At 42.1% G+C, this 141,833-nt stretch overlaps 2 protein-coding genes and 1 long non-coding RNA gene across 9 annotated transcripts; 2 read left to right on the top strand and 1 right to left on the bottom strand.

Moving 5' to 3' along the window:
* Window positions 1-27,353: 27,353 nt before the first annotated feature.
* Window positions 27,354-79,372, top strand: ATP2A2 (ATPase sarcoplasmic/endoplasmic reticulum Ca2+ transporting 2). Of its 2 annotated transcripts, none has more exons than XR_009550396.1 (21): window positions 27,354-28,024; window positions 28,672-28,689; window positions 28,772-28,854; window positions 38,156-38,260; window positions 39,327-39,465; window positions 53,431-53,511; window positions 54,881-54,966; window positions 56,772-57,236; window positions 64,446-64,534; window positions 65,211-65,313; window positions 67,369-67,500; window positions 68,955-69,077; window positions 69,178-69,396; window positions 70,387-70,722; window positions 71,835-72,055; window positions 72,439-72,641; window positions 73,739-73,824; window positions 74,287-74,420; window positions 75,000-75,117; window positions 75,201-76,748; window positions 78,577-79,372. XR_009550396.1 is itself a non-coding variant. In XM_007529138.3 (21 exons), exons 1-21 carry the CDS (start codon window positions 27,907-27,909, stop codon window positions 78,588-78,590), a joined length of 2,997 nt encoding a protein of 998 aa, XP_007529200.1. In that variant the 5' UTR covers window positions 27,354-27,906; the 3' UTR covers window positions 78,591-79,372. The 2 variants fall into 2 exon arrangements, 1 of the variants encoding a protein (XP_007529200.1); XM_007529138.3 differs by having other exon boundaries at window positions 75,201-75,324.
* LOC132539087 (uncharacterized) lies at window positions 65,698-67,288 on the top strand. The gene is made up of 2 exons (XR_009550397.1): window positions 65,698-66,398; window positions 66,429-67,288. It is a non-coding gene; the product is annotated as an uncharacterized LOC132539087 (long non-coding RNA).
* Window positions 79,373-100,625: 21,253 nt separating the features above from the next.
* On the bottom strand, window positions 100,626-133,573 carry ANAPC7 (anaphase promoting complex subunit 7). 6 transcript variants are annotated; one of them, XM_060193101.1, is made up of 11 exons: window positions 133,367-133,571; window positions 127,832-128,018; window positions 119,567-119,686; window positions 118,880-118,991; window positions 117,848-118,001; window positions 115,986-116,128; window positions 111,268-111,400; window positions 109,418-109,614; window positions 105,444-105,668; window positions 103,667-103,817; window positions 100,626-101,462 (listed from the first exon to the last, which is right to left on the bottom strand). In XM_060193101.1, exons 1-11 carry the CDS (start codon window positions 133,564-133,566, stop codon window positions 101,273-101,275), a joined length of 1,812 nt encoding a protein of 603 aa, XP_060049084.1. In that variant the 5' UTR covers window positions 133,567-133,571; the 3' UTR covers window positions 100,626-101,272. The 6 variants fall into 6 exon arrangements, with proteins under 6 accessions (XP_060049084.1, XP_007529171.1, XP_060049086.1 ...); XM_007529109.2 differs by having other exon boundaries at window positions 111,268-111,385; window positions 133,367-133,569; XM_060193103.1 differs by having other exon boundaries at window positions 127,832-128,040; window positions 133,367-133,505.
* Between the last annotated feature and the right edge of the window lie 8,260 nt (window positions 133,574-141,833).

The raw sequence follows: 141,833 nt of genomic DNA, 5'->3' as shown, positions 1-141,833 counted from the left end.
CATTTCTCTCTGTCCTATCCAACAACAATGACAGCAATGACAACAATAATAATAACAACAATGATAAAACAACGAGGGCAACAAAAGGGAAAAAAATGGCCTCCAAAAGCAGTGGATTCATAGTGCAGGCACAGAGCCCCAGTGCTAAAACCTGGAGGGAAAAAAAAAAAAAAATATATATATATATATATACATGGAGGACAGAAGTTAAGAAATAAGAACAGAAAGGGAAACTTAAAGCAGAACTTGGACTGAGTTTGGTGTATTGCACCAAAGTAAAGGACTCTGGTGGAAGGAGGATTTTCAGGTCCTGATGCATGATGATGGAGGAGGACCTAGGCTGGGGGTGAGAGTCGTTTGAAGAAAATTGAGAAATTTTACACATGTATCAACAACTGCATTTACTGTGAACCATTAATCCCTAAATAGAAATATAAAAAAACAAAATATAGAAAAATATGTCATGACTTTTCTGACAGTTCAGTACCAGAAAACTAGCATGGCAATAGACTTCTGCTGGTAGAGCTTCAGTATCATCAGAAACAAATGTCTGAATTTGTTCTTTGGATAAAGTACTCATTAGGATTAGGACAACAAAGATGTAGAAGTCATGCTTCTGACCCTTACAAAGTGGTCACCCACAAAGCTTAACAAATTCAGAAGAGGAAACATGAACACATTTGAGGCGACCAAAGATGTGTCAAGAGAACAGTACTCCAAGCTAGACCTTGACGGCCAGATGTAAGATTTGAAAAGTGGTTTCAGGCTGGGGAGATAGCATAATGGTCATGCAAAAAGATTTTCATGCCTGAGGCAGCAAGGTCCTAACTTCAATCCCCAGCACCACCATAAACCAGAACTAAAAAGAAAAGAAAAATAGGAAAAGAAAAAAAAAAGGAGGGCGGGGGAGGAGTGGTTTCATGGAAGGGGACATACATTCCACCAGGGATTAAGGAATAGACTACAGTGTAGATATGGAAATGCAGTGGATACATCTGGGAATTGCCAGATCATTCTAACTGCTACAGAATTTATGTGCAGTGTAATGTACTAGTCCGGGTTTGATCAGAGAAGCAGAGCCAGTACGAGATGTATGGTAAGAGCTTTATTGTAAGGAATTGGTTTATGTGACTGTGGAGGCTGGCTAGGAAAATCTGAACTTGAGAGGGTATGCCATTAGGAAGGGTAGGCTGGAAGGAAACTCTTGTGCAATAAGTGAAGAGCATCTTTTTTTTTTTTTTTTTTTTGTTTTCTTTTCTTTTTATTTTTTTTTTATTTTTTATTTTTTATTTAAGAAAGGATTAATTAACAAAACCATAGGGTAGGAGGGGTACAACTCCACACAATTCCCACCGCCCAATCTCCATATCCCACCCCCTCCCCCGATAGCTTTCCCATTCTCTATCCCTCTGGGAGCATGGACCCAGGGTCACTGAGGGTTGCAGAAGGTAGAAGGTCTGGCTTCTGTAATTGCTTCCTCGCTGAACATGGGCGTTGACTGGTCGGTCCATACTCCCAGTCTGCCTCTCTCTTTCCCTAGTAGGATGGGTCTCTGGGGAAGCTGAGCTCCAGGACACATTGGTAGTGTCTTCAATCCAGGGAAGTCTGGCCGGCATCCTGATGACACCTGGAACCTGGAGACTGAAAAGAGAGTTAACATACAAAGCCAAACAAATTGTTGAGCAATCATGGACCCAAAGCTTGGAAAAGTGGAGAGGAAGTATTAGGGAGGTACTCACTGCAAACTCTAGTATACTTCTGTTTTCTTACTTTGGTGCCATACTCCAAACTCAGTCAATTTCTGCTTTGTGTTTCTACTTCTTTTTTTTTTTTTTAATGCATAACATTCCCCAGATTCACATTTAGCAATACAACCCCCACTATTTCATTCATCATTTTTCATGGACCTGTATTCTCCCCACCCACCCACCCACCCCAGAGTCTTTTACTTTGGTGTAATACTCCAATTCCATTACAGGTTCGACTTGTGTTTTCTTTTCTAATCTTGTTTTTCAACTTCGGCCTGAGAGTGAGATCATCCCATATTCATCCTTCTGTTTCTGACTTATTTCACTCAACATGATTTTTTCAAGGTCCAGCCAAGATCGGCTGAAAACGGTGAAGTCACCATTTTTTACAGCTGAGTAGTATTCCATTGTGTATATATACCACAACTTGCTCAGCCACTCATCTGTTGTTGGACACCTGGGTTGCTTCCAGGTTTTGGCTATTACAAATTGTGCTGCCAAGAACATATGTGTACACATGTCTTTTTGGATGGATGTGTTGGGTTCCTTAGGATATATCCCCAGGAGGGGAATTGCAGGGTCATAGGGTAGGTCCATTTCTAGCCTTCTGAGAGTTCTCCAGACTGTTCTCCACAGAGGTTGGACCAATTGACATTCCCACCAGCAGTGCAGGAGGGTTCCTTTGACCCCACACCCTCTCCAGCATTTGCTGCTGTTACCTTTTCTGATGTGTGACATTCTCACAGGAGTGAAGTGATATCTCATTGTTGTCTTGATTTGCATTTCTCTGACAATCAGAGACTTGGAGCATTTTTTCATGTGTTTCTTGGCCTTTTGGATCTCTTCTGTGGTGAATATTCTGTCCATGTCCTCCCCCCATTTTTGGATGGGGTTATTTGTTGTCTTGTTGTTGAGTCTGGCAAGCTCTTTATATATGTTGGTTATTAAACTCTTATCTGATGTATGGCATGTAAAGATCTTCTCCCATTCTGTGAGGGGTCTCTTGATTTGGGTAGTGGTTTCTTTTGCTGTGAAGAAGCTTTTTAATTTGATGTAGTCCCATAGGTTTATACTTGCCTTAGTCTTCCTTGTAATTGGATTCGTTTCATTGAAAATGTCTTTAAAATTTATGCGGAAAAAAGTTCTTCCAATATTTTCCTCTAAATATCTGATAGTTTCTGGTCTAACATCCAAGTCCTTGATCCACTTGGAATTTACTTTTGTATTTGGTGAAATACAGTGATTCAGCTTCATTCTTCTGCATGTTTCAACCCATTGTTTCCAACACCATTTGTTGAAGAGACTCTGCTTTCCCCATGTAATAGTCTGGGCCCCTTTGTCAAAGATTAGATGTCCATAGGTGTGGGGCCTCATTTCTGGGCTCTCAATTCTATTCCACTGGTCAGTGTGTCTGTTCATGTTCCAGTACCAAGCAGTTTTGATGACAATGGCCCTATAATATAGTTTGAGATCTGGCAGTGTGATGCCTCCGGTTCTGTTCTTTTTTCTCAAGATTGTTTTGGCAATTCTAGGTCTTTTCTGGTTCCAGATAAACATTTGTAGCATTTGTTCTATTCTCCTAAAAAATGTGCTTGGGATCTTGATGGGGATAGCATTAAATTTGTAGATGGCTCTGGGTAATATATTCATTTTGATGATGTTAATTCTTCCAACCCATGAGCATGGAATATCTTTCCACTTCTTTGTGTCTTTTTCAATTTCTTTGAGTAGTGACTCATAATTTTCAGTATACAAGTCTTTCACTTCTTTGGTTAGGTTTATTCCTAGATATTTTATTGTTTTTGTTGCTATAGAAAAAGGAACTGATTTCTGGATTTCAATTTCTTCTAACTTAGTGTTTGCATAGAGGAATGCCACTGACTTTTGAATGTTAATTTTATAGCCTGACACATTACTGTATTGCCTGATGATTTCCAAAAGCTTCTTGCTAGATTCCTTAGGTTTTTCCATGTATACTATCATGTCATCTGCAAATAAGGAGAGTTTGACTTCTTCTCTTCCAATCTGTATTCCTTTAATTCCTTGCTCCTGCCTGATTGCTATGGCAAGAACTTCCAACACTATGTTGAATAGTAATGGTGATAGTGGGCAGCCCTGTCTAGTACCTGATCTGAGGGGAAATGCTTCCAGTTTTTCACCATTGAGTATGATGTTGGCTGTAGGTTTGCTATATATAGACTCCACTATCTTCAGGAATTTTCCATCTATTCCTATTTTTTGTAGTGTTTTGATCATAAAGGGATGTTGTATTTTGTCAAAGGCTTTCTCTGCATCTATTGATATGACCATGTGGTTTTTGGTCTTGCTTTTGTTGATGTGGTGGATCACATTGATTGATTTACGTATATTAAACCAACCTTGCATGCCTGGGATAAACCCCACTTGGTCATGATGAACAATCTTTTTGATATACTGCTGTATCCGGTTGGCTAGAATTTTGTTCAATATTTTCACATCTATGTTCATCAGAGATATTGGTCTGTAGTTTTCTTTTTTGGTTGTGTCCCTGTCTGCTTTTGGTATCAGGGTGATGTTGGCTTCATAGAAGCTGGCAGGGAGTATTCCAGTGTCTTCAATCTTCTGGAAGACTTTTAAAAGTAGAGGTATTAGTTCTTCTTTGAAAGTTTTGTAGAATTCATTTGTAAAACCATCTGGTCCAGGACTTTTATTTTTGGGAAGATTTTTGATAACTGTTTCAATTTCATTAGCTGTGATGGGCCTGTTCATGTTATCCACTTCCTCTTGACTTAGTTTTGGAAGTTGGTAGGTATCTAGGAAATCATTCATTTCTTCCAGGTTCTCTAACTTGGTGGCATATAGTTGTTCATAGAAGCCTCGCATGATATGTTGAATTTCTGCAGTGTCTGTTGTGATATCTCCTCTTTCATTTACTATCTGATTTATTTGGGTCTTCTCCCTTTTTTGTTTTGTGAGTCTGGCTAAAGGTTTGTCGATTTTGTTTACTCTTTCGAAGAACCAACATTTACTTTCATTGATCTTTTGTATGGTTTTCCTATTCTCAATGTTATTTATTTCTGCCCTAACTTTAGTAATTTCTGTCCTTCTGGTTGCTTTAGGGTTCCTTTGTTGTTCTTCTTCTAGGTCTTTAAGATGTGCAATCAGGCTGTTTATTTGTGCCTTTTCTTGTTTCCTAATGTGTGCTTGTATAGCTATGAACTTCCCTCTTAGGACTGCTTTAGCTGTGTCCCAAATATTTTGATAGCTTGTGTCTTCATTTTCATTGAACTCTCGAAACATTTTGATTTCTTCCTTGATTTCCTCTTTGACCCAGAAGTTGTTAAGAAGTGTACTGTTGAGCTTCCACATTTTGGCACTGTTACTAATCTTTTGTTGATTGTTAAGTGTTAGTTTAATTCCACTGTGGTCTGAGAAGATGCTTGGGATGATTTCAGTGCTCTTGAATAGGCTGATGCTGTCTTTGTGGCCTAACATATGGTCTATCCTTGAGAATGATCCATGTGGATTTGAGTAAAATGTGTATTCCAGTTTCTTGGGATGAATGACTCTGAAAATGTCCAATAGTTCTAGTTTATCTATCTCTTCATTTAGCTCCCTTATATCTTTACTGATTTTCTTCCTGGATGATCTGTCAAGTTGAGATAGTGGGGTGTTGAAGTCCCCTACTATGATTGTGTTACTGTTAATATATTGCTGTAGCTCTTTCAGTAGAAGTTTGATGTATTTAGATGGCTTCTCATTGGGTGCATAGATATTAATAATTGTTAAGTCCTCTTGATTGACTGATCCTCTGAGCATTAAGTAGTGTCCATTCCTATCTTTTTTAATCTTATCTATTTTAAAGTCTATCATGTCAGATATGAGAATAGCTGTTCCTGCCCTTTTTTGTGGGCCATTGGCTTGAATGATAGTTTTCCATCCTTTCACTTTAAGTCTGTGTTTGTCTTGTTGTGTTAGGTGAGTTTCCTGTAGACAACATATTGTTGGGTTGTGTTTTCTGATCCATCTTCCTACTCTGTGTCTTTTAATAGGTGAATTCAGGCCATTCACATTTATTGATATCAAAGATTGAAGATATTTTAACGCCATTCTTGTAGAGTTTTAGAGTGTTTTGATATATGTTCTATTTGTGGTGGTCTGGTTGTTTATAGGAAACCTTTCAGAACTTCTTTCAAGGCAGGCTTGGTGATGGTTGCTTCCTTCAACTGTTGCTTGTCTGAGAAGGTTTTGATGCCTCCATCTAGTCTGAATGACAATCTAGCAGGATATAGTATTCTTGGCTGAAAGCCTTTCTCATTGAGCACTCGATAGATATCTTGCCATTCTCTTCTGGCCTGTAGTGTTTGTATGGAGAAGTCCGCTGCTAATCTTATGGGTTTTCCTTTGTAGGTGACTCTTTGTTTTTCTCTTGCAGCCTTGAGGATCCTTTCTTTATCCTTATTCCTTTCCAATCTAAGTATGACATGTCTTGGTGTCTTTAGGTCTGGGTTAATTCTGTTTGGGACCCTCTGGGCTTCTTGAATCTTTATGTCTTTGGTGTTGTCTAGACTAGAGAAATTTTCAGCTATTATGGCCTGGAGAACGCTTTCTTCCTCCCCTTCTCTTTCTTCCTCTGGTAAGCCAATAATGCGTATATTGTTTCTTTTGAAGTCATCCCATAGGACTCTGTTGTTGTTTTCAGTATCTCTTAATCTCTTTTTGAGATCTCTTACTTCTTTTTTAGTTGTCTCTAATTCATCCTCAATCTTGCTAATTCTGTCTTCAGCCTCATTGATTCTATTCTCTCTGCCCTCTACTGCTTTCTGGAGTTCATCTATTTTGTTGCCCTGCTCTGATACTGTTTTAGCTTGTTCAGCTAGTTGCCTTCTTAGCTCAGCAATTTCAGCTTTCAGCTCTCTAATAACCATGAGATTATTAGAATTTTCTTCCATATTCTCATTTGTTGTTCCTGCAGTTCTGATTACAATTTTTTCAAATTCTTTACTCACTCCTGTTATTATTTCCTTAGCTAATGTTTGGATGTTGAACTCGTTGTTTTGTGCTTCGCCCTCTGGAGGACTTTTAGCTGGACTCTTGTCCTGGTTCGAGTCTCCATTATTTTTTCTTGTTGTTTTAACCATTTTATATAAGTTAACAGTTTTTTTCAATCCCTGAGTTGGAGTTCAGTGGTGTAAAAGCCTTTTTTTTTTCCCCTGTAGGCTATGGTAGCCTGAGGGCTTTTAAACTATCAATAGGCTTCTTGGCTTAATCAATGACTCCTGACCAAGAGATAAAGCAGGGTGTGGCAGAGATAATCCAGTGGTTATGCAAAGAGACTTTCACAGCCCTTCAGCTATGCCACCGAGGTATAGGTCTTCTCCTGAGTTTCCAGGTTAGAGCTCTGTGCCCTGGTGTCCCTCCCTGTTGCTGCTCCAGATTCTGAGGGTAGTAGCAATGGAGACTCAGAGTTGTACTTGGTGAGTCTCTGGGGAGTCCTTTCCTCCCTTCAGCTGTCCCCTTGTTGGTGGAGCAGACTGGAGGTGGTGTCTCCACTGACTAACTGTCGAACTGTTAGCAGTCACTTAATCTCTCCTTAGGCCCCTCTCTCCTCTCTGTCACCAGCCACGCGTGTTTATACTCACGGGTGATTTACTGGGTTTCTGTGGTCATCCTAGTCCTGTCTTGTTTCGGTCCGGGTGGTCTCCTTTGGTATTCCTAGTTGATCCGGGAGAGGAGAGGAGAGGAGAGAAAGCGATCTGCTGCTCGTCTTTTTTTTTTTTTCTTTCTTTCTTTCTATCTTTAAGCTTTTTCTTTTTAAAAATATTTTTTAATATTTAGTCATTTATTCCCTTTTGTTGCCCTTGTTGTTTTATTGTTGTAGCTATTGTTGTCATCGTTGTTGGATAGGACAGAGAGAAATGGAGAGAGAAGGGCAGACAGAGGGGGAGAGAAAGACACCTGCAGACCTGCTTCACTTGTGAAGTGACCCCCTGCAGGCAGGGAGCCAGGGGCTCAAACCAGGATCCTCACACTGGTTCTTGTGCTTTGTGCCATATGCGCTTAACCCACTATGCTACCGCCTGACTCCTTTTTTTTTTCCTTTAATTTCTTTATTGGAGGATTAATGTTTTACAGTCAACAGTAAATACAATAGTTTGTATATACATAACATTTCCCAGTTTTCCATATAACAATACAACCCCTCCTAGGTCCTCTGCCATCATGTCATCATGTTCCAGAACCTGAGAACATCTTTTTTTTTTTTTAAGATTTTATTTATTTATGAAAGATAGGAGGAGAGAAAAAAAAAAAAAAAAGACATCACTCTGGCACATGTGCTGCCGAAGATCGAACTCGGGACCTCATGCTTGAGAGTCCAAAGTTTTGTAACTGTGCCACCTCCCGGACCACGAGAACATCTTCTTTAAGGAAGCCTCGGCTCTACCCTGAGGTCTTTCAACTGATTGAATCAAGTCTCCTTCCCCCACCCCCCATTCTTTAGAATAAATTCATTTATTTAAAGTCACCTTTTTTTTAGATTTTTTAATCAATTAATTAATTAATTTGATAGAGACAGAGAGAAATTGAGGAGAGGGGAGATAGAGATGGAGAGAGACAGAGAGATACCTGCAGCCCTGCTTCCCCACTTGTGAAGCTTTCCCCCTGCAGGTGGGGACCAGGGGCTTGAACCCAGGTCCTTGTGCACTGTAGTGTGTGCGCTTAACCAGATGCTCCACCACCTGGCCCCATCAGATTTTTTTTAATTAATTTTTTCTTGAAAGGGGTGTGGTGACCACATGCATCTTCTCTAGGTATGAGAATGCTCCTAAAATATAATGATTTTTTTTTTTTTTAACCAGAGCACTGCTCAGCACTGGTTTATGGTGGTACGGGGTGATTGAACCTGGAACTTTGGAGCCTCAGGCATGGGAGTCTCTTTGCATAACTATTATGCTATCTACCCCTACCCAAAATATGATGATTTTGTAACAATATTTATCACTAATTCTTCTTCTAGCGTTTGCCCTTCTTCCGTAGCCAGTTAACAGTGTCAGGTTGAGCCTGATGTAAAGTTTCGAGACCTAATAAATCATAAATGCAGTCATTGAAACATGCACATTATTTCATTATGCACCAGGCCTCAAAGTTTTCCTCTTCCTTTCTTTCTTTCTTTCTTTCTTTCTTTCTTTCTTTCTTTCTTTCTCTCTTTCTTTCTTTTCTTCCCTTTTGTTGCCCTTGTTGTTTTATTGTTGTAGTTACTGTTGTTGTTGTTGGATATGACAGAGAGAGATGGGGAAGACAGAGGGGTAGAGAAAGATAGACACCTGCAGACCTCCTTCACCACTTGTGAAGCGACTGCCCTGCAGGTGGGGAGCCAGGGGCTCAAACCGGGATCTTTATGCCAGTCCTTGCGCTTTGCACCACCTATGCTTAACTCGCTGTGCTACCGCCTGACTCCCCTTTTTTCAGTTTTATTGAATTACAATTGACAAATAAAATATCAGTGATTGAGCACGTGCCTTGCATGAGGCCCTGGGTTTGATATCTAACACCACACTAAAATAAGCAAGGAAACAAATAAATAAAAATTCAGAGAGGGATGGCATGACAGCTCACTTGATTTGTGCCCTTGCTTTGTCATGTCAGGGAGCTTCATTTCAGTGCTGTGGTATCTTTCTCTGTTTCTATCTTTTTATCTGAAAAAGTTGGCCTGAGACAGTAAAGTCCCCATTGACGACTAAAAAAAAAAAAAAAAAATTCAGAAAGACAAAGCCAAAAATACCATCATAAATAGCAGAGCAGTATTTTGATCTCTCATCCCCATGCTCAAAAAAAGTGTATATCGTGATTTGCTTACACATTAAGATCCCTCCTATGTGGTTGGTTAATTAACAAATCTGTCACTATGTAGTATGTATGTATGTATGTATGAATGAATGAATGAATGAATGGTGGGAACGCCTAAAGATAGTCTCTCAGCAAAATTCAGTTACATAATTCAATGTTATGTACAGTCACTATGTTATACATTAGATTTCTTCTTTCTTAAATCTAAATGATATTTTTGTATATGTATGCATTTCCTTTATCCACGCATCTATTGGTGCAAGTGCTTATGATGAGTAATGTTTTTTAAAGATTTACTTATTTATTAATGAGTAAAAGAGAGGAAGGGAGAGAGAACACTAGATCACTGTGGTGGCATATGTGACGCTGAGGATCGAACTCGGGACCTTATACCTTTGAGTCTAACAATTCATTCACTGTACCACTTTCTTTTTTTTATTATTTATTTTCTGGTATTATCTTTATTTATTAGATAGAGACAGCCAGAAATCAAGGGGGAAGGGGATGATAGAGAGGGAGAGAGGCACAGAGACACCGGCAACACTGCTTCACCACTTGCAAAGCTTTCTCCCTGCAGGTGGGGACCAGGTGGGTTCTTGAGAATTACAACATGTGCTCAACCAGGTGCACCACCACCTGGCCTCCACTATACCACTTTCTAGGCCAATTTTGAATTTTGTTTGCTTTTTAGCCAGAACACTAGTTAGCTCTGGCTTATGGTGATGCCAGGGATTAAAATTAGGCTCACCATTGGGGCCGGGTGGTAGCTCAGTGGGTTAAATGCACGTGGAGCGAAGCGCAAGGACTGGCATAAGGATCCCGGTTCGAACCCCCGGTTCCCCACCTGCAGGGTGAAAGTGGTGAAGCAGGTCTGCAGGTGTCTATCTTTCTCTCGCCCTCTCTGTCTCTCCCTCCTCTCTCGATTTCTCTCTGTCCTATCCAATAACAACAACAATAATAACAACAACAATGATAAACAACAAGGGCAACAAAAGGAAAAAATGGCCTCCAAGAGCAGTGGAACCGTAGTGCAGGCACAGAGTCCCAGCGATAACCCTAGACCTAAATAAATAAATTAAGTCCATCACTAACCCTCTTTGGAGATTAAAAAGAGGAAGAGGAAGGGGAGGGAGTAGGTAGAGGGGTAGGGGGGAAGGGGTAGAGGGAGGAGGAGGAGGATCTCACTGTTCCTAGCTTAAATCAGATAGGTCTGTGAATTGGTACTGGTTTCAGCAGACATAGTTAGGTTCAATAAGAACTCAGTCCAAGAATTCAGTGGCTGAAAAAGTAAAGTTGTTTAAAAACTTTTCCCTTTTCCTCTCTCTTCAGTTCCATTGTGTCTCCTTTCATACTTGCCATTTTCCCAGAAGTATAAGGTGGGCTTCTGAACAAGAGCAGGTAAAACCTATAGCTGAAGTCAGATGAGTCAGGTAGGAAGATGCCTGGGCTACACTGATCCTGGTTAGAGATGAGAATTATCAGCTCAAGACTAGCAGTGAGCCAGCTTGCTCACTGGAGGGGTAGTTGGGCAGAAAAAGAAATAAATTAACCCTTTCTGGTCTGACATGATGCTTAAAGTGAAGATCTGAACAAGGACTCCATCCTTTCTTGAATTAGAAATTAAGTCATGCATCTTGCATGGCTCTGGACCTTTCCCATAAAGAGCTTCATGTGACTAGTGACCGTGAAGAGCAAGAGAGCTGGAAGAGATTTCTTTTTTTTTTTTTCCCTCTAGGGTTATTGCTGGTGCCTGCACCATGAATCCACCGCTCCTGGAGGTCATTTTTTTTTTCCCTTTTGTTGCCCTTGTTGTTGTAGCCTCGCTGTGGTTATTATTATTGCCATTATTGATGTTGTTCGTTGTTGTATAGGACAGAGAGAAATGGAGAGAGGAGGGGAAGACAGAGAGGGGGAGAGAAAGATAGAAACCTGCAGACCTGCTTCACCATCTGTGAAGCGACTCCCCTGCAGGTGAGGAGCCGGGGGCTGGAACCCGGATCCTTATGCCGGTCCCTGCGCTTTGCGCCACATACGCTTAACCCACTGCGCCACCGCCCAACCCCCTGGAAGAGATTTCTACTAAAGGTCTAGAGTCTGTGCACCTGTACACCTGCCAGTTTCATCCATGTCAGTGACTTCAAACGCAGAGAAAAATTAAAGAATGAGGCTGACATACTCCATGTGATAGTTACAGCCCCCTTCTATATATATATATATATATATATATATATATATATATTATTTATTTATTTATTTATTAATGAGAGGGATAGGAGAGAGAGAGAGAGAAAGAACCAGACATCACTCCGGTACATGTGCTGCCGGGGATTGAACTCAGTACCTCATGCTTGAGAGTCCAACACTTTATCCACTGAGCCACTTCCCAGATCACAACCCCCTTCTTTTTTAAAAAAATATTTATTCCCTTTTGTTGTCCTTGTTGTTTTCTTGTAGTTACTGTTGTTACTGATGTCGTCGTTGTTGGATAGGATAGAGAGAAATGGAGAGAGATGGGGAAGACGGGGAGAGAAAGACAGACACCTGCAGACCTGCTTCACTGCCTGTGAAGCGACTCCCCTGCAGGTGGAGAGCCGGGCGCTTGAACTGGGATCCTTAAACCCGTCCTTGTGCTTCGCGTCACGTGCGCTTAACTGCTGCGCTACCACCCGACTCCTAGCGCCCTTCTTAGAACAAAGAGGAAGAAAGTAAGAAACTAGTGGTAATAACTTCCAAACTCAGAAAGTTAAAAAAAAAAGGGGGGGGGTATAGTTCAGTGGTAGAACATTTGACTGCAGAAAGTTAAAAAATATCCAAAAAATAATCCGAGATGGCATGGTCACTGGGAACTAGGGTCTGCGTCCAGTCCCAGCTCCATTTGGAATTGCTTTTGGTCAGAGGTCCAATAGAAGGGGTTAATTAAGGCAGAGCTTCCAGAGCCCCAAGCACAGCAGAGTTAAATGAGCAGGATAGAGGTTGGGCTAAAAGCTAGGCTCACCAAACTGGTAGGAAAAGTTAAGGGGCAATGGAGGATAAAATAGCATGAATCAAAAGAAGGTAGGGCCCTCCTATTGGTAGGCATATAAAAATGGGGCAGCCTCTATGGAAAACAGTAATGAGGTTCCTCAAAAATTAAAAATAGAACTACTGGGGGGTCGGCAGTAGTGCAGCAGGTTAAGTGCACGCAAAGCGCAAGAATCAGCCTAAAGCTCCCCCAGCAACCCACCTGCAGGAGAGTCCCTTCACAGGCGGTGAAGCAGGTCTGCAGGTGTCTTTCTCTCCCCCTTTCTGTCTTCCCCTCCTCTCTCCATTTCTCTCTGTCCTATCCAACAACGACGACATCAATAACAACAACAATAAGACAAGGGCAACAAAAGGGAATAAATAAATATTTTTTTAAAAATAGAACTACTGGTCCAGGAAGTGGTGCAGTGAAAAATAGAACTACTGGATGATCCAGCAATTTCACTTCTGGGTATATCTTCAAAAGATTGAAAATAAGATCTCAAGAGGATATTTGAACACTTATCTTTACTGCGGCACTAGCAGTGACATATCATATGTGTGAGGTCCTAGTGCCATAAAAATAAAAATATGAAGTCTCTATAATGCCAGTAACATTAATAGTTCTGTTTGTTGTTATTAAAGGAAACCAAAGGCTTGTTTTTAGAGGGTTAGAATTCATCATTATCATGTGTATTTTTTTATAATATTTTATTTTATTTATTCCTTTTTGTTGCCCTTGTTTTATTGTTGTAGTTATTATTGTTGTTGTTATTGATGTCCTCATTGTTGGAAAGGACAGAGAGAAATGGAGAGAGGAGGGGAAGACAGAGAGGGGGAGAGAAAGACAGACACCTGCAGGTGGGGAGCCGAGGGCTCGATCCGGGATCCTTACGCTGGTCCTTCTCATGTGTATTTTTATATTATTACCACAGAGATATAGGCCCATGAACAATTTTGCAAAAGGTGATGTTCTGAACACCTGTGATTACACTGAAGAACAGAGCAGGACCCAAGTTCAACTATGCCTAACATCTCCTGTAGGGAAAGTACTCTCAGAGTACTTTTGTACCTTTAGCATGGAGTCAGTGTCTTAAGCACTAATCCTTTTGCTCTCTCTGCCCACCCCATGTTCTTTTTAATTGACATTTAGTTGCCTGCAGTCAGATCTTTTTCAATCCCAGTGCCTATAACCTCAATCTTAAGGGACTAGGAGACCTAGATGGAGCTTTTAGATTTTCACTGGCTTCTCAGGTTACTGCTTCTGGTTACGTGTAAACATCTTGCTTGATTTCCTTTCCTGCATGCAAACTGCTTTAATTAGACCATCACAAAGTTTTTCTCCCATTATTGTTGGAAGGGGAGGTGAGTAATCAAACTCCCAATTTTAAACCAATTTAAGACTTCGGCAAATCAAAGTCAGCATGATGTTTGCTATTGAGGGCACTCTGCAAAGGAAAAGGACTCTCAGTACACATTGTTTTGGGGCTTGTTTGCGTTGCTGTGTAGTTGTAATGGAAAACGAATAAAAATAAAAATCCCAAGCCCATTTTGGCCAGCCTTTGGGAAGTTAATCCCACTGTCCTGGCAGAGTCCCAGATCAGGTCACTCACTGCATTCTGCTGGCGGAAGCCTCTTCAGGCAGTTTTCATTGGATAGAACTTTCCAATTTGCCTGTGTTAATTTCAAGTACAGTAAATTAAGCAACTGTCCCCCACCTTGGAGAGATTGCGGATCAGTAGGGCTCAAACAATCTCCTATAGCACAGGGAGAGTAGAGACCAACTTGGGACAAAATTAACAGGTTCAGGAAGCAGCCATAGAGTTGTCATAATCAAGATGGCTTCATACTGATCCTTCTCCACAGTCAAGTACTCACAGATCCTTAGCATTTTTATTTCAATAAATAAATAAATAAAAATAAAAGGTCCTTCAGGAACCATCTATTTTCTTTCCAGAACTATGCACATGTTCTCTCCATTTGTTTTGTAACAATTTTGTTATGCAAATTAAAAATGCTTTTTTATTTGAAGTTCTTAGAACCGTATCTCCCACACGTTAATGCTTTTGTTGCTTTAATTGTTTTTCAGATTTTTTTTTCATCTAATGTTTGACTCTTTTTCCCATGTAAAAGTGATTGCCTTTCATAGTGGGATAAAAGGACCCAGTCTAATTTTTCTCCTTGCGAGTATTCTATTTCCAACGGTGTTTATTGAGTAGTGACCTCTAACTGTGTAACTTTAGCAAATGACTCAGTCTTATGGAGAGTCATTTTTTAGTATCTGCAAAAATAGGGATGATAAGATATTTGCACTAGGCAGACAGCACAAGCTAGGTACACCGCACCTTCTGCCTAAGGCTCTTGGGTCCTAATTTCAATTGCAATCCCCGCACTACCATACAAACAAAGCTACAGTGGGGCTGGGTGACGGTGCGCCTGGTTGAGTGCACACTTACTCAGTACTGAGGTTTGAGCCCCACACCCCACCTGCAGAGACAACACTTCACGAGTGCTGAAGCAGATCTGCAAATGTCTGTATTTCTTTCTCCCTCTCTTTCTCCTCCTTCTTTCTCAATTTCTCTCTGTCCTATTAAATTTAAAAAATACATATATGTGAAGAGAGAGGTTGTGAGACGTTGTTAGCACATGCATGTCTGGCCAATACTTGTTTTCCCTCTTTGTCACCTTTTTATCCACACCAACCTTTTTTTCCCCACAGCCCTGTATGTATCATTGACATTAAACATATCTGTAATGATCCAAAGGTTGTCTATCTTAGGTTTTAGACTAAGAAGCTCCTAAGTAGATATGACGGGGCGGGCGGGAGGGGGAGAAACACTTTTCTTGCAAGGACCCATCTAAGGACATAAGCACTTTGCTTGCAAATAGCCCTGCTGTTGCTTCCGCTCCTTCTCTTTGGAGAGAGAATCTTCCTACACGTCGTTCTTTCTTCTTTTTTTTATTCACTTTCCTTGTTGTTGCCTTTTTTAAAAATATTGTTGTTGTTGTTATTGATGCCATCATTGTTGGATAGGACAGAGAAATGGAGAGAGGAGGGGAAAACAGAGAGGGGAGAGAAAGAGAGACACCTGCAGACTTACTTCACCGCCTGTGAAGTGACTCCCCTGCAGGTGGGGAACCAGGGGATCGAACTGGGATCTTTGCACTTTGCGCTACGTGCGCTTAACCTGCTGCACTACCGCCCGACTCCCTCTTTTTTTTTTTAAGATTTATTAATTTATTTATGAGAGAGAGAGAGAAGGAGGCAGGGAGGGAGAGAGATGGGGGAGGGAAAGAGGAGGAGGAGGAGGAAGAGAGAACATCACTCTGCAACATTTGATACTAGGGATTGAACTCAGATCTTCTGTTTGAGAGTCTAAACACTACCCACTAAACCACCTCCTGGGACACTTAGAGGCTGTTCTAAGGCCTCAAATGCCACATCAGTTCTTCTGGGGAAATCTGATTTTTAAGAACAAAGCTGTGTGTGTCAATTGCTTAATTTAAGGAGTGGGGGGGCAGGTGGAGGGAGGAGTTGGCATTCCAGGAAGAGGGAGGCCTCTGTTCTTTGATGAGTCATGGAAAAGAAACATCTAATGTTCGCAGACATCTCCATGCAAGTCTCTGCTTTATACTCCACCCATCCTCCATCCATGCAGCTCAGACCTACATAAGAAGATGCAGATGCTATGCTTGAAGGCTAAAGCAGCCTTGAGTTCTACCACCTTTTGAGATGGAAGGCAACTAAGAGGAAAGGCAGTTATCTTGTACCTCTGGACTCTAGCATATGAAGAGCAGGATAGGACCTTATGGTCTCTCCAGCTCCGAATCAGGTTATGATCTAGGAGTTTCGGGAAGGCAGTGAGTGTCAGGCTGTTCCAAGGAGCCTGCCTACATGAGAGCACTTCCAATCATCCCCACCCTTCTAGAAGGGTGGGTAAGCCAGAAAAGCCACCAGGGGAACGAAGGAGCAAGAGGATTACAGAAAAAGAAGGCAAGGGCTAGGGGGTGGGGGAGCTCATGCAACTGAGGCAAGCCAGGAGCTGGCTGAGTGGGCTGGAGATGGACAGGGTGGGGGTGTGCTGGGAGAAGACCATTGCTTCAGCCTCAGCAGACTGCTAGAGCCACCTTGGGCACATGATGTAGCCTCACAGATGGAACAGATCAGGCTTGTCAGACATCCTTCCCTTAGGATACACAGTGTCCCCCTCTCCCAGATCAGGAGAGAATCACAAGGTGACTCGGGAGGACAGCCAACCTTCTGGAATCTTTCTTCAACTATCAGGTAACAACAGTAGGATCACAATGGAAATGGGAGACCTGAACATGGCTCCACCTCTGCCACTTTTTTTTTTCCATTGTGAGACATGGAGGGAGTGAGCTGGTCAACTTAGGAATAGAGATACTATTTAGGCATCTGTCCACTGCATTCACAGTCCTTGGATTTCTGTCTGACAGAAATTCTTCCCGCTCATATTGCTACTGCTCAAGCAATTGCTATTGCTCAAGCAACACCCTGGTGGGGGTGGGGGAATGCCGAGAAACTCGTCATTTAAAATTAAAATCGAATTTAATTGCTGCTCATTTTTTTACCAAACTCAGGAGGCCAAGTCATGCCTGCACTTTAAACATTTCACCATCTAAGCTCCAAGCTCTCTGGGGGGAGGGTGAAGAAGGAGGGCAGTGGAGAACTTTTGAAATCTGTCCACGAAAATCAAAGAACAGACCGACCAGAGGGGAAAAAATAGCTTCTATATTTAAACTACATTATCCCATCAGGGAGCTATGGTTTTGAAAACCATTCCACAGTACTTTGTTTGGCACTACTGCATGGGTCTCTTTACTTTTTTTTTTTTGATTTAGCAATTCTTTCCTACCCACAGGAGTAATTGCAAAGAATATGAAGAGCTTCATTGATCAGTTTGGTTGTTAGGTACTGCTGCATGCACTGGAGACACAGAGTGATTATGAAAAGTCCTCAAAGCAAATAATTATAACTCTTACATTCAGTATCATGCACCTTTTAATACATTCGCTTGATCCATGGTCCCATACAGTTTATCATCTGGTGGAAGAAGACAAAATAAACAAGTGAGTTAATTATTTTATTAAGATGGTAAGTGCTATACACAAGGAGTACTTGTCACATATGTGTTTTGCAGTTCTGTTTCAGCTCTGAATATGCAAACGGGCAGATATTACTCATAACTTATTACTCAGAGGGAAGTGGCCATCCTACCCTATCCCATTGTCACTTTCACATGTGAGTCCATGACCCAGTCAAGCCGAGTTATTGGGTAGACTGCTGGGACTGAGTCTAGATAGACAAGCATCAGTTCTCCAGTTGAAAGCTATGGTTGCCTAAGAAAAGACCGTAGATAGGGAAGAATGCCAAGTCCTAAACCCCAGGACACTCCACATTTCAAGCTGAGCAGAAGGTGAGAGGCGTATGAAAAGAAGGCTGAAAAGGATCAGCCAGAGAAGTAGGAGGAAAAACCCGAGTCGCTGTACTATAGCTGAGTGACAAAGTGCTGTGTGGGACACAGAAGGAGCAACTCTGGGCGTAGTAAGGATGGCCGTGGTGAAGAAGGCTATTGTCAGGGAAACCTTCTGGGAAGGGTTGGGTTTGAGCCTTGAAAGGCAGATCCAAGCAGAAGGAATCACATAAACAAAGATGCAGAGTGTTGGTAATCAGGTCATTGTGGCAGGGCAGTGGGCTGGAGAGGGGTTTGTCATGGACATATGCACAGGAGAAACCTAGGGAATTCCCAAACCAGGTGTCCATTCAGTCTTGTGTGCCAGTTATAAGCCCTCCAGGTATTGGTACATATTCAAAATTGAAACCTATTGCTCTAGAGAAGTAATTCTTACTCCTCTTCAGTGGAGAGGTGGTGGAAATTGGCAGTGAAGATGGTGCGTTGCTTGTCTGCTACCACCTGGAGGAAGCCCACAGGAGAGTGAACGGCAAAGGGAAGCAGCGGGGCCCAGGTGTGCAGAGACCCTCCGTGACTTTAAGCACCTGGACCAAACTGTTCTGAATATGTAATCATGTAGTTTTCTCCCAAAAAGTCTTTTTTACTCAGCATAAACTAAGTTGGTTTTTGACACTTAGCCCTTAAGAGAATACTTATTTTTATTAATAAGTGGGGGAGACAAATTCTGGGAAAGACATTCTATTAAGTTTGGCAAGCTCTCAGATATTAAAGTTATAGGTTGTGGGCACGTAGAAAAAAATAGGAAAGGGGTAAGTGGTGGCACACCCAACTGAGCACACACATATCAGTGCACAAGGACCTGGGTTTAAGCCCCTGGTCCCCATATGCAGAGTGGAAGACTCACAATCAGTGAAGCAGTGTTACAGCTCTCTATCTATCTAGCTTCCCCTTCCCTCTCAATTTCTGCTTCTATTCAAAATAAATAAATATTAAAAAAAGAAAAGAAAATTGGGCAGGGGTAGATAGCATAATGGCTATGCAAAGAGACTCATTCCCGAGGCTCCAAAGTCCCAAGTTCAATCCCCTGCACCACCATAAGCCAGAGCTGAGCAGTGCTCTGGGGGGAAAGAAAAGAAAAGAAAAGAAAGAAAAAGGAAAGAAAAGAAAAGGGATCATGGGGGTCGGGCGGTGGCGCAGTGGGTTAAGCGCAGGTGGCGCAAAGCACAAGGACCAGCATAAGGATCCCGGTTCGAGCCCCCGGCTCCCCACCTGCAGGGGAGTCGCTTCACAGGCGATGGAGCAGGTCTGCAGGTGTCTGTCTTTCTCTCCCCCACTCTGTCTTCCCCTCCTCTCTCCATTTCTCTCTGTCCTATCCAACAACGAATAGCGTCAACAAGGGCAATAATAATAACTACAACGAGGCTACAACAACAAGGGCAACAAAGGGGGGGAAAATGGCCTCCAGGTGCGGTGGATTCGTGGTGCAGGCACCGAGCCCAGCAATAACCCTGGAGGGGAAAAAAAAAAAAAAAAGAAACGGGATCATTAGGCATTGGCATGTGGGCTCATACAGGTCATAGCAAATGGAAAACATTTTGTGAAAAGATTACTAGGCTGTTGTAGACAATGTACATTCGTTAAAGTTCACTCATTACATTCTTATGGACAAATAGGGAAATATGGGCTACCTACCAGTGTAGTGGACTGATACCTCATAATTACATTTTTTAGTTCAATTTACATGACAAGCAATATAAATCCTACGCATGCAGCTCTGCCCACTCTACTCCACTCAACAGTTGCTTCAGAGTTGGCAGGAGAAGCAGGAGGTGACCATGTGGCTAAGGAGGACAGCCTTGGCTCCCACCTGCCCCTCTGCACAAACACGTTAGAGGCTCACAGCTAACTCAAAGAGGCATATTCATGTTTTTATATAATATCCGTAAGTCAAATAGACTACATCAGGCTTCTTTTTTCTCCCAACTTGAGCCATCACTAGGTGTTAGTACCTACACAACAAACCCACTGCTCCTGGCGGCCTTTCCCCCCTTCTTTATTTTATTTTATATTTATTTATTTATAATTGGATAGAGACAGAGAGAAATTGAGAGGAGAGGAATAGATAGGGAGAGAGACAGAGAGACACCTGCAGCCCTGCTTCACCACTCATGGAGCTTTCCCCCCTGCAGGTGGGGACCAGAGACTTGAACCCAGGTCCTTGCACACTGTAGTGTGTACACTCAACCAGGTGTGCCACTGCCTGGTCCCTTTTCTTTTTATTTGGTAAGACAGAGAAATTGAGAGAGGAGGAGATGGGGAGAAAGAGAAACACCTGCAGCATTACTTTACCACTTGTGGAGCTTCCCCCCGCAGGTGGGGGTTGGGGGTTTGAACCTGGGTCCTTACACGTGGCAATATGTGCACTTAACTTGGTATGTCACCACCAGGCCCTGACTACATCAGGTTCTAAACCAAAGAATGCTGTATAGCAAAATATTGTGGACGATAAGGGGGAGCACATTATACTTCCTCTACTGACTATAGAAGCTGTAGTCCAGCTGACTCATGGCAGCTGAGTAATTAAATCCAGTTAACTATTTTCAAATCTTGAATACAAGTCTAGAAGTTCTACTGGATAAAGACATAGAAACATATTCATGCTTATCAAATTTGTGTGTGATCTAAGCTAGGACATATAGCTAAAATGCTGCTTGAAGATGAAGACTCAGAAAGACCACAGCAGACTGCAAAGATGGGCCAAAATGAACACGAGAACATTCCATTATAGTCAGAGTTCAGTGCCTGGGTTAAAAAAAGAATCAGCGTTGAAAGTACATGATGGGAAGATTTAACATGCCTGCAGTTTATATATACAGGATTCAGGCTGGAGTTGATTGTTAACACAGGCCAACAATGTGCAGGGAAAAGCATCAGAACAAAGGTGGCCAGTTAGCACTCCTCTACAACCAAGCCTAGATTTTGTGCTTAATATTGAGTGTCTCTAACACTGGACAAAAGTATGCTGAGAGGCTGTGGACTCAGACTGTAAGAGAACACCTCAGGGACAGTGCTGTCCTTTTCAGACAAAGAGAGAAGTTTTATAAAGTACAGAAATATCTTGAAATACTAAAAGGGACCTCAAAGAAAGGATTAAACCTATTCAGAATTGCTCCAGAGGGCTAAACATGAACCAAGACTTGGGAGAAGTCAGTTGGTGGGAGGTGGATTCAGCCCAGAATGAAACTGCTTTTGTGATGAGAACCATCCAAATAAGGAACAGTCTGCCTTTTGCAATCCCCAGTGCTTTATAGGAGAGAGTAGAGGGTTGGGAAGTTGACTGGGGCCTATTTTGTAAGCTATCATTTTCTGATTCTTTTCTTTTTTTTTAAACTAGCTTACTTATTACTAGTTAATAGCCTCCTTTGATAATTTCTTTGGTCAAACCAGGTGTCTTTCTGAGTCAGTTTCTCTTATTTTCCTCTCCCTGGCCTCAACTGATCAAATATAGCTGCAGTCCTTGGTGAAAATTAGAGTATTTGAAAGCCCATTCTCACTTAAAATTTTTTAAAATCATTTATTTCTTATTTCCAACACTGGGACTTGATGGTTGTATGACAAATCCACCACTCCTGACAGCAGTTTTTCTCCCTTTTTATCTTTTTCCTCCTTTTCATCTTTCCTTCCTTCCTTCCTCCTTTCCTTCCTTCCTTTCTTATTTCTTTCATAGAGACAGAAATTGAGAAGGAAAGGGAGATTGAGAGGGAGAAAGACAGACACCTGCAACACTGCTTTGCTGTTTGTGAAATATCCCCCTGGTGGTCCAGGAGGTGGTACATGCAGTACATAAAAGCATGAGACTCTCAAGCGTGAGGTCCTGAGTTCATTCCCCGGAGGCACATGTACCACAGTGATGGCTGGTTCTTTTTCTCTCCCTATCTTTCTCATAAATAAATAAATAAATAAATAAATAAATAAATACTTTGAGGAAAAAAATATAGCCCCCTGCAGGTGGGGACCAGGGGTTTGAACCCAGGCCTTTGCTCATAGTAACGTGTGTGCTCTGCTGCGTGTCCCATTGTTGAACCCAGGCCTTTGCTCATAGTAACGTGTGTGCTCTGCTGCGTGTCCCATTGTTGAACCCCTTCATTCTTAATTTTTAGGCTTTGTTAACAAGAAGTTCATGTAGCTCAATGCAGAAAATAAACAGGATGTTTACTTCTATGTAAGAGAAACTATGTCTTTCTGGCTTTGGAAGGCTGGTTTATGATAGACTTTCGTAACATAAACTGTAGGCTTCAAAGACACCAAAGCGTAAAGGAATCGAAGTCATAGTTGTTATGTGACATAGAAGGAGTCATCCCTGAGGGCTAAAAACTCAAAATATTTCATTTTATTATCTTTATTTATTGGGTAGAGGCAGTCAGAAATCAAGAGGGGAGGGGTAGATAGAGAAGGAGAGAGAAAGACACCTGCAGCACTACTTCACCACTTGCAAAGCTTTCCCCCTGCAGGTGAGGACGGGGGCTCAAACCTGGGTCCTTGAGCATTGTAACATTTGCACCTAGCCAGGTGTGCTATTACCTCGCCCTAAAAAATTTCATTTTAAAGAAGAATTCTGCCTCCAATAAACAGAAGACTTGCAGAGTTTAGGTAGGTGGTAACAATATGGTAACAGCAGAGTGAACTCATACATTGCTTAGACCTGAGAAGCCTATAATGCTGTCTCACATTGCATTTGTTTTATTTTTTATTTTTATTTTTAAAAATATTTATTCCCTTTTGTTTCCCTTGTTGTTTTATTCTTGTGGTTATTATTTTTGTTATTATTGATATTATTGTTGTTGGATAGGACAGAGAGAAATGGAGAGAGGAGGGGAAGACAGAGAGGGGGAGAGAAAGATAGACACCTGCAGATCTGCTTCACCACCTGTGAAGTGACTCCCCTGCAGGTGGGGTTTGCATTTGTTTTAAAACCTAAATAACCTTTACAGCCATTCCTATGAGGTAAGTAGTTCAGAGGCCTTTCTGTTAACTTCACAAATTAGAAATCAATGAACTTGAGTTCAGTCTTTTTTTTTTTCCTGAGGTCTTAACATGGCGAGTCACTTTGCAAGACAGTGATAAATCCAATATGTTGGGACTGGTTCATTCAACAGTGAATAAGTGAGTGAATGAATAAATGATGAGTGTTGGAGTGCCAAGGATACACACCTATATGGATCTATATATGATGAGTATATGACAGTTATCATTTTGCATCCTGAGGATGGACAGGCTAGGTAGTCCATATTCTCCTAGAGCCTGTTTCTTCATCAGAGGTGACAGAGCCAACGGGTCTCAAAGGCACTGGGCTGTACGATATGGCCCCCAGCCTCTGGGGGAACAGCAACCTGAACTTAATAAATCTGGTTAAACTTAACTATTTGTACTTTGCCAATGGTTAGGATGGTAAAGCTAAATCTAGAAAATAAACAGCCACAGGGACTCCAATTCCTACTGTTTGTGCAGATCCTGTTGAAATACTAAAAAAGAGTAAAAACTGATTATAGGCTGAGTGCTTGGAGGAAGTTCCAGGAGTGTGGGAAAGTCTGAAGGCCCCTCCCTATTGTATCGCCATCCCAGCTCCTGGTCCACTTCTCCTCTACTTCTTTTTGTAGAAATGCTTCCCTAAGGGAGTCGGGCTGTAGCACAGTGGGTTAAGCGCAGGTGGCGCAAAGCACAAAGACCGGCATAAGGATCCCGGTTCGAACCCTGGCTCCCCACCTGCAGAGGAGTCGCTTCACAGGCGGTGAAGCAGGTCTGCAGGTGTCGATCTTTCTCTCCTCCTCTGTCTTCCCCTCCTCTCTCCATTTCTCTCTGTCCTATCCAACAATGACAACAACAATAATAACTACAACAATAAAACAATAGGGGCAACAAAAGAGAATAAATAAAATAAATATTAAAATAAAAAAAAAAGAAATTAAAAAAAAGAAATGCTTCCCTAAGAGGGCAGGCATGTTGATTACATATCGCCTTCCCCAATTGAGGGTCCAAACCACTATAAAACTTTTTTTTTTGTCTTTCAAAAGTTGGTATAACAAGAGTTTGACTTTGTGTGTAAAAAAAAAAAAAAGAAAGAAAAAGAAAAGGGAGTTGGGCAGTAGCACAGCGGGTTAAGTGTGCGTGGTGCAAAGTGCAAGGATCAGTGTAAGCATCCCAGTTCGAGCCCCCGGACCCCCACCAGCAGGGAAGTCACTTCACAGGCGGTGAAGCAGGTCTGCAGGTGTCTATCTTTCTCTCCCCCTCTGTCTTCCCCTCCTCTCTCCATTTCTCTCTGTCCTATCCAACAACGATGACATCAATAACAACAATAACTACAACAACAATAAAAAACAAGGGCAGCAAAAAGGAAAACAAATAAATATATAAAAAGACACCCCACAGGCAGTGGGTCCAGATGTGACCTCACAAGCAGTAAACAGCTATACAAAAGTGCAGTATCAGAAATTAGTATTGTGAAAAAACAAAGTGGTAATGATGGTGAGAGGATGACTGTCACTTTATATGGTCATCAGGACAACTCTGAGGAGGTGATATATACGATCTTAATGATAAAATGAAGAAAAGCTTGGGTACAAAAGCTGTGGTCAGGAACCTCTCAAGCTCGTAACAGGCTCATCCATGCTGACAATTCCATGCATGGACCCAGCCATAGAACAGAAATTTAAAATAAAATACTCCAGGTAATTTACTGGCTGACAAAAACAGCAATGCTCTTGCCTGCCTGTTTTGTCTTTGCAAAGTTAGAAAAGCTGCAAAGTTGGGCAGACCTGGTCTGAGGAAACACACACACCAGCTCTCCATTACCACACCCCCACCAAGCAGTCACATGTCCCTCTTGGAAGAAGACAATCCTGTGACCTAACCAGTTTCCACCTCCTTTCTCTTAGTGCATTGCCATAGAGTAGAATTTTTTGTTTGTTTATTTCATGTTGGGTTTTGTTGGTCCTTTTCCAAGTATCAATCAAAACTGCATGCCACCCTCCACTCCTTGGAAATAATTAAATTTCGTGCCTGATTTTTTCAGCTGGATAATGCATTGTGACTTGCACTTGCTGGAGGAGTTTAATCTTAAATTCCTAGGCTGACCCATTTAGGATAACTGGAATAATTTTTGCTCTGCTTTTGCTCAAGTGGATAGTACACTATTGCCAAACACAAATGGATTTTAAAAAGTGCTTCATTCTGAGATGTATTCTTTTTTTTTTTTTTTTTTGCTTCCAGTCACTGGGGCTCAGTGCCAGTACTACGAATCCATTGCTCCTGGTGACCATTTTTTCCTTTTATTAGGAAAGAGAAATTGAGAGAGGATTGCTAGATAAAGAGAGGGGGAGTGGGGAGTCAGGGGCTCGAACTGAGAGGCCCCCTCCTAGGACCTATTCCATTAAGAAAATTACCTCTTATATGTTCATTTATCCTTGTTCACAAATTCAAGGTAAAGGTCCCTTTCCTTATCAGTGTTATCAGTGTTTTTTTGTTTTTGTTTGTTTTTTCCTCCAGGGTTATCGCTGGGGCTTGGTCCAGGCACTGCAAGAATCCACAGCTCCTTGTGGCCATTTTTTTCCCCTTTTATTGGACAAGACAAAGAGAAACTGAGAGGGGAGGGGGAGATAGAGAGGGAGAGGGGAAGACACCTGCAGATCTGCTTCAACGCTAATGGGGAACGGGGCTCCAGCCCGCATCCTTGCGCTTTGCTTCCTACTACATGCCCTTAACCGAGTGCGCCACCGCCTAGCTTCCTAGTCTAATATCTAACTTATATATATATATATATATATTCCCTTTTGTTGCCCTTGTTGTTTTATTGTTGTAGTTATTATTGTTGTCGTCGTTGTTGGATAGGACAGAGAGAAATGGAGAGAGATGGGGAAGATAGAGAGGGGGAGAGATAGACACTTGCAGGCCTGCTTCACCACTTGTGAAGCGACTCCCCTGCAGGTGGGGAGCCCGGGCTTGAACCGGGATCCTTGAGCTGGTCCTTGCGTTTTGCGCCACGTGCGCTTAACCTGCTGCGCTACAGCCCGACTCCCTAATATCTAATTTTTAACAAACTACTCTTTACCTTCCTGTTATCTAGTTTTTGTTTGCTTGTTTGTTTTTACCAGAGTACTGCTCAGCTCTGGCTGGGATTGATCCTGGGACTCTGAAACCTCAGGAATGAGTCTCTCTCAGCATAACCATTATTATGCTAGCTCCCACCCCCACCCCCGCCCGTTATCTACATTTTTGTATAAACATCAAGTCCAAACTGAGATTAAGGATAGCTTTTGAATGAAAGATTCTTTTTCTCTTTTGGGGAAAGCGAGAAGCTAGAAAACAGATCCGTTCTTAATGACCCGGCAAAGCACGTTCTGAGACAATCCTCATTGCTATTCTGCAGTTACAGTAGCACAACCTGCGACTTCTTACACGCAGCTCTGTATCGCGGCTTACTGAGGCTATTAAAAAGAACGAGGTGGCACAGTGGATAAAGCAGCGGACTCTCAAGCATGAGATCCTGAGTTCAATCCCTGGTAGCACATGTACCAGATTGATGTCTCCCTCTTTCTCTCTCTTCCTGTTTCTCATTAATCTTTTTTTTTTTTTTTTTAAGTAAATGAAACCTCCTTCCTCCTTGCAGAATAGGATTCCCACAGGCAGGGCACAGAACCTGCGGCGGGAGGGCAGGTGTTTGCATGCAATGGAGTTCTTGGCTGCGGGTGTGGGACGCGGCGAGGCGACAGATGAGCGATCGGGAAGCGGACTGCGGAATTCCTCCCCTCGGTTCCCCAGGGGGGCTCAGAGGGAGCCGCTGAGGATGCAGAGTGCGGCCCAGAAGGAGGAGCTGGAGAGCGAGGGGTCGAGCCAAGGACACCAACCCGAGCGCGCTTTCGGGCAGCCCAGCCAGGCCTCTACGCCCGCGCAACCACCCGCCCCGCCCCAGGCCGATCCAAAGGGAGGCTGTTCCCTCGCCGTATGGAGTGCACGGTGCAGCCGAGGGCCCTCCATGCCCAGCGTCTGCGGGTGGCTGGGAGGGCACGGAAGGCCATACGGGAAAGACCCGGACCTCGCAGCTCGCGCGTCCACGGACTTTAGCGAGCACTGCGCCGGCGCGCACCGACCTCGATCCGGGTTCCTGGAGGCGGCGCGCGAGAAGAGGTGGGGCCTGCGCAGCGGCGTGGGCGCGAGTCGCGCGGGAGGGAGGGGGGCCCGGAGGGGGGGCGGGGCCGCGCCTCCCGCGCCGCGCTGGGCCCTCTCGGCCAATGAGCGGCGTCCACATGCCGCGGCGGCGGCGAGAGGGGAGGCAGCGGGTGATAAATGCTATTAGAGCAGCCGCGGCGGAGCCGTCCCCGACGCCACCTCCTTCGCCGCCGCCACCGCAGTTTCCTACGCCGCTGTCGGGCGTGTGGAGCTGAGGCTACCGGGCGAGCGCCCTGCGCTTAGAGCCGCGCACCCGCCCGCCTGTTCGGCCGCTTCGCTCCGCTCGGTCCTCGGGTCCGCCGGGCGCCTTTGCCTCCGGCCCGGGCGGAGCCGCGAATCAACTGAGGACAGCGGGGAGGGGGGTCGGGGCTGCGGCCTGCGCGCCGGGCGGGCGCTGGGAGCCGGAGGAGGCCCTCCCTCTGACGGGCGGAGGCCGGCTTGGGAGCCTCCCGCCGCCGCGCCGATCAGGGCCGCGCCGCGAGAGGGGCGGTTGTCTGGGGGAGGGGGCGCGGGGTGATTCAGCGCCCGGCGCGGCGGAAGCAGCTGAAAAAAAGGTCCGTCGGCGCCTGGACGCCCGGGGTGGCACGAGCCCGCGGCCCGAGTGCGAGGCGGCGGCGGCGGCGGCGAGGAGGCCGCGGGGACAAGCAGGCGAAGCCGGCCGGGCCCCCGCAGCCATGGAGAACGCGCACACAAAGACGGTGGAGGAGGTGCTGGGCCACTTCGGCGTCAACGAGAGCACCGGGCTGAGCCTGGAGCAGGTCAAGAAGCTCAAGGAGAGATGGGGCTCCAACGGTAGGTGCCCGGCGCCGCGGCCGCAGCGCGGGCCCGAGAGCAGGGAAGATGGCTGACCGGGCTCCACCTCGTGGGGCTCGGCGCGGTCTGCGGACGGCGGGGCGAGCGCGCGCCGGCCCGGGGGAGCGGGGCTGCGCCTCCCGGACTCTGCTCGTGTCCCGAGCCCGTGACCTTCGGGAACCGCGCGCAGCCTGCCCGGTGCGGGGAGGGAGGGAGGGACGGACAGATGGATGGACGGACGGACGGACGGACGGGTCTTTGCCCTGCGAGACATTTTCTCGCCCCCGACCGCCCCGGCGCTCCCCGAAGTCGCACATCTGGCAGGGGCCATGACAAAGCCGCAGGGAGCCCCGGGTTTTGAGGGCAGCGAGGCCTGACGCTGCTGTGGAGACTGAACGTGAGGTCCACGGGTGTCTGTTTTCTCCGGATACCCTTCTTGTGTGGTTTCCCGGAAGAAAGAAAAAGTCGCATGTTCATATATCTGGATATATCTGGGCATGGCTTTTGTCCCAAAGACAAGTGATAATTTTAGCAGTTCGCTTTGTTAGAAAGAATGTGCTAAAATCTTTTTTTTTTTTTTTTTTATTCTCCCCACCCTCTTCCCTTCTCTGTTGACACATGGCCTGGCGAATCTTGGCATTCTGCAGAGTTACCTGCTGAAGAAGGTAGGTGATTTCAACAGATTCGTTTCCCTTTTTGTGTAGATGTGAAGGTGACGTTTACCACACATGTGCTTATTTCTAACAGGAAAAACCTTGCTGGAACTTGTGATTGAGCAGTTTGAAGACTTACTTGTTAGAATTTTGCTACTGGCAGCATGTATATCTTTTGTAAGTATAAAAAAAATTTTTTTCTCTTCAAAAAGTTGAAAATTTTATATAAATGAAAAACCAGAAAATGAAAGTTGTGTGAAGATATAAGCTGTGTCTTGATGTTTTAGCCTAGATATTTGGAGAAAATCATAAATAAAACACTTAAAATTATTCATTTACAGGAAATGCCTTTTAGGTGCAGTTAAGAGCCTCTCCCCAATGTAGTAGGGTCTTATATTTTATAAATCCTTCCGACTTTTATCATCTTGTGTCAAGAAATTCTTCATTGGAATGCCTTTTTCTGTTTTGAGTTCTGTTGTGTAAGATCACACTTAGAAGATCTTGGACTCTGTAGTCTGTAAATAGAACTAACAAAAGGAATATTCCAGTTGCTCTCCCTTCCTGGTAATGGCAAGGTGACAGTTGTTTCTGACTGACAAAAATGATGACAGAAGTGATGGCACCACTGTTGACCAAATTTGGTCACTGACCTTTAGGGTGGTGTATTTATCTAAATTGGACCCCTGACTTGAGTGACTCCTAGGTTGAGAGAAGGGGCATGGGGGCGGGGCAGGCGGTGGCACACCTGATTAAGTGCGCAGGACCGGGGTTCAACCCCCTGATCTCCACCTGCAGGGTGAAGCAGGGCTTCTCGCGGCCCTGCTTCACTCTGTCTCTCTCTACCCCCCACCCCCTCTCAATTTCTCTTGTCTCTATCCCCCCCCCAAAAAAAGTTGTCTCTAGATATTTTAAAAAAGCACATGTGCTTGCCTGCTTGAGTCCTGTGTGGTTGCTAAGAAACTGCTAAAATGCAAAGAACTGTAGAAGAAAGATTAACAATTTTTGTTCAGCATTAATTTCCATTGTATTCTTTCTTTTTTTTTTTTAAGATTTTTATTTATTAATGAGAAAGTAGGAGGAGAGAGAGAAATAACCAGACATCACTCTGGTACATGTGCTGCTGGGGATTGAACTCAGGACCTCATGCTTCTCAGTCCAATGCTTTATCCACTGCACCTCCCTTGTATTTTTTCTTGGGCAGTACACTTCTTGGTAGTTTTCCTCAAAATGGTTATGAATAAGACACAGATGTTCCTAATATTAACAGCACGAGATGCCTTTTGTTGTTAAGTTACAGTATTTTGATTCTTACCGTGATGGGAAATGAAACTCGCCCATTGTACTTTTTTTTAATTAATTATTTGTTTTTGGATAGAGACAGAGAGAAATTGAGAGAGAAGGGGGATATAGGAAGAGAGATGCCTGCAGACCTGCTTCACCGCCTGCGAAGCAACTCCCCTGCAGGTGGGGAGCCGGGGGCTCGAACAGGATCCTAACCAGTCCTTGCGTTTTGCGCCACATGCACTTAACCTGCATTGCTACCGCCCGACTCCACCATTGTACTTTTTTAGGCTTTGTTAAATTGACTTAAGTTTTTCAAGTTTTGTTCTTGTGTTTTTATGTTCATACGCCCCTCAGTCTTTATGTGGACATGCAAACCACAGAAGACTATTTTGAGAACCAAGTAAATGAAACAGTAGACATCTTAGTTTAGGTGAGGGTCTCTCCCAAGACTTAATGCCTCCTATGTTAGTTAGCCAAGTGATTTGCAGCCAATTATAATTTAGTTCTTCAGGAGATTTCTGTGGTTCTCCATCACTCCATATCATTACTGGTATTTTAGTTTTTTAAAGCCACCCCTCCCCCACTTTATTAAAGGTGTAGAGATAGTAAAGCTGTTTGAGATTTCAGTACAGTGTCATGGGAAAAAAACGTTTGGTTTAGTGTGTTTATTATTATTTCTACCAGAACACCGCTCAGTTCTGGCATATGTTGGTGTTGGGGATAGAACCTTGGATCTGGGGAGCCTGGGCCAGTATACTTTTAAGTTGGTCACATAATTCTGAAATGGCCTTGGCTTTTGACACTTACCCTGGTGTCCCGTAAGATTAGCCAGAGTCAGCTGATACTACTGGTTATTAAGATTCCTTTAACAAATAAACCAGAGCAGTGCTCAACTCTGGTTTATAAAATCTTTTAGAACCATCATGTTGTCCCCATGCCCTTAACTTGAGATTTCTGGAAATTGAGTTCTGTGCATGTAATTTTTTTTAATGTTTTATTTATTTATCAATGAGAGGGATAGAAAGAGACAGAAAGAACCAGACATCACTCTGGTACATGTATGTGCTGCCAGGGATCGAACTCAGAACCTCATGCTTGAGAGTCCAATGCTTTATCCACTGCGCCACCTCCTGGACCACCTGTGTGTGTAATTTAAGGTAGTACTGTAGTCAGTGGCATTATTTCCAGTAAATAAGCTATTATTAACATTGGGCTGTGTAGGATCTCTTGGGTGGCCAGTTCTGAGCAATTATATTAGCATTTATAATTAAAGATAAGATGGGCTTTTTTTTTTTTTTTTTACTTTGAAGCAAGTTTAGTTTCTAAGACTGAGCTGTTTGATTTTTATTTTGTAACTTACTAAATAGAAAAGTACAGTTAGACTAGAAATCGCTTAATTTGTTTGATCAAGACATCTCGGCTATAGAACCTGTTCTGTTGATATTCTTAAAGAAGGGTTGGCAATACTACATTGTAGTTGAGCTTTTCAGTGCTTCATTTTTCAAAAGAGCATCAGGTCTGTCTTGCTCAGTGCTCCTCAGGCCTAGCTCTGTCAGTTCTTGTAAAATATGTGCATAATTCTTCATCAGGTTCTGCTCAAGTTAAAGAAAGACTAGACTTCAATGATTTATTTAAAACTGTGAAAGTAGTAAACCGTTAACCACAGTTAATATTTTGCTGTGGCAGAAAGTAGGGAACTGTGTTAATATTTTATACTTGTGACCTGTAGGGATAAAGTTTAACTTGTAATATTTATCAAAATAGTTCTTTTTGTTTGTTCTTGACTTTTAAAGGTCACTTGATTTGGAGAAGCGAGCTCCCTATCTTCTTCCATTAAATATAAAGTAATGGAAGTTCCTGACCTTGACAATCAGGGTCTTTTGTCTATTTTATCCTTTCATCTCCTTGGTCACCAGCACATCCACCTCACAGATAACTAAAAAATACTTTAAGCAGTTTGCACTCAAGCAGTAATTAACAAGTGTTTGCTTTGACTAAGATTGGCAAGTTTGAAACTTTGAACTTTCTAGATAATGTAAGGTACAGAAGACAGGTACTATTAATGTCGTTGGAGTCAATTACTTTTTTGCATTCATCCTCCCACATCCTCCCATTTCAGTAGAGATTGCATGTGATGTTGCCTGTTACTTAATAAAAAGTAAGCATCAGACTCTCCTAGATCCATGAGGGTGCAGTGGTGAACAGTAACAATGCACATCGATGAGCCTGTATATCTAGTTTTTCTTGTTTTTTTTTTTAGAAATCTTTCCCTCCTCCTATAGAAATATACTTTGTGACTTTTTGCAAACTATATTAATGTGGTATAATGCTAGTAAAGAATCTTGGAGGGCAGGAATAGGTAGCATTATGGTTATGCAGAGATTCATGCCTGAGGTTCCAGTGTCCCAGGTTCAGTCCCCTGAACCACCACAAGCTAGAGCTGAGCAGTGCTCTGGTTAAAGAAACAATATCAATAAATGAATAAGAACTTTAAAAAAGAGAATCTTGAAATTTGATGATAATGTGTTAACCAATTAGTTTTTCTCTTTATCCCTTTCCCCATCTCATGGAATCTGGTTTTTCAGCATCAACAGCCTACATAAAAAAGAGAGACTTTCTTATTTTGAATTTTAATTTAAAATTTTGTTTATTACACCAGAAGATTTTCACTTGTAACAGAGATAAGCCAGTACCCCACTCTAGTGCATGCGGTACCAGGGATGGACCTTGGAACCTCGGTGTGCAAGCTCAGTGCTCTGTCAGTTGAGCTATTTCCCCCAGCCTCTAGATTTTTTTCCCTTTATTTCTTTATTTTTTTGATATGATAGAGGAATTGAGAGGGAGGGGGGAGACAGAAGGAGAGACATCTGTAGCCCTGCTCCACTGCTTATGAAGCTTCCCCCCTGCAGGTGGGGACTAGGGGCTTGAACCCAGGTAACTTATGCACTCAACCAGGTGCTCTACTGCCTGGTCCTCAGAATAACTTGTTCTTTTTAAAACTTTTGTTTTACTTAAATGATAGAACAGAGAGAAATTGAGGCAAGGGGGGATGCAGAGAGAGAGATGTTCTTTTCTGTAGAACAAAACTGTTGAGAGACTGCACTTATGTGATCTGCATACGATTGACCAAATTGGTTCTTAATAGTTAGTGAGATCTAACTAGTAAATTAGATCTTCATTTTGAACGTTAGTGTTTAATTCTTTGGGTTATTTGTGGTTTCAAAATAGACATTTAAAAATATGTGGAAAATCCATGGTTGTTGATTTTAATATGTTGCAGTACTTCTACCCTAAGACTAGATTTGACACTAGTTTTTCATCAGGGAATTATTACTATATCTGTACAAACTGCAAATAACTATGAACACCTGTGCTTCTTAAACATTTAAGGTCACGTAATGGGAAAAAAGACAATTGTATAGATCAAGATTATTATATTGACAAAATAGCACTTGTGCAAATGAACTACATATTTCTTGAAAAGCAAAGGTTTGCTCTGATCTATTACTGTCTTTTCCTCTGCTCCAGCTGTTAAGGGATACTGCTTTAGGTTTGTTCCTTAGACTTAGCTGCCAAGAAGGAAATTTCATACTTGCTTTAACAAGGTGTGAAGCTTATCTTACAGTTGCTAATACCTCAGTGACCTTTTGGAAAGGCGCTAGTGACACTTCAAGTTGAGCAATTTTTGTCCCTCAAGAGTTAATTAAGTTTCTTACTTCTGATATGTTCTCCTTGGCAAATGTTTGAAAGGATAGTATCTAAGTAGCTGTGATTTTGCTTTTATCAAAATTTACAACTTCCCAGAGAAGTTTTCATTCTGGCATTGGGCCTGACCTTAATACTGGCATGTTCAGCAACATTTGTATTCATCTGGTTTTCTGCCTGTCCTTGTTCACTAGTTGTCAGTTGGCATCTTAGCACCTGGTTCTTGTGTCTCCTGGGATTTTTCCTTTTGAGCTGATCTTTCTTTTAATATTTTATTTACTTTGTTTTTTAATTTAAAAATATTTATTTATTGGATAGAGATAGCTAGAAATTGAGAGGGAAGGGACTAATAGAGCAAGAGAGAGACACCTGCAACACTGCTTCACCACTCGCAAAGCTTTCCCCCTGCAGGTGGGGACTGGGGGTTTGAACCTGTCCTCGTGCATTGTAACGTGTGCTCAACCAGGTGTGCCACCACCAGTCCCCATGAGTTGATGTGTGTGTGTGTGTGTGTGTGTGTGTGTGTGTGTGTGTGTGTGTGTGTGTGTGTATTTTTTTTAAAGATTTATTTATTCATGAGAAAGACTGGTGGGGAGAGAAAGAACCAGACATCACTCTGGTACACGTGCTGCTGGGGATTGAACTCCAGACCTCATGGTTGACAAGCCAATGCTTTATCCATTGTGCCACCTCCTGGACCACGATAAATTTTTAAAAATTATTTACCAGAGCACTGTTCAGCTCTGGCTTATGGGGGGGAAGGGGCATGGTGGTAATTGAACCTGGGACTTTGGAGCCTCAGGTATGAGAGTCTCTTTGCAAAACCATTATGCTATCTACCTCTGCCCCAAGTGGTTTGGTAATTATTACCACAAATCTTAAAAACTGTCAGAAGCATTATTTTCACTAAAAGGATTTTAATTTATTTTTATTGAGCGGGTTAGTGCTTTACAAATGAATTTTTTAAAAAATATTTCCTTTATTACATATGAGAGGAGTTTCACGTGAGGTAGAGGAACAAGTCAGAGCACCACTCTGGCATATAACGCAGCACTGGGAATTATACCCAGAACCTCAGGCATGCAAGTCTTGTGCTCTGCCTGTTGATTTTTCCAGCTGCATAGATGGATTTTTTTAAAAATATATTTATTATTTTTTTCTTTAGTGGGGGGGATTACTGGTTTATAGTTGACAGTAAAATACAGTAGTTGGTACATGTTAAACTCTTCACAGTTTTCCACGTAGCAATCTAACCCCCTTCCTAGGTCCTCTGCCATAATGTTCCTGGACCTGAACACTGCCCCCCTCCCCAGAGTCCTTAACTTTGGTGTAATGCACCATATGTGGACATTTTAAGCAATATTATAAAACAAAAGCAATCTTGACCTTCCAGATTGTATTATTAGATAATACATTTACAATTCTTTCTAGATTGGCAGTTTACCAGAAAATTTTGCTGTTGGTTTTTTTGACAATTTTTCTTTTTTTACCAGAACACTGCTTACCTCTCTGGTTTATGGAGGTGGGGAGGGGGATTAAACCTGTGACTTCTGGAGCCTCAGGCATGAGAGTCTCTTTGCATAACCCTATGCTATCTACCCACCCAGACCCTCACCCCTGCCTGCTTTTTGATAATTTAAATGACTTTTTTTTCCCCCTCCAGGGTTATTGCTGGTGCTTTCTGCCTGAACTATAAATCCACTGCTCCTGGCAGCCATATATATTTTTTCCATTTTATTGGATAGGACAGAAATTGAGAGAGGATGGGGAGATAGGGAGTGGTAAAGATAGACACCTGCAGACCTGCTTTACCATTTGTGAAGCAATCACCCTGCAGGTAGGAAGCCAGGGGCTGGAACCAGAGTCTTTGCACAAGTCCTTGCACTTAGTACTATGTGCACTTAACTGGGTGCTCCACCTCCTGGCCCTTAGATGACTCTTTTACCATAGTCTTTGCTATTTTAAATGTAGTTTGTGTTGTATTTTCTTACTATCCTAAGGTTACTCAATTGTGAAGTATGGTGTGACTTTCTTACAGATTTTACGTCTTAAAAAGCTTCCGGTTGTATGAGCCAACAATCAGTCCTCTGCTCATTTTTCTTAAAATGATATGTGTTCAGTAACGCTATTTTCGCTTGTCTGCTAAATTTCCAAAAAAAAAAAAAGTCATGTTGCAGTAATTCTAAAGAACTTTTCTGCATATACCCCTAAAAATAGGTGGGATATATATAATACTCTTTTAAAATTTGACTCTGGTCAATAGTTGCTTTTGGGGTATAGTTTCATCCCCAAAATGTGTCAGCACTTCTCCCACCACTGAAGTGCCATCACTTCCCACTATCTGCCGCTCCACACTCGAGTATTTTTTGAGGCACAAGAACACTGTTCCACTATTTCTTATGTTTTTCTTTGTCTACTACTTTTATATAGTGCCTGGGATTGAATTTAGGGCTGCTATGAAGCCCTACTGCTGAACTGTTTCCCTGGCCCCAGTGATCAAAATTTTTAAAAATACTTATTTATGAGAGGAAGAATGAACCAAAGTGCTAATTCTGGCATATGAATGCTAGGGACGGAACTTGCGATCGCTCTCATGCTTGCCAGCCAGTGCTTCACCCATTGACCCATGACTGTCAGACGTTTTTGCTATGAATGTTTGCCATGTGGATGTTATCTCATGTAAACATTAAACAAACCGATGTAATTTTTTAAAATTATCTTTATTTATTCGATAGAAACAGCCAGAAATTGAGAGGGAAGGAGGAGACAGAGAGACACCTGCAGCCCTGCTTCACCACTTGCAAAGCTTTCCCCCTGCAGGTGGGGGTCAGAGGCTCGAACCCGGGTCCTTACGCACTGTAACATGTCACTCAACCAGGTGTGCCACCACCCGGCCCCCGATGTAATTTTTTTAATGTATTTTGGCACCAAGGTTATATCTGGGGCTTGAGGGCCACATGATAACACCACCACTCTTGGTGTGTGTGTGTGTGTGTGTGTGTATTTCTCTTGATAAAGGGAAAGGAGAGGCACCTGCAGCACTGTTCCACCCAGCATGTGGGGACCATGGACTTGAACCTGGGTTTCAAGCCTGCTAATGTGTGCACTTTACCAGTCACGTCGTCACAACCTCTCTAAATCAATATGTATATTTAAAACGTATATTCATGGGGGAGCGGAACAGCACTTTTCTATCTTTTTTATTTACTTATTTATTTTCTTTTGTTGCCCTTGTTTTATTGTTGTAGTTATTGTTGTTATTGATGTCATCATTGTTGGATAGGACAGAGAGGGGAAGAGAAAGATAGACAACTGCAGACCTGCTTCACTGCTTGTGAATCGACTCCCTTGGAGGTGGGGAGCCGGAGGCTCGAACTGGGACTTTGCGCTTTGCGCCACCTGTGCTTAACCTATTGCACTACTGTCCAACTCCCACTCCCTCATTCCTTTTGCCTCCACTGGCTCAGTGCCAGCACTACGAATCCACTGCTTCTGGAGGCCATTTTTTCCATTTCGTTGCCCTTGTTGCCCTTGTGGTTGTTATAGCTGTTGTTGGATAGGACAGGGAGAAATGGAGAGGGGAGGGGAAAACAGAGTGGAGGAGAGAAAGATAGACACTTGAAGACCTGCTTCACCACTTGCTAAGCGACCCCTCTGCAGGTGGGGAGCTGGGAGCTCGAACCAGGATTCTTACGCAGGTGCTTGCGCTTTGTGCTATGAACACTTAACCTGCTGCACTACCGCCCAGCCCCACAAGTGTCTCTCTCTATCTCCTCTGCTCTCAATTCCTCTGACCTGTCCAATAAGTAGGGGGTAGGGGAGCAACTAACCTCTGGGGAGGTGCTTTCTCTCCTCTTGTTCCCTCTTTGTGTGACTGAAGGAAGGGGGCTGGAGTGCACTGGGAATGGTGGAATGTTAGGCACGATGCTGTAGTGCCAAAAAGAAAAAAGGTATAATTAATTTTTTTATGTTAGTACATTTTACCATTATTTGTTTCTAGGTACAGAGTTTGTTTTTTTTTTTTATAAATATATATATATATATATATATTCATTCCCTTTTGTTGCCCTTGTTGTTTTATTTTTGTAGTTATTATTGATGTCATTGTTGTTGGATAAGACAGAGAAATGGAGAGAGATGGGTAAAGACAGACACCTGCAGACTTGCTTCACCGCTTGTGAAGCAACTCCCCTGCAGGTGGGGAGCCAGGGCTTGAACCAGGATCCTTATGCCAGTCCTTGGGCTTTTCACAACCTGCACTTAACCCGCTGCGCTACTGCCCGACTCCCTGTTTCTATTTTCTTTAGTACCAACCTCTTGTGATATAAAAATGATAGTTTAATTTTCTTGCCTGAGGCTTTGAGGGCATCAGTTCCCTGGCACCACCATAAGCAAGAGCAGAGCAATGCTCTGGCTAGAAAAAAGAAAACATAATAAATTTTAAAAGCTTAAAAACATAGAATTTTAACACTGGCCATTTCTTTTTTAGGTTTTGGCTTGGTTTGAAGAAGGTGAAGAAACAATCACAGCCTTTGTAGAACCCTTTGTAATTTTACTTATATTAGTAGCTAATGCAATTGTGGGCGTATGGCAGGTAAGGAAAAAAAAATCATAAGGTAATTTTGTTAGTGATTTAAACTGTTACTTTTATCTGTCTTATTTGATGTGTTAGCTAAATTGTCTTTGGAATGTCTGCATGTGTTTTGTCTGTTATTTTTTTAGTTTATTTAATGACAAAACCTGATCTCATGGGTGTTTTGCTATTAAAATTGCTCATTGTTTTCAAAAACCATGCAGATAGTAAGTATGTATAATATCTGGGAATTGAATCAGCTGATCTGAATCCAGTGTAAAAATTTTTTTTTAAAAGAATTTATTCATGAGAAAGATGAAGAAAGGAGAAAAAGAAAACCAGACATCACTCTGGTACATGTGCTGCAGGGAATTGAACCCAGGACCTCATGGTTGAGAGTCCAATGCCTTATCCACTATGCCGTCTCCTAGACCACCAATGTAAAATTTTATAGTGACTTTTCCCAATATTTTTTGTTTAAAGAATAGTATTCTAGGTCTTAATCCATTTATGTAGCATACAGATTGGTATATATGAGTAATATTGGTGGCTTCTTGCCTTTCAGAAGTAATGGGGATTATAGTGTAAGGTAGGTGGGACACATTTTTGATCAGTGTCATTATCGTGAAAGGCTTCTCAAAGTAGGCTGGAATCTGGTCCTTGTGTACTGTAATATATGCCCTTAACCAGGTGCGCCACTGCCTGGCCCCTAAATTTTTATTCTTTTTTTTTTTTTTTTTTTTAATATTATTTATTTTATTTATTTATTCCTTTTTGTTGCCCTTGTTGTTTTTTATTGTTGTAGTTATTGTTGTTGTCGCCGTCGTTGTTGGATAGGACAGAGAGAAACGGAGAGAGGAGGGGGACAGAGATGGGGAGAGAAAGATAGACACCTGCAGACCTGCTTCACCGCCTGTGAAGTGACTCCCCTGCAGGTGGGGAGCCGGGGTTCGAACCGGGATCCTTATGCCGGTCCTTGCGCTTTGCGCCACCTGCGCTTAACCCGCTGCGCTACAGCCCGACTCCCAAATTTTTATTCTTTATAGGACATGTATTTAGTGCTTTTATCTTGCATTCCTTTGTACAGGAAAGAAATGCTGAAAATGCCATTGAAGCCCTTAAGGAGTATGAGCCTGAAATGGGCAAAGTGTATCGACAGGACAGAAAGAGTGTACAGCGGATTAAGGCTAAAGACATAGTTCCTGGTGATATTGTAGAAATTGCTGGTGAGTCAAATTATTATTTTAAAAATTTATTTATTCCCTTTTGTTGCTTTTGTTATATTATCATAGTTATTATTGTTGTTATTGATGCCGTTGTTGTTGGATAGGACAGAGAGAAATGGAGAGAGTAGGGAAAGACAGAGGGGGAGAGATAGACACCTACAGACCTGCTTCACTGCCTATGAAGTGACACACACACACACACACCCCCCCCCCGCAGGTGAGGAGCTGGGGGCTCGAACCTGGATCCTTAACACTGTTCCTTGCACCTGTACTTAACCCACTGCACTACTGCCCAGCTCCCAAGTCAAATTATTATTTTAATTGATACTGTACATATAACGTCCTTTTCTCAGAGTTTGTAATTACGTTTTTTAAATCATGATCATCTATATCATATCAGACTTTGCTGCCATCCAGACAAAACAAATTTTCTGTAAAAATTAGTGTATTTTGGTGCCTTTATGATATATAGTCTTTATATCAAGGTGTTTTTGAATTACTATATTTGCTCTTTTGGGTACATTGTAGAACATCAGAAGTAGTAAAGTACTGTACTTAGTCATGATTTGGCAAGTAGTTATAATGATCGGTTTGTTAGATTGCTGGTTAATGACTATGCAGTTTTTTCTGTTGTACTTTCTGGCATAAATGTGACATCATACTTGTGACTGTCAAGTTAAGTTGATGGAAATTTCATGATCCTAAAAGTTATGTTTAGAAAACTTTAAATAACATTGAACCAGGAGTCTTATCTTAGACTCCATAAAAGAATTCATCAGTCTGCTGCAAGTTCAGGACTCTGAATTCTCAAAGGGGTCTATATTGTTGTTTTTGTTTTTTTTTATACCAGAGCACAGATCAGCTCTGTTTTATGGTGGTGCTGGGGATTGAACCTGGGGCTTTGAAGCCTCAGGCATGAAAGTCTCTGCATAACCATTATGCTATCAATCCCCACCCAGGGTCTTTATTGTTTCTCTAGATCAATGCCATATTTTTAGCCAGCCCAGAAAACCCCTGGAGTCAATTAGAAGTCTTTTTTTTTTTTAAGTTGAATTATTCATATCATGACTTTTTATTTAAAGCTTTTTTATTATCTTTATTTGCTTATTTGATAGAGACAGCCAGAAATTGAGAGGACGGGAGAGGTAAAGAGGGAGAGAGACACCTGCAGCACTGCTTCACCCCCCCACCCCACCCTCCCCACCCCCCGTGAAGCTTTCCCCCTGCAGGTGGGGGCTGGGGGCTCAACCTGGTGCGCCACCACCCAGCCCTCTTCATAATGACTTTTAATACCTTCCTGAACTCAGAATACTTGTGATTTGGCCTTTCTTCTACTTCTGCTTCTCCTCCTCCTTTTTAATAAAGTGTAGGAATTAGGAATAGCAGTGAAAATAAATCAGAATGGGAAATTTGACTAGACTTGGGGAGGCTATTTTAATTAATAATCTGGGAGTCGGGCTGTAGCACAGTGGGTTAAGCACAGGTGGCACAAAGCATAAGGACCGGCATAAGGATCCCATGTTCGAGTCCCTGGCTCCCCACCTGCAGGAGAGTCGCTTCGCAGGTCTGCAGGTGTCTGTCTTTCTCTTCCCCTCCTCTTTCCATTTCTCTCTGTCCTATCCAACAACAATGACATCAATAACAATAAGTACAACAATAAAACAAGGGCAACAAAAGGGAATAAATAAATAAATATGAAAAAAAATCTTGGGCAAGAGTTATGTCAGGAGAAATCTCACGTGGTAGAGTCTTTCTCGGTGCCTGAGGCCTTGGGTTTGAGCCCCAGCACCAGGAAAGTTCCCTGAGTGGTGGGGTGGTACTTGTGGTATCTTTTCTCTCATTAGAAAGAGAATAATTAAAGATTTCTAAGCAAGGGCACATAACAGAATCATTAATAGGTCTCAAGCAAAAATCAGTCTCTTTTGGGTATAGAATTATGCTTGTGTGTCATTTAAAAAGTAAGCCTTAAATTTAGATACAAATCAGTAGATAACTGAATGGATAAACAGTGTAAAATGGAAGAAAGATAAAGACCCAAAGCTACTGACTGGCAAGATTTCAAATTTTAGTGATGGTGCCAATAAGCAAAGAAGGAAATGTTGGAGAAAGGCACTTTGTCTTTAACAAGTCTGTGTTTATAGGTATGGGAGAGAGAGAAAGAAAGAACCAGACATCACTGGTACACATGCTGCCAGAGATTGAAATCAGGACCTCATGCTTGAGAGTCCAGAGCCATATCCAATGCACCACCTCCCGAACCACCAAGATTCTCCCTTTATTTTCATTATTACCAGGGTTATTGCTGGTGCTTGGTGCCTATACAACAAATCCACTATTATTTGATAGGACAGATAGAAATTGAGAATAGGAATTGAGAAGGGAGATGGAAAAATAGGGGAGACAGATACCTCTAGACATGCTTCACTACTTGTGAAGCTTTACCTCTGCATTTGAGGAGCAGGATCTTGAACCTTGGTCCTCACGCATGGTAATGTGTGTGCTTAACTGGTGAGCCACACGTCCTGGCCCCTCTACACGACTACATTGAGTAGCTCTGCTTCTAGGATTTTGTCTTATACCACTCCCCTTGAGCCAGTCATACATACTTCTTTCAATGACACTAAACTTTCTTGACCCTTTTTGGGGAAGGAATTAGGCAAATTTTATACAGTGTACTTATTTGCCTAGTGCACACTTAGATGTTTGATCTACCTGACTTTTCTTCTTGCTGTGAAATTCCCTGTATATAACATAGTTTTTTAATATTGTGCTTAACAGTTTGTTTATATGCGGTGTCACTGGGGCACTGTGCCTGCATAGCTCCACTGCTCTCAGTGGCTTTAACACCCCACCCACCCACCCACCCACCCCCCCGTCCTCCTCCACCATCATGTTCCAGGACCTGAACAATTCCCCATGCCCCAGAATCCTTTACTTTGGTACAATACACCAAACCAGTGGCTTTTTTTATTGGTTCTAGGATTCAATCCTGGCAGCCCCCACCCCTATATGTAAGTCTTGTGCGCTATTGCTGCGCTATCTCCCTTGCCCTTTTATTCTCTTAAATAACTGAATAATATTTCATTTTATTCATTCATTAATATATCAACATTTGGGTTGCTTCCTTTCTTGACTGTTAAGAAGAATGCTCCTGTAAACATTCAGAGTTTATATGAGCACATGCTTTCACTCATGTATAGACACAGAGATGGGGGTATACACCATCAGCGTCTGGTAACTGTCTTGATCTTTTCATTTTAGCGGCAAAGTGGTATTTCATTGTGATTTTGATTTGTACTTCCTTAATTTTCCAACAAGCATCTTATGTACCTGTTTATTAGTATGTCATCCTTGGAAAAATACCTGTTCAAATATTTCCCCCATTTGCCTTTATAATGTTGAGGTATGAAAGTTCTTTTATATATTCTGACTTATCGGTTAGAGCTTGAAAACAAGCTCCCATTCTGTAGTGTTTTTTTTAAATATTTATTTATTCCCTTATGTTGCCCTTACTGTTTTATTGTTGTTGTTGTTGTTATTGATGTCATCATTGGATAGGACAGAGAGAAATGGAGAGAGGGGGAGAGAAAGAGACACCTGCAGACCTGCTTCACCGCCTGTGAAGCGACTCCCCTGCAGGTGGGGAGCCGGGGGGCTCGAACCAGGATCCTTACTCCGGGTCCTTGCGCTTTGCGTCACCTGCGCTTAACCCAGTGCGCTACCGCCCAACTCCCAGGTGTTTTTTTTTTTTTTTTTTTTTTTTAATGTTTTATTAATTAATGAAAGATAGGAGGAAATTTAAAAAATGGACATCACTCTGGCATATACATGTGCTGCCGGGAATTGAACTCAGGACCTCATGCTTGAGAGTCTAGTGCTATCCACTGTACCACTTCCCAGAACATGTAATAGAAAAGGTTTTAATTCTGTTGTTTGGTTCTGGGGGTTGAATACAAGACTTTATTCATACAAAGTGTGTACTGAATTATATCTCTGGCCTCTATGAATTATCCTGATATTCTTGTAAAAAAAAAATTGACTTTTTCCACCACAAATTGACTGCTCTCCCATTGGTGTGTATGTCACTGCTACACCATCTTGTCTACTTTAGCTTTGTAATAAATTTCATTATCAGTAAGTTTGGGTCCTTTAACTTCTTGTTTTAAGATTCATTTGTTGTTCTCTGTAAAAGTGGCATAGGCTAATTCACAGTCCTGGAGAAGGTACAGTGACTAGAGTTAGTTGACTTGGAAGCATGATCCTTTGTGTCGCATGTGTCAGAAATCATACTCTGGTTCTCTTTATTCTGTTATTAAATACAAAATTTAAAAAAATACGTTGATTCTTTATATCAGTTTGGGAAATAAACTACCATAATAGTAATAAATTTTCTGGCCATGAATGTAATTAGTAGGTTGTCTTCCCACTTACTTAAGTCTTAGATGTCTACTAACACTTGGCTATTTTCAAGTGTACATACAAGCTTTTAAAAATTAACTACATTTGACATGAGGAATGGACAAAGGGCAGAACACCTCTTTGGTACATGTCAGGGATCAAACTGTAAAGCTAGGCATGGAAATCACTACCTGTTATTTCCCAAGCTATAAGCACCTTTATTTGTTAAATATTATTGTTGGAAGGGGAAGCTGTTTGTAGATAAAAATTCGTTTTTTGGGAGTCGGGCAGTAGCACAGCAGGTTAAGCACATGTGGCGCAAAGCATAAGGACCAGCTCAAGGATCCCGGTTCGAACCCCGGCTCCCCACCTGCAGGGGAGTCGCTTCACAGGCGGTAAAGCAAGTCTGCAGGTGTCTCTCTTTCTCTACCCCTCTCTGTCTTCCCCTCCTCTCTCCATTTCTCTCTGTCCTATCTAACAATGACATCAGTAACAATAACTACAACAATAAAACAAGGGCAACAAAAGGAAATAAATAAATAAATTTTTAAAAATTGTTTTTTTTTAAATATTTATTTTATTTATTTATTCCCTTTTGTTGCCCTTGTTGTTTTATTGTTGTAGTTATTATTGTTGTTGTCGTTGTTGGGTAGGACAGAGAGATATGGAAAGAGGAGGGGAAGACATAGAGGAGGAGAGAAAGATAGACACCTGCAGACCTGCTTCACTGCCTGTGAAGCGACTCCCCTGCAGGTGGGGAGCCGGGGTTCGAACCGGGATCCTTATGCCGGTCCTTGTGCTTTGCGCCACCTGCGCTTAATCCGCTGCGCTACAGCCTGACTCCCCCAAAATTGTTTTTTTTAAATTTCACGTTTAAGCTGTTCTTTGCTCTCATATATAGAAAGATAATTCTTGTGAGTCGATATTTCAGTCTTGCTGGAATTTTACTATTACTAAAGGGTTAAATCATCTACAAACAAATACATCTCAGTTGCTCCTTGTATAATTGCTTAAGTTAGAACCTAGTAGAGTGCTGAGTAGAATGACGAGAGCAGATATTCTTGTTTTGTTCCTGATAGTGATGCAGAAAAGATCCTGTCTTTTCTCACCAATGATGTTAGCTGTGGGTTTTGCAGATGTCCTTTTATCATATTGAGGAAGTCTGGCTGCAATTCTAATTTTAGGTCATCAGTATACTCTTATTTGGTCTGTTGGGATGAATTCTCATGTTGTTTACTTATATTCAAATTAGAAATGATAGTTCTGCTGGATTACTAGAACCAGTACATCGTCGAGTTGGGAAAGATGTGTAATTTTAAACCATTCAAAATGTATTACATGGCACATTTGGGGGGGGGGGCGTGCTTCCATTTTAAGTAGCTGTAACTTGGTGCTAGCACGATGAATCCACTGCTCCTGGTGGCCATATTTTCTTTCTTTCTTTTTTTTTTTTTTAATTGGATAGGATAGAGAAATTGAGAAGAGGGGGAGAGGAAGGTAGACACCTGCAAACCTGCTTCACTACTAGTGAAGTGACCCCTCTGCAGGTGGGGAGCTCTGGGGGCTTGAAGTCGGATCTTTGCATGGGTCCTTGCACTTCATACTGTGTATGCTTAAATGGGTGAGCTAATAGCCAGCCCCCATTTTTGGGGGGGGGGATGCAGGAGGTGGGAGTTCTGGCTTCTGTGATTACTTCTCCACAGGACATCGGTGTTGGCAGGTGGATCCATAGCCCAGTCTTATTTCTGTCTTTCCCTAGTGGGGTGAGGCTCTGGAGAGGTGAGGTTCCAGGACACATTGGTAAGGTTGTCTGCCCATGGATTTCAGGACAGAATCATAGAAACAACTGCAGCTTGGTGTCTGAAAAGCATAATTTGTGGAATCTAAAGAACAGCCAGATTAATAGAACTGGGTCTGAGGAGGCTGGGTAGTGGTGCACCTGTTTGAACACACATGCTGCAGTGTCCAAAGACCTGGGTTCAAGACCCCAGTCCCCACCTGCAGGGGGAAAGCTTCATAAGCAGTATTACACGTATCTTCCTCTCTGTGTCCCCCCTTTTTCTTAGTTTCTCACTGTCTCTATCCAGCAGGTAAGTAAGTAAATATTAAAAAAGAAACAGATCAGGTTGGTGTTTGCCAGGGGTTGGAAGTGGGGACATTGAGTGAAGGTGGTAAATAAGTAAAATATGTCTGACATGCAGTTAACATAATGTTGCTAGAACACTGTTAAATGTTTTAGTTAGTTTCACCTGTTCTAAAAATAGTAAACATGGATCAGAAAAGTAGAAGCAAATATGTGTGAATACATAATGTGGTGAGCAGGCTGGTTCTCTTTGCTGCCGTCCCCCATGTGGAGATGTTTCAGAATGAGAATGGTTTGAGAATAGAGTAGGGTGGTTAGATCTGTGCCATCTGTAGTCACTTAAAAATCAAAGTTAGTATTTTAATTGTTGTGTTCCCCTCTCTCTTTCTCCTCTTTCTCTCTCTCTGTGTGTGTGTGTTCCCTTTGGTGTGGTGGGGGTTGGGCTCAAACTTAGGTTGTCAGCATGGCAAAGCCACACATTATCCAAGTGTGTTATTTTACTAGCCTCTTAGGTTAAGAACTTGTACAAAAGCAGAAGATAAAATAGTCTAAAACAAGTCATTATGGAGGATCCAGGAGGTGGCATAATGGGTAAAGTCTTAGTCTCTCAGGCTTGAGGTCCCATGTTCAACCCCTCACATCCCATGTGCTCTGGTTCTTTCTCTCTTCCCCCTCTAACAAGTAAATACATTTTTTTTTTTTTTTTACTTTTTTGTAAATGTTTATTGAATAGAGACAAACTGAAATGGAAGGGCGAGGCAGAGACACTTGCAGTACTGCTTCACCCCCGCAGGTAGGAAACAGGGGCTTGAACCTGGGAGTGCCACCACCTGGGACAACTTTATTTTTCTTAAAGGACACAAAGTGTGAATTTATTAAAAACAATTTTGAGAGGACTAGCTCTTCTCTCAGCTATCAGGTTAACTAGAACATTTGAAACCATGAGAGATGGAATTCTTCCTAACCTGATCATGATGGACCAGTTGATCTTGAAGTCTGACCTCAATTTTATGTGACTGGCATTTCCTAGTTTCCTGTAACCACCTCCTAACTCCCATGACTCACGGAGTCACAGGACCATTGAGTGCCTGCCTTTCTATCCTTACCATCGTTGCTACAGATTATGAGAAAATTAGAACCCACATGATAGATGGAACATATTTCTTTCTTTTTTGTCTCCAGGGTTATCTAAGGGGCTCCATGACTGCACTATGACTCCACTGTTCCTGGAGGCCTTCTTTTTCCCATTGTTGTTGCTGCTGTTGGATAGGACAGAGAGAAATGGAGAGAGGAGGGGAAGACGTGGGGGTGGGTGGGTAAGGTACCTGCTAGCCTGCTTCACGGCTTGTGAGGCGCATCACACACACACACACCCCAGCTGGGTAGCCTTGGGCTTGAACTGGGTGGGATCCTTATGCTGGTCCATGCCCTTCTGCCCTTTGCACTGTGTGTGCTTAACCTGGTGTGCTACTGCCTGGCCCCCAGATCACTTTTTTTTTTTAAAGTGTGACACAAAGATTGCTGGATTTAACTGTAAAAATGTATAACAACCTAATTTTTATTATAATAATTTGGGGATCAAAGATGTGGTTCAGGGATATAGCCGATGCTGTATCCCTGGCACATGGACCCCTATTTCTATAATACTTGATTGAAAATAAGGGGGAAATGCCAGCATATTAATTTTGATAGTAGAGCCATCTGTAGGAAAATTCTGCTGAGTTAAAGATGTTTATTCACCATTTAGCACTGGAAAATCATAAACTACTCATGGCCATAAGAAAGTAGGAATAGGGGGTTGGATGGTAGCGGAGCGGGTTAAGCGCACGTGGCAGGAAGCACAAGGGCCAGTGTAAGAATTCCCAGTTCAAGCCCCCGGATCTCCACTTGCAGGGGAGTCGCTTCACAAGCAGTGAAGTAGGTCTGTAGGTGTCTGTCTTTCTCTCCCCCTCTCTGTCTGACCTCTCCTACTGCCCGGCTCCCTCATTACCTAAGTTTCTTTAGGCAAGATTCTTGTTTGAAATAGGACATGGGTTGGTCAAAATGAGTTTTTCTAGCAAAAGGAATACTACTAAAAATGAGATGTTTCTAATACCAGTTTGGATTTATGCTTCTATTACATCTTTCCTTTTCTTTCTTTCTTTTTTTTTTTTTTTTAAGCTTTTATTTATTTACTCCTGAGAAGGATGGGAGAGAGAAAGAACTAGACATTCTGGTACATGTGCTATAGGGGGGATTGAACTCAAAAACCTCATGCTTGAGAGTCCAGTGCTTTATCCACTGTGCCACCTCTCAGACCACAATCTTTCTACTTTATTTTTTTGGCAAGTTCATGTAAATCAGATCAGGATTCCACATGAGTGGAACCATCTGCCTCTTTACTAAGCATAATCACCTTCAGTTTCATCCATGTTGTCCCAGAGGACGCAATGTCATCTTTTTTTTATTATAGAGTAGTATTCTATGAAATATATATATCCCATAACTTTTTTTTTTTTTTTTGCCTTTAGGGTTATCTCTGGGGTGTGGTGCCTGCACTACGAATCCACTGCCCCTAGGGGCCATTTTTTTCCCACTTTGTTTTTTTTAATATTAAAGGACAGAAATTGAGAGAGGAAGGAAAGAGATACCTTCAGACCTGCTTTACCGTTTGTGAAGCAGCCACCCCCTGCAGCTGGGGAACGAGGCTAAAACTGGGATCTTTGTGCCGGTCTCTGCGCTTCATACTAGGTGCACTTAACCCGATGCGCTACTGCCCAGCCCCCTGTGCCATAACTTTTTTAGCTAGTTGTCTGTTGATGGGCATTTAGGCTGCTTCCACTCTTTGGCTATTGTGAATGATGCAGCTATGAACACAGGGGTGTATATGTCTTTTCTAATTAGTGTGTGAGTATGCTTAAGAGTGATGTTGCTGTATCATAAGGTACTTCCATTTTTGTTTAAGGACTCCATACATCTTCCAAAGGGGCTATACCAGTTTGCATTCTTAGCAGCAGTGGAGTAGAATTCCCTTTACCCCACAACCTCTCCCACACCTGTCATTTCCTGATTGGTTTATGGAAACTACTGTCTCAGGTGTAAGATGGGAGTCTCAGAGTAGTTTTAATCTGCATTTCTCTAATGATGAATGAAGTGAGGCATTTCTTCATGTGCGTATGGGCCATGTGTATCTCTTCTTTAGAAAAGTATCTAGTTCTTTGGCCCAATTTTTATTGAGTTTTGTTTGCTTTTGTAAACTTGTACCAATTTTGTATAGACGTTTGATATCAGTCATTTGATGTGTGATATGCAAGTCTTCTCCCATTTACTCAGTTACCTGGTTATCCATGCTTTTGATGTGTACATGCTTTTTAGTTTCATATTCATGTAATCTTTAATGTTGCATGTGTATAGTATTCATCTCATCTTAGACTAATTATTAATATCTTGGCTTCAATACTCAGGAAAGACATTTAACTTTGGGTGCAGGAAGATAGCTTACCCAGCTCTGTGCCTTTCCATGCACACAGCCCTGGTACTGTATTGGAATGCCACATTGCATGGGAGAACTCTAGTGTTCTGGTGTCTCTGTCTCGAAAATAAAAGGCATGTTAAGTATGGTGATTATTACCTCATATTTTCCCATCTGTTTCAGGAACTCTTAAATTCCCACTGAAACACAGTTAAATAGATGCTGCTTTTGCATCTTGTAATTTATCCTCAGTTCAAATACTTAAATGGGCAGGTATATGAAAGTATAAGCTAAGTCTTAACATTAAATTGTTTAAGTATTAAAAAGGGTTTCGGCTATCAATTCACATGAAACATGCTTTCAGATTGCTAGTTGTTTTCAGCTGTGGTATGATGTTCACTAATGTTTATAGCCTCTATAGAAATATTCTGCTTCTGTGGGACTATATCAGCTTTCAGACATGAAAAGGACGTCAGTTTTCTATTTAGGGTTTATGCCTGGTTTTTTTTTTTCCCTCCAAGGTCATGCAGGATTAAATTAATTAAAACTACTAGAAATACAGTAAACTATACCTTTTAGGTTTTTAAATTTTCATTTGGATGGGACATATGAACCTTTAAAAAAATTTTATTATCTTTTTTATTTCTTTATTGGAGGATTAATGTTTTACATTCAACAGTAAATGCAATAGTTACATACAATACATGCATAAAATTTCTCAGTTTTCCACATAACAATACAACCCCCACTAGGTCCTCTGTCATCCTTCTTGGACCTGTACTCTCCCCTCCACCCACCCCAGAGTCTTTTACTTTGGCGCAATACACCAACTCCAGTTCAGGTTCTACTTGTGTTTTCTCTTTTTATTTTTTTCCCCCTCCACTTTTTTTTTAAATTAGGGAATTAATGTTTTATATTCAACAGTAAGTACAATAGTTTGTACATGCATAAAACATGTCAGTTTTCCATATAACAATACAACCTCCACTAGGTTCTCTGAATCCTTCTTGGACCTGTATTCTCTCCACCCACCCGCCCCAGAATCTTTTACTTTGGTGCGTTATTATCTTTATTTATTGGATAGAGACAGTCAGAAATTGAGAGGGAAGGGAGGGATAGAGAGGGTGAGAGACACCTGCAGCCCTGCTTCACCACTTGTGAAGCTTTCCCCCTGCAGGTGGGAACCAGGGGCTTGAACCTGTGTCCTTGTGCATTGTAACGTGTGCGCTCAACCAGGTGCACCACCACTCAGCCCCAGGACATATTTACCTTAATTGAAGATTAATAAAGTTTAGAATAGGCTTCTTTGATGGCATTTCTGGCTGAGTACACGTTACCATGCAAAGAAACCCAGATTCAAGCCCTCAGTCCTTATCTGCAAGGGGAAGCTTCACAAGTAGTGAAGCAGTTCTGCGCGTCTCCCATCTCACTCATTTCTCTGTCTCTACACAATAAATAAACAAACTAGGGGAAAAAATAGAATTGGGCTACTTTGTTGTGAGTAGAGTTGTTGTTGTTTTTAATCTTTATTTATTTGATAGAGACAGCCAGAAATCAAGAGGGAGAGAGAGGGACACCTGCAGCCCTGCTTCTTCACCTTTTGCAAAGCTTTCTCCCTGCCCTGCAGGTGGGGACCATTCAAACCTGGGTCCTTGTGCATTGTAACATGTGCATTCAATGAGGTGCGCCACCACACGGCCTCCAGCAGAGTTTTTTTTTTTTAATTTTATTTATTTATTCCCTTTTGTTGCCCTTGTTGTTTTATTGTTGTAGCTATTATTGTTGTTGTCGTTGTTGTTGGATAGGACAGAGAGAAACGGAGAGAGGAGGGGAAGACAGAGGGGGAGAGAAAGATAGACACCTGCAGACCTGCTTCACCGCCTGTGAAGCGACTCCCCTGCAGGTGGGGAGCCGGGGTTGTTTTTTGTTTTTTTAATGAGAAGCTCTAGTTTATTCCATTTGAATATTGCTGTTTGTTGCATAAGCATTTCCAGTAGGAATTTCACTTCAGTTTTTAATGTGTCCCTGCAAGGGTGATTTTTGCCTCTTGAGAGTGTATATTGACAGTCTCTTTCTGTGACCATGTTTCCTGCTTCGGCTGTAGATTTGTTTCTTGAACTGTAGTTTACTATTTATTTTATTGTCAATAGGATTATCCCTGGGGCTTGGTGCCTACATGATAAACCCATTATGCCTGATGGCTCGCTCTTCCTTCCTTCCTTTCTGTCTTTAACTTAATTTAATTTATTACTATTATTATTATTTGTGGATAGAGACAGACTTGAGGGAAGGGAAAGGTAGAAAGAGCTAACTGCGCGCAGGTGGCGCAAAGCACAAGGACCGGAAAGCATAAGGATCCCGGTTCGAACCCCGGCTCCCCACCTGCAGGGGAGTCGCTTCACAGGCGGTGAAGCAGGTCTGCAGGTGTCTATCTTTCTCTCCCCCTCTCTGTCTTCCCCTCCTCTCTCCATTTCTCTCTGTCCTATCCAACAACGACAACAACAATAATAACTATAACAATAAAACAACAAGGGCAACAAAAGGGAATAAGTAAATAAAATAAATATAAAAGAAAAAAAAGAAAGAGCTAATGCAGCATTGTTTCACCACTTGTGAAGCTTGCTTCCTGATGGTGGGGATCCGGAGCTTGAATCCAGGCTGTACTTTATCAGGTACACCACTGTCTGGTCCATGAACTATAGTTTAAACAAGAAGAAAAAAAAAAAGTTTTCTTGAGTTTAAAAGTAGACCCTGTAAGTACTATTGGACCAACTCTTCATCCCAGAAAAGAAATTTATTTAAAGATCTTTCATGCAAGAGGAGTGTATGTGTTTTGTAACTGACATTTCAAAAGATACAAAGGGTACAAGGTGAAAAGTCTCCTATTCATGCTAGCTACTCAGTGTTACCAGCTTGTTAAACCTTCCCAGAAATATTTCCAGTGGTGGTTCCGATACATGAATAATTTCATCTTGTGGGTTTTGTTGTCTTATTACTTAACATACAGTATGTCATATAGGGAAAATTCACTTTAGTGTTAATATAATTTTCATCATTCTACTGACGGTAAAAAAAAAAAAAAGTGTGACTAACCATATGATATAGACATACATTCCTCCTATCAAATTTTATTGAGTGAGCGTGCGTGTGTGTTACCAAATTGCCCTCCAGAGATTATTGTGGCAGTTTTTTCTTGGTACTCAGTAGCAAATACAGGGTGGCAACATCTAGAAACATAGGTGAAGTATAAACTGGTAGTATTTATTACCCAGTATGTTTAATGATATTATAAATGATTAGTTCCGATTAGCAGTGCATTAACAAGGAAGTTTCACTAATCTCCACTCAGGCTGGAGCTTGTTAAAAATAAAATTTCTAGGATGCAGATGTAGCCAGTGGTACATCTCTGAGAACCCTTAGTTCTATCTAGAACACCAAAGGAAATATTTTTTAAAAATCTGTTTTTACTTGTCCTTCTAAACTTGGTGTATTTTTCATCTATTCTTTGTCAATATGATGGTTTCAAAAATGAAGTCTATAGACACTTTTATTTTGCACTTTTAAATTTTAATTTATTTGATAGGATAGACAGAAATGGGGGGGGACAAGAAGGGAAAAAAGGAAAAAAACTGAAAAAGAAGGGAAGTGTCCCTACTGCAGGTGGGGAGCAGGGGCTTGAACTGTGTGCACTCAACTGGGCGAGACACCACCTGGCCCTCTATGTTGCACTCCTGTGTGAGATTAATCAGAGAATTTAAAGAACTGTTTGTTTTCTGTTCATGATACTTTACATTTATCTAGCAGGAATTTGGGAATAAGCTTGCTATCTTGGTTAAGAGATTAATACATATTTTTTTTAATTTCTTTATTGGAGAATTAGTGTTTTACATTCGACAGTAGAGATTAATATATTTTGACCTGAATATATGCTATTTATTTTAAAATTGTCTTTTATTTGGAGACATATTCATCTTTATGTAACAGAATTACAAAAGTTGCTTACTATTGTCGCCCTTTTTTTCTTCCCTATTAGTTGGTGACAAAGTTCCTGCTGATATAAGATTAACTTCCATCAAATCTACTACCTTAAGAGTTGACCAGTCAATTCTCACAGGTAAATAAATATATTAGAAAGTCACTGAGTTCTTGAGACAACCTCAGTTTTATAATTTTTATTATTTAAGACAAGCTTATAAAACTTCAGTTAGTGAGTAGCACACTGTGTAGCTGATTAAGCTTTTTCAGTGTTGGGCAATAAATGACATATTTACCGGAAGGGTGGGGAACTTTTTGTCTGCTGAGGGCCATTTGGATCTTTATAACTTGCGAGCCATACAAATTGCCAACTTAAAAACTAGCACTTAGTATTCCTATGAAAAAAGCTCCATTTGCATTAGCAGGACCAAATCAAGTGATTTTGGCCTGTGGACTGGATATTCCTCATCTGATTTGGAGTAATATACTTCAAAACACTTGATAATTTCTTGAATGTCAGTTCATAGAAAATCATACTACTGCTTTAGGATCTAAGATATAGGTTGTCTTGTCATATTTTGAGAATGAAGTTTGCTGTCTGAAATTTAACACCTGCACCTGTATTTTACATTACTCTGCCTGTATATGTGATATGTTAAGTAAATTTACAACCAGGTTTACCTTAGTCCTTAATTAGAAGCAGAGAGAAGTAATCACCCCTCCTGCCATGTGATCTTTTAAAAAAATTTTATTATAACTGTTAGCTTTCAGTTTTATTGGACTAAATGATCTAGATAGTATGTATAAATATTTCTAAAACTTTTTTAATTTCTACACCAAAATTCTGGCATTACTACAAAATAGACTTCCCAGGAGATGATCATCACTCACATAATATATCTGTAATAATACTTATTAAGAGTTGATAGAAAGTATTACAATATGTACTTATGTAGAAGTGTAAGGCAAACATTCACATTATTGGAGCATTAGAAATACCTGAGCATAAACTAAATTTGAATAGTTGGAATAATTAATAAAAAAATTTACTTCAAAATTAAATTGAGGTTGTATTGGTTTGAATTCTGATATTCTTAGCTTTGAAATGAATTCCTGTTCCTAAATTTTACTATCAGTAGTTCACTTCTGGGGCTCGGGTGGTGGCGAACCAGGCTAATCACACATAGTAGGAAGCACAGGGACTCACACAAGAAGCCTGGATCGAGCCCCCAGCTCCCCATCTGCAGGGGAGTTGCTTCACAAGTGGTGAAGCAGGTCTGCAGGTGTCTTTCTTTCTCTCCCCCTCCCTTGTCTTCCCCTCTCCTCTCAATTTCTCTCTGTCCTATTCAATAAAATGGGTGGAAATAATTCACATCTTTTAAATGATTGAGTCTTTTGTGTCTTTTATTGAAAGTGGGAACACATGAGAAGATGAAATCCAAGCCCCCAGATACAGATGTGGCTTGCAACAGATTTAACCATCCCTTAATATCTCCCAACCTGCTTAGGTGAATCTGTCTCTGTCATCAAGCACACTGACCCTGTCCCTGATCCACGTGCCGTCAACCAAGATAAGAAGAACATGCTCTTTTCAGTAAGAAGTTTAACACATGTATTTTTATTCTCAGACATAAGTCTACAGACATTTTAATCAATTTGCTACCCTCAGTGGCCATACTTCAGAAAATGCTGACCACTCCTAGCTCAGCTAGGAGAGCGTTAGACTGAAGAAGAAAATTCTGGCTACTTTGTGATCAGTGTATATTGGGGTGATGAACTGATTGGGGTTTAATGTCAAAACTAAATTACACCTTTATTTTGAAATTGTTGAGGAAAATATGAATGTAACCTGGGGAAATATGTTAATCCAGAGAGGTAGCTTAACAGTAGAGTCTGTGCCTTCTGTGTTTGAGACCTTGGCTTTGATCTTTGACACTACATGACAGCGACAAATACAAAATTATCTGCATGGTGGGGTGTTGTTTTGGGTGTTTGTGTTTCTCAGGAAAAGGAGGGGGATTAGGAGGTGACTCGGCAGCACAGCAAAGCATATGCTTAGCACATGTGAGGCTCTGGACTTGATCCTTGGTGCTGTGCTTAAAAGTGTCATGCAGGGAGTCCGGGGTAGCGCAGGTGGTTAAGTGCACATGGTGCAAAGTGCAAGGACCAGTGTAAGGATCCCAGTTTGAGCCCCTGGCTCCCCACCTGCAGGGGAGTCACTTCAGAAGCAGTGAAGCAGGTCTGCAGGTGTCTGTCTTTCTCTCCCCCGCTGTCTTCCCCTCCTCTCTCCATTTCTGTCTGTCCTATCCAACAACGACAACATCAGTAACTACAACAACAGTAAAAAACAAGGGCAACAAAAGGGAAGATTAAAAAAAAGTGGCGTGTATGACCCTCGATGTCTTTGCTGAATTGGAAAGTTTTTGAGAATATAAAAAGATTGGATCAAAGATAAATACATTTTATCTGTAAAACATGAAAAGGTAAACTTGTCTGGAAAAGGCTTGACCTTTCCAAAATGTTTTCAAGACAATACCTATTTTTATGTAGTTGACAATAAGAGGGTGTGTTTAGAGAGAAAGCAAAAGTGGCAAGCAAATAACTGTTCAGCCTTAGTGAAATAAAATGGATGTATATGTCAACTTTTCCTGTTAGATTATTTTGAAATACAAAGTAGGGAAACTGATAGCTTTTTGTCTATAGAGAACTAACTCATTGTAAGTAAAGTACTATGTAGAGTTGCAGTGAAAAAAATGAAACTATATTGTTCCACCACTGAGTAGGGTAGGGGATATGGATCTCACTGAACATTGACTGCTTGAGTTGGAAGTCTTCAGAGCAGCCCATTGTGGGGATTTGTTCTTAATACAGATAATAAAAGCACAGGGAGATTGAACTGTTGTCCCCAAAGGTGAAGGTGGCTTAGAGTTATTGCTTAGGGAGATGTATGGAATCTGATGGACTGGGAAAATAAGGGGTTATGGGTCTTGAACATTATTACTTTGTGAGTCAAATTCAGTATTGTGAGTAAGAATCTAGGTAGGTCAGTGTAGAGCTGCTCTGCAGTGAGTCGCCACCACATGAAATGAGAATCAAAGAGTGCTTGTATTAGGGTGTTTGTTTGTTTGTTTTATTAATTTTATTGCCCAGTTTGGTTCACTGCCTGAATAACAGCCACAGGAGATCTTCGTAGAATATGCCTAGGCATCTCCCCATGCCTCTCAATTTCTTATTGTCTTCTATCCAATAAATAAAATAAAGATAATAAAATTAAAAATAATAATAATATGCCGAGAGATCCGGGTGTCCCAGTCAGGTCCACATAAATATGAGTTTATTAGGTATGTTTAAGTTGGAAATGATGTTTAACTTACAACCAGTTCTTGTCTATCTGTCTAGGGCACAAACATTGCTGCTGGCAAAGCTATGGGAGTAGTAGTGGCAACTGGAGTCAACACTGAAATTGGCAAGATCCGAGATGAAATGGTGGCAACAGAACAGGAGAGAACGCCCCTTCAACAGAAACTAGATGAGTTTGGGGAACAGCTTTCCAAAGTCATCTCCCTTATTTGCATTGCAGTCTGGATCATAAACATTGGTCACTTTAATGACCCGGTTCATGGAGGCTCATGGATCAGAGGTGCTATATACTACTTTAAAATTGCAGTGGCCCTTGCTGTGGCAGCCATTCCTGAAGGTTTACCTGCTGTCATCACCACTTGCCTGGCTCTTGGGACTCGTAGAATGGCAAAGAAAAATGCCATTGTTCGAAGTCTCCCTTCCGTGGAGACCCTTGGTTGTACTTCTGTTATCTGCTCGGACAAGACTGGCACACTTACAACAAATCAGATGTCAGTCTGCAGGGTAAGTAGAAGTAATTTAAAAATCTTTTCCTGGTTATTATAAGAATGTAATCTAGGAATATGCCCTCCTGTCATCAAAATTTGTTATTTATAAATGGTTAGCTTTCTTCTCTGCTTTAAGCAAATTTAATTACATGTGTAGCCTGAACCTAAGGTAATCTCTAATATTGGTTGTTGGAAAAGTCATGGCGTAATTTTTCTGTTTTTTTTTTTAATTATCTTTTTATTTATTTATTTGGAGACAGCCAGAAATCGAGAGGGAAGGGGGTGATAGAGAGGGAGATAGACACCTGCAGCCCTGCTTCACCACTTGTGAAGCTTTCCCCCTGCAGGTGGGGCTAGGGGTTCGAACCCAGGTCCTTGCACACTTTACCGTGCTCTGAACCAGGTGGGCCACAACCCAGCCCCCTTTTTCTGTTTTTCTATACAAAAATGCATCAACCTTTCCAACAACCTAATATCTCAAAGGAACTGATAATTCAAAAAAAAACTTTTAAAGTTATATCTGCAAGACTTGATTATATTGAGAAAACTGTAGGCCATCTGTAAATGTATCAGGTGACTCCTCCCTTTATTTTTCTACAGTACTGTCTATTAAGTATATGTAAGGAAAAACAAGCTTCTGAATTAAGGAAGAAAGTTCTGAGTTGTGCAAAGTGCAAGGACCGGTCTAAGGATCCCGGTTCGAGGCCCCGGCTCCCCACCTGCAGGGGAGTCGCTTCACAGGTGGTGAAGCAGGTCTGCAGGTGTCTATCTTTCGCTCCCCCTCTCTGTCTTCCCCTCCTCTCTCCGTTTCTCTCTGTCCTATCCAACAATGACGACAACAATAACTACAACAACAATAAAAAACAAGGGCAACAAAAGGGGAAATAAATAAATATTAAAAAATGTCAGAAATGTTCTTTAAAAAAAGGAACTGAGTTAAGTTCTTTCATATAATGCATTATTCTTAGGTTTTATAAAACAACTATACAAGTTAAAAGCTTCCCTCCTCCTTCCTTTCCTTCCTCTCTGCCTCCAGAAGTATCCCTGGGGCTGCTGCACAATTCCACAGCTCCCAGAGGACTTTTTTTTTTTTTTTTTTTTAAGATTGTGTCAGACACAAAAAGAGACACCACAGAACTGCTCCAGAGTACATCAACAATTTTTTGTGTAGTCTGAACCTTGACTGGATAGGTGCTTAAAATAGACAGTAGTGTTCTATTAGACTGGCAAACTTCTAGTTCTTGGATTTCTTTAGTATATCTACAGGGTTTGACTGAACTAGATAAGCTCTTCTTTAAAAATCAACAAAAGGTGGATGAATCAGCCAAAAGGTACTTGTGGCTTCAAAGCTGGTTGTTTGAGGAGAGAAAAGAATCTCCTTTTAGCCTGTTTAGTTTTCTTCCCCACCTCTCAGCCAATTGTCTGATACAGCTTGGATATTTCTTATATCCACAAAAGTAAGCAATGTGTGAAATAAACTTTGAATTTTTATTTTACTCTCAAAGTGTAGTAGCAACCCAGCTTGCAAACTAAGAGTATAGAGAGTTCATAATAAAATTATTTTGGTTCTTATACTTCCCCGTAGTAAATGGTTTGATTTGAAATATATATATTTTTTTTATTATTATTATTAAAGAAACAGTTTGGGGCAGGGGTAGATAGCATAATGGTTATGCAAAGAGATTCTTATGCCTGAGGCTCTGAAGTCCCAGGTTCCTTCCCCCGCACAATAATCCAGAGCTGTGCAGTGTTCTGGTATTCCTCTCTGTGTCTTTCTCTGCATCTCTCTCAAAAATAAAATAAAATACTTGAAAAAGGAAGAAAGAGTTTGCCTCTTAGTACTGTTCTATCTCAGCAATAGAAAACTGATGTTAATCAGTATTGTAACTGGAGGTTTCTTGCAGTAGTATTGCATAACTGCCCTTGACTTAGGGATATTTTCATCATGCAGTTCCTAAAATGGTTCACTTGCTTGCTGTCTAAAATGCCAAATGCATTTAGACTTAGATACAATGGCTTATAATTCTGAATGCCTTAGGATCTTTTGTGCTCTGATGTAGACCCAGAGTTTCACTTTATATGTGTGTGTGTCTGTTAGATAAAAGATAAGACAGGGGGGTTGGGCGATAGCGCAGCAGGTTAAGCACACCTGGCGCAAAGCGCAAGGACTGGCATAAAGATCCCCGTTCGAGCCCCGGCCTCCCCACCTGCAGGGGAGTTGCTTCACAGGCCGTGAAGCAGGTCTGCAGGTGTCTGTCTTTCTCTGTCCCTCTCTGTCTTCCCCTCCTCTCTCCATTTCTCTCTATCCTATCCAGCAATGAATAACATCAACAATAATAGTAATAACCACAACAAGGCCAACAAAAGGGAAAAAATGACCTCCAGGAGCAGTGGATTCGTGGTGCAGGCACTGAGCCCCAGCAATAACCCTGGAGGCAAAAAAAAACAAAAAAAAAGATGAGACAGGCTGAGGGGTAGTGAACCTGGTTGAGCTCACGTGTTACAAAATACAAGGACCCAAGTTCAAGCTGTGAGTCCCCACCTGTAGGGGGGGAAGCTTCAGGAGAGGTGAAGCAGTGCTGCAGGTATTTCTCTTCCTCTCTCTTTTCCCCTTCCCTCAATTTCTCCCTATCTCTATCCAATAAATAAAGAAAACTAAGGCTCTCAAGATGTAATATGAGTGTTACATGGCTTTCAACTATGAAGCCCCAAATTTAGTCCTCAGCATCACATATGCCAAAGTTATGGTAACATTCTCTTTGAGTCTTTAAAGATAAAGTTGGGTTTTCTTAGTAGAAAGATTCTTTGTCAAGCCTGGTTTGTCCTCTCATTTAATAAATGTGTTACCTTGAGCATGTCCTTTAGTCTCTGCTGCCCTTTGCTTCATCATCTATAAAATGGCAATCATCCCAAAGCTTTTTGGCAAACTTTCTCTCCCCCCCCCCCTTTTTTTTTTATTAAAGGCGAGTGTGGGGGGGTGCCTGTTGGAAGAAAAGATTTGATGGTGTTGCTACATATATGTAACCTTGGAAATCTTTCTGGATAGATAGACCACAACAACAAAACTTCCTTCAGTGCAATGAGGGCCAGGCTTGAACCTGGGTTGCACACATGGCAAAGCAGCACACTATTCAAGTGAGCTCTTCGCTGGCATTCTGTTTGTTTTTGCATGACCACTAGACTATGCCCTGGCCTTATAATACTTCATTTTTAATACTTTATTTTATGCCTTGGTGAGCATAGGTTTGGTTTATTGGGGGGGGAGGGTTAGATCCTTTGAGGTTCTGTCTTCTGCTTTGATTTGTTTAGGGAAATTCTTGGCTAATATTTCTTCAGATAAAGTTCTCTCCCCTTTTTCTCATTTTCCTGGCATCCCTAGGATGTGTCTGTCTTTCTGTTGGTGTATAACTTTTTTGTAGTTTCTCAGTTTAGTTTTTTCATTTTGTTTTGTTCTGTCTTGCTGTATTTCGATGGTTTCCACTTCTCTTCCTTAGCCTTCATCTCATCATTTCAGCCTTTGGCTTCTGGCTTTCTGTGGCTAGACCTCTGTGCTATACTTTTTTTTTTTTTTTTTTTTTTTAGATTTTATTTACCCATGAGAAAGATAGGAGGAGAAAACGAACCAGACATCATTCTGACACATGTGCTGCCGGGGATTGAACTCGGGGGACCTCATGCTTGAGAGTCCAATACTTTATCTACTGTGCCACCTCCCGGACCACTGTGCTGTACTTTTTAAAAAAATATTTTATTTATTTATTAATGAGGAAGATGGGGAGAGAAAGAACCAGACATCACACTGGCACATGTGCTGCCGGGGATCGAACTTAGGACCTCCTGATTGAGTGTCCAAAGCTTTTTCCACTATGCCACCTCCCAGACCACTGTGCTATACTTTTTTTTTTTTAATTTTCTTTATTTTCCCTTTGTTGCCCTTGTTGTTTAACGTTGTTGTGGTTATTGATGTCGTTGTTGTTGGATAGGACAGAGAAATGGAGAGAGGAGGGGAAGACAGAGGGGGGAAAGAAAGACAGACACCTGCAGACCTGCTTCAGCGCCTGTGAAGCGACTCCCCTGCAGGTGGGGAGCCAGGGATTTGAACCAGGATCCTTATGCCGGTCCTTGTGCTTTGTACCACGTGTGCTTAACCCGCTGTGCCACCGCCCAACTCCCTGTGCTATACTTTTTAAGCTCAGCTATTCACTCATGTCTGTTTAAGCTTCCTTCCATTGAACCTCTCATCTCAGTGAGGATCCTTAGGATCACTTTTTTAAAAATATTTATTTATTCCCTTTTGTTGCTCTTGTTGTTTGTTTTATTGTTGTAGTTATTATTGATGTCGTCATTGTTGGATAGGACGGAAAGAAATGGACAGAGGAAGGGAGACAGAGGGAGAGAGAGAAAAAGATAGACACCTGTAGACCTGCTTCACCGCCTGTGAAGCAACCCTGCTGCAGGTGGGGACCCGGGGGCTCGAACCGGGATCGATCTTTACGCCAGTCCTCGTGCTTGGCGCCACATGCGCTTAACCTGCGCTACCGCTGGACTCCCAGGATCACATTTTTGATGTCCTCTTTAAGAGGTTTACATAACTATTGAATTGAGTTTTTCAGTTGCTGTAACTTGGCCCCCTGTTCCCCCTCTCTTACTGTGTTTGACAGTTTTGAGGACCTGGGTCACAGTTCTGGGATGGGCCAGAAACTCAAGGTTGCGAGTACTCAGCAGTCACTTGTTACTGGCCCTGGTTCACATCTGAGCAGTGGCTGGGGCTTAGCTTAGGTAATGATAAAGCTACACATCCTCTGGGACTCTGGTTTTGGCAGACTCTACCCCTGGGGGTTTTAAGTGTGGAAACTGAATTTTATGGCTATATCCACTAGAGCTCTCCAGCAAACTTCTCTCTCCCTCATTAAATGAAAGAGAACCAAACCATTATTTTGGCATGTGCAGTGTCAGGGATTGAACTGTGTACCTTATGTTTGAGAGTCAACACATAATCCACTGCACCATCTCTCATGCTACCCTTCTTTATTACTTTTAAATCTGTTTTATAGGGACCAAGAGGTAAGTGACCCAGTAGAACATACACATTACTATGCCCAAAGACCTGAGCATCATACATGAGGAATCTTCACAAGTAATAGAACAGTGCTCCTCTCTCTTGCTCTACTAAAAAACAAACGAAAAAAAACACCAAGTCCCCTAGGAGTGGAATCATACAGCGTGGAACCTCAGTGAAAATTTGGCAGCAATAAATAAAATATTTCCACAGAGTTGTAAGAATAGGACTGGGATGCCGGGGGGATCCCCCTCCCCCAACTAACCAGATTATGGTCCTTTATCTCAAAGATCTCTTCTGTTATTTTTAAAAGTCATTGTGCAATCAGGGAGGTGACTCAGGGATAGAGCACAGGGTTTGCATGGAAGTCCCTGGTTCTCTCCCTAGCACACTGCAAACTAAAATGGTGCTCAACCTCTCACTTTTTCTCATGAAATAAATCTTTTTAAGATTCCCCATATTTTTTATGTCTTTTTTTTTTTTTTTTATGTCTGACTTATTAGTATGCCTTTAAAAATGACAATCTTTTTGGATTTTGAAAGTATGTTCTGGACTGGGGGAAATAGTTCTCAGGTAGAGAATGTGCCTTGCCGTGAGTGTTCCCCAGGTTTGAGCCCTGACAGTACATGGGAATGCCACAGAACCCAGGAAAAATCAAATGTCCATGCTGTTTAATCTCTCCCCCTCTTCTGTTACTCTTTCTTGAGTTTGACGTTTTAAATATTCTTTATTGACAATGGTTTGTTCATATTTCTTAGAGATTTGTGTATGTTTTCCCCCTTCCCATTCCTCCCAACCATAACATCACTTAGCTCTGACTTCTGTTGATGCTGGAGATTAAAACTAGGATCTCAAGTGCAAGTCCTATGTACTGTCTGCTTGGTGCTTTTTGCTTCTTTATTTCACTTTGCAACAAAAATATGAATCTAATTCTTAGTCCTTGAAACTGAACTTCTGGATTACAACTGGAAAACAAGTCAAAAGTAATCTTTAAGAAACTATCTTAGGTCACTGTTCTTCTGTAAGACTTAAGAATTCTTTCCTGGGAGCCAGGTGGTGGCGCAGTGGGTGAAGCGCACATGTTGTGAAGCGCAGGGGTTGGCATAAGAATCCCAGTTCAAGCCCTCGCCTCCCCACCTACAGGGGGTTCGTTTCACAGGCGGTGAAGCAGGTCTGCAGGTGTCTTATATTTCTCTGTCTTGCTCTCCCCTCTCAATTTCTCTCCTGTTCAACAACAACGACTACAATAACAACTACAGTATTAAAAAAAAAAAAAACGATAAACAACAAGGGCAACAAAAGGGGGGAATAAAAATTTAAAAAAAAAATTCTTTCCTAAGCATAATTCCATCAGTATTGTCTGTGTAACATCAATTTGTTCAACTTGGCAGGCTTAACTAGTATGTATAGGTAATTATTTCAACTAACTATTAGGGTGAGATAGTGTAATAGTTATGCAAACAGATTTCTCTGCCTGAGTTTCCAAGGTCCCAGGTTCAGTCTCCTGCTCCACCATAAGCTGAACCTAAGTGGGGGGAGTAGGGGGGAGGGGAGAGAGGTATTACCACAATAAAAATAAGTGGGAAAAGAGCAGAGGAGCATTTGGTCTTGTATTACTCAGGGAATGTTTATGTAACTCTGAAACTCAAGTTTATTTCCTTCAAACTTTTTTTTTTCTATAGCATGATTACCTAATATCACTCAGTCTCCCAGCCATTTGAGATTGGGAATTCTGAACATTCTAAAGAACAGCTGGGTGTGAAATGAACTAATCCTTGTAATTTGAGTTTCATGTGGATTGTCTTCTGTGTCTCTCATGCCTACACTGCTTAATATCTATTAATCATTTTAAAACTTGTATTTATTCACCATTTTAGTGGTACTTTTTCTCAAGACTGGAAAATAGGTTTAGTACATTTAGTAAACACCTTTTCTACCAGGAGCCTTTCGATGTTTAATTATTAGCACATAATATTATTATGAGAAAAGCTCCTAGATACAGAATTTCAAATCCTACCTGTGGTTGCCTTGGCAGGACCAGACCAAATGATTTCATAAAAGGATGACAAGGCAATCTAAAATAGCATCCAGTTAAACTAAGAATTCTTTCAAGGCAGAGTTTCAATTAATGTTTTGTTAAAATTGGTTTTCTATTTTTATCTATAGATGTTCATTCTGGACAAAGTTGAAGGTGATACTTGTTCTCTTAATGAATTTACAATAACCGGATCAACATATGCACCTATTGGAGAAGTGTGAGTAGTCTCTCCTTACTTTAAAACTGCTTCATGAGGCAGGGGTAGATAGCATAATGGTTATGCAAAGAGACTCTCATGCCTGAGGCTCGTAGGCCCCAGGTTCAGTCCTTTAGACCGACCACATAAGCCAGAGCTGAGCAATGATGTTAAAAAAATGAAATGAAAATAACAAGGCAATTTTCTGAATGTGCCTCATATCAGTTATTAGGTGAGTACATACTTACTTATTTTTGCAAAGCATGCACAGTTCACTACTCCCAGGCCATTTTTTAATTCAGATAGCAAGTGAGAGAACACAGTAAGACTAGAACTTCCACCAGTGCCATGGCACTTCCCATGTGGGAATGGGCCTTGAACTTGAGCTATGCATACAGCAAGGCATGTGCCCTACCCAGTGAGCTGTCTCTCCCACTCTGGTAGATTATTTTTAAATGGAATATTTATATATATATATATATATATATATATATATATATATATATATATATATATATATATATATATATATATACTAAAACTCTAGACAGCTGCCTGGATAAATTTTGATCCCCAGCATCACTTAATGCTTGAGTGATAACTGGTTCTCTCCCTGTCTTCTCATTATTAAATAAAACTTTAAAAAAATATCAGTAGAGATGACTACACTGTGCCCTAAGATTGTTTCTTTTCACAGACATAAAGATGATAAACCAGTGAAATGTCATCAGTATGATGGCCTTGTAGAATTGGCAACAATTTGTGCTCTTTGCAATGACTCTGCTCTGGATTACAATGAGGTAAGTCTCATTGGAAAACTAGACCTTCTGTTTCAAGGGCGGGGTTTGAGGAATGAAAATTCAGCCCTCTCTCATTTGAAAGCAGGGGCTTCTAATTATATTTCTTCTTTCCATTCTTTTCCTAACATTTTGTTAGGGCCAGCATGAGCTACCAAAGGAAGCTGAGGGTCTTTCATGGCTTGACAATTGCAGTTGTATGATATTTGACTTGTCTGTTTGTAGATCAGTATGTGGTAAATATCAAATAAAGCACATGATAGGAAATGCTTTCCTGAAAGTACAGGGTACTTATTGCTCTTGTTTTTTAAGATTGGTAGTAGTATTTTGTTGAAGACGAGCTAAAACATACAGGTCGTGCAGCTGCTGCTGATGGTTATTAGTACAAAATTTTTCAGCCTAAAAAATAAGGAAGTAGCAGTGTTGCAATGACAGAGTGATGTTCTGGTGTTCTCTCTTAGTTTTACCTTGTTTTTCTTTTTTATTCAAAGATTTGTTTATTAATGAGGGCACCAAAGCATCACTTTGGCACATGCACCAGGGATCAAACTTGGGACCCCATGCTTGAGCATTTTCATTGCTTTATCCACTGGGCCACTCTAATTAACCTTTTAATGAGAGACGGGTGAAAAGAACTCAGGACCTCGTACATGGTGATGTGCGCACTGTGTTTATTGTCCATCTTCCAGCCCCTTCTCCCTTTTAAATTTTTAATAGTGAGATAACGACTTTTGGTTACTGTCTCAAAGCAAGCCAATCCCCATCAGAAATAGAATGCAAAAACTCTTACAATAAGTAATGGCATGGAATTACAAGTACTCTTTACAAGCTGTACTTGAATCAATGCTATAGTTAGTGGCTTCTTAAATTAGGGGAAGGAAAACCTGATTTTTCCTTGGGACTAGATGGTTGAGTGCACGTGTTGCTACTGTGCATGAGGACTGGGTTCAAACCCCAGTCTCCGTCTGAGGGTAAGTTTCATGAATGGTTGAGTAGCGGTGCAAGTGTCCCCTTCACTCTCACCCTCTATCTCAAAAGAAAAATAGGGGTAGGGTGGGTGCACTGGGAGCTGTGATGACATCATGCAGGTACTGAGCCCCAGAGATAACTCTTGGCAGAAGAGAATGTACACTAATTTTGTAATGCATTAAAATTCCTGTTTACAGGTGGGGGGTGGATTGCATAATGGTTATGCAAACAGACTGTCATGCCTGAGGCTCTGAAGTCACAGGTTCAATCCCCTGCACCACCATAACCCAAAGCTGATCAGTGCTCTGGTTAAAAAAAAAAAAAAATCCTGTTTCCATCAGACTTAGTTACACACACTAGTTACACACACACACACCACTGCTGTACTGTAGATGAAGATTCCTTTCATGCCATCAGACATCATGCTTGCTTTTGGTGCTGGGGGCTTAAACCCAGCTCCTACCTCCCACTTAGTAAAATGTGTGCCATAGCAGGAGAGCTAACTCCTAGCTCCCTTGAGTATATTTTTTTAATTACCAGATCTTGTCCTTCAAAATGGTCTCAAAGTGATTTATAGAATGGCCTGGGAGTTGACATAATGATTGGCATGTTGGACTTGGAAACAGTCCACCATTCAATCCTTGGCATCACATGTACCGACTGGAGTGTTGCTCTGGTGTTCTGCCTCTTTTTTTTTTTTTTTCTCTCATGTTAACAAATCTTTGAAAATAAAAAAGAGAGACCCATAGAATAATGATGTGATGGAGGACAGACTGCCCCTTGTGGAAAAAGTGTTATATTAAAGAACAATTCAGAAGGTCAGGAGGTGGCTCATCTGGTAATAGTGCATGTATTATGTGCAGAAGCCTGGCTTTGAGCTGGTCACTACATAGGAGCACCTGCAGGGGGAGCTCTGCTAGCAGTAGAGCAGTGCTATGGTGTCTCTTTATCTCCTTGTCTCTCACCTCCTATTTAGAGAAGGGGGTAGACTGCTGGCACCTGACCACAGTGATAGTCCTGGTGTCAGAAGAGAAAGAAAAAAACTGTTTGCTATCTTCACTTTTGTACTTTCTTGTCTTACCAATACAGACAAAAGGTGTGTATGAAAAAGTTGGAGAAGCTACAGAAACTGCTCTCACTTGCCTGGTAGAGAAGATGAATGTATTCGACACTGAGTTGAAGGGTCTCTCTAAAATAGAACGAGCAAATGCTTGCAACTCGGTTAGTATTATTTTCACCACTCATACCATATGTCCTTGTTTTGTGAGTTCTCTTAGGCAACCAGTCATCATATAATGTGGAAACGTGTAGATGATAGGGTGCACAGAAGGGTTATTTCCAGAGAATTCTGTAGCTTTAAGTGCACTTAATAGAAAAGGGTAAAAACTGATGCTGTGAAGTAGAAACTAGCAAATTAACTAGAAGTAGAAGAGAATGGAGAGCTCATACTGAGTGATTTCACATCAATAAATCAACAAAACTCTATAAACTGACACAAGAAAAAAATTAAGCAATTCTGTATCTCCTATCTGTTAGATGTGCACAGTGGTGTCTAGTCATATACTCAAACTTGGCATGTATTATTTTCAGGTAGAATCACCATGACTAGTAAAGACCATAGGCAAGTTTGACATTCAGAGGTCAGTCAGTACAGTGGCAGTAGGGGAGGAATATATTTTTTTTATTTTAATTTCTTTATTGGGGAATTGTTTTACATTTGACAATAAATACAATAGTTTGTACATGCAGAACATTTCTCAGTTTTCCATATAACAATACAACCCCCACTAGGTCCTCTGTCATCCTTTTCCATGACCTGTACTCTGAGTCTTTCACTTTGGTGCAATATACCAACTCCAGTTCAGGTTCTACTTGTGTTTTCTCTTCTGATCTTGTTTTTCAACTTTTTTTTTTTTTAATTTATTTTACTTATTTATTCCCTTTTGTTGGCCCTTGTTGTTTTATTGTTGTAGTTACTGTTGTTGTTGTTGGATAGGACAGAGAGAAATGGAGAGAGGAGGGGAAGACAGAGAGGAGGAGAGAAAGATAGACACCTGCAGACCTGCTTCACCGCCTGTGAAGCGACTCCCTTGCAGTGATGCCCTGCATATCACTTCTGCCAAGTCCAAGTCTCCATCTCTTGGATTATTTGTGGCAAGAAGTACGATACATGCCTGTTTTTCAGTTAGTTCTTAAAATACTCTTGTGAGAGCTTAAAACCCTACATTTTGTTTCCATGTCACTTATAAAAACTATGGGACTGCTACTCTAAAGTGACTTTCAGGACCCTACCTGCCTCTGTCAACCCTGACATACCTTTATTCTTTTTCTCTCTTGCAAACACAATGTCTAGCATTAATGGTCCAGATACTCCTTGAACCTACCAGGTCATGCCAACCTGTAATTATATTTTCTCTGCTGACACATACTTTGTTTTTCTTCAGTGTTGCTTTTCCTGGCCACTGTATTAAAATTGTTACCCACATTTATACAGTTGTTTCAATGTTTGTTTCTGGCCTTAACATTTCATTCATTTCTATTCTGTCTCCCAAAGAAGTGCACAAACACGTCCATTATGTTGTCATGTGATAAGTCACATAGTAGGTATTTAGTAAATATTGTTGACTAGGTAAAAGTTTTCATTCAGTAGTATTCCAAATGTCTTCTTTTTATAGGTTATTAAACAGTTGATGAAAAAAGAATTTACTCTAGAGTTTTCACGGGATAGAAAATCCATGTCAGTTTACTGTACACCAAACAAGCCAAGCCGGACGTCAATGAGCAAGATGTTTGTAAAGGCAAGTGGAGCAAACTGCAGTTGAAATGTCCTTGCTAGGATTGGGGCCATGGGTGAGCTAAGAAATAAAATTGCTTATCTCCCATCTGTGGCATTTCTAGGGGGCTCCTGAAGGTGTTATTGACAGATGCACTCACATTCGAGTTGGAAGTACTAAAGTCCCTCTGACCCCTGGAGTCAAACAGAAGATCATGTCTGTCATCCGGGAATGGGGCAGTGGCAGCGACACACTGCGGTGCCTGGCACTGGCCACTCATGACAATCCACTGAAAAGAGAAGAAATGAACCTTGAGGAGTCTGCCAACTTCATTAAATATGAGGTTAGCTAAAGAAACTTCTTTTTTCACCCACACCCTGTATATCCATTGTGTTTAAGTAGCACTCCTTCAGAAAAAGGTCAAGTGAGTTGTTTTTGCCAAGAGAGGTGTGGTTATTTTTTCTGCTAGCCAACTACATTATCATTAGGGTGTAAGTTTGCTGCTTCAACATAAGTTTAATTCAAGTGTATTTTCTTTTTCTTTCTTTCTTTCTTTTTTTTTTTTTACTATATTTATTGGATAGAGACAGCCAGAAACTGAGAGAGTAGGGATAGAGAGGGAGACACCTGCAGCACTGCTTCACTACTTGCAAAGCTTTCCCCCTGCAGGTGGGGGCCCAAGTGTATTTCCTTTACTTTCAAACTAAAATAATTAAAACCTACTCTAAAACAGTATTAATTTTTAAAATATTTGAATGTACGCGTTTTGTGAGGTTTCACAAATTTTTAAGGATATTTTGTTTCGATTAATTCCTGAGGTGTTGAATGAAAACCAAAAATAAAGCTCTAGGCCTGGAAAGTAACGAGATAGGTTTTTCCTTGCTCCAGATTTCATTATGAAAGATAATGGGTGAGTTGGTAACAAGACTGAAGTGTTACCTATGTTTCAGATTAATTAGAATATTTCTATTCAGTTGAACTCACATCATTGTGAATATTAATCTAAGAGCCAGAGTCACAAAATGTATCACAAGAAAATACAGGAACAGGGCCGAGTTAAGTGCACGCACTAGAAATGTGAAAGGACCCAGGTTCGCACCCCTGGCTCCCCCTGCAGGGGAAAGTTTGAGTGGTGAAGCTGTGCTGCAGTTGTCTCTGTCTCTCTTCCTATCACCCCCTTCTGTCTCAATTTCTGGTTGTCTCTATCCAGTAAGTAAAGATTATAATATAAAATATAGGAACCTATACCCTTGGTGTATAGCTCGTTCTTGATTGCACTTAATGAGAAACTAGTGTTTCCTGTTTTTTGACAAAAAGTATTATTTTGTTGTAGACCAATCTGACTTTTGTTGGTTGCGTGGGCATGCTGGACCCTCCGAGAACTGAAGTGGCCTCTTCTGTGAAGCTGTGCCGGCAAGCAGGTATCCGTGTCATCATGATCACAGGCGACAACAAGGGCACTGCAGTGGCCATCTGCCGGCGCGTTGGCATTTTTGGGCTTGATGAGGATGTGGCATCAAAAGCATTTACAGGTCGCGAGTTTGATGAGCTCAGTCCTTCAGCCCAGAGAGATGCCTGCTTGAATGCCCGCTGTTTTGCTCGAGTTGAACCTTCCCACAAGTCTAAAATTGTAGAATTTCTTCAGTCTTTTGATGAAATTACAGCCATGGTGAGTATCTCTGAATATGTACATGTGACCCAAGTACATGAACCTGGCAGGTTCTAATTCTGACTCCTAAATCTTATAGTAGTAGCTCCTAGATTTGGAGGGTTTTTTGGGGGGTGGGGGGGTGTCTTACATTCATTATCTGGGCTATTTCTGTGGAATTTTATTGATCAGATAGTTGGCAATTGGTGAGCTGCATGCAGGGATCAATCCTGAAGTACCTCCTAAATCAGGCACAGAAATAACTAGTGGCATTTAATCCTTTTCTGAATTAGCACACACGTTTGTATCTCAAGTCTTCTAGGAATTGATTTAGGGAAGTGTCTGCTGAGATGGCTAGCTTGGTGTAGTGGTTCTGCCCAGAAGCCCATGTGCCTGAAGGCAGCAGAGCTTCAAGTTCAAGCCCCGTGCTTGTTCTCTCTCACCCACCAGGGGGGACAAAAGGAAATGTCTTTGCTATAGACTACTGTGTGTGCTGTGATAACCCAGACTGTGCACACTACCTGAAGTAACTGCCTAAGTGAAGCACTCCTTAAGCACTGCCTGCTGGTGAAACAATTTCAGTGTTCTTTAAGTGTTTCACCCAGACATGTTAACACTGTTGTATGTACTTTTACTGTGTGCAACTTTTTTAAAAATTATTTTCCCGTTTGTTGCCCTTGCTGTTTTATTGTCATAGTTATTATTGTTGTTGCTATTGATGTCGTTCGTTGTTGGATGGGACAGAGAGAAATGGAGAGAGGAGGGGAAGACAGAGAGGGGGAGCAAAAGACAGACACCTACAGACCTGCTTCACCACTTGTGAAGCGACTCCCCTGAAGGTGGGGAGCCGGGGGCTCGAACCAGGATCCTTATGCCGGTCCTTGCGCTTTGCGCCATGTGCGGTTTAACCCATTGTGCTGCTGCCTGTCTCCCCCCACTCAATTTCTATCACTATCAAATAAAAGCAAACAGCTGGAAGTAGTGGAATTGTATGAGCAGCCTGGGGGAGGGGAGGAGCACAAATAAATTCTCTTAGCCTGGGGCCCTTGGCTGCATTTATTTTACGACTGGGTCTCCCTTGGGGATGTGTTAAATAACAGATGTGTGTAAACCAACCATTGGTTCCCTTTTAGACTGGGGATGGTGTGAATGATGCTCCTGCTTTGAAGAAATCTGAGATTGGCATTGCCATGGGTTCTGGCACTGCTGTAGCTAAAACTGCCTCTGAGATGGTCCTGGCTGATGACAACTTCTCCACCATCGTGGCTGCTGTGGAGGAGGGGCGGGCAATATACAATAACATGAAGCAGTTCATCCGCTACCTCATTTCATCAAACGTTGGGGAAGTTGTCTGGTAGGTCCCTATCATAGGTTACTTGTATTCCTTTATCAGAAATAAGGCTTGTAATTTAAAGAGACAATACTGGGTCCTTCAGGACAAAAAATATATACAACCGGGGGGGGGGGGGTTATGCTTAACGAAGCAAGTAAAGACTGTAGAACAAAAGTTCATGTGTGCAATATAGTGAATAAACTTTTAAAAAAGAAAACACTAAACTATTTCTTAGACTTAGAACTATAAAACTGAGTTTAAAGTCATCATATAAAGTAATTTTTGGCCCTCAGAACGTTATTAATTCAGAATTTGGTATTATAAACCTTTGAATTAAAAGGTTATTGCTCTTTAAATGATGACCAAAAATAATTCAGGTCTTTTCTTTCTTTGGGTGGAAACAGTATTTTCCTGACAGCAGCCCTTGGATTTCCTGAGGCTTTAATTCCTGTCCAGTTGCTCTGGGTCAATTTGGTGACAGATGGCCTGCCTGCCACAGCACTAGGGTTCAACCCTCCCGACCTAGACATCATGAACAAACCACCCCGAAACCCAAAGGAACCGCTGATTAGTGGGTGGCTCTTTTTCCGTTACCTGGCTATTGGCTGTGAGTATAGTTGTTTGTTTGATTATCTTTTTAAATTTTGACAACTATTTTAAGAAAGGTAAACACACCAGTGCATTGATCAGCTCTAGTATTGATGTGATGATGGGGACTGAACCTGACTGGGGACTCATGCATACAAAGTCCTGTACACTTGCACAGAGCTATCTCCCTAGCTATTATTTATTTTTAAGTAAATTGAGAGATGGGGAAGATAAGGAGGGAGACATTTGTAGCACTCACTGCTTCACTGCTTGGGAAGCTTCCCACCTTGCAGGTGAGGAGCAGGAGTTGAACCTGGGTCCTTGTACATTACTATTAGCCTTAAAAGCACGCTTTCCCTCTACCTTAGCATAGCAGAAGAGATGGAGACTACCCTTTTGCAGTTAATGAACTATATTCCCAGTTTAAGTTCGTTTTTCTGTTTTGGTGTCCTTGTCCTTCCATCAATGAGGCTTTCAGACTTAACCTGTGGACAAAGGGACATTGGAAAAAACAGGCCAGGTCCTGCCCAGAGAGCACCTAGGTGACACTAGGGGGGTTGGGTAATAACGTACTGGTTTTGCCTGAGGCTCCAAAGTCCCAGATTCAGTCCTCTGTACCACCAGTGCTCTGGTCTCTATTGCTTGCTCATTAAGTAATTATCTAGTAGGGGAATGAGATCCAAGAATTGACATTTGTGTCTTTTGTCACACATTCTGTATTAACTGGTTTTATCTATAAAGATTCTGTCAGGTCTTGGGTGGAACAAATAAATTAGTATACAACTGGTAACATCAGGATCCTTAAAAGTCACTGTGTGGTCTGGATCTCAGGTGGCAGTGGCAGTGAGAAGGGTATGGCTACTGTAAAAGCTGTTCCATGCCTACCAGGTTCACAGATTCAGAAGGAAGAGTTGCCTGGGTCTTGTGCACCATAAACATTCCTCTCATCCTGCTCTGACTGATGTCAGTGGCAACACAGGCTGCAGTTACTATCAGCATTATGTGTCTTTAGTATCTGTCCTCTTGCCATGGGGATGAGCTCCTGAGGCACTGCCTCTAAGTAACACTGAAGATTTAAACTCAAAATTTGAGTCAGCATCGTGATGTTTGTTCCAGGTTACGTTGGCGCTGCTACCGTGGGTGCTGCCGCATGGTGGTTCATTGCTGCAGATGGTGGTCCGAGAGTGTCCTTCTACCAGCTGGTATTTAGCCATCTTTCTTTCTGTACCTTAGACTCAAAGCATTGTAAACCTTCACAAACAAGGTTGCCGTGGTTTGGGCGTCTTATCAAATTATAAGTTATGACTTAGACGTTATGACTCAGTCTATAAATATTTGCACCTAGGGGCCGGGTGGTGGTGCACCTGGTTGAGCACACGTTACAGTGTACAAGGACCCAGGTTTGAGCCCCCAGCCTTCACCTGTAGGGGGAAAGCTTCACAAGTGGTGAAGCAGTGTTTCATGTCTATCTCTGTTTCTTTTGATTTCTGGCTGTCTTTATCCAATAAAGATATATGAAAAAAAAAACTTAATTTACATCTAAGATTATTCTGCGTGACCAACTTCTCTAGGTAATGGTTTGAGATCTCATGTGAGTCTGTTCTGGGCTTGCTATGAAATTGGTGTATGAACTGACCAGGAACTTGATCGGGCTCTTGTTGCAGAGTCATTTCCTACAGTGTAAAGAGGATAATCTGGACTTTGAAGGAGTGGATTGTGCAATATTTGAATCCCCATACCCAATGACAATGGCGCTGTCTGTTCTAGTAACCATAGAGATGTGCAACGCCCTGAACAGGTCAGTGAGTCTTGTCAGCACGCTTTGGGGAAGGAAGTCTAATAACCAGGGTGATTGTGTGTGTGGGGGGAAGGGTAGGATAAATAAACATCATGGTTGATTAAGAACCAGAGGAAAGTGCTTTCCTTCCCAAAAGAAAGAACAAGCAACACTGGATTAAGAATAAATCGTCATCACCTCCAGGAAGCAGTAGGAGTGCTTAGTGACTTCAGTGCCCCTGTCTGTCAGTACCACAGGAGGGGCCCTTGTCCTTTAGCATTAAAACCAATTAAGCCAGTGACAAAAATAGAAATTTCTAAATAGCCCCAAAGTGTCTAGCGCAATTGAGAGCAGCTTTGATACCACTGAAATGGAACCTGCTGTACAGAAGCCTAGATTTTAAAATTGGAAGTTTGTCCTACATCTGAATTTTCTTCCCTTGCCCCAAGTAGAAACTTTAGTCAGTAGAATTAGGTCAGTGGACAATGCCAACTAAGCCATCACTTTGTTATATAGTGGAATTCCAAATGGTTTTGTGTCACCTGTGACAGATGCCTTTTTAGTAGCATTTAATGTACTGACTTCTTGATTGTTCTGCAGCTTGTCCGAAAACCAGTCTTTGCTGAGGATGCCTCCTTGGGAGAATATCTGGCTCGTGGGCTCCATCTGTCTGTCTATGTCACTCCACTTCCTAATTCTCTACGTGGAGCCCTTGCCTGTAAGTGGTTCTGGGCAGGAAGGGATCCAGAGAATTCCTCTCTCCTAAGTCTAGAAACTTAATGAGGCTCCTTTGTGTTTTAGCTTATCTTCCAGATCACACCGCTGAATCTGACCCAGTGGCTGATGGTGCTGAAAATTTCCTTGCCGGTGATTCTACTGGATGAGACGCTCAAGTTTGTGGCCCGCAACTATCTGGAACAACCTGGTAAAGAGTGTGTGCAGCCTGCCACCAAATCCTGCTCGTTTTCGGCATGCACCGATGGGATTTCCTGGCCCTTTGTGCTGTTCATACTGCCCCTGGTGATCTGGGTCTATAGCACAGACACTAATTTTAGTGATATGTTCTGGTCTTGACTGACAGTTTTACATAAAGAAGATGTTTAACTTAATCAATTAATTTTTTTATTGTTTAAAGCAACTGTCTTTCTGCTGAATTTTCACATGAACATAATGGCTGGTGAAGGAGGTTTCATACTCTAGATTTTGTTTTGCTTTTTCTGACTCCAGTGGGGAAAGATTTTCATTTTTTATACACATAATTAAAGTGTCCATTGACATGTACAGAGAACTAACACTATTTTATGCAAATATTTTTTGTAGATGAAAAAGCATGTACAGTGTTCTGTTAATACTCATCCTTGTATAAAAAAATAGTTGAGCCAGCAGACATTGTCAGCAAATTAATTGGCAGCAGATTTTAGGAAATGAATGTGTGTGGTTTTTTCTAAAACTAAATAGCATGTATTGTGTCTTGCATGATCATCTGGATTTAATCTGAGATCACAGTCTGATTTTTATTCATAAGCCAATTTTTTCTGCACTGAGCAGAGTACTGCTACCTCAGTCAGTATTTTTTGGTTTGCCGCTCCCTCACCCTGTTCACCTCCACCCACACCCCACCCAACCTGCTCGGCTGCTTCCCTTGTAGGGTTTTGATGGTTCTGTTTACATCAGTCTTAACAAGAGGTATGCTTGTTCTCGCTTGTGCAGAAAACATTGTTTCAGATTCAATCACCTGGGTTCATGTCCCCTCATGTAGTTTTTAAGGTTATTTATTTAAATGTCTAATGTATTTTATTGTAACAGACATTGTTTTGCCAACATTGCCTATTTTGGTGGCACTTCACAATCTAGTTTAAAAGGAAAAATAAAACATTGAAATGGACAGAGAAAAATAAGTCTTGTTTTTAACTTTGAAGTGGCTTAGTTTGAACTGTGATAGATGTGTCCCCACTGTCTACATTCCTAGCTCAGACCTTTAGTTTCACTGTGCTCAAGGGGAAAAGGATCCTGCTCTGCTGCATAGGTAGTTGTAGGCATTTCTTATGTGTAGACACTCATCTGTGTACATTTTATGCAAGTTTCTGCTGGCCTGTTTTAGCCTGGTGTATAGAGCAAAAGGGCAAGTGCGTGTGTATGTGTGTGTGTTTTGTAAAATGTGTAAATAGCACATGACCAAATGAACATACTGTATAGAACTATTTTTATTTGAATGTGGCACTAACCACCACCATTACTATGATAAATGTTTGCGCATGTTCGTGATCAGTCTTACCAACAGTGTGTAAGTCATTAACCGTCCTAACTGTGGTGTTTTTCTCCAATGCCTCCCAACATCCATCAACTAACGTGAGTACTCTTCCCTGGGACTTAAGAGTGATGTGTATCGGGCCAGACAGGTGTTGGTCTGTGCCAGACAGAATTGGGGGAGGTATAGTGACAGGCCCAGGGAGCTGTTTACCTTTGCTACTGCCAAGATGAGGATTTACAATAACTTGGGATACTTTTAACCTTTGTTAGCTACAAGGACTCATCCCAGAACCATGGCTACCTGGTTTATTTAAAAAAAAAAAAAAAAATGTGCAAGAAATTAAACCAGTGAATCCAGGGATCAAGTTGTCCTAAGTAGGCCGCCTTCTGGGTCACATCCTTTGTAGCTATATCCCTTGGGCTGGAAGCTCCCTCTGAGGTTGGCCCTTAGTTATTGGGCCAGCCTGTATATGTGATGTAAATGCTTGGAGTTAATGACATCAAGCAAAATGTCCACAGCATCCAAGTAGGTGGGTAGGGAAAGCAGAAAACTGACACTACAGCCCTGATCTGCTTGGTGAGGCTGCTCAGAAGGCAGGCGGCAGACTAGCTTTCTTGACAATGTCAGGAGGGGAGGCATAGGATGAAATTAGCCGAGTGGGACAAATGCAAGGAGTGCAGTTGGACTACAAATGAAGCAGGGTGTCTGAGCTTGTTGGGTGGGGCACTATTTAATGGGAACCAAGCTAACCAAATAACAAACTTTTCTGACTCAGTTCCTTGATATTACGGCATTTACAAAGTAAGTAGAACAGTTGTGGACTGCTCTACATGCACAGACAGGCCCAGGGCCAGCTGTTGGCCTATGGTTTCTCAACTCAGGCTGTCTTGGCACCCACTGTAGACTTGCCTATTGAAAATACGTGTCCACACTGGTGCCTCCCCATCAATTGTGGTGCTATGCTGTGGGTACATCCTGGATGTCAGGACTGTATCCAGCAGGGAGCCACAGGTGACCAACACCAACTTTTGCCCCAGCAAGTAACTAAGGAAGGAGGGCAGTGACTCTGAGGCTCACTACACGTGTTGCCAGGCAGCTCTTGCCTGAAACTCACTCTGAATGTGGTGGGCCAAAGGCCCGTCTCCCACCTCAGTGTTCCTCTTAAGACCCGCACTCACACACCCCTACCTCAGATCAGATGCCACTCCAGCAGCTTGCTCTGTCTCTATAATGCAGGTGATCCATGCTGTTGGGAGCTCTCACAGGTAGACAGGGCCAGACATCCTCACAAGCAGCTGCAGCCACGCTACCTTCAAACTGGGGCCTCGGCCTCTGTGTGGCAGGCAGCCCTCAGGAATAAGGAAACCACAGCATTATTAGCTCAGTGTACAGCAAGCAAACACCCAGAGCCTGCTGTATCTGGAGCGCCCAGGTTTAAGTCATCTTGTTTTTCTAATTTAGCCACCAAGTTGTCAAAACCACCTTGCAGTTAACCAGGAGGGCACTCTCCAGCCTTACTGAAGGTGACAGTGACAGGCAGAGAGGAGTAGCAGTTCCCCCTCTAGGGCTAGAGAGGGCCCCACCTCCCACTCCCAGGAAGCTTTGTGCTCAGGCCACATCGCTCACATTTCTTTACCCTCTGCACTGCTAACCAGAACTTTCTTTCTCTTGCCTATCTCACTTCTGCTGTGAATTAAGTGTCTGCCTGTGGGCCACGGAGAGTAGCCATGAGGGTCTGTGCTGGAAACACCACTCCTTGTGGGCAGTACCTCAGGGACAGTTCATCAGAGTGCTGGTCTTGAAATCTTAAAAGATAAAACTGAATATTCCTTTTCATCTGTCACTATTAATCATTGTCTTAAAAATTATTCTAACATTTTCTCCCCATGTTTCATAAAGCTGATTTCCTTTCTCTTTCCTTTTCAGCAATACTGGAGTAACCGCTTCCTAAACCATTTTGCAGAAATATAAGGGTGTTCGGTTGCGTGCATGTGCGTTTTTAGCAACACATCTACCAACCCTCTGCATGATTGAGATTGGGGGAAAAAGAGAAGTAGGAAAAAGCCCCCAACTTTTGTGTGTAATGTGGAGGAAACATGTATTATCAGTGGGGTTTTTAGCTTTTAAATCCAAGTAATAATTGCAAATGTAAAATTTAGCTTATTGAATCAGCCTTTCCAGAGAATTTTGGTGTCTTTGCTGCAAGAAGAATAAAGTTCTGAAACCTTATCTAAGAACTTAGAAGCCATCAGCCAAGTCTCCATTTTTCTCTGTGCAAAATGTCATAGCTTATATAAATGTTCACTATTCAATTGTAATGCATGCCTTCTGTTGTAAGTAGCCAGATTTCTCTACACTGTCAACGAAAAAAAAAAGCGCTTTTTAATTGGCCCTGTACAGTTTGCTTATTTATAAATTTATTAAAACACTACAAGTGTTGAATGGTTAAAGTGTAGGCCTCCAGTTCATAACTTGTTATCTTTTGGATGTGCAATAGCTATTTTGCACTGTATTAAATGTAACTTATTTAATGAAATCAGAAGCAGTAGACAGATGTTGGTGCAATACGAGTATTGTGATACATTTATCTAAATAAAATGCTAAGCGTCAATTTATCACAACGCATGTTTGACTTTAGATTGTAAATAGAGATCAGTTATCTGTGCTGGTATCAAGTATTGCACAGACATGGTTTCAGGTAAATAAATCTATTCTACAATAAGCAGCAGTGTGGTGTTTCTGTTCTGAGGGGCAAGGATGGGTGGAACCCAATACCACCATAAGCCAGAGCTGAATGGTGCTCTGGTAAACGGTAAGTAAATAAAAGGAAATAACTTCTTAGCCTCCTGGATAAGAAAGCAGTAGTAGAAGGTCTAGTGGTGGCATAAAATCAAAAATTTTAGATCTCAGCTGTGGCTGCCCAGGAGGTGGTATGGTAGGCAAATAAATGTCTAGGTATGGGGAAAATATGTGTCCAGTGGGTGTTTTAAGAGAAAGATAAAAAAGTGCTCAGCTTGGAGGAAATGAAGGAAGGCATCCTTCTCGATTCAAAATGTAAAGAATTTGGGCTAGGGAGATACCATAATGGTTTTTCATGCATGAGGCACCAAAGGTAAAATTTACCCATTTGATGGTTACTTGGTGTTTATATGCCAGGGAGGGTTCTTTTGTCACTTTAAAAAAAAAAAAAATCAGGGATCTCACCACTACCCATAAATATAGCTCTAAGTGTTAGAGCACAGAATTTGTATGCCTGAAGTCCTAGGTTCAGTCCCTAACACCAACATAAGCCAGAGCTGGTATTTTTTGTGTCTCCCTTAAAAGATCAGAGATTTCTGATTCTATGAATTAATTATACAGTCCTAAAATAAGTCCTACCAACTCTACAGATGTGGAATATTTGATACTAAAATGCTGAAAGCAGAATTATACTCACCATCCATTGTTGCCCATGATAGCTCAAGATAGTAGTGGTTGTAGTCAGACAAGAAGGGAGCGCCTATGAGTGAACAAAGCAACAAAGGGTCATGTGCAACATATGGTGTTTAGGAAAGTTTACAAGTTCAGGGGGGAACTGACCTTGACGTCACTGACAAGTGATAAGAAAATAGAAATTGTGGTCTGGGAGGTGGTGCAGTGGCAAAGGCACTAAACTCATGCATGAGGTCCTGAGTTCAATCCCCAGCAGCACATGTACCAGAGTGTTGTCTGGTTCTTTCCTACCTTTCTCATTAATAAAATATTAAAAAATAAAATACACCCCACTTCCAGGGGAGTCACTTCACAAGTAGTGAAGCAGGTCTGCAGGTGTCTATCTTTGTCTTCCCCATCTCTCTCCATTTCTCTATGTCCTATCCAACAATGAAGACATCAATAACAATTCTTCTAGCGTTTGCCAGTCAACAGTGTCAGGTTGAGCCTGATGTAAATTTTCGAGACCTCCTTTGAATCTGGAGAGGTGGCAGTCGTTGACTATGTGGGTCATAGTACAATAATAAACAAGGGCAACTAAGGGAAAAAACATAAAAAATTTAAAAAATAAAATACAAATTACCGGAGCTGGGTGGTGGCAAACCTGGTTGAGTGCACATGCTATAGTGAGCAAGGACCTGGGTTTGAACCCCCAGTACCCACCTGTAGGGGGCAAGCTTTGCGAGTGGTGAAGCAGGACTACAGGTGTCATTTTTTCTTCCCCTCCTCAATTTTTTTTATCCCCTCCTCAATTTCTGGCTGCCTATCCAATAATTATTTTATATGTTTATTAATGGATAAAGAGAAATTCAGAGGGGAAGGGAAGATAGAGGGAAAAAGAAACACACCTGCAGCACTGCTTCACCACTCATGAATCTTTAACCCTGCAGGTGAACCAGGGGCTTGAACCTGGGTCCTTGTACACTAATCTCTTAACCAGGTGCTCCACAACCTGGCCCCCAAAATTCAAATTATTACCGACATAGAAACAACTGTGAAGATTAGTAACAAAAACATGTTCCACCCAACTGGCAAATTGAAATCAATAGACTATTTCATATCTATTAACTGACAAATGTGTCTTCTAGTACCAGGGCTGTGGAGAATGAACTTTTTACATTGTAGAGCTGGTCTTTTATCTATTATCATAAACTCAAGTGCTCTTAATATACAAACCACATGTCAACTCCTGAATCTACCCAAGAGGAACAGCCTCGTGCACCGAAAAACCGCACTAGATGGAATGTGAATGCGACTTGCTCATATTACATTCAGCAGCAATGAAAATGAATAAACTGGACCTGCTGCTCAGCAATCAGAGAAATCCCCTACACAGTGAAACCAAGTGCAGCAATGCTAGTATCTAGAGTTGGCGTAGAGCAAAGAGCACAGGACTGTCTGTCAAAGCAGTGTTCTAGTTTGTGACAGTGCTAGAGACTGAACTCACAAGGTGCAAAGCACATTGGTGGGGCCAGGTGGTGGCACACCCAGTTAAACACATAGTACTAAGTTTAAGGATCTGGTTTTGAGCCCCCGGCTCCCCATCTTCAGGGGGTTGCTTCACAAATGGTGAAGCAGGTTTGCAGATGTCTCCCTCTCCTCCTTCCCTATCAGTTTCTAGCCAAAATGAATAAATACAAATATTTAACAATTTTTTTATATTTGTTTTTCCTTTTGTTGCCCTTGTCTTTCATTGCTGTAGTTGTTACTGTTATTGATGTTGTCACTGTTGGATAGGACAGAGAAATGGAGAGGGGAAGACAGACACCTATAGACCTGCTTCACCGCTTGTGAAGCGACTCCCCTGTAGGTGGGGAGCCGGGGGCTCGAACCAGGATTCTTGTGCCGGTCCTTGCACTTTGCGCCACCTGCACTTAACCCACTGAGCTACTGCCCAACTCCCTAACAATTTCTTTAAAAGATTAGGGAAATACTGCAGCTGGCAGAGCACTGAGCTTGAATGCTTGAGGCTTTTTGGACACTGCATGTAGCAGAACTGCGACTTCTTATGTCTCCTGAAGGAATTTTTTTCATAGAGACAGTTTACTTGTGGGGTAAGGAGGTAGCTCAGGTCAAGCCACCGCAGCAGAGCAGTTCAATGAGTGGTGAAGTGGTACTGTCTCTCCCCTCTTCCTCTAACAGAAAGAAGGAAAACCTTGGTCCAGAAGGCAGCCCTGCATTACACTAGCATGTAATTCATGTGGGTTCGCTCCCTGGTGTTCTTCACATATAAGTAGCAAAAATCAAGTATGAGACTGATATCTCTTCTGTGGGTGGCATTTGGAAACAGGCCAATGGTGAGCATAGGGACACTGGTCCCCTCTCTGGGTGACAATCTGACAATATCTGAGGCTTTCAAATATCCGTAACCTCTTGATTATCTGCCTTTACATTGAAATCCTCCCACATGTTCACAAAAGCAATCCTGCTGCATTGCTGTAAATAAGAGGCTGGCAGTACACAGGCAAGCTGCTGAGTAGAATAAGAACATTCACACCAGGACGTTATGGGGCCTTCAAAAGACAAGGGAGGTGGGAGTCCGATGGTAGTGCAGCAGGCTAAGCGCACGTGGCGCAAAGCACAAGGACCGGCATAAGGATCCTGGTTTGAGCTCCCAGCTCCCCACCTGCAGGGGAGTCGCTTCACAAGCAGTGAAGCAGGTCTGCAGGTGTCTATCTTTCTCTCCCCCTCTCTGTCTTCCCTTCCTCTCTCCATTTCTCTCTGTCCTATCCAACAATGATGACAGCAATAACAACAACAATGAAAAGAATAAAAGGGAAAGTAAATATTAAAAAAAAAAAGACAAGGGAGGTATGTGAACTAGCAAAGAATGATGTCCAGTCGGTTGTCTAACTAGTGAAATATTCAAGTGCAGGGCAGTTTGTATAAAATTTTACCGTTAAAGTTAACAGTTTACAAAAATTATGGCTTTTGAGAGTAATTCAAAATGCAGAGATATAAAGGCAAGAGTAAATAGCATAAATGTTATGCAAAAAGACTCATGTCTGAGGCTCCAAAGACCAAGATCCAATTCCTACCACCACCATATGCCAGAGCTGAGCAATGCTCTGGTAAAAAATAATAACATAAATAAATATGCAGAGACAAAGATCCACATGGCAGCAAACTACAGTTGGAAACATCAGGGTGAATGCTCATTTACAGGTGGTTTCATATAGTTCTGTGGGGTAGGTAGATAGCATAATGGTCACACAAAGAGACTGTCATACCTGGGGCTCCAAAGGCAATAATAATAAGTTTACACATATTTCCTCATATTATCACTGAGAAGCAAGGGCACGTCAGTAACAATGAGCACACTTGGGGCCTGAGAAGCAGCAAGTGAGTAACCCTACATTTGCAAACACGAGGCCCCAAGCCAAGTTCAATCCCTGGCATTCCATGTGCCAGAGTGATGCTCTGGATATCTCTAACAAATCTTAGAGAGAGGAGGAGTGAGGGAGGAAAGATTATCACACAGGACTCCCAGTTTCAGGGGTTTAATTTCATTTTCCAATAAAAGGAACCAGAGCTCCTTGGACCAATGGCTGATTCTAGAGCAAGGGCAGAACACATACTACACGTACTGAAGAACATGAGAAAGCCGCAAAGGTTAAAAAATGATCAGGGGGGGTCGGGCGGTGGCGCAGCGGGTTAAGCGCAGGTGGCGCAAAGCGCAGGGACCGGCGTAAGGATCCCGGTTCGAGCCCCGGCTCCCCACCTGCAGTGGAGTCGCTTCACGGGCGGTGAAGCAGGTCTGCAGGTGACTATCTTTCTCTCCCCTCTCTCTCTGTCTTCCCCTCCTCTCTCCATTTCTCTCTGTCCTATCCAACAACAAAGCAACGTCAACAATGGCAATAATAACGGCAACGAGGCTGCAACAACTAGGGCAACGAAAAGGGGGAAAAATGGCCTCCAGGAGCGGTGGATTCATGGTGCAGGCACCGAGCCCAGCAATAACCCTGGAGGAGGAAAAAAAAAAAAAATGATCAGGGCGGTAGTGCAGTGGGTTAAGCATACATGGTGAGGAGCACAGGAATTGGAGCAAGGATCCAGGTTCAAGCCCCCGGCTCCCCACCTGCAGGGAGGTCACAGGTGATGAAGCAGGTCTGCAGGTTTCCTATCTACCCCCTCTCCCGTCTTCCTCTCCTCTCTGTTTCTCTGTCCTATCCCAACAATGACAGTAATAACAATGGCAATGATAAACAAGGGCAACAGAAAAGAGGGAAATGGCCTCCAGGAGCAGTGGATTCTTAGTGCAGGAACCCAGCCAGTGAGATAACATAGTGGTGTGCGGTGTGTACTTCACTTCCTTCCATGGCTGAGGTCCAGAGACTCCAGGTTCAAGTCTCAACATCACCATAATCCAGAGCTGAGCCGTGCTCTCATCATTTTCTCTTATTAAAAATAAAGCAATGATCAAAGGACAGGGAACTACCATATGGTTATGCAAAAAGACTTCTGTTGTTAAAATTTCGGAAGGCTCTGGTCGGGCTGGCTTGCTTCACGGTGGTGAACAGAGACGCGGAGACAACGGCTGGGCAGGGCAGCTGTATTTCTTTATTCAGGAACAACGATTCACAAACTAAGACAAACTAATCACCAAACAGAACTCTGCTGTCTCTTTGCGGCGGCGCAAGCACTCTCTCTTACTCTGGAACTCAGGAACCCTCTCCCTTACTCTCCAACTCAGAACTCTCGCACTCTCGCACTCTCGCACTCTCGAACTCTCGCACTCTCGAACTCCGGAACTCAGGAACTCTGTCACTGGGGAACTCAGGAACTCTCGGACTCCGGAACTCAGGAACTCTGTCACTGGGGAACTCAGGAACTCTCGGACTCCGGAACCCTCTCCCAGGGTCCCTTGGGGCGGGGCCAAGCAGGCCTGCGAAATTAACAGGACTCATCCAATTCTCTTGGAGGGGGAGGGCTAGAACAAGCCAATGTAAAGCATACGACAGACTTCCATGCCTGAAGCACCCAAGTCCTAAATTCAATTTCCCATGTCACCATAAGCCAGAGTTGAGCAGTGCTCTGGTAGAAAATAAAACAATGATAAAAAGCGGAGTTAGTCAAAGGGACCCAAGAATAAACAAAAAAATATGAATGAATGAATGACCAAAGATGGAACTGTACAGAATTAGTTTTAGATCACAATAGAAAGGATAAAATATCCACACTGAAACAAATGAGTGGGAGAGACTAGATTATCTCATATGTAAAAGAACTGTACAAAATTCCTGAGGGAAAAAAGGGGGTGTGGTAGATACCATAATGGTTATGCAAAGAGACTCTCATTATACCTGGGGCTTCTAAGTCCCAGGTTCAAACCCTTGCACCATCATCAACCATAGCTAAGCAGTGTCCTGGTTTTTTAAAAAGAGAAATTTCTGTATTTTCCTTCAATTAGGGGATGCATAACCACCCCCAACTATACTGTGCATAATGCCCTGCCTAAGAATACTTTGGGAGCTGGGGAAACAGGACGGTGGGTATGCAAAAAGACATCCCTGCCGAGGCACCGAAGATTCCTAGTTCAATCCCCAACACCATCAAGACAGAGCAAAAGGAAAAAATCCCCAAACTCCTCAAAAATATACTTGCTATGTACAGGGGCAAAATAACTGGGTAGTGGAGAAGCCTGACAGACATGACCTCAGCCAGGTAACATCATGTGGAGAACACAAACCCATGACAGAACGTATAAGAATGGCATTTTTCTGTGGTTTGGCTCCCCAAACAAAACACATAACCTCATTCTAAACAAACTGAAAACACTTAACTCCCAACAGAAAGATGTGCTCAGCAAAATGTCTGACCAGTACTCCTTAAAACTATCCAGGTCATCAAAAACAAGGGAAGACAAAGAAACTTTCACAGGCCAGTAGTCAAAGGAGACACAATGAAGTCTAATTTGTTTCCTGGATGGTACTTTTAACAGTGGCAGGAGTCCCATAACAGAGGCAAAAACTAAGGAATTGAAAATTAACTATGAACTTTAGCTAATGATAAAATATATAGGCCTGAAGAGGCAGCTAGGTGATAGAGCACAAGCTTTACAAGTGTGAAGTCCTGGGTTTCAAGTTCAGCTCTGCATAAAATGGCTCAGTAGTATTCTAGTTTGTTCTCTCTCTCTCCCCCTCTCCTCCCTCACTCTCACTCACTAGGGGATGATTTGTGGTTCATGGGAACCCTATAGGATCTGCTCATTTATTTTTTAAGAATACAAAAATATAATTTATAGAAATCTTTTCCTTTTTTACCAGAACACTGCTCAGTGCTGTTTTTGGTGGTGCAAGGAATGGAACCCGGGGCCTTGGAGTCTCAGGCATGATAGCCTTTTTGCATAACCATTATGCTAGCTCCCTCGCCACTAAAATACTTTTTTTTTTCTCTGCCTCGAAGGCTTTACTGGAACTCCATGCCTACACAATTCTACAAGTCCCAGGAGACTTTTTTCTTCAGATAGGAACTGAAAAGGCAGAGATGGAAAGACACCAAGAAGGGGCCAGGTGGTGGCACACTTGGTTAAGTGCACACATTACAGTGCATAAAGACCCAGGTTCAAGCCCCTGAGCCCCACCTGCAGGAAGCTTCATGAGTGGTGAAAACAGGCTGCAGGTGTTTCTCTGTCTCTCTCCCTCTATCTCTCCCTCTGCTCTTAATTTCTGTCTCCAGTAATAAAGATTAAAAAAAAAAAGTTTATATAGGGAGTCAGGCGCTAGTGCAGGGTTAAGCACACGTGGCACAAAGCGCAAGGACCAGCTGTAAGGATCCCTGTTCAAACCCTCGGGTCCCTGCCTGCAGGGGGTTGCTTCACAAGCGATGAAGCAGGTGTGCAGGTGTCAAAAAAAAAAAAAGAGGGTAGGACGGGGGGCAATAGCATGGTTATGTAAACAGACTTTCATGCCTGAGGCTCCTAAGTCCCAGGTTCAATCCCCCTCACTACCATAAGCCAGAGCTGAGCAGTGCTCTGGTGTTTCTCTGTGTGTTTCTCTATCTGAATCTCTCTCAGAAATAAAATAAATAAAATTAAAAAAATAAACTATGTACTACCCTCTTAAAATTAAAAAAGAGGGTAGGGGCAGATAGCATAATGGTTATGCAAACAAACTGTCATGCCTGAGGCTCTGAACTTCCAGGTTCAATCCCCTGCACCACCATTAGCCAGAGTTGACCAGTGCTTTAGTTAAAAGAGAAAAAGAAAGAGACAAAGAAGAGGAGAGATACAACACTGCTTCACTGTTCCTGCAGTGCCTGGGCCTTGAACCTGGGTCACTGTATATGGAAAAGTAGGTGCTCTACAAAGTTGGCCATGACAACTTGTTAAAATATTCTAACATGGGAGTTGGTCTGTAGCGCAGCAGGTTAAGCGCAGGTGGTGCAAAGTATAAGGACCGGCGTAAGGATCCCGGTTCAAGCTCTGGCTCCCCACCTGCAGGGGAGTCGCTTCACAAGTGATGAAGCAGGTCTGCAGGTGTCTATCTTTCTTTTTATTTATTTATTTTCTCTTTTGTTGTCCTTGTTTTTCGTTGTTGTAGTTATTATTGTTATTGATGTTGTCGTTGTTAGATAGGACAGAGAGAAATGGAGAGAGGAGGGGAAGACAGAGAGAGGCAGAGAAAGACAGACACCTGCAGACCTGCTTCAATGCTTGTGAAGCAACTCCCCTGCAGGTGGGGAGCCGGGGAGCTCGAACCGGGATCCTTATGCCGACCTTGTGCTTTGCGCCACCTGCGCTTAACCCGCTGCGCTACCGCCCGACTCCCGCCTATCTTTCTCTCCCCCTCCTCTCTCCAGGTCTCTCTACCCTATCCAACAACGATGACAACAATAATAACTACAACAATAAAACAACAAGGGCAGCAAAAGGGAATAAATAAATAAAATATTTAAAAAATATATTCTAACATACAAATTTTATTTTAAAATGTTACATTTTTTTGGCAGTCCTGTGTCAACTCTCTTTTACCAGAGCACTGCTCAGTTCTGGCTTATGGTGGTGCAAAGATATGCTATCCCTCCTGCCTGAGTCAACTTCTTTTTTTAAAAAGATCTATTGAGGTAGAACTAAAACATCACTCTGGCACAGGTGATGCCAGAAATTGAACTCAGGACTTCATGCTTGAGAGCTCAATGCTTTTATCCACTGCACCACCAATAACTACAACAATAAAAAAACAAGGGCAACAAAAGGGGAAATAGATAAATACTAAAAAATTAAAATAAATAAAATAAAAACAGACTTAGTTAAGGGCAGGGGAGATAGCATAATGGTTAATTTTTACCAGTGCTCTAGTAAAAGAGAGGTGACATACAGCCCAGGTGGTGGCACAATAGATAAAAGTTGTTGGACTCTCAAGCATGAGGTTCAATCCCTGGCACTGCATGTGCCAAAGCAATGCTCTGGTTCTTTCTCTCTTCCCCTAACTAAAAAAAAAAAAAAAAAATTTAAAGAAAACAAAGCAAAAAAAAAAAGAAAGAAAAGAAAACAAAGCATTAAAACAGAATTCAGACTAGCTGTTACCCCTAGCAGAGGTTGTGGATAGTGAAAGGCAAGGTGAGAGTGAGCGGCGGTCAGGCTTGAGCACACAAGGGAGGGAATGCACAAGGCAGTAAGGTGCTTCCAGAATTGTGGAAATATTCCATTTCTTACCCTAGGTGGAATGTAAGTATGTTTTGTCTGTGATTACTTAAATATATATATATTTTTAAAGATTTTTTATTAATATTTCTTTATTCCCTTTTTTGTTGCCCTTGTTGTTTTATTGCTGTAGTTATTTCTGATGTAGTCGTTGTTGGACAGAACAGAGAGAAATGGAGAGAGGAGGGGAAGACAGAGAGGGAGAGTTAAAGATAGACACCTGCACCTAAGGAACCCAACACATCCATCCAAAAAGATCTGTGTACACATATGTTCTTGGCAGCACAATTTGTAATAGCCAAAACCTGGAAGCAACCCAGGTGTCCAACAACAGACGAGTGGCTGAGCAAGTTGTGCTAGATATACACAATGGAATACTACTCAGCTGTAAAAAATGGTGACTTCACCGTTTTCAGCCGATCTTGGATGGACCTTGAAAAAGTCATGTTGAGTGAAATAAGTCAGAAACAGAAGGATGAATACGGGATGATCTCACTCTCAGGCCGAAGTTGAAAAACAAGATTAGAAAAGAAAACACAAGTCGAACCCGAAATGGAATTGGAGTATTACACCAAAGTAAAAGACTCGGGGGTGGGTGGGTGGGTGGGTGGGGAGAATACAGGTCCATGAAAAATGATGAATGAAATAGTGGGGGTTGTATTGTTAAACGGGAATCTGGGGAATGTTATGCATGTAAAAAAAAAAAGAAGTAGAAACGCAAAGCAGAAATTGACTGAGTTTGGAGTATGGCACCAAAGTAAGAAAGCAGAAGTATACTAGAGTTTGCAGTGAGTACCTCCCTAACACTTCCTCTCCACTTTTGCAAGCTTTGGGTCCATGATTGCTCAACAATTTGTTTGGCTTTGTATGTTAACTCTCTTTTCAGTCACCAGGTTCCAGGTGTCATCAGGATACCAGCCAGACTTCCCTGGATTGAAGACCCCACCAATGTGTCCTGGAGCTCAGCTTCCCCAGAGACCCACCCTACTAGGGAAAGAGAGAGACAGACTGGGAGTATGGACCGACCAGTCAACGCCCATGTTCAGCGGGGAAGCAATTACAGAAGCCAGACGTTCTACCTTCTGCAACCCACAATGACCCTGGGTCCATGCTCCCAGAGGGATAGAGAATGGGAAAGCTACTGGGGAGGGGGTGGTATATGGAGATTGGGTGGTGGGAATTGTGTGGAGTTGTACCCCTCCTACCCTATGGTTTTGTTAATTAATCCTTTCTTAAATTAAAAAAAAAAAAGTAAATACAAAAAAAAAAAAAGATAGACACCTGCAGACCTGCTTCACCACCTGTGAAGCGACTCCCCTGCAGGTGGGGAGCCGGAAGCTTGAACCGGGATCCTTATGCTGGTCCTTGTGCTTTGCGACACGTGCACTTAACCCGATGCACCACCACCCAACTCCCTTAAATATATATTTCTATATGTATGTTGTAGCTTATAAAATTTAGATTTTTAAATAAATAAAACATAGGACTAGAGAGATGGCTCACCAGGTAGGGCATGGGCCTTCAATACCCATGACCCAAGTTTGAGCCACAGCACCACATGAGAGGTGCTAGGGACAGCAGGCCAGGGACAGTACAGTGATACAGCAAGAGGTCTTCCATGCCTAAGACTGAGGTCCCAGGTTCAATTGCAGGAGCCATCATAAGCCAGAGCTTAATAATGTGCTAGTAAAAAAAAGGGGGGGGGAGGGAGGGAGGTGCTATTGCACTAGAGCAAGTTCAAGTGCTGTGGTCTATCTCTTTCTCACTTGTCTCTCTGTCCTTTTATCTGAATGGAAAAATAGATCTGGAGTGATGAGATCACACTGGTACAAACCCCCGCTATATAATAATAGTAGTAGTGGTGGTGGTGGTAATTAATAATAGTAATAATAATATCACATACTTATCCAGTCACTGGGCAGTTCCGGGCCTTGGCACCCTATAACTCTTCTGGAAGGGAGGCTGCTCTCCTCGACCTGCCGAGGGGTCTCTATAAAGCTGCAACTCCCTCTAAGACTCTCCTTGATCTCTCCTAAGATAGGTCAACATGGCCTACCATGCAGATGAAGCTCCAGATGGGGGTTTGTGAACAGGCACCATCACTGTCCCTTCCATCACAGTCAGATTCATTAGAGCAGCAGCAACAAATGGCATGAGCAAGGACAGATCTGGTGATAAGTTCAATGCTGGTGATAAGTCCCTTTCAGTCTGTTTAAGATGGGGCTTTGGTCTGTTTTTTTTTTTTTTTTTTTTTGCCTCCAGGGTTATCACTGGGGCTTGGTGCCTATACCATGAATCCACTCTCCTGGAGGGCATTTTTTCCCCATTTTGTTGCCCTTGTTATTGCTGCTGTTGTTGGATAGGACAGAGAGAAATAAAGAGAGGAGGGGAAGACAGAGAGAAGAGAGAAAGACAGACACCTGCAGACCTGCTTCACAGTTAGTGAAGCAACTCCCTTGCAATTGGGGAGTCGTGTTTTTTGGTTGTTTTTTTTTTTTTTTGCCAGAATACTACTCAGCTACTGTGGTGCCAAGGCAGATCTGTCTGCTAATTAACTTCCCCACTCAATTCCCAGACAAAATCTTCACTATTCTGGGGGACTGAGAAATGAAATGGGCCAGTGGGTCAAGTGAAATGAGATCACACAAGTGAAAGATAGTCCAAATATTAAAAAACTGGGGGTCAGCTCTAATTGTGGTGGCAAAAATAAACTAATAAAACAATGGGGGCCAAAAGATAGCTTACCTGGTGGAGCACACACTTTTACCATGCTCAAAGCCTCAGGTTTGAAGCCCTGGCACCACATGGCAACACCACAAATGGCACTGAAAAGGGAGCAGTATTGTACTGTCTCCCATTTCTGCTGAGCTCCCTTTCTTCTTGAAATTAAGAGGGAAAAATGGGCCAGGTGGTGGTGCACTTGGTTGAGTATACTCAAAGACCCAGGTTCAAGCCACTGATCTCCACCAGCAAGAGAGAGGGAAGCCTCCCAAGCAGTGAAGCAATATTGCAGGTCTCTTTCCCTATCATCCCCTCCCCTCTCAATTTTTCTCTGTCCTATCAAATATAAGAAAAAAAATTTTTTTTTAAAAGGGGGTGGGGAAACTGTCCACCAGAATCAGTGGAGTTGGGTGTGAAATCTCACAGGAGGGGGAAAAATGGGGCCTAGCATCTGGATCAAAGAGTAGTGTCCACAGGGATGTTGACCCCCAAAAGATGAAGGTTTAGCTCTGGGAAGTTGCTCCCCTCCCACATGCCCAGCCCCAGGCTTTGAGCACTAAGATTTTCATGCTCTTGCTAAAAGTCCAACTCTCTAAGGTCTATAGTTCTAAAGGAACAAGGAGGCATAGAGAGCCTGAGAACTGCCTGCAGTAACAGACAGAATACTACTCAGCTTACTACTCAGACTTACAGCCCAGCCTCTTTAAAGATCATTATTCCCTTTCACTCTGAGATCCACTCCTGGAAATTTACCCAAAAAAGGTCAAAGTTTTGAGCACAAAGAGGTTCTCTACAGTGTTACTTATGAAGAGACAGACACTCGAAGATTTAAGTGGCCAATCAAAGCTGTGATGTGGTGGGGCTGGGTTTAGCAGGCAGCCCACACCCAGAAGGACTGAGGACCCCAGACAGATAATGAGGTGTGCTTACGGAGGCCAATGTATGTATGGGTTTTTCTCTTTAGATAGAGGTAGAGAGACAGAGGCTGAGACCAGAGCATCAATGTTTCTTTCAATGCAGCAGGGGCCAGGCTCAAACCTGGTCATGCACATGGACACGCAGCCCATCACCCAATGAGCTGTCTCAACAACCTCCATTTGCTCCACCATCTGTAGAACTGTCAAGATCACACTTAACCCCATTCTAAAGCTCACCCTGGACATATGAAGAAAACTAACAGGTTTATCAGATTCAGTTTGCTCATCTATAAAATGGTAAGAGGTTCACCCACATCTTAGGGGTGAACCTGGGTTATAACAACAGAAGACTGGCTTAGATGAACACTTAAGAAGTAGCAGTAGAAGTCAATCAAAATAAAGTATCACATTTAAGACACTTGGTGCTGGCATTGGAGACAATCTCCAGACAAAAGCTGAAGAGAAATCTGACAGCCTCCCTCAAAGCTGGAAATGCACACACTGAGGTCCAGAAATTCCACAAGAATTTGACCTCTGCTTGTCTTTGGAATACTGTGCCAAAATGTTTGTGACAGTGCAGATTGTGATAATTATGTACAAAACTGGAAATAAGTATCCACCAATCACAGAAGGGTTACCAAAAGTATTCCATCTGCAGAACATGATTCTGTGAATCAAATGAAGAGCACACAGACTGGCAGAAATTTGTGTGTGTGTATATATAGCATGACCATTTAAGTCTAATTTTTCATATACATGCCATTAGCAAAAAGGTCAAAACTGGTGTTACACCCGGTTAAACATTACTACTGTAGAGAACTGAGCTCAAACCCACCTGCATGGGGGCAACTCCATGAGCATTGGAGCAGCACTATGGGTATCTCGCCTTCTCTCTCCCTCCTTCCTTACCTCTGTTTCTATTGGGGGGCAGGAAGAGACAAGAGAGAGAGAGAGAGAGATGAGAGACAGAAAGAATGCCGCTGGGAACAGTGGAGTCATCATGAAGGCAGGCAAATGAGCCTCAGCTATAATCCTGGTAGCAAAAAAGAAAAAGTTCGGGGCCAGGCAGTGGCACACCTGGTTGATCACACGTTACAATGTACAAGAACCCAGGTTCAAGCCTCTGTGCCCCCCCCACCCCCCTGCAGGGGGAAAGCTTCACAAGTGGTGAAGGGCTGTAGGTGTCTCTGTTCCTCTCCCTATCTCCCCCTTCTTTCTCAATTTCTGGCTGTCTCTACCCAATAAGCAAATAAAGATAATAAAATTAAAAAAAAAAAAAAAAAAAGCTCAGAATTGGGGCCAGGAGATGGCTCACATGATAGAACACATATTTTAGCATGCAAGAGGACCTGGATTCAAGCCCCTGGTCACCACATGGGAATATCATGTGTGTATGTGTGAAGGGAGTTTCATGAGTGGTAAATCGAGGTTGTGGTTCTCTCCACCTATTTCTCCCCCTCTGCTTTTCTTTCATTTTATTTATTTTTTTTTACCAGAGCACTGGTCAATTCTGACTTACGGTTGTGTGGGGAATTGAACTTGGGACTTTGGAGCCTTAGAGAGTCTCTTTGCATAACCAATATGTTATCTACCCCACCCTAAATTTTTTTTATATATAATTATTTATTGAATAGAGGCAGCCAGAAATCAAGGAGGGAGAGAGAGAGGGAGAGAGACCTGCAGCCCTGCTTTACCGTTTCCTCCTGGAGGTGGGGACTGGGGGTTGAAACCCTGGTCCTTGCACATTGTGACGTGTGCTCAACCAGGTGCGCCACCACTCAGGCCCCCATCCCCCTTTGCATTTCACCATATAAAAAATAAAATTCTGTGGTCTGGGAGGTGGCACAGTGGAAAAGCACTGGATTCTCAAGCATGAGGTCCTGAGTTCAATCCCCGGCAGAACATATACCAGTGTGATATCTGGTTCTTTCTCTCTCCTCCTATATTTCTCATTAATAAATAAATAGATTTTAAAAAGTTTAAAAAAATAATAAAATAAAATAAATTCTGCCAGGACCAGTAGAATCAAGCAGGTATGTAGCCCCAGTGAAGCCCTAGCCACAAAGGGAAAAAATTTAACTTTTTGTTTTTCCAGAGCATTGCTCAGCTCTGCTTTATAGTGGTACCTGCGGTCAAACAGACTTAGGCATGAAAATCTATTTTCATAACCATTACAGTATCTCCCCAGCCCACTATTTGGCTTTTTAAAGTCTTGTTTGCCATCTGAAAATGTCAAGTTTGGTGATACTAAGTACATTCACATTGTTGTACAACTACAGCCATCCATCTCCAAAATGTTTTCAATATTCCAAACAGAAACTTGATCCCAATTTAACACTAAGTGCATTCTCCTCTCTACCCAGCTCCTGGCAACCGCCATTCTACCTCGGACTCTGAATTTGATTCTTCTAGCTGAATCAAACAAGTGAAATCATATTTATATTTTTTGTGAAGTTTTTTTTTGTTCACATAATGTCCATATTGTAGCTATGTCAGGACTGTCTTTTTTTTTTTAATTTTGTAAGTTTTTAAAAAATATTTATTTATTTTCCCTTTTGTTGCCCTTGTTAATGTCGTGGTTATTGATGTCGTTGTTGGATAGGACAGAGTGAAATGGAGAGAGGAGGGGAAGACAGAGAGGGGGAGAGAAAGATACCTGCAGATCTGCTTCACCGCCTGTGAACTGCAGGTGGGTTGCCGGGGGCTCGAACTGGGATCCTTACACCGGTCCTTGAGCTTAGCGCCACATGCATTTACCCCGCCCGCTGCACCACCGCCCGACTCCCGACTGTCTTCTTTTTAAAGACTGAATAGACATGCATAGTTTTTTTTTTCCAATTGTACGTACCTCTTTTTTAAATTTTATTTATTTGAGAGACTGTGAGAGGGGAGGGGGAATAAGGTAGAGAAAAAGAGCAAGGGGAGGAGAGCACTGAAACACTACTATACCAATTATGAAGTTTCCACCTTGCAGGTATGGACTGGGGGTTTGAAGCTGGGTCCTGTACTGTGAGTGCTACCTAGGTGCACCACCACTGGGCCCCCCCAGTGCATTTTTCCCCAACAGGGCTTTGGTGAGGCTTTGAGTGTACACAGTTCCATGCTCCTGGAAGGCTTTAACATTTTTACCCCTTGATTCCACTCATAGGTGGAATTTCAGAAACAAGAACAGAAAGAGAAAACACAAAGTAAAACTTGGATTGGGTTTGGTATGTAAGTTCAAGGACCTGTGCAAGGATATGGGTTCGAGCCCCTGGCTCCCCACTTGCAGAGGGGGTGCTTCACAAATGGCAAAGCAGGTCTGCAGGCTTCTCTCCATCTCCTCCTCCTTTCTCAATTTCTATCCTATCCAATTAAAAAAAAAAAAAGGAAAAAAATGGCCATTAGGAGCAGTGGATTCAATAGTACTGGCTTCAAGCTTAAAAAAAAAAAGTAAACGGGAGTCAGGCTGTAGCGCAGTGGGTTAAGCGCAGGTGGCGCAAAGCACAAGGACCGGCATAAGGATCCCGGTTTGAACCCCGGCTCCCCACTTGCAGGGGAGTCGCTTCACAGGCAGTGAAGCAGGTCTGCAGGTGTCTATCTTTCTCTCCTCCTCTCTCTGTCTTCCCCTCCTCTCTCCATTTCTCTCTGTCCTATCCAACAAGGACAACAACAATAATAACTACAACAATAAAACAACAAGGGCAACAAAAGGGAATAAATAAATAAAATAAAATAAACAAACAAACAAAAAAAGTAAACAAGGGCAACAGAAGGAAAAAAATAGCCTCCAGGAGCAGTGGATTGGCAGTGCAGGCACCTAGCCCCAATGATAAGCATGGACACTAAGAAAAAAATAGTATCTCCAGTGAGAGCAAGACACAGGAGAACACCACAGCACTGCTCCAATCCTTGTGAAGCTTCCCCTATGCACAGGCACCCCATGTGGTGTTCAGGGACTTAAAGCAGGTTCTCACTCATGCCACAGCATGCGTTCTTTTTAAAGAGCTTTTTAAAAATATTTATTCCCTTTTGTTGTCATCGTTATAGTTATTATTGTTGTTGTTGTTGGATAGGACGGAGAGAAATGGAGAGAGGAGGGGAAGACAGAAAAGGGGAGAGAAAGACAACTGCAGACCCGCTTCACCACCTGTGAAGCGACTCACTTGCAGGTTGGGAGTGGGGACTTGAACCTGGATCCTTACGCTGGTCCTTGCGCTTTGCGCCACCTGCACTTAACCTACTGCGCTACCACCCCACTCCCTACAGCATGCATTTTACCAGCTGAGCTTCCTCCTAGGACATGCAAGTAATATATATATATATATATATATATATATATATTTTTTTTTTTTTTTTTTTAACCAGAGCACTGCTCAGCTCGTTTATGGTGGTGCAGGGGATTGGACCTGGGACTTTGGAGCCTCAGGCAGGAGAGTCTCTTTGCATAACCACTATGTTATCCACCCCTGCCCACAAGTACTATTTTAAATCCATTCACCCATCAAAAGCACTTGTTATCTCCACATTTCACTTTTCTGGCAGCCTTGAGTGTTATGAAGTAGTGGAGATGTTTGACTTTGGGATATATACCCTTAAGTGGGATTGCTGGGTCATATGGTAATTGCTTACAATCTTTAATTATTGCCAGAATGTTTTTCACAGGACTTGCATCATTTTAAATCCTCACAGCAGTGTACCGAGAAGGCAATTCTTTTTTTTTTTTTTTAAGTGGCTGCTAAGGAGACTGACTTACAGCCTTCTGGCATATCCCTGGTCTGTGAAATAAGTGACTAGTCTCTGAAATGCCAACAACTGACATCCCCACAGCAGTCAGGGAAACTCTCATTCATACTGACCCTGGTTGACTGTGGTCCAGATGCAGCCAGGGCAGGTTGGAGGTATCTGAAGACTGCCCTTTGTACCCCAAGAGGGCTGCTGGTCACTGGGGCCCTCTCCTGCTGCCCTGGGATAAGGAGGCTCCTAAGAAATGGAAAACCTTAGTAAGGCTCTTACCTCAACAAGGCCTCCAGTGCCAAGGATTCCTGAGGGGCCAGGCTGTGGCTGCTTTCCCTGGAGGCCTCTTGAGATGCGGGTTGAGTCAGGCCTCGCTGCCTGTCACCAGGAAAGAACACAGGAGCTGTGCAGCAGGTGGTGCTTATAGCCTAAGGGTCAGGACAGCAGGTCTGGGCATGGGCTCTGAAGAGCTGGTCCTGGAAGCCGCTCCCAATTTCTGGCAACTACAGAGTGGAGCCGCCATTGAGGTCAGGCAGTTACTGGACCCTTAACTCCATCTCCCAGGTTTTTCAACATTTGGTCCTGGGAACACTTGCATCAGAACAGGAAGTCAGGGTGGAGGTATCACATGTAGACTCCCTGGTCCCAGGCCTTAGGTCTTGGATTAAGGTTTGACACTAGGGTTAGGATCAGCATCATTAAGCATACTTATGTAGAGCTACCAAAAGTTGGCTTTGACCTCTAAGAACTGAGAGGCAGACTGAGATCCCCAAAGTAGCTCTGACTAGAAGGGCTCCAGCAGAGGTCACTGCTGACAAATCCCCGCCACCCATCAGTTCAGAAGCAAAATGTCAAGAACCAAGTTGGAGGGCAGGGAGCAGCACCCTTCCTGAGAAACCCACCACCATGAAGAAAAGGACAAGAGTTTCAGAGGAATACCACCAGCCCCCCAATTGCCCAGAAAAGGCTTGGCAGCTTGACAATTAACCTTGGTGATGGTAATCACAATGGCCACCATGCTAAACTCACACAGTTCATTCAATCCTCAGCTCAGAGGCAGATGAGGGAGCCCAGTTTACAGAGGTTAACAGCCCAGTTCCTAACCTGAAGCTGAGTGAGAGAGCTGGGTCTAATTCCAAACCTATGCTGGGAACAATCTGAAGAGAATGGGGGATGACAAGTATCAGTTAAACATCTTCATATTGACTGTGTGGCTTCAGGCACCAGAAGGCACCCAGGAGGTCATCCTTTATCAAACTCATCAATCAGCAAGCCAGTGGGATAGCCGCAGGTCTGGGCAGCCCAGCTTTGCCCCTGAGGCTCTAGACACTCATCAGGTTGTGAGAACAAGTGATAGCGGCAGTGCCAGATGAAATCTTCTCTTCAGACCAAATGCTTCCCAGTCTTTGGTGCAGATTAAGTATTTTCAATCCTGTTAGATGTTCTAAAAATGTAGCTTCAGGTTCAGGTAACTCTTCCAGTCTTCTTCAGGCACCACACTGAACCCCCCTTGAATGGAAATATTCGAAGAGCAGGTGGGATGGAGGGGGGTGTGTCTCACAGATGCAGTCTGGGCATTGCTGGAAGGGGCAAGTCAGACTGGCCTAGGACTCCCAGCAGAGCTGAGAGGGCCAGCCTAGGAAGGAGGAAAACGATGGATGGTCGGGCGGGGAGACAGCATAATGGTTATGCAAACAGACTTTCATGGCTGAGGCTCCTAAATCCCAGGTCAATCCTCCACACCACCATAAGCCAGAGCTGAGCAGTGCTCTGGTGTTTCTCTCTCTGAATCTCTCTCAAAATTAAAATATAGTATTAAAAAGAAAAAAAGAAAATGATGGCCACACACAGGACTTGACCTCCAACTTTAGACAGTTTAGAATTTTTTTTTGGGGGGGGGGAGTCGGGCGGTAGTGCAGCAGGTTAAGCGCACGTGGCACAAAGCGTAGGGACTGGCGTAAGGATCGTGGTTTGAGCCCCCGGCTCCCCACCTGTAGGGAAGTCACTTCACAAGCGATAAGGCAGGTGTCTATCTTTCTCTCTCCCCTCTCTGTCTTCCCCTCCTCTCTCCATTTCTCTCTGTCCTATCCAACAACAATGACATGAACAATAACTACAGCAATAAAAAACAGTAAGGGCAACAAAAGGGAATAAGTAAATAAATATAAAAATCTTTTTTTTTTTTTTTTGCCTTCAGGGATACTGCTGGGGCTCAGTGCCTGCACTGAGTGGATTTCACTGCTCCTGGAGTCCATTTTTTCCCATTTTGTTGCCCTTATTATTATTGCTGTTGCTGTTGCTGGATAGGACAGAGAAATGGAGAGGAGGGGAAGACAAAGAAGTGGAGAGAGAGACACCTGCAGCCATGCTTCAGCACTTGTGAAGTAGCCCCCCTGCAGGTGGGGTAAACCGAGATCTTTATGCCAGTCCTTGTGCTTTGTGTCATGTGAACTTAACCCACACTGCACTGCCACCCGGCCGCCGACACTTTGGAGATCTTAACTGTAGAACCTGATATGCAAAACAGGAAACTCAAGGCTAAGACTCCATCCAAAGTCAGGTTTTGCCTTTTCTCTGAATACAGTGACTGGTGATCACTACTCAAGAGGTGAAAGCTGAGGAGGAAGCACCAGAGGTGGCACTTGGAGTGAGTACTAAGGTCAATGAGCAGTATTTTCCTCAGGCTGCCTATTCACTTACTTCAACAAAATGCAGGCAAGGTTCTTTGGAAACAGTCCCAAATGATGTTGTCCAGGCTTTGATAGGCACTTTAAGCTTAATTTTTTTTGCTCATCTAAAGTTGAAGTTACAAACATTAAAACACAACTACTATATAGCTCCATTGTTTTTACATTTTAGGGTAGGATGTTCTAATTGCATCAAATTCACATTTTTGTACCAACTTTGAAATTAATCAGCATTCGGAACTATCTGGATCACTCCTCCAAAGTTAACTGTGTAAGAGAAAAAAAAATAAGAAGGAAGAAAGAAAGGAATAAAAGCAGCCTGGGAGGTGGCACAGTAGCTAAGGCTCTTGACCTGCAAGCATGAGGTCTTCATTTTGATTTCTGCCATTTTACGTGCCAGAGTGATACTCTGGTTTTCTCTCCTCTTCGTTAATTGATAAGTCTAGGAAGAAAGGGAGGGAGAGAGAGGAGAAGAAAATAGAAAAATAAATAAAATAAAAAGGAGGAAGGAAAAGGAGGTAGGTAAAGTGGATAAACAGTCCCAACCTCAGTGCCCCTTATTGAGCCAGGCAGAATCAATCTAAAATTTATTCACTTTCCTTTGGGAATTTACCAACTGAAAATGTAAGTGGAGGAATCAGCTAAGCCTTATTTGTGGTTCCCAATCCTCCAGGCTCCAAAAACTGTGGAGAAAAAAAGGAAAAAAAATAGTCTATTTATGGCAAATAATTCTGGCGTTGAATCAGTGCATTATGAATAAGAGTCAAAAAAAAGGTAAGAATTTATCAAGGGTTTCCATTCTAATCAACTCCACACCACTTCACTGTGCAAGTTTTATTAATTACCCCCAAGTGCACCTGTTCATGCTCTACCTGTTTCTCATATCCAGCTCAGGCTCAAAGGCAAGTTACCAGATTAGCAATTAGGAAAATCATTCTGCAAAATAGCAAGTGTCACCTTAAGGCATTACTAACAGTGCAGAAGGAAGCAAAGATACATGGGAAGTTTGAACAGGCCCGGACAAGGTTCCTAAAAACAGGAAGCCTTCTCTGAAATGGCTGGCCTGTACTGCTGTCCGACTTGAGAGGCAACACTTTCCCTCTGGGTGGTAGATCACTCCTTTAAATCCATCCACAAACAAACAAACAAACAAGTCTATTCCTCAAGCTTTAAGGTTTAGAAATCAGTTATATATAGACACAAAGCAAAAACACTGTCCCAGAAGCACTAATGTGTCTGCAGGTCTCCCAGGGTGTCTGCGTGGAGCAGGGGACGATGGAGATATATGGAAGGCTGGTCAAGCTCAGTTTTAAAAAAATGAACTCACTACTAAAAAGAGTAGAAAGCCCTGCTGCAATCACATGCTGAATCACTGTCCTCCCAGTGAGCAGGCTCCTACGGTTCCTTCAGTCCACAGGAGTACTCAGAACAGGGCAGGCCAGTGTGGCCACGGAGCTGCGCCTGCCTCACTGCATGCCGAACCACTGCTCCTGGTCAGCCCACTGGGCCGCCTCACTGTCGCTGCCCTCCAGGTCCCCTTCTTCCCCACTCCCTTCCATGTCGTCCACATCCTCCTCCTGAGTGGCATCCGTAGGACTCTCCTCCTTCTCCATCTTCTGCATCCCCTCTAGAGACTTCTGGTCATTGGGGTCCAAACTAGGGGACAACAAAACAAAGGAGAGGCCTGAATCTCTGATTTGCTTCTTGATGGCTGATGTGTCATCTCTCTGGTGAGGCAGTGAAACGACAACCCAGTCACAGAGACACTGCTAATGCCCCGGCCTCGCCAAACCCCTCTGTGTCCATAGGTTGGTTGAGGAATTCCACTGCTAGAAGTAAAATATCTTCTCCTAATTTTTAGAATTCAAGTTTTTTTTCCTTTTTTTTTTTTTATTGCCACTAGAAATTACCATTGGGGCTTGGTCCCAGCACTATGAATCTACCACTCCTGGTGGCCATTTTTTCTTTTATTTGATAGGACAGAGAAATTGAGGGGGATAGAGAGAGACAGACACCTGTAGTACTTGCTTTACTGCTCATGAAGCATACCCCCTGCAGATGGGAATTGGTGGCTTGAACCTGGGTCCTTACACATGGTAACACGTGTACTCAGCCGAGTATACCACCACCTGAGCCCTCTCCATGTACTTCTCATACCTTTTCATATTTAGTACCCTAGCAATCTGCTAGAAGCTACTAGACACAAATGAGCACAACACAAATGAAAAGGAGTGAACATCCACTATTAGAAAATTTCAAATATAATCTAAGTGTTGGGTTTTCAATCTATAGGATAAAGACAAAAAAAAAAAATCACACTCTGAATAAAACTGATCCATGTTCTTATGATACAGCCAAACACACTAGCATTTCAGCATTCAACCAAAACATCATGAGACCAATTTATAACTCCTAGACTAGACCTGACCCCGAAGACGTCCAACGCTGAAAGTCACCCATGTGTCTATACCACAGTTCAGAGGATCTAGAGCATTTATTTATTTGGCTCCTAAGCAATCTTTACTCTTGCTTTTGGACTCCCACATAGACCAGAAGAGTCCGACCTCTAGGAAGTCCCACCTTTAATAAGTCTGTTATTTTCTCATTTGTTTGTGGGTTTCCAAAACACAGGTAAAGCCTATTTTGGAATTCTATTCCTAATTATGTAGCTGTACATTGATTTGTAACATCTGAAACCTTCCATACAGCTCTCACCCACACCCAAGCTCCTACCCTCTGGCCCTCCCACCTTGCCTTGCCTTCTGGAGACTGCTATGTAAGCACTTAGCATGTTTCAAGTCTGAAACTGAGAGTTCCCAAAATCATAGCACCCCCAGTGGTTACTGAGATGCCAGGCTCATGAGAGTTACTCAACTGCTTAACATGTAAATGAATATCAACTTACTTACTTAAAGAGGCTTTCATAATAATCTTACACACAGACAACCTTCAAAGAAACCACTTCTGTACCAGACAGTAAGAGAGCCACTATTTAATATTTACTATATACAAGGCACAGTACTAAGAAGTTTACATGGAATAATAATTTAATCCTCATTTCATCATTTAGTACCTAATTATATGGATATAGACAAAAATCTCTTAGCAACTTGCCGAAGATAACAGGCAGTAATATTCAAATTTTAGAGCTGAAGTTCTTAATCACTACAGTAGACAGAAACATGGGAAAGTACTTAAAGTGCTTTGATTTGAAAAGGCAGAATATAAAACATATACTACAGGGATTCAGGCTGTAGCGCAGCGGGTTAAGCACACGTGGCGCAAAGCACAAGGACCTGCCTAAGGATCCCGGTTCAAGCCCTGCTCCCCACCTGCAGGGGAGTTGCTTCACAAGCAGTGAAGCAGGTCTGCAGGTGTCTTTCTCTCCCTGTCTGTCTTCCCCCTCCTCTCTCCATTTCTCTCTGTCCTATCCAACAATGATGACAATAATAACTACAACAATAAAACAACAAGGGCAACAAAAGGGAATAAATAAATAATAATAAAATAAATATTTCAAAAAAACATATACTACATATATAACCCTAAAAATATGTGTATATGTTGGCATGGACAGAAAGATGATGTACACACACACACATACAAAAGAAAAACATGTTATAGTTGTTTTGTATAGTCTGTGAGTCAAACAGTTCTTTAATGTCAATAAACTTCAAGGAAAAAATTAAGTAATGAATTCACAAATAACTTTCACTACTAATACTGATTTCAACCATGAGCACAAGTGTGTGTGTGTGTGTGTGTGTGTGTGTGTGTGTGTGTGTGTGTATGTGTGTGTTCCAGAGCCCCTGCTTCCTTTACCCCTCACTACCTCCCGCCATGGGAAGCTAGATGCCTACCTTAGTGCTATACTATACTGGTCCATTGCTTCCTGATACTCATTGACAGCTACAAGGAAATCACCTAAGATCCGATGCAGGACACAGTCACTCTGGTTAGCTAGTGCATTCCTCAGCAAAGCAATTCCATCTTCATATTTCTGTTCTCTACCTAAAAAGAAAAATACTTTCATTTTTCTACTTACACATTTGAAAATATTACCCTATCATCTACAGCCAAACTACTGTGCCTTCTCGTCTAAAAATACTACTGTATCAAGTTATATACACAAATTCTCAATAGTGATGATCTACTACTTGTAGATGTCCTCAAGAGAATGTTGTGCAGCAAGAAGTGAAAAACTCATCTGAACTCCTATCCAATCAGGAAATCTGTAGTTTGAGTTCTCAATTGTGTGTGCGTTCATGTGTGTGTGTCTGCACCATGGCCTCATGCATGTACAGTTCCACCACTCTGTGTATGACGCCTCCATGTGATGTGGGGCCCCTGTAAATATACACCCTACTGGTTGAGGTGTCTTCTTTCCCTTTTTTTTTTAAAAGGAAATTCTTTATATATATACATATATATATATTATTTTTAATTATTTTTATTTATTTATTGGATAGACATAGCCAGAAATCAAAAGGGAAGGGTGATAGAGAGGGAGACAGAGAGATACCTGCAGCACTGCTTCACCGCTTGCAAAGCTTTTCCCCTGCAGGTGGGTTCAGGGGCTCGAACCTGGGTCCTTATGCATAGTAACATGCACTCAACCAGGTGCACCACCACCCAGCCCTCTTCTGCCCCTTCCTAATTAATATATATATACACAGATATTTGAGTATTGACAGAGAGGCAGAGAGGGAAAGAGACACCTGCAGCACTACTTCACCACTCATGAAGCTACCCCTCATTTTTAAAAATTTATTTATTAATGAGAAGGCTAGGAAGGGGGAGGGAGAGATGGGGGAGAAAGGGGAAGAGGGAGAGAGAGAGAAAGAAAGAGGGAAGGAGGGAGGGAGGGAGAGAGAAAGAAAGAAAATTAGACATCACTCTGGTACATGTGTTGCCTGGGATAGAACTCAGGACCTCATGCTTGAGAGTCCAACACTTCACTACACCACCTCCTGGACCACAGAAACTTCCCCTTATAGTTGTAGACCAGGGTCCTTGAGCACTGTCATTTGTGTGCTTCTACTGGGTATACCACACTGGGTGCCCATGGCCCCACCCTGCTAATTAAAAAAACAAAAGTTATATAAAACAAAAAAGTTATATAAAAACAAAAGTTAAATAAAAAGTTAAAATGCCTAGGTGAGGGGGGGGTAGATAGCATAATGGTTATGCAAACAGACTCATGCTTGAGGTTTAATAGTCCCATGTTCAGTCCCCTGTACCACCGTAAGCCAGAGCTGGGCAGTGCTCTGGACAAAAAAAAAGTCAAAATACCCAAATCTAAGTTTCCCACAAGTGAAACTACAAAATAAAAGCTAAAAAGGGTAGTTTTAAGAGAATGCACCAAGAAAAGTCAAAGCAATTCAGACTAGTTCAGGACAACTAAAACTAGATCAAAATGAGCTAAAAAGATTATTATTCACTGAGTGTAGTTGGCTTGAACCAATCCAAGCAGGTTTAAGCCAGATACATTTGTTTATGCTAAATACATACCAATTCCAGTGGACTCAGATTTACTACAAAAGGAACACATCTATCTGGTTAGTTGTAATTAGCTGAAGTTAGATACAGCTCCACTAAGATCAGGTTTATGTAAAGGGAAGTAAATCAGACACTTACTAAGCAGTTCAGCTTTTTTCACCACAGCTTTAATGTAATCAGGCCTTTGAGTCAAGGCTTTATCTAATAAAGTTTTAGCTTTCTCTTGTGTCACTGGGTCTTCCAGACAAACAGTAGCCAACAGAGTAAGGGTCTGTGCATTTGCTCCTAGAGTTTTGTAAACATTGTTAGCCATTACCATTGCTTCACGAATGCTGTTGGAGGCCAAGTAACATTCAATGAGACCTGGGGGAAAAAAAAAGTTCAACTACATTACCATTCCAAGTAACACTTCCATTCTGATAGCCTTTCAAATCACAAACCTTCAGTTTCAGAAAAAGGGTACACAAGGGGAAAACTTTGATGGTGAGATTAGACTAAAGGATATGTCGATAGAATAGCTAAGTGTTCTTTCTCCAAATATTTGATGAATGTGGAAAAAGCCTGCATTGCAAAGGCACCTTCTTCAGTTAGTTGAAGGAAACAAACATGCAAAAGTAACCCAAAGCAGGCTCAGTTGTTGAGAGAACAAACGTGATACTAATTCTTAGTTGAAATAGAGATGTTTCCAACAAAAACCTAAGCTCTCACAGCTCCACAAGCTGTTAATTTCCAGATGTGTTCAGTCATCTTTAATTCTAGGCTTCAGGAGTGGAGCTCCTACAATTCAAAATCTATGTCCAGTTCTACAAACTAAAGGACTTAAGAAAACAACCCAAGGAAAAGGAAAACCTTTCATTTCAGAACAGAAAAGTTATCTCAAAAGGCATTTGCCAAGGGTTTCTCTAAGCTTGATGCAAAGTGCTTCAATCAGATGGACTGATTCAATCAGATGAATATATTGAGACTAGCAGTTTGTCTCCTTTTATACTCACAAGATGTCCTATGGGGACACTTCAAGTAGAGTCAATTTTCAACTTCTCATGCCAAGAAGTTAAGAACAGAGGAAGTGCTTTTTGGCACAAAGAACTCATCAAAACAGAGAAACAGCTTAAACCCCAAACCCACACAATCGTTAGCAGATTTTCTCTGCATACTCCGCCTCCCTAACAGCATTTATAACATTTGTGCACTTTCTACCACACACTATGGTTACTTAACTAGAAATTACCTCTTTTAAAAAATATATATATTTATTTATTCCCCTTTTGTTGCCCTTGTTTTATTGTCGTAATTATTATTGTTGTTACTGATGTCATTGCTGGATAGGACAGATAGAAATGGAAAGAGGAGGGGAAGACAGAGAGGGGGAGAGAAAGATAGACACCTGCAGACCTGCTTTACCGCCTGTGAAGCAACTCCCCTACAGGTGGGGAGATGGGGGCTCGAACTGGGATCCTTATGCCAGTCCTTATGCTTCACACCAAGTGTGCTTAACCTGCTGCACCACCTCCCAACTCCCAAAATTACCTAACTCTTAAGGGCAATGTGCTGGTCCAGGGATATGCTCCTTTGCAACCATTAACTAACTGCTTTACTTCCCTGCCAAAGCCTCACTGGAACTTAGAAGGAAGTATTTCATTAGTCCAGGCTCTCCATCAGTAAAGAAGTCCCTCTGGAGGCTGCAAAAAATACCAGACAGACTAAGCAGAGTCACCCTGATCCAAATCTCCAAAGAGCAGCTTGAGTGAAGATAGCCTGTAATGGCCAACTGGGAAGCATCTTCTGCCCCCAACCTAACCATCCTTGTACCTAAGCACTGTGGTTATGGAGTTATTCAGCTGCATTCCTGGGCTCCTTGAAACAAGCACATATTACAATGAACTTAGTGTAATAAAAGCATCTGGGAAGCTAGGGAGTTTATTTTAGGATCATAAATTTAGTCTGAAAAGCTTGGTTTGCTGGGACTTAAGGACAAATCCATAACGGGTATAGCTATCTAGCTATAAAAGCAGATTTGTTCCATACCCCAACTTCCAAATTTTATTTCTCAAATTTGAATTCATCTTCCTGTTAAGAGAAAATCAGTTCTAGACTACTGGGTTTATTTTTAAATTCTTATAAAAATATGCTTTGGAGGAACTGCATCTTGTAAGATCTATTTTAATGTCTCTGACTGAATCACCAACTGTTGCTGAAGCAGGCCTGGCTTCTCTGAACTCCTAGGGTCAGTTCACATGAACTTAAAACATTACTTAAGAAAATAAAGTTTGGCCCTGACTGTGCCCATTCTGAAGGTCACAAAGCATCGATAAGTTCCCACAACCAACACTGTCATACAGATACGTATTACCTTGTAAATATTATCTCTAGTCCAAGGTAAGGACAACTATATATATATATGACATGGGCCACTTAAAAAAAAAAAAAGTGGAGGGTTCTGGGGGTAGAGACACACAACACAGTATACAAAAGCAAGAAAAATGGAATGAGAAAAGTGGATTCTGAAAGCATGGACTGAAAAATTCAGTGAAAGTCTTAAATGAATGTTAAAAGCCTAATGTACTACAATTTTGTTAATGTCTCCTTTTTTAAATAAACAAATTAAATTTTTAAAAAAGCCTAATGTAATGGTTCTCAAATTTGTCTGAACACCAGCACTACCTGGAATTAAAAAAAAAAAATACTGATGCAATAAAAAAAGAAAAGGAAAGGGGGCCAGGTGGTGGCACACCTGGTTGGACGCACATGTTACACTGCACAAGGACCCTGGTTCAAGCCCCCGGTCCCCACCTACAGGGGGAAAGCTTCACAAGTGGAGAAGCAGTGCTGCAGGTATCTATCTTTCTCCCTATCTTTCTCTTTCTCTCAATTTCTGGCTATCTCTTCCCAATAAATAAAGGTCACTTAAAAAATAAAAAAAGAAAAAAGAAAGAAAAAGAAAAATGGCTAGGGAGATAGTGCTATCACAAACATAACAGATTCTTAAGCCTGAGACTTGGAAAGTCTCAGGTTCAGGTTCAATCCCAAGCACTATCATAAGCCAGAGTTGAGTAGTTATCTGGCAAAATAAATAAATGCATCTATTTTACTGATACCCATCCTTTTTTTAAAAAAATTATTTTCCTGTTATCTTTGGGGCCTCACAAAGGGAGGAATGAAACACAACACCAAAGAAAATTTCAATGTGCTGGAGTCCAAGATCAAACCCGGGTTGAGGACATGGCAAAGCAGTAAGCTTTTCAAGTGAGCTATTTCACTGGAGCAATATACATTTGCTTATCTCATTTTATATATGTTTCACACTGAGAGAAGCCAGAGCCCCCTGGTACATGTAATGCAGAGACTTGAATCAAGAGCCTCAAGTATCTGAATCTTGAATTCTACCAGCTGGGCCATTTCTCTGGCTGCAGATGTCCATCCTCTTACCCCATATATTCTGATTTAAACAGTTATTAGAGTTATGGCCCAAGATGTGGCACAGTGGATAGATAATGCATTAAGACTCTCAAACATGAGTTCTTGAGTTTGATCCCTGATCATATGTGGCAGAGTGATGATTTGGTTTACTCTCTCTTCCCTTTCATCAATCAATAAATTAAACAGTGTTGGAGTAATCTAGCATCAAGATTTTTTTTTTTTTTTTTTTGTCTCCACGGTTATCGATTGGGCTCGGTGCCTGCACTATGAATCCACTGCTCCTAGAGGCTATTTTTTCCCTTTTGTTGCCCTTGTTGTTTATCATTGTTATTTTACTGTTGTTAGATAAGAGAGAAATTGAGAGAGGAAGGGAAGAGGAAGAATTGAGAGAGGGGGAGAGAAAAATAGACACCTGCAGACCTACTTCACCCCTTGTGAAGCTACCCACTGCAGCTAGGGAGCAGGGGCCTCGAACCGGGGTCCTTAAGCCAGTCCTTGCACTTCAAGTCATGTGTGATTAACCCACTGAGCCACCACCACCCAGCACCCGGCATCAAGATTTTTACAAAACCCCCCCACCCCAAGACTCTAAATGTACAGCAAAGTCTGGGAGCTGCAGGTCTAAAGTTCCCACCAGAGTACTTGTCAACACACTTAAAGATTCATATTATTTTGACTATATTTTTTTATCTTACCTTCATAACAATCTAAGCGACAAGGTGCAAGCCGTATAGCCTCTCGAAAGTGGATTATTGCTTCTTGAACTCTGCCCATGTTCCTTAGCGCTGCTCCCTTAAGTAGCAAAGCCTGAACACTATTACTATTCAGCTGAATGGCCTTAGCTCCTAAATAGAGAGCCCGAGAGTATCGTTTGCTATAGAAACTATGACACCTGGAGAAAAACAAAACCAAATGTTATTTGAGGAAATGCTAATGAAACTTTACCCAAAATTCAAATGTCCTTTACGTGATCTTTATTACAAACCACACAAACAGCTTTTTTTTTTTTTTTTCTGCCACCAGGTTATCACTGGGAACTGGTGCCCTTCCCAATGACTCCACCATTCTCAGTGGTCATTTTTTTTCTTGCCTCCAGGGTTATTGCTGGGGCTCAGTGCCTACACCATGAATCCACTGCTCCTGGAGGCCATTTTCCCCCCTTTTGTTGCCCTTGTTGCCTTAGCATTATCACCATTATTATTGATGTCGTTGTTGGATAGGACAGAGAGAAATCGAGAGAGATAGGGAGACAGAGAGGGGGAGAGAAAGATAGACACCTGCAGACTTGCTTCACCGTTCGTGAAGCGACTCCCCTGCAGGTGGGGAGAAGGGGGCTCGAACCGGGATCCTTCCGAAGGTCCCTGCGCTCTGTGCCATGTGCACTTAAACCACTGCACTACCGCCCGACTCCCTTTTTTCTTTCCTTTATTCTGATATAAACAGAAAAAGAGAGGGAGGGAGGGGAAGAGAGAGGAAAACACCTGCAGTACTGCTCCTCTCACAACCCAACCCTGTGAAGCTTTCCCTCTGCAGGTGAGGACTGGGAGCTTGAATATAATAGGTCTTTGTATTTCATAACTTATGTGCTCTACCAGGTCTGGCCCCACAAACATCTTTTATCTAAAAAATTACTAGAAAAAGATATTGAAGTCCCTGGTCCTGGGCAAGGGTAGATAGCATAATGGTTATCCAATGAGATTCTCCTGCCTGAGGCTCCAAAGTCCCAGACTCAATCCCCTACACCACCATAATACAGAGATGAGTAGAGCCCTGGTAAATTAAAAAAAAAAAAGGGGGGGGGCCCAGGTGGTGGTGCACCTGGTTCAGCGCACACATTACAGTGCACAAGGACCCAGGTTCAAGCCCCTGGTCCCCATCTGCAGGAAGGAAACTTTGAATGCTGAAGTAGGGCTGCAGGTGTCTCTCTATCCCTCCTTTGCCTCTCAATTTCTCCTATCAGATAAAATAAAGTTAAAAAGAAAAAAAAAGAAAAAAACAGGACTTCATATAAGAAATCCATGGTCCTCACCTGCAGTGGGGAAGCTTTATAAGCAGTGAAGCAGTGCTACAGGTCTCTTATCTCTTTATCTCCTCTACCCTCTCAACTTCTATTTATATCCAAAATAAATAAAATCATATATATGTTAAAAGCATGAGATGGGCCGAGACCAGAGTCTCGCCGGGCATGGCGTTGCATGGAGAGCAGCCGCTGGCCTATTTGCTGGCCAGGGCCCCGTGGCCAGGCCGGTCTCCGGGCCAGGGCCAGGTGGGCGGGACGGACAGATGGACAGGCAGGCGCCCCTGGGCCGGGCTGTGACTGATGGCGCCGCCCCGCAGAAAAAAAAAAAAAAAAAGCATGAGACGCCAAGTTCAATTTCTGGCATCACAAGTGCCACAGAGCTACTCTGGTTTTCTCTTGATATTAATAAATAACTCTCAGGGAAAAGAAAAAAAAAGAAAGAAAGAAAGAAAACACCTTCAGGAGAAACCGATTTCTTAAAGAATCTACTAAAATCTGCTGGGGGAAAGGAATTTATAAACATACCCAGAGACTACCCAGGGTTCTGCATGCTGATCAGAAATATTAAAAAGGCGGCATCCAAGGTTCTCCACGTCCTCTAGCCGCCCTTCTCGTGCCAGGAGGTAGCCATACACATCCATTCCTAGAAAGGCAGGGGCTTTTTAAACAAAGCAGCAGTGGTCTTTTATAAAGGAACATAACCATTATCAAAGCTCACACAGAAGCTTGCAGTGTCTGAGCTCTTCCCACTAGCATTCCAGTTTCTTATGATTATATGTATATATATATATATATATATATAATCTTAAAAAATTAAAGAATAAAAAAAAGCATGCAGAGTTAAAGGACCTAGCTTTCAAAGTACCAGTTTGAAAGATTTTTATTTGCAGGAACTATTTGTCCCTATATTCTGTGTCATGGTATTCAATTATCCTAACTCATAACAAGAAAAGGCATCAAATTTAAGTTCTCTTTAAAACATCTAAGCAGTTAGAAGCAAACTTTTAAATTTTTAAATATTTATTCCCTTTTGTTGCCCTTGTTGTTTTATTGTTCTTATTGTTGTTGGATAGGACAAAGAAATGGAGAGGGGGGAGGTAGACAGGAGGGAGAGAAAGATAGACACCTGCAGACCTGCTTCACTGCTTGTGAAGCAATTCCTCTGCAGGTGGGGAGCCGGGGGTCGAACCGGGATCCTTACGCTGGTCCTTGCGCTTTGCACCACCTGCATTTAACCCGCTGCGCTACCACCCAACTCCAAGAAGCACAGTCTTAATATACCAGTTAGTTTTGGAAAAAAGTTGGCCTAGTCTAGGAAAACCATCTAGTTCTTTATGAACTCCAGATCACTTAAGACTGAAAACACATACATACGTACATATATACCTTTGTTTTTGCTCATGTTCTAGAAAAAAAGGCACTATGCTTGTTATCACCCATCTCTTACTATCACACCACTTCATTCTTTCCTGGCCCTTCTGATTTTCAGAAAAATGATTAAGTCAAAATTAAATCCCAGCTTACCACTCCCTACCCCCACACACCAAATCAAGTCTAAGCTTCCAACTACTAAGGTAGGTAGCCAATCTTTCTTCCTTTTTTTTTTTTTTTTTTTCCTTTTTCTTTTGCTACCAGTGTTATAGCTGGGGCTAGATGCCTACATGACAAATCTACCACTCTCAGCAGCCATTATTTCCCTTTTTTATTATTTGATTTGATAGAGAGGGAAGGGAGAGATAGGGAGAGAAACTCACAGCACTGCTTCACTGCTTGTGAAGCTTCCCTCCCACAGGTGAGGACCCATGGCTTGAACCCAGTCCTCATACAAGGGAATGTGTATGTTCAACCTGGTGTGTCAGTGCCTGGCCCCCTAGGCTAGTATTTCTTCTTCTTCTTTTTAATTATTTATTTTCCCTTTTGTTGCCCTTGCTTAATTGTTGTTGTAGTTGTTGTTGTTGTTGATGTCATCATTGTTGAATAGGACAGAGAGAAATGGAGAGGGGAGGGGAAGATAGAGAGGGGGAGAGAAAGAGAGACACCTGCAGACCTGCTTCACCACCTGAGAAGCAACTCCCCTGCAGGTGGGGAGCCAGGGCTCGAACTGGAATCCTTACCCCAGTCCTTGCGCTTTGCGCCATGTGTGTTTAACCCGCTGAGATACTGTCTGACCCCCCCACCCCAGGCTAGTATTCTAAAATACCATTTTTATCACAAATATGAGTAGTTTCAAAAACTCAACTTGTTGGACCTATTTCCTCATCTACAAACTTGTGAAGGTCCCCTCCTGCTCTGATTCATATGACTTAAACAGTCTTGAAACTGTTTATCATGTGGCCTGAGGCTTGATCACCCATACTACATATGCTGGAATAGTACTGTAACCTCTCTCTTGTGAAATAAATTTTTTTAAAGTGACTGGGAGCCAGGTGGTGGTATACCCAGTTGAGCACACATATCACTATGTTCAAGGACCCAGGTTCAAACTCCTGGTTTTCACCTGCAAGGGGGAAATTTCACAAGCTGTGAAGCAATGCTACAGGTGTCTGTCTCTTTCTTTAATTTTATTTATTTATTTATTTATTTATTATTGGATAGAGACAGATAGAAATTGAAGGGAAGGGGGAGACAGAGAGAGAGACAGAGAGATACCTGCAACCCTGCTTCACCACTGGTGAAGCTTTCCCCCTGCAGGTGGGGACCAGGGCCTTGAACCCAGGTCCTTGCACACTGTAATGTGTGCGCTTAACCAGGTGTGCCACTGCCTGGCCTGCCTCTCCCTCTCAATTTTTCTCTGTCCTAGTAAGGGGGAGAAGGGAGTAAGCGCATGTGGCGCAAAACACAAGGACCCGTGTAAGGATCCCGGTTCGAGCCCCAGGCTCCCCACCTGCAGGGGAGTCGCTTCACAAGCAGTGAAGCAGGTCTGCAGGTGTCTATCTTTCCCTCTCCCTCTCTGTCTTCCCCTCCTCTCTCCATTTCTCTCTGTTCTATCCAACAACGAACATCAATAACAACAATCAACATCAATAACAACAATAACCACAACAAGGCTACAACAAGGGCAACAAAAGGGGAAAAAATGGTCTCTAGGAGCAGGTCCTTGTGCTTTGCACTAAAGCACCAATTTATATACCTGAAACTATAAGTTCAATCCTTAGCACTACCTTAAGCCAGAACTGAGCAGTGCTCTAATCCTCTCTCCTCTCATAATAATCTTAAAAACAATAGAAACAATCAAGAAGAATGTTATTGTCAAAAATCATATTTTGTGCCCATTACTCATTGCTTGTCAACCACCAGCCATCTTTTGAATGTTCCTGTAACTATCCTCTTTTTCTTCCTTTCTGAGTTATTGCTGGGGTGCAATGCTGGCACTACGATTCTACTGCTCCTAGCGGCCATTTTCTTTTCTTTTTATTTTACTAAATAGGGCAGAAGGAAACTGAGAGAGGATGGGGAGATAGAGAAAGGGAGAGAAAAAGACACCTGCAGACCTGCTTCACCACTTGTAAAGCGGACCCCCTGCCAAGTGGAGTATGGCGGCTCGAACCCAGGTCCTTGCACTTGGTAATATGGGCACTTCACTGGGTGTGCAACTGCCAGGCCTCCTAGCTGTCTTTAGCTGCAACCTTTCTCTCTCTCTCTCTCTCTCTCTCTTTTTTTTTTTGTTGTTTATTCCTAATTATTTTAATTACATCATCCCTTTTTAAGTATCTGTTTAATTATTTCATTTAACTATACTAAATACAAAGTAAAACTAAACTCCCTAAAAGGATATGATGGTTTGGGGGATGCTACCCAAATTCCCAGTCAGGCACATCATAAGTTTATAAATCGTGAGTGGCTATAGCCTCTCTTGAAAGGAAAAATGTCAAATAATGATAATACTTAAATTCAAGCAAAAACAACTACTCAAAGAGGAATTACCTATGTGTTAAGAGATGTGTGTCAGGACCTAAAGAGGAAAGGAAAAAAAAAGTATATTGCACCAAAGCAAAGGACTCTGGGGAGGAAGAGGGAGGAAGAATAGGAGGAAAACTTTAGGGGCTTGTGGTCCAGGAGATTGGTGCTGTGGAAAAGCAATGGACTCTCAAGGTCCCAAGTTCAATCCCTGGCAGCACATGTACCAGAGTGACATCCGATTCTTTCTTTCTCTTCTGCCCTTTTTCATTAATAAATAAAACCTTAAAAAAAAATTGAAATAAAACTTTGGGGGCCTATTACATGAAATTGTATACATATGTCAATGATTGCACTTTAAAGCATTAACCCCCCTCAAAAAAAAAATCTTGAAAAAGAGAAAAAATAAATGAAAAAGGGGGTCGGGCGGTAGCACAGTGGGTTAAGTGCGCATGAAGCAGAGCACAAGGACCAACGTAAGGATCCCGGTTCGAGCCCCTGGCTCCCCACCTGCAGGGGAGTCACTTCACAGGTTTGAAGCAGGTCTGCAGGTGTCTGTCTTTCTCTCCCCCTCTCTGTCTTCCCCTCCTCTCTCCATTTCTCTCTGTCCTATCCAACAACGAATGACATCAACAATGGCAATAATAACCACAATGAGGCTACAACAACAAGGGCAACAAAAGGGGGAAAAAAGGGTCTCCAGGAGCGGGGGATTCATGGTGCAGGCACTGAGCCCAGCAATAACTCTGGAAGGGAAAAAATAAATAAATAAATAAATAAATAAATAAGAGAAAAAGCAAAAGACTACTTTACATTTTTTTATTTTTTATTATTTTCATATTAATTAAATAGTGATTTGTGAGACTATAAGTTAATACGAGTGTGTATTAACATCATTCCCACCACCAAAGGTCTGGTGTCATTATCGGGGGGGGGGAGGGGGAGGTTTACTGGTTTATAGTCAACAGTAAAATGCAGTAGTTTGTACATGTGTAACATTTCTCAGTTTTCCACATAACAATTTAAGTCCCTCTAGGTCCTCCTCTGCCATCATGTTCCAGGACCTGAACCAGAGTCTTTTACCTTGGTGCAATATACTTAACAAATTTTATTTGTTTATATCCAAGGAAAAATGGTATCAGAAGAGCATACTGTATTTTCTCCTTTTTTCTTTTTTTAAACCAAAGCACTGCTCAGATCTAATTTATGCTTATAGTGGTGTTGGGGACTGAACCTGGGATCTTTGGAGCATCAAGCATATTCATTTTCCATAACCATTATGCTATCTCCTAGCCCAGTCTCCATGCCCCCCACAGCCACTACCATCATGCCCAAGGATTATTTACCTTTTATCAGATAAGGATCCAACATCTGTGCCTGTTCAAACTTCAGGACAGAATTTTTATTGTCTCCAGCTCTGAAGTACAGATCTGCCAAGCTTCCCAGGAGGTCCACATTATCTCGCAACAAGGACTTTTTCTCTAGTGAACTTTAAAATATTAAATATTGAACTATAAAATCTAGTATAGATCTTCTTAGTTGCTAAATGCAGTACTATTTTTTTTTCAAAATTTTTTTATTGTCTTTACTTCTTGGATAGAGACATTCAGAAATCAAGAGGGAAAGGGGAGATAGAGAGATATGCACCTGCTACACTGTTACACCACTCTCAAAGCTTTCCCCCTGTAGGCAGGGACCGGGGGTTCAACCTGGGTTCCTTGTGCTTTAATTAAAACACGTGTGCTCAACCAGACACATCACCACCTAGCCCCATGGTACTATTTTCTATACTGTATTTCTAAAAGTTTTCATAGCAAACTTTAAAAATAAATGTGTACACTAGATTTTCTTAGTCTCAACTTGTGATTTAAAAAAAAAGGTTATGTGGAATAAAATAGCAAATATACTGAATAAAGTTAAAATCTTTCTCATTGTCAGGAAATAAGCTTCAGATTACAGTTTTCCAGAAAGCAACACAAACTATATGTTAAAAGTAATGTCACAACCTGCGGGGAAGTTGCTTTACAGGCGGTGAAGCAGGTCTGCAGGTGTCTTTCTCCCCCGACTTCCCCTCCTCTCTCCATTTCTCTCTGTCCTATCCAACAACAATAAAACAAGAGCAACGGGGGTCGGGCGGTGGCGCAGTGGGTTAAGCGCATGTGGCACAAAGCGCAGGGACCCGCGTAAGGATCCCGGTTCGAGCCCCCAGCTCCCCACCTGCAGGGGAGTCGCTTCACAGGCGGTGAAGCAGGTCTGCAGGTGTCTTATCTTTCTCTCCCCTTCTCTGTCTTCCCCTCCTCTCTCCATTTCTCTCTGTCCTATCCAACAACGAATTGTGTCAACAAGGGCAATAATAATAACCACAACGAAGCTACAACAAGGGCAACAAAAGGGGGAAAAAAATGGCCTCCAGGAGCAGTGGATTCATGGTGCAGGCACCGAGCCCAGCAATAACCCTGGAGGAGGAAAAAAAAAAAAAAAAAAAAAACAAGAGCAACAAAAGGGAATAAATAAATAAATATTTTTTTAAAAAAGTAATGTCACAGGGTTAAGTGCACGTGGAGCAAAGCGCCAAGGACCAGCGTAAGGATCCTGGTTGGAGCCCCTGGCTCCCCATCTGCATGGGGGTCACTTCACAGGCGGTAAAGTAGGTCTGCAGGTGTCGTTCTCTCCCCTTCTGTCTTCCCCTCCTCTATTTCTCTCTGTCCTATCTAACAACAACGACATCAATAACAACAACAATATCTACAACAACAATAAAAAACAGCAAGGGTAACAAAAGGGAAAATAAATACAAAAAAAGTAATGTCACAATATACAACTTAAATGACTTTAAAAAATAAAACTCCCAGTCTCTTATCCTTTCAATCTACTCAACTAGAAAAAAAAAATCCCAGAACAAATGCAGCAATAAACTATACTTCTGGGCCATCCAGAAAGATGTTCCAGGTTCAATCATGACACACTGAAGCAGTTTGCTTTGCAAGGATTATTACTTTTTCAAGTATGTATTTAACAGGTTCTCTACAGGGATTATCACATTTGGGACTGTTCAGGACACTAAAAGACTAATGAAGCTCAGGGACAAACAGCTGCAATAGCAAGATAAGCACCTTACTTATTCTTTCTTGCTACTGTAGATACATCAGACCTCTGTACAAGGAAGGGAAAGGCTTCAAGAATATTAAATTAACTTTGTGCATCTCACCAGATGGTATTGATTGCTCTTGAGTTGTCACCAGTGTGCACAAAAGCATATGCTTTGATCCACACAGAGAGCCAATCCAAGTTAGGCACAGTCTGGATCACATTCATTGTCATTGATGCCACCTCTGCACCTTTAACAGAAAGGGACAGCAAACCTAATCCAACAAAAAGCAGGAAAGGAAAAAAGGAGGTAATCAACAGCATTCCCTTTCAGCAATATAAGAAGCAATCAGTTTCCCTTTCTTCAGGCTACAAGTAACATTTTGCCTACTTTAAGAAAGATGCATATGGGGTCAGGAAATAAAGAGATAAGATAACCCAGTAGAGCATATACTTTGCATGAAGACGCAACTTTGAACCTCTGGCACCACATGGGAGTCTCATGCAAGGCACCAATAAAGCTCTACATACCACACTATGGTGGGTCTCCTCACCTCCTCCCTCCTTGTCTAACTAAAACTGAAAGGAAAAAGAGAAGGAAAAAAAAAAATTGCTAGGAGCAGTGAAATTACCCAGGCACAAGTTCCTACCAGGAGAGGGTTAAAAAAAATATTAGTGGTCTGGGAGGTGGTAAGTGGATAAGGCATTGGATTCTCAAGCATGAGATCCCAAGTTCAATTCTCGGCAGCACATGTACCAGAGTGATGTTTAGTTCTTTCTCTCTCTCCTCCTATCTTTCTCATTAATAAATAAAATTTAAAAAAAGAAAAAATACATACACGCATTCATATAATATATATTTTATAAGTATATATAAATGCATGATAATAACCAAAACATAATGTTTCTTAACCAACGAAATAAACAATCTATTGACTCACTAATAAAATTTAAAAAAGAAAAAATATATACACATATGCATATAATATATATTTTATAAGTATATATGAATGCATATAAGATAATAACCAAAACATAATTTTTCTTAACCAATGAAATAATAAAAAATAAACAATCTATTGACTCACTCTCTAGAAGGTAAGAGATAGAAAACTTTAAACAGTCATGAAAATAGGCAGAGAATGATCTGTACCGAGAATAGCATCAAGAGCTAACGGGCACTGCCTCAACACTTCCTTATAGCTGGTGACTGATGGGCGCTCCTGACCAGCCTTCTTGTACAGATTTGCCAGCATCATATTTATCTGCAAAAACAGGCAAGCAAGCAAACACACACAGTAAGGTAAGTATATATTGGGAAGAAAAAACCAAAAAACCTAACTAGGGGCTGGCCCTAGCACACCAGGCTATGCGCACATAGCAAAGTGCAAGGATCCCGGCTCCCCACCTGCTGGGGGGCGGTAGCGTCACAAGCAGTGAAGCAGGTCTGCAGCTGTATCTATCTTTCTCTCCCCCCATTCTCAACTTATCTCTGTGCTATCCAACAACAGTAGTAACAGCAACAACAACGAAGAAAAAAAAAAAGGGGAGTCAAGCAGTAAGTGCAGCGAGTTAAGCATAGATGGCACAAAGCCCAAGGACCAGTGTAAAGATCCGGGTTTGAACCACCCACTCCCCACCTGCAAGGAGTCACTTCACAAGCAGTGAAGCAGGTCTGCAGGTGTCTATCTTTCTTTCCCCGTCTTCCACTCCTCTCTCCATTTTTCTCTAAATCAATAACTACAACAATAAAACAAGGGCAACAAAAGAGAATACTAAAAAAAAAAAAAAAAAGCATGAGGAAAAAGAAAATATACAATAAATTGTTAATTCAGCTTACTTTAGGAGTTCTTTGCCTTGAAGGGATCCCATCAAGTATAGCAATCGCATCTTTATCTTGTTTTAGCATTGTATAACATTCAGCCATTTTGTATTTTACTTCAATTTCAGATGGAAGACACTGAAAGACAAAAAAAGTCTCTTCAAAATATTACTTCAGTAGTATGGCAGTTCTTCTGCTCCTTGCACACAGCCAAAAGAACTGGAAACTTGCACATACTATGTTCATAGCAGCACTGCATTTTTATTAGTGAGAGAGAGCTATAGGAAAATTCTGGCACATTATGTTGAGATCAAATCGAAGCCTCATCGTTGAGAGTCCACTATACCACATCTCAAACCACAGCAACCTCATAAATAAGTAAAAAGTGGAAACTCAAATGATACCAACTTACATATATAGTATGCATTCATACAATAAATCACTACACAGTAAAAAAGAATAAATAATTAAATCATCTATAACAGGGATCATCCTTGAACGTATTAAGCTGGGGTGTGGTGCACACGGGAGATAGCTCATCTTGTAGAGCACAAGCACTGGTATTTAAACCCCTGCTTCCTTGGAACACCAGGCAAAGGGAAAGCTTCATGAGCAGTAGATACTATGTTGCCCATGCTTCTATGTCTCTCATCTCTCTCTCCCTTTCTGTGTCTTTTTATTATTATCTTTTTTCTTCTTTATTGGGAAATTAATGTTTTACATTCAACAGTAAATACAATAGTTTCTACATGCATAACATTCCCCAGTTTCCCATATAAAAATACAACCCCCACTAGGTCCTCTGAATCCTTCTTGGACCTGTATTCTCCCCACCCACCCACCCCAGAGTCTTTTACTTTGGTGCGATATGCCAATTACATTTCAGGTTCTACTTGCATTTTCGTTTCTGATCTTGTTTTTCAACTTCTGCCTGAGAGTGAGATCATCCCATATTCATCCTTCTGTTTCTGACTTATTTCATTTAACATGAATTTTTCAAGGTCCTTCCAAGATCGGCTGAAAACGGTGAAGTCACCATTTTTTTTTTTTTTTTTACAGCTGAGTAGTATTTCATTGTGTATATATACCACAACTTGCTCAGCCACTCATCTGTTGTTGGACACCTGTTGCTTCCAGGTTTTGGCTATTCCAAATTGTGCTGCCAAGAACATATGTGTACACAGATCTTTTTGGATGGATGTGTTGGATTCCTTAGGATATATCCCCAGGAGAGGAATTGCAGGATCATAGGGTAGGTCCATGTCTAGCCTTCTGAGAGTTCTCCAGACTGTTCTACACAGAGGTTGGACCAATTTACATTCCCACCAGCAGTGTAGGAGGGTTCCTTTAACCCCACACCCTCTCCAGCATTTGCTGCTGTTACCTTTTCTAATGTATGACATTCTCACAGGACTGAAGTGGTATCTCATTGTTATTTTTATTTGCATTTCTCTGACAATCAGAGACTTGGAGCATTTTTTCATGTGTTTTTCGGCCTTTTGGATCTCTTCTGTGGTGAATATTCTGTCCATGTCCTCCCTCCATTTTTAGATGGGGTTATTTGTTGTCTTGTTGTTGAGTTTGGCAAGCTCTTTATATATGTTGGTTATTAAACTCTTTTTTTTTTAAAAAAAGATTTTGTTTATTAATGAGAAAGATAGGAAGAGAGGGAAAGAACCAGATATCACCCTGGTACATGTGCTGCTGGGAATTGAACTCAGGACCTCATGCTTGAGAGTTCAGTGCTTTATCCACTGAGCATCTCCCAGACCACTGGTTATTAAACTCTTATCTGATGTATGGCATGTAAAGATCTTCTCCCATTCTGTGAGGGGTCTCTTGGTTTGGTAGTGGTTTCTTTTGCTGTGAAGAAGCTTTTTAATTTGATGTAGTCCCATAGGTTTATACTTGCCTTAGTCTTCTTTGTAACTGGATTCGTTTCATTGAAGATGTCTTTAAAATTTATGTGGAAAAGAGTTCTGCCAATATTTTCCTCTAAGTATCTGATACTTTCTAGTCTAACATCCAAGTCCTTGATTCACTTGGAATTTACTTTTGTATTTGGTGAAATACAGTGATTCAGTTTCATTCTTCTGCATGTTTCAACCCATTGTTTCCAACACCATTTGTTGAAGAGACTCTGCTTTCCCCATTTAATAGTCTGGGCACCTTTGTCAAAGATTAAATGTCCATAGGTGTGGGGCCTCACTTCTATTCCACTGGTCAGTGTGTCTATTCATGTTCCAATACCAAGTAGTTTTGATTACAATGGCCCTATAATACAGTTTGAAATCTGGGAGTCTGATGCCTCCGGTTCTGTTCTTTTTTCTCAAGATTGTTTTGGCAATTCTAGGTCTTTTCTGGTTCCAGATAAACATTTGTAGCATTTGTTCTATTCTCCTAAAAAATGTGCTTGGGATCTTGATGGGGATACCTTTCTGTGTCTAATACACACACACACACATTCTCTCTCTCTCACTCTCTCTCTCTCTCTCCCCCCGCTGTCTCTCACCTTATAACTACAAGAAAAAATATATATGACTCTTGTGACAACAATCCTATGAATGAATTCTTCAATAAAGTAATATTGGAGTTGGGGAAAAAAGAAAATATACATATGGCCACTAAGAGTCCTATCAAAGAAAAATAGTAAATAAATAAGTAAAATAGGAGGTGGGGGAAAATAGGTGCTGGAAACAGTGGATTTATCATGCAGGTACCAAGCTCCAGCAATAACCCTGGTGGGGGGAAAAGAACACCACACTAATTAAAGAAGTTTTATGTTGGGGCTGGCTGGAGGCCCACCTGGTTAAACACACATTACAGTGTGCAAGGACCTGGGTTATAGTCCCCGCTCCTCACTTGCAAGGGGAAAGCTTGTAAGTGGTGAAGCAGTGTTGCAGGTGTCTCTCCTCTCTCCCTCTCTATCTCCCTATACCCTCTCGATTTCTGGCTGTCTCTATGCAATAAGTAAATAAAAATTTTTTTTAAAAAAACTTAATGTCAAGTAAATTATGTCTCAGTTTTCTAACTCCTTAATAAAATGTTAAATTAAAAATGTTAAAGAAAAATTAGGTGGGGGGCCAGGTGGGGGCACACCTGGTTGAGTGCACATGTTATAAAGTACAAGGACTCAGGTTCAAGCCCCAGTCCCCACCTGCACGGGGAAAGCTTCACAAGTGGTGAAGTGGGCTGCAGGTGTCTCTGTCTCTTTCTCTATTTCCCCCTTCCTTCCCCCCAATTTCTGGCTGTGTCTATCCAATAAATAAGATTAAATAAAGATAAGAAAAATTTTTAAAAAAGAAAGAAAAATTAGGTGGTCCAGGCAGTAGATAAAGCATTGGACTCTCAAGCATGAGGTCCTGAGTTTGATCATGGCAGCAAATGTATGAGAGTGATATCTGGTTCTTTCTTTCTTGTCTTCCTACCTGTCTCATGAATAAATAAATAAAATCTTTAAAAAAAAAAAAAAGAAAGAAAAATACAGGTGGTGCAAAATGGACCAGTGTAAAGATCCTGGTTCGAACCCCTGCTTCCCACCTGCGGGGGAGTCGCTTCACAAGTGGTGAAGCAGGTATGCAGGTGTCTATCCCCCCCCCCCCCCCCCCCGTCTTCCCCTCTTGTCTCCATTTCTCTCTGTCCTATCCAACAACGACATCAATAACAACAACAATAAAACAACAAGGGCAACAAAAGGGAATAAATAAATAAAGAAAAGAAAAAGAAAAAATAGAAAACACCAAGCAGAACTTGGACTGTGTTTGCTGTATTGCACCAAAGTAAAAGACTCTGGGGTAGGGGGGTTAAAAAAATAAGAAAAAATAGGGGGTTGGGCAGTAGTATATCATGTCAAGCACATATGGCTCAAAGCACAATGACAATGTAAGGATCCCGGTTTGAGCCCCTGCTCCCCACCTGCAGAGGGGGCTGCTTCATGGGCAGTGAAGCAGGTCCGCAGGTATCTGTCTTTCAACAACAGCAATGACAACAATAATAATAATGACAACAATAAGAGTAACAAGGGCAACAAAATGGGGAAAATGGCCTCCAGGAGCAGTAGATTCGTAGTACAGGCACCAAGCCCCAATAACACTGGAGGCAAACATCATCATCATCATCATCATCATCAATAAAATGTATTGTGGTCCAGGAGATAACACAAAGGTTAAAGCAATAGACTCTGAAGCACAAAGTCCTAAATTCTTTTTTTTATTATTATTTATTTATTCATGAGAAAGATATGAGAGAAAGAACCAAACATCCCTCTGTTACATGTGCTGCCGGGGATCAAACTCAGGACCTCATGCTTCAGAATGCAATGCTTTATCCACTGCGCCACCTCCCAGACCACCAAAGTCCTGAATTCTACCCCTGGCATCACATGTGCCAGAGTGATACTCTAGTGTTCTCACTCTCTCTCAACCAGCTCTGGTTTATGGTGGTACAGAGGACTGAACCTGGGATTTTGAAGCTTCAGACATGAGAATCTCTTTGCATAACCATTATGCTACCTCCCCCCTCTAGTTCTCTCTCTCATTAACAAACCTAAAAAAAATAAAAGGGGGCCGGTGTTGGTGCACCTGGTTGAGTACATGTCACCATGCCGAAGGACTTAGATTTAAGCCTCCACTCCCTACCTGCAAGGGGGAGCTACATAAGCAGTGAAACAGATATGAAGGTGTCTATCTTTCTCTCTCTCCCCTGCCCCTCTCAATTTCTCTCTGTCCTATCAAATAAAATAGAAAAAAAGGTAAAAATAGCCACTGGGAACGGTGGGTTGTACAGCCAGCACCAAGCCCCACAGACAACCCTGGTGGCAATAAATTAAAAAGAAAAAAGGGGGGGAGGCAAGTGTCTGTCTTTCTCTCTCCCCTCTGTCTTCCCTTCTTCTCTCCATTTATCTCGGTCCTATCCAACAGTGACATCAATAACAACAATAATAATAACCATAACAATGATAAAACAACAAGGGCAACAAAAAAGGGGGAAAAAAAAGCCTCCAGGAGCAATGGATTCATGGTGCAGGCACCAAGCCCCAGAAATAACCCTGGAGGCAAAAAAAAAAAAAAAAAAACCAGAGAAGAGGAAAAAGGGAGAGACATTTGGATGTAGTAATAGGTGTATATGTGACTTGGAAAGGAAGATGGGACCGTAGGAAAATGGGGAAATATATACAAATACAGATAGCTGTAGATATAACAGTTAACCCATTATTTGCAGCCTTAAGAGAACTGTTGTAGCTTACAATGGAGGAGTGGGGGATTCAGAACTCTGGTGATGGGAACGGTGCAGAGTTGTACCCCTTACCTTGTAATTTTGTACATCAATATTAAATCACTAATAAATTTTTTTAAAAAAGCACTGGGCTCTCAAGTAGGAGGTCCCAAGTTTGATCTGAGCAGCACATGTACCAGAGTGATGTCTGGTTCTCTTATTCTTTCTCCTCTTATCCCTCTCATTAATAAAAATTTTTAAATAATAAACCTTAAAAACAAAAAAGGCCTCTAAAAAATAATAGGGAAAAAAAACAGAAACAAATGCTGGTGAGAATGTGGGAAGGCAAACTCCCTTTCTCTTAAAATTTATTTTTAAAATATTTATTTATTTGATAGAGACAGAGAGAAATTGAGAGGAGGGGGGAGACAGAGAGACACCCGCAGCTCCACTTAACCAGGTACGCCATCACCTGGCCCCTTAAAATTGACTTATTATAAAAGCTTCACATGGAACATAAAGAAAAGCCAGACTACTACTACTACTACTATATATGCAGTACCTGGAACCTGAGGCAGAAGAGTCTGATGTTCTACAAGTTGAGTCATTTTTCCAGGCATGAAAAGGGCTGCTGGTGGGAATGTAAACTAAACTAGTCTCTCTGGTAAACACTATGAAGATGTCTCAAAAAAAAAAAAGACTTGTCATTGGATGTCAAAATTAACCATACTGGGTATCTACCTAGAGAACACATACATTAATATAAAAAGATATATGAATCTCGTGTATATACTGCAGTGCTGTTTATAATAGCCAAGATTTGGAAACAACTCAAGTTCCTAATGACAGGTGAAGATAAGGAAATTCTGGTATATTTATACTATGGAATACTACTCGACTTTAAGGTACTATACCTTGGTGGCAGGTGGGGGTCTGCCAACATATACTTCGTGAAGGCTGGGGAAATGGCTCTGAAGTCCCAGATTCAATCCCCAGCATTACTGTAAGCCAGAGCTCTGATGTCTCTCTCTCCTCCCTGTAACACACTCTCTCTCTCCCCCCGCATATCTCTCATCAAAACAAAATATATTTAAGTATGTACACACACACACACACACACACACACACACACACATCCATAGCCCTGAGACAACAGCCTTGTGTGGTCCAGGAGGTGGTGTAGTGGATAAAGCATTGGACTCTCAAGTTATGAGGTCCTGAGTTCGATCCCCCTTTTCTCCCTCTCGATTTCTGGCTCTTTATCCAACAAATAAATAAAAGATAATAAAAAAATTAAAACAGGGAGTTGGGCGGGAGCGCAGAGGGTTAAGTGCACGTGGTGCAAAGCACAAGGACCGGCGGAAAGACCCTGGTTTGAGCCCAGGCTCCCCACCTGCAGGGGAGTCACTTCACAAGAGGTGAAGCAGGTCTACAGGTGTCTATCTTTGTCTCTCCCTGTCTTCCCCTCCTCTCTCCATTTCTCTCTGTCCTATCTAACAATGACATCAAGAACAACAACAATAAAACAACAAGGGCAACAAAAAGGGAATAAATAAATCTAAAAAAAAATTAAAACAATGTGTTGTGTATTTTTAAAACATTTTTTAAGATTATTTTCTTTTTTATGTTTATTTATTCTCTCTTTTGCCTTTATTGTTTTATTGTTGTAGTTATTATTGTTGATATTGATGTCATCATTGTTTAAAACATTTTTTATTATTGAGACATTGTTTTACATTGTTTTTTTTTTTTTTTTGTATTTTATTTATTAACCAGAGGGATAAAAGAGATAGAGAGATAGAGAACCAGAACCAGACTTCACTCTGGTACATGTGCTGCCGAGGATTGACTTGGGACCTCATGGTTGAGAATCCATTGCTTTATCCATTGTGCCACCGCCTGGACCATTCTCACTTTCTACCTGTCCCTCCCTTCTCAATTTCTCTGTCTTTATCCAAAAATAAATTAATTAAATAATTTTAAAAAATAGAGGGCGGGGGTAGATAGCATAATGGTTATGCAAGTAGACTGTCATGCTGGAGGCTCCCAAGTCCCAGGTTCAATTCCCCGCACCACCATAAACCAGAACAGATCAGTGCTCTGGTAAATAAATAAATAAATAAATAAAATAGAGAGAGACACCTGCAACACTGCTTCACCTCTTGCAAAGCTTTCCCCCTGCAGGTAGGAATCAGCCTGAAGATAATTCTCTACCCAGTGAGTTATCTTTTGGCTGAATCTATTTTCCATAACTAATACAGTATTTTCCAAATAAACACATACATGCACATCTACTTCATTTTTCATTTCTGTAATATTCCTTCCATATGCTATTAATTTACTTATTTCATTATATATTAAAGGCTTATTCATAAAAAGGATGGGGGGAAACCAGAGCAACACTCTGGCACTTGCAATGCCAGCTCAGGACCTCATGCTTGAGAGTCTAATGCTTTATTCTCTGCATCACTCGCCAGGCTGCAAGACTAATTTAATTAGATCTTACCAATGAACATTTTTCCTCCAGTTTCTTACTATTATAAAGACATTGCAACAAGCAGCCTTAGTTATATATTCTGTAAAGCTTTTGTAAGCCTATAGCAGGATTAACCTCTAGCAATCGGTTGACTTGGTCAAATGATGGAAGAAATGCCCCCCCCCCCAGTTATTTAACTAGTTATCATGCAACTAAAATTGCCATGAATTCTTTCTTTCTAAATTAAAAAATTAATTATCTTTATTTATTAGACAGAGACAGCTGAAACTGAGAGGGTAGGGGGAGACAGTGAGGGAGACAGAGAGATACCTGAAGCGCTGCTTCACCACTGGCAAAGCTTTCCCCCTGCAGGTGGGGACTGGGGTCTAGATAACAGGTCCTTGCACATAGTAACCTGTGCTCAACCAGGTGTGTGAAAGATAACATCTAAGTGGTTCTTCCATCTTTGTTGCTCCAGTTAGCTCTCTTTTAAAATTGTTTTACCATCTTCTCCATTTATAATCAACAATCCAGAAAACTATTTGTCTCTCTTGCTCAAACAAAAAACATCAAATACTTGTATATCCAATTACCTGACTTTGCGGAGTCGAGGCAGAATTTCCAGTAGAAGGTCTCACTTTTGAAGTTTTACTTAGAGCTTTCTTCTGCTGTAAAGCCATGGAATATTTACTCACGGCATTCCGATATTCCTTATCATGAAAGAGAGAATCTGCATGATACACCAAAAGCTGGTACTTCTGAGATGGGGAGAACAGCTCACTAGAAAACAACAAGTGTAGCCCTACATGGGTTATTCTGAATGTTAGAACCCCCACCTTAGTGTCCACACAAACCTAGCACAAGGTCTTAAGTGAGTTTACAAAAAGTCAACATACTTTAAGTACTTATGGACAACACATGTAGGATATTGTCTTAATTTCTTTTACTTAATAGGCCTTTTAAAAAATTATTTCTTGGGAGTCGGGCTGTAGCGCAGCGGGTTAAGCGCAGGTGGCGCAAAGCACAAGGACCGGCATAAGGATCCCGGTTCGAACCCCGGCTCCCCACCTGCAGGGGAGTCGCTTCACAGGCGGTGAAGCAGGTCTGCAGGTGTCTATCTTTCTCTCCTCCTCTCTGTCTTTCCCTCCTCTCTCCATTTCTCTCTGTCCTATCCAACAACAACAACAATAATAATAACTACAACAATAAAACAACAAAAGGGAATAAATAAATAAAATAAATATAAAAAAATTATTTCTTTATTGGGGAATTAATGTTTTACATTCAACAGTAAATACAATAGTTTGTACATGCATAACATTCCCCAGTTTCCCATTTAACAATACAACCCCCACTACGTCATTTATCATCCTTCTTGGACCTGTATTCTCCCCACCCACCCACCCCAGAGTCTTTTACTTTGGTGCGATATAGGCTTTTCTTTCTTAGGAGCAATGGTAACTTTTCAAATCAACCCAGTAATGCAGAGAAGTATAAATATACACTTCCCTCTTTTAGCTCAAGCCTCCTCCATTCCCCTCCACCCCATCCCTTATTTTGACAAGCTCTACACATGCACCATTTTACTGTTCCCAGGCCGCTTTTTCATCCAGTTGGAGACAGACTGAGAGACACATACACCACGGCACTAGAGCTGGCCCCTGTGCCATGACACAAACCTGGGCTGTGTGCATGACAAGGCAGGCACCTATGTGAACTGTTCCTCTAGCTCCTACCCAAGCCTTAACTGTACCTACACATGTATGTACACAAACGCACATTATGTCCATATACCTCCAGTCACACTCTCTTTTACTGACATTGATTTTTAGGGTATTATAGGCAGAGGAAAGCAGTCAATAACTAATAATACCAAACATAAGCTGAAGAACTGGAGAAGAGATTTTCAATCCTTTTTCAAAAATTGCTGAATACCACCTGCAGGGGGAAGCTTCATGAGTGGTGAAGAGGGTTGCAGGTGTCTCTGTTTCTCCCTCTATCTCTCCCTCCCCTCTCAATTTATCCATCTCTATCAAATAAATAAAAGCAAAACAAAAAAAGATTTGGAGGGACCTAGTACTCTTCATACACTTAAACTAGCAATACTGAAATACTAACATATGGGACTACAACAGAATAAGCCAATAGGAGAGTGGATGAGAAAGAATTACCTTTGTTTGATAAAAGGGTATCTTTTTTTTGTCTAAGATTTATTTATTCATTTTGAGAGAATGAGCTAGAGAATCACTTTGGCACATACAGTGCCAGTGACAGAGCTCAGGGCCTCATATTTGAGAGTTTAACACTTTTTAAAAAATGTTTATTCCCTTTTGTTGCTCTTGTTTTTTATTGCTGTATTGTTGTTATTGATGTCGTTATTGTTGGATAGGACAGAGAGAAATGGAGAGAGGTGGGAAAGACAGAGAGGGGGAGAGAAAGATAGACACTGCAGACCTGCTTCACCACCTGTGAAGTGACTCTCCTACTTGTGGGGAGCCAGGGGCTCGAACCGGGATCCTTATGCCAGTCCTTGCGCTTGGCACCACCTGCGGTCCTGGCGGCCATTTTTTCCCTTTTGTTGCCCTTGCTGTTTATCAGTGTTGTTGTTAATATTACTGTTGTCGTTGTTGTTGGATAGGGCAGAGAGAAATGGAGAGAGGAGGGGAAGACAGAGAGGGGGAGAGAAAGACAAGACACCTGCAGACGGGCTTCACCGCCTGTGAAGCGACTCCCCTGCAGGTAAGGAGCTGGGATCCTTCCACTGGTCCTTGCACTTTGTGCCATGTGCGCTTACCCCACTGCGCTACTAGAGTTTAACACTTTATCCACTGTGCCATCTCCCAAGTTTTTCTGTTTCCTGTGAAAGATATATATATATATACACATACACACACACACACACATTGGTCTGGGCAGTGGTAAAGTGTCAGACACTCAAACATGAAAGCCTGAGTTCAAGCAATACCTGGCATCACATGTACCAGAGTGATGGATACTGATTTTTCCCCCCTCTCTAAGATCTTATTTATTCATTTGTGAAGAAGATAGGCAGAGAGGAAAAAAAAAAAAAAGAAAAGAACCGTCATCACTCTGGTACATGTGCTGCTGACAACTGAACTCAGCAATCACACACTTTACAGTCCAATACTGTGCCATCTTCTGGGCCTTCTTTTCCCCCTCTTACCAGATCACTGCTTAGCTGTGGTTTATGGTGGTATAGGGGATTGAATCTGGGTCTTTGAAGCCTCAGGCATGAATCTCTTTGTATAACCATTATACTATCTACCCCGACTTGCACAAGGACCCGGGTTCAAGCCCCCAGTTCCCACCTACAAAGGGCAAACTTTGCAAGTGGTGAAGCAGTGCTGCAGGTCTCTCTCCTCCTCTATCACCGCCTTCCCTCTCGATTTCTGGCTGTCTATCCAATAAAGATAATTTTTTTAAAAAATTTTAAAAAGGGTCATCCTGGAGCACTGTAGCCCCATCAATGACCAAAATAATAATAATAATAGTTATAATGAGGAAAAGAAAAAAATATCTCCTTGAGTCTCAGAAAACTATGAACAATATAAAGAAACTGATGTTTCAAAATAAATTTTTTTAAAGATCTATGTATTTATGTTGAGAGTGAGACCAGAGTATAATTGTAATATATGCAATGACAGGAATAAAACTTGGAATCTGAGTCATACAAGTCCTGTACTCTACCACTAAGTCATCTCCCTAGCCACTCAAAACCTTAAACCTTGAGTATTGCTCAGGAGTGTAACTGCCTAGAAGTTAGCCACCAAGCCTTTCTTTTTCCTTCTCCTTTTTTTTTTTTTTTTTTTTAGAGTTCAGTTCTTTTTATTTATTTATTTTTACCAGAGCACTGCTTAGCTCTGGTTTATGGTGGTGCAGGGGATTGAACCTGGGACTTTAGAGCCTCAGGCATGAGAATCTGTTTGCATAACCATTATGCTATCTACCCCTGCCCTTTTTTTCTTTTTTGATGAGAGAAACCAGTGTACCACTCTAGTATACAGAGAGAGGTGCTAGGGATCTAATCATGAATTTCTGGCATTCAAATACTGAGTTTTCTCTCCTATCCTGGTCACCATTCTTACTGAAAAACTTCTATTTTCCATCTCCAAATGGTTTCAAAAGTGGCACAGTGGATCAAGTGTTGGCCTCCTCAAGCATGAAGTGCCCTTTTCAGTTCCTGGCATCTTATCATATGCCAGAGTAGTGCTCTCGTTCTCTAATAAGCAAGTAAATTTTTTACTGTCTATTTTATTTGATAAGACATAGAGAAATTGAGAGGGAAAAAGATACCTGCAGACTTGCTTCACCACTCATGAAGCATCCCTCCTGCAGGTGGGGAATAGGTGATAGAAGCAGGCCCTTGAATATGGTAATGTGTACACTTAGCAGGGCCCAACTGGCCCACAGAAACCTTAAAAAAAAAAAAAAAAGCAGCAACTCTGGAGCAGAGTCATCTTGTATACCCTTTACATATTGTTAAGTTTTTTATTTTTAACTATGTATATTGCTGATTCAATAATAAACTTAAAAATGACAAAGTTTGGGAGTCGGGCAGTAGCGCAGCGGGTTAAGCGCAGGTGGCCTTAACCAGCATTAAGGATTCCGGTTTGACTGGGAGTATGGACCAACCAGTCAACGCCCATGTTCAGCGGGGAAGCAATTACAGAAGCCAGACCTTCTACCTTCTGCAACCCTCAATGACCCTGGGTCCATGCTCCCAGAGGGATAGAGAATGGGAAAGCTATCGGGGGAGGGGGTGGGATATGGAGATTGGGCGGTGGGAATTGTGTGGAGTTGTACCCCTCCTACCCTATGGTTTTGTTAATTAATCCTTTCTTAAAAAAAAAAAAAAAAAAGATTCTGGTTCGAGGGCCCACTCTCCACCTGCAGGGGAGTCGATTCACAGGTGGTGAAGCAGGTCTGCAGGTGTGTCTTTCTCTCCATTTCTCTCTGTCCTACCCAACAACGACGGCATCAATAACAACTACAACAACGATGAAAAACAAGGGCAACAAAAGGGAAAATAAATATGTAAAAAAAAATTTAATGCCAGTTTAACCTAGTATGGAAACCATGGACGACTCACGTGACAACAGTCTTGTAAATCATCACTTCCTACCAAAACAAAATAAAAAAGAGAAACTCTAACCAGAGTATCCAACTGCTTCTAACTATCCTGTACCATCTTCATGACTAACTGGTGCATAAATTCCTAGTAGTGGAAACTGTGCCTTGACATACCATGACTCAGAACAAGTGAAAGGCTCGCGAATCAATAGAAGAGGCTGACAGAAACCAGAGCTCCTCACTGTCCGCGCTCAGTGGATCGTGACAAAATGATGGATCTTGACCAGCAAGGTCCAAAAAGCACTCTCACGGGAACCCACAGTGGCTGTGCGGCGAGCTCTCGGGAAAGACTTTCCCCCAGACCTAGAGTTTCCACAGCAGGCCGAACGCAAAGGGCCCCGTGCAGAGTGGCGACCGTGGGGTCTCGCCGGGACCCGCGAGCCAGCGTGGAGCCGCGCCCGGACAGGTGTGTGAACCTGCACCCGGGCTGCGAGCATCTCCCCAGCAGCCGCGCTCAGCACGCCAAGTGCTGCTACATGTAGAACATCAGACCGGGCAGAGCACAGAATGCGGGGCGGGGCGGGATTCCGAGCCTGAGACGCGTTCTCCACAAGGGCCTCGGAGTCCCAGGCCCAGGGCTGGCGAGGAGCCCGGCGCCCTCAAAGCGTCGGGAGCGACCAGGGAGACCCGAGTCTCGGGAGAAACGACGTGAGACCGCTGCAAGGGGCGTGTCGGGGCGAGAAAGGGGACCGTCGGGATACGCCCCCGGGGGTGAGGGGCGAGGGGGCGGGCACGGGACCTCGCGGGGCTGCGGAGGGAAGGCAGCCCGCAGGAGTCCGCTCCGCCAGGTGCCAGGGGAAGCCCTCGGCTCCCGCCGCTCCCCGCGCAGGCCCGCAGGTCTCCGGGCGGCGGGACGTCCACGGGGACCTGCGGCCGCGCCTTCCAGAAGCCCCCGGGCCCCTCACTCAGACTTAGCTCCCAAGCTGGAGCCATTTTTTTTTTTCCTCAGACCCAGGCCGCTCCCCGCCTCAACTCACGGGTTGTTATTACTCATGGTAAGTAACAAGCTGCTGAGCAGCCGCACGTTGGAGTGCAGCCCCGCGGCCGCCATGTCCCGCACGTGGTCTATCACATTCATTCTGCCCAGAGAGACGGCAGGCAGCGGCGGCCGGGGCGCGAATAGCCAACACAAGTTCCTTTGGGAAGACTCCAAAATGGCGGCCCCGCCGGGGTCCATCGGGTCCACGTGCGACACCGCCTCCAGGAAAATAGGCAGCTACTCAAGTGCCTGAGAAAAGAAACCCCCACCCCACACCCCCAGTCGCTGCAAAGTGGAATGATATGGTTTGGACTTTCATGCAGTTATCTATCAAGAGTCACATCAGTAATCTAGGCTTCAAACTTTATTGAGAGATTACAGTGGGTTCAAAACAACAGGACACATCCTTGATTGAATAAGTCTGGGAGGAATTTTCTCAGAAGCTAGTAAAAGTGTATGACTACTGGGTCATAAAAGAATACAAGTTGCGGAGAGGAGGTTCCCAACTGGAGTTTTATTTTTAATCAGGCACCAGGGGCAGCCCTCCGGGTCACAGTCGCGCATGCCTACTAAACTAAAAGCCGCCACGCCCCTCCTGGGGACTGTCTGGCTTTTGCAGACCGCCGGGCTTCGCTCTATGAGCACCCACCTGGAGTACAAAATGGTATGTTTTACTCTGGAGTGACTAGCTAGCTCAAAGTTAATAAAGGTATTATTATGTGTGCCACTATGTTGTTTTAATTTGAAGTTCTCTAATGACATGTGATGAGCAAGTTCTCATATTCCTGTTAGTTATCTGCATCTCTTCTCGTAGCTGTTTGCTATCTTTTGCCCATTTTTATTTTCTTTACATTTAACAAAGCAATAAGATTTATTTAAAAGAAAAACCAAAAAAATAAATAACTGCAAGCGTTATAAGAGCAATATTTGTACAATATTGGATAAAATAATTGGCTGATACACTTCTTTTTTTTTCAGTATTCACATTTACATTTTTTGTACATGCATAACATTTCTCATTTTTCCACATAACAATACAACCCGTACTAGAGCCTCTGTCATCCTTTTCTACGGCCTGTACTCCTCCCCTCCCCAGGGTCTTTTACTTAGTGCAATACACTTTTGCCCATTCTTAAATGGGGCTGTGCCATTTTGTTCATTCTTTTGACCAGAGCATTGCTTAGCTCTGGCTTATGGTAGTGCCGGGAATTTGAACCGGAGATCCCAGAACCTTTGTCATGGAAAGCTGTTACATAAACTGCTGTGCTATTTTTCCAGCTCCATATTCTTTTTTCTTTTTTTCTTTTTATTTGTATTTATTTATTTTCCCTTTTGTTGCCCTCGGCTCCATATTTTTATTTTTAAGTTTTAAGATAGGTTTGTATAGTTTAACTAATAGTCTTTTATCATATACGTGGTTTTTTAATAAATATTTTCTCCCTGTCTGTAGCTTATCTTCTCATTCTCTTTCATAAAAAGTTACTCCCTGTAAAAATCTTGAATTGAAAAGACCAATAATTAATTACGTCCAGAAAAGCAGCACACACACATTAAAGGAAGCTTCGGTACTGTGGCTTCTTTCCCTTTCTCTATCTGACAATTACATAGTTTCTGGTTTTGATCCTTAATTCTCAAACTTGTCAATGACTATAAAAACTGGTTTTCTTTTCCTTTTTTGTCAGTACTGAGGCTTCACCACTCCAGATCAACCTTTTTTTTTTTTTTTTAACCCCTTTCTCCCAGATAGAGAGAAGATAGACAGAGGAAGACACCACAGCATCAAAGCTTCCTTCAGTAAACTGGGGGCTGGGCTCAAACCTGGATCATATGTGTGATAACACAAAATGTACTATTCAAGTTTGTTATCTTGCCAGTCCCAAAACTGAACTTTTTTTTTTTTTTGCCTCCAGGGTTATGCTGGGACTGGGTACCTGCACTACAAATCCACTGCTCTTGGAGGCCATTTTTCTCATTTTTGTTGCCCTTGTTGTTTGTCATTGGTATTATTATTGTTGTTATTGCTGTTGTTGGAAAGGACAGAGAGAAATTGAGAGATGACGGGAAGACAGGGAGAATAGAAAGACAGACACTTGCAGACCTGCTTCACCGCTTGTAAAGCGACCCCCTGCAGGTAGGGAACTGGGGGCTCGAACTGAGATCCTTATGCTGGTCCTTGCAGTTTATAGTTTAATGGAGGATACAAATCATACATTTGTCAGTGTACCAGAGAAACCTGACTTAAACTATTGGCTTTAGGTTATAATGATGTGTCATTGTATGTTCATCAGTGTAACAAAATTGCCACACCCATTGGTAGGTATGGTGTGGAACTGTGCCCTTGCTTATGATCTTGTAAACCGTTAGTAGAAAAAGAGGGGGAAAAAGTATCACACATGTCCAGGATATTGATATTACATCTGTTGAAGGTAGTGATATTGGGAAAAGGGACTAGAATGGTAGGGGAACTTTTTTTTTCTTTTTGTAGAGCTAAGGCAAAGGCATTTTCACCCCACTGGGCCACTTTGTCATTCAGAAAGATAATACAGCACTGGAGTTTCCTCCCTGTGATCTCTCTATCTCTCTGTCTCTCCCCCCAGAACTCTGGCACCATATGGAAGCACCAAGGACCAAAAAAGCTATTATATGGACAGTAGAGTAGTGCATTGGTGTCCCTCCCTCTCTCTCAAAACATAGACTAGAAATAAGTAGAATTAGTGTAAACAGTGGTGCACCTGGTTGAGTGCACTCATTAATTACAATGTGCAAGAACCTGGGTTCAAGCCCCCCGATAACCACCTGCAGAGAGAATGTGGTGAAGCAGTGCTACAGGTGCGTTTCTTTTTTTTAATTTTGTATTATTATTTATTGGATAGAGACAGCCAGAAATCAGTAGGGCGGTGGGTAGATAGAGAGGGAGAGAGACTGAGAGACACCTACAGCACTGCTTCACCACTCACAAAGCTTTCCCTCTCCAAGTGGGGACCAGGGTCTTGAACCTAGGTCCTTATGCACTGTAATATGTACACTCAACCAGGTGTGCCAACACCTGGCCCCTCTCTCTCCTTGTCTATCCCTCTTCCCTCTCAACTTCTGCCTCAAAAAAATACATATTTTTAAAGAAGGTAGTAAAATTAACCCAAAGTAGGTTAAATTCCATGATTACCTTCCATTAACCTTCTTCTTCTAGCTTTTGCCCTTCTTCCATAGCCAGTCAACAGCGTCAGGTTGAGCCTAATGTAAAGTTTCGAGTCCATTAACCTAATACATGTTAAATCAGTTAAATAAAAGACAGAGGGTATGTATAGCATTACACTAACTTGAGACACACAAGAACCCAGTGAATGAAGCCTTATTTGATATATTTAAATTTTTTTTTGATATTTTTAATTTTTTTATTATCTTTATTTATTGGACAGAGACAGAAATCAAGAAGGAAAAGGGAGGTAGAGAGGAAGAGAGACAGATAACTGCAGCACTGCTTCACCACTTGCAAACCTTTCCCCTGCAGGTGGGAACTGGAGGCTCAAACATGGGTCCTTGTGCATTGTAACATGTGCAACATGTGCGCTCAACCAGGTGCACCACCACCTGGCCCCAATATGGTATTTTCTTTTTTTTTTTTAATATTTATTTTATTTATTTATTCCCTTTTGTTGCCCTTGTTGTTTTATTGTTGTAGTTATTATTGTTGTTGTCGTTGTTGGATAGGACAGAGAGAAATGGAGAGTGGGAGGGGAAGACAGAGAGGAGGAGAGAAAGATAGACACCTGCAGACCTGCTTCACCGCCTGTGAAGCGAGTCCCCTACAAGTGGGGAGCCAGGGTTCGAACCGGGATCCTTATGCTGGTCCTTGTGCTTTGCGCCACCTGCGCTTAGCCTGCTGCACTACAGCCCGACTCCCAATATGGTATTTTCTTAAATGGTGATATAAGAATTGAACTTGGAGGAAAACAAAACAGAATAAATAAATATTAAAAATTTTTTTAAAAGAATTAAACTTGGAGGTTTCTCACTGTCATTATTTGCTTCATGGGAGAGGACTCTAGGTGCTGGGATGGTAACTGGTACACACACAGAAATGGCCTTAAACCTTTAGATAAGCCAGTTAGATGGAGAATGATGTAGATACATTAGGGGAACAATTTGTAAATGTAAATGTTCTGCTCCACTTAAGTTCCTTTCTAAGCCTCTTGCAGCCTCCTACGAATGAAAATCTTTCCCGGCTGCATTAGACGTTTTTCTTAGATCTGTCTTTTGTACAGGGGAAAAACACAACAATTGTAAATTGCTCTAAGGGAACATTACTTAACAGCCCCTAAGTGTTTTCTGGCAATGATAGCTTTCCCTTCAAGGGAAGAGTAATTTCTTTTTTTAAAAAAAAAAAATATATATATATATTTATTTATTTATTAATGAGAGGGATAGGAAAGAGAGAAAGAACCAGACTTCACTCTGGTACATCTGCTGCTGGGGATTGAACTCAGGACCTCATGCTTGAGAGACCAACATTTTATCCACTGAGCCACCTCCCAGACCACGGGGAAGAATAATTTCAAGACAAAGAATTTGCCATGAACACTGAATGAATTGATATGACCATCATTTCAAGTGATTTCCCCTAATTTCAGTAAAAGAAAGGAAAAAAAAAGGCTGGCATAACATATTTTGGGGTTCTAAGATAGTCACATAGGCATTTGGAGCATTACATGGTCAGAAAAATAGAGAAACTATCTCATTCATAAGCAAATGCAAACCCAAGAAAGCCTGCCCTAGTCAGAATTCATGTGCCATAAAATAGTTTTTTTTTTTAATATTTATTTCCTTTTTGTTGCCCTGTTGTTTTTATTGTTGTTGTAGTTATTATTGTTGATGTCGTTATTGTTGGATAGGACAGAGAGAAATGGAGAGAGGAAGGAAAGGCAGAGGGGGAGAGAAAGACAGACACCTGCAAACCTGCTTCACTGCCTGTGAAGCGACTCCCCTGCAGGAGGAGAGTGAGGGCTCGAACTGGGATCCTTATGCCAGTCCTTGAGCTTTGCGCAAAAATAAAGTTTTGTGGAGATTTTAATACTATTAGCAACCTTCTCCAAGAAAGTCTTCTCAAACTATCCTATGCATAACTGATCAACCTCTTACATTATCAGTAAATAACCTTCCTTTTCCCCAATTCTTAACTGGTGATTTTTTTTTTTTAATATTTACTTACATTTATTTTTCCCTTTTTGTTGCCCTTGTTTTCTGTTGTAGTTATTATTGTTGATGATGTTGTCGTTGTTAGATAGAACAGAGAGAAATGGAGAGAGGAGGGGGAGAGAAAGAGAGACACCTGCAGACCTGCTTCACCGCCTGTGAAGCGATTCCCCAGCAGGTGAGGAGCTGAGGCTCGAACCAGGATCCTTATGCCTGTCCTTGCACTTTGTGCCACATGCGCTTAACCCGCTGCGCTACCGCTAACTCCCAACTGCTGATTCCTTTTTTTTTTTTTTTTATTGAAAGGAAATTTTAACAATACAACCCCCACTATGTCATTTATCATCCTTCACGGACCTGTATTCTTCCCACCCACCCACCCGAGTCTTTTACTTTGGTGCAATACACCAATTCCAGTTCAGGTTCTACTTGTGTTTTCTTTTCTGATCTTGTTTTTCAACTTCTGCCTGAGAGTGAGATCATCCCATGTTCATCCTTCTGTTTCTGACATTTCACTCAACATGATTTTTTTCAAGGTCCATCCAAGATCAGCTTCTTCTTCTAGCGTTTGCCCTTCTTCCGTAGCCAGTCAACAGCGTCAGGTTGAGCCTGATGTAAAGTTTCGAGACTTCCTTTGAATCTGGAGAGGTGGCAGTCGTTGACTATGTGGGTCATAGTCTGTCTGTAGCCGCAGGGGCAGTTCGGGTCGTCTCTGGCTCCCCAGCGATGGAACATAGTGGCGCACCGGCCATGGCCTGCTGAAAACGGTGAAGTCACCATTTTTTACAGCTGAGTAGTATTCCATTGTGTATATAGACCACAACTTGCTCCCAACTGCTGATTTCTTAAGGATCAGGTTCTATCTCTTAATTCCATTTAGAACCTCCTGGCTCTCAAGATTTAAAAAAAAAAAAAAATTTTTTTTTGTTATCTTTATTTGTTGGATAGACACAGCCTGAAATTGACAGGGTAGGGGGAGATGAAGGGGAAAGAGATGCCCCCAGCCCTGCTTCACCACTTGCAAAGCTTTCCCACTGCAGGTGGGGACTGGGGGCTCGAACCCAGATCCTTATGCATCGTAACATGTGCACTCAACCAGGTGCACCAACACCCAGCCTCAACTTTTACTTTTCAAAATTATTTATTTTTAAGGGTTTTTTAAATTTATTTTTATAGAGGGAGAGAGATATTAAGAGGGAAGGGGGACATAGTAAAGGTTGACAAAATTGGAAGAGTGCAGAGGACTTTTGGGACCAGCATAAAGATCCCAGTTCGAACCCACCAGGAAAGTTGCTTCATAGGCGGTGAAGCAGGTCTGCAGGTGTCTTTCTTTCCCCCTCTCTGCCTCCCCTCCTCTCTCAATTTCTGTCCTATCCAACAACAACAGCAATGACAATAAAAATGACAACAAGAGTAACAAAATGGGAAAAATGGCCTCCAGGAGCAGTGGATTCATAGTGCAGGTACCAAGCCCCAGCAATAACCCTGGAGGCAAAAAAAAAAAAAAATTAAAAAAATCTAGAACAAGTTACAACACTTTGTTTTTAAATAATTATTCTCTTTTGTTGCCCTTGTCTTATTGTTGTCATAGCATTATTATTGTTGTTGTCGTTGTTAGATAGGACAGAGAGAAATGGAGAGGAGGGGGAAGACAGAGAGGGGAAGAGAAAGATAGACACCTGCAGACCTGCTTCACCGCCTGTGAAGGGACTCCCCTGCAGGTGGGGAGCTGGGGCCTTGAACCAGGATCCTTATGCCGGTCCTTGTGCTTTGTGCCACATGTGCTTAACCCGCTGGGCTACTGCCAGACTCCCGTTACAACACTTTTTAAGAGGACTCTCCTTTGCATATCTATTTTGCTACAACATTCCAAATTCCAATATAGTGGGATCTTCTTTTAGAATTGTATTTATTTTTTCCTTTTTTTAAATTCAATATTTATTTATTTTCCCTTTTTGTTGCCCTTGTTTTTTATTGTTGTTGTGGTTATTGTTGTTATTAATGTCTTCATTGTTAGATAGGACAGAGAGAAATGGAGAGAGGAGGGAGGACAGAGAGGGGGAAAGAAAGATAGACAACTACAGACCTACTTCACCACCTGTGAAGCGACTCCCCTGCAGGTGGGGAGCCGGGGCTTGAACTGGGATCCTTAATCTGGTCCTTGTGCTTTACGCCACGTGCACTTAACCCATTGCGCCACGGCCCGACTCCCTATTTTTCTTTATTTATTGAATGGAAACAGCCAGGAATCGAGAGGGAAGGGGGTGATAGGGAGAAAGACAGAGAGACACCTGCAGCACTGCTTCACCACTTGCAAAGCCTTCCCCCCTGCAGGTGGGGACCATGGGCATGAACCTAGGTCTTTGCTCATCGTAACACATGCACTCAACCAGGTACACCACCACCTGGCCCCTTTATTTTCTGCCTCCAGGGTTATCACTGGGGCTCAGTGGCAGCACTACGAATCCATGGCTCCTGGAGGCCATTCCCCCCCCCTTTTTTTTCCCTTTCTACTTTATTTTTATTTGACAGGATGGAGAGAAATTGAGAGGGGGAGGGGAGATAGAGAGGAAAAGTGAAAGAGACACCTGCAGACTTGCTTTACTGGTCAAGAAGTGTCCTCACTGCATGTGGGAGCGGGGCCTCAAACCCCTATCTTTGTGCATGGGTAGTATGTGTGCACCACCACCCGGCCCCTTAGAATATCTTCACTTGGGGACAGGAAGTGGCGCACCTGGTTAAGCACACACACTACAGTGCACAAGGACCAGGGTTCAAGCCCCTGGTCCCCACCTGCAGGGGGAAAGCTTCACGAGTGGTAAAGCAGGGCTGCAGGTGTCTCTGTCTCTCTCCATCTCTATCTTCCCTTCCCCTCAATTTCTCTCTGTCTCTAATAATAAATTTTTTAAAGGATTTAAAAAAGAATATCTTCACTTATTTTAATTAATTTATTATTCTTGTTTTACTACCAAGTGCCCCCACCCCCCTGGGGAGGTTTGTGAGCCTACACAATATCACTCCCAGCAGTTTTTCTTTTTTTTTTTTTATGATTTATTTCTTTATTGGGGAATTAATGTTTTACATTCAACAGTAAATACAATAGTTTGTACATGCATAACATCCCCCAGATTCCCATTTAACAATACAACCCCCACTATGTCATTCATCATCTTTCATGGACCTGTATTCTCCCCACCCACTCACCCACCCCAGAGTCTTTTCTTTTTTTTTTTTTAAGAGAGTGTAATAATCAGGAATAAAGAAAAGAGAGACTA

Source organism: Erinaceus europaeus, chromosome 6 (genome assembly GCF_950295315.1).
Source record: "Erinaceus europaeus chromosome 6, mEriEur2.1, whole genome shotgun sequence".
NCBI lineage: Eukaryota > Metazoa > Chordata > Mammalia > Eulipotyphla > Erinaceidae > Erinaceus > Erinaceus europaeus.
The sequence above is the reverse complement of the archived record's forward strand: the minus strand, read 5'-3'. Positions and strand labels throughout refer to the sequence as shown.

Coding starts and splice junctions, on each gene's coding strand:
- ATP2A2 (XM_007529138.3), top strand. CDS start 27,907: ATGGAGAACGCGCACACAAAGACGGTGGAGGAGGTGCTGGGCCACTTC. Junction 39,466..53,430: donor TGATATTGTAGAAATTGCTG/GTGAGTCAAATT, acceptor CTTCCCTATTAG/TTGGTGACAAAGTTCCTGCT. Junction 70,723..71,834: donor TTGATGAAATTACAGCCATG/GTGAGTATCTCT, acceptor GTTCCCTTTTAG/ACTGGGGATGGTGTGAATGA.
- ANAPC7 (XM_060193101.1), bottom strand. CDS start 133,566: ATGGACCCCGGCGGGGCCGCCATTTTGGAGTCTTCCCAAAGGAACTTG. Junction 118,992..119,566: donor CAAGGCAAAGAACTCCTAAA/GTAAGCTGAATT, acceptor CTGTTTTTGCAG/ATAAATATGATGCTGGCAAA. Junction 101,463..103,666: donor CAGTATAGTATAGCACTAAG/GTAGGCATCTAG, acceptor GTTGTCCCCTAG/TTTGGACCCCAATGACCAGA.